Consider the following 144,179-nt stretch of genomic DNA (forward strand, 5'->3'; position numbering starts at 1 on the left):
TGCAGCCAAAGAGCAGAAACCACATTATGTCTAACTCACTGGGGAATTTAGGGCCTCTTCTAATATTTTAAGAATAATTTATCTCTTTTATTTTTATTTTTTTGAGTTTTTCAGGTTTAGTATTAGAATCCTCACTAAGAATATCTTCTCCAGTCCCCAGACTACTGTTAGTTGCAATGACAAGCCTGGTGACCTCTATACTATATAATCTAAATTCACGTATACTATTAATAAATATTTTCTAAATGCTGAATTCTAATTATTTTTAAACAAAACATAAAATGATTTATTATTTCTAAAACACTACCTATGCAAATATACTACAGAATAAATGATATCTGATTAAACAAATTTACAAAATCACTAACAAACTCCACTAGGCTATGAGATAATATTTGGACACTGCCATCAAAATTCCATGCAAGGACCCTTAACCAATACCAGTGGTCAGCGCCCATGTGCCAGAGCAGGAGGAGAGATAAGAGACATCTTTTTGACACTTTCACATCCCTTTGACTCTTGGCTAGATTTTTTTTTCCCTGCCATGTCCCTAGCAGTTATTGGACACTATCCTCCTTAGCCTGGACAAAGTAAAGAATCAATACTGGCCCCCTTTAACCTCCAGACAACTTTATCTTATCTGAATATAGTTGGTGTATAATATTAATTGGATACTCACACCAACTTATTTTTTGTGAGTGTCCTATGGCTAATTTCAAAACCTCTTCTCTAAGTATTGAATGTATTCATTCAATGAACAAATATTTGAGTGCCTGCTAGATGTCAGGCAACACAACAAGACAGACCTAGACAAAGAAGGGGATGGGTGTTCCAGACAAAGGAAGGCCTGTGCATAGCTTTCCTAGTGCCAACCAAGAGCATCTTTGGCTGCTGAGTTGCCCGTCACCACTCAGCACAGTAATCCATCTGGGATCTTGGGTGGTCTTACCTCTGTTAATCTCAATCTATCAGAGACTTTATATCAAGAAAAATAAGATTGTATTGTATAAGTATTTATTTTAGTGGTAGCTTGTGATTCAACCCATCATTGTTAATCTTTGAAAATTAACCCTTCAAGCTAATTTTCAAGAAAACATGTGACAACCACATATTATGATAAGTGTCAATATGATAGTATCTGATTTTTACATGATAGTGTCAGATTTTCACGTGTAAAAAATGCATATTTGTATATATGCACCAGTGGGGTTAATAGTATAAATAACAAGTAAATAAAGTACAACTGACAGGTAAGAACAGTGGTACCAATATGGTCTGTAAGATAAATTATACTTCCTTTCATTTTGAATTTTTCTTTAGATACTCATACCCTCTGAGTAAATCGCTTGAATAGATAAATTGTCATCACTAAGATACATGTAATTTGGGGCCTTTTGATGCTTCAGTAACAAAACAAAAATCAGTTTTTCATCTATCATAATTCCTTTTAGTCTTTGTTGAACTAATTCATCTTAAAGCAAAATGAAAAACATAACTGAGAACTATAGTTGGTTAGATTGGAAAAGAACACATTTGCTTGTAGTTTGGCACTGTAATTATATGTGTCTGAGGATTTTACATTAGAAATAATCCGCAGGAATCTACTTTAAGACATGAATGCATACAAGTATATAGAATGTATTATTAACACATAAATGTAATGTTTTAGGTTTTAAACAAACTAATTTTGTCCCTGCTTTAAAAATATCTTTTCTTATGTATGATGTTACAAAATGACATTAGAAGTACAATATTTAATATTAAAGCTGAAAAATAAAAATCAGGCTGTCGGAAGTTAGTGAGTTACCACAATTGATTGTTCATAGTTACAGATTTAACTCTTTGTTCTACTCTTTCCCCCTTCTCACTACTGCACTTGACTAGTCTTTAAATAAATAAATAAGTGCAGAAACTACCTCAAACTCATTCCTTTAAGGGGAAATAAAAAGGAAAATATATAATATAATTATATAGTATATGTAAAAAAAAACTATGGCCAGCCTGGCCAACATGGAGAAACCCCGTCTCTACTAAATATACAAAAATTAGCCAGGCACGATGGTGCATGCCTGTAATCCCAGCTACTCGGGAGGCTGATGAATCCAGGAGGCAGAGGTTGCATGAGACGAGATAGAGCCACGGCACTTCAACCTGGGCAACAGAACAAGACTCCATCTCAAAAAACAAAAACTAGACGAGGGTGGTATCAAGTAAGAATACCAGCATGCTGGTGGAAAAATAAAGAATGCGACCTTATTTCAGATTGAAACAATAATATATTTCCAGAGTTCAGCTCTTCCTACTACAGTTGTCTAGAAACAATTGAAAAGGACAGGGGAAGAAGGGAACTTTCTGACATCCTGTGCTCTTTGGTAGGCTCAGGGGACTTATTAGGGAATAAAGCAGACATGTTCCCTGCCCTTACAGACTTTACATGAGAGAGACTGACAAGAACTGAGAAAATACAGTCTTACAAACAATGATGAAGCCACCAAGTGCCATGAGAGAGAACAACGAAAAACTCTGCTTCAGATGAAGACCTACTCACCACCAGTTCCCAAAGATAAGTACACGAAGCCTTTTTGTTACTAGTTTTAATGTTTTTGTTGTTAATTACTATGAAGCATGACAAAAATAAATGAGATTATGAAAGTTTAAGAAACCTTACATAGATCTTATAAACATTGTCCCTGGGCTGTATTAGTTCCTGACTCGTTTTTTCTCAAATCATAATGAAGCCCTAGTGTTTACTTCATATTAAAAAAAAAATTGTGAAGAATAATAATCCATTTCAAGGATGGCTTGTGCATATATTTAACCCCAGCGATGGTACCACACAGAATGTATAGCCCTTGGCCTGGCCAGCATGGAAAATATATATGAGCATATGTAACACAGTTACAGTACTCAATCTGGTCTCTTAACCACTAGTTTCAGGCTCCATAAAATCAATTCAACAGAGACAGATATTGATCATGAAGACAGCTAAAGCAAAGAGATCAACTCTGTCCATTTCTTCTCATTTTTCCAGCAGTTCCTCAAGGTCAGGGAACATGTCTACTTCATTCTGTAAATCTTCATTAAGCCTAAGACAGGGCCATTCACAAAAGGAGCCCCTCCAGGTACCCTTGAGAGAAGAGAAGGTATTAAAGGATTCAGTGAGTTATGTTCCCTGAAAGTAAACACAGCCTCTTGAAACAGTGAATACATAAATCTGACTGAGAAAAGATGCATGTGGCTGGGCACAGTGGCTTACACCTGTAATCCCAGCACTTTGGGAAACCCAGGCAGGAAGATAGCTTGAGCTCAGGAGTTTGAGACAGCCTGGGCAACACAGTGAGGCCCCTGTCTCTACAAAAAATAAAAAAAAATTAACCAGGCATGGTGGCACACGCCTGTAGTCCCAGCTACTCAGGAGGATGAGGTGAGATGATCGCTTAAGTCTGGGAGAGTGAGGCTGCAGTGAGCCATGATCACGCCACTGCACTCCAGCCTAGGCAATAGAGTGAGACACAGAAAAAAAAGAAAAGAAGAGAAAAGAGAAGAGGAGAGGAGAGGAGAAAGAAGAGAAGAGAAGAGAGAGAAGAGAAGAGAAGAGAAGAGAAGAGAAGAGAAGAGAAGAGAAGAGAAGAGAAGAGAAGAGAAGAGAAGAGAAGAGAAGAGAAGAGAAGAGAAGAGAAGAGAAGAGAAGAGAAGAGAAGAGAAGAACAGAAAAGAAAAAAGAAAGAAGGGAGAAAGAAAGGAGGGAGGAAGAGAGGGAAGGAGGGAGGGAAAAGAGGGAGGGAGGGAGGGAGGGATGGAGGGAGGCAGGAAGGAAGGAAGGAAGGAAGGAAGGAAGGAAGGAAGGAAGGAAGGAAGGAAGGAAGGAAGGAAGGAAATGNAAGGAAGGAAGGAAGGAAGGAAGGAAGGAAGGAAGGAAGGAAGGAAGGAAATGTGAGAACGTGGTGGAGACGAGATAGGATGGTGGGTTGGGGGATGGCCTGAGAAAGGCCTGGACAACCAGGTCAGGGAGCTGGAACTCTGTAGAAAATGAAGTCATTAAAGGGAACTCCAGATGCACTACTTAATGCTGGAAGGAGGCTACAGGGAGCTTGGAAGGAAAGAGAGACAGAATCTACAGAAACTGTCAGGATGTGATTAAGAAAGAAAGTGGAAAGGGATGATGATGGCAGGAGGTATGATGATAACTGAGTCACAGTGATTAATGATAAGAAAGAATATAGAAGAGTAGAGGAAAGTAAAGATGACTGCAAGGCTCCCACTCACTTGTCTGAAAGAAGAGTAAAGCCACTGACAAATGGGATCTCATGGAAATCAGGAGGGGAGTTGGTTTGGAGGGACGATGATAAATGTGGTTTTAACCATGTTGAGTTTCAGGTGACACTGAAGATCTTAAACGGAAATATTCAATTGGCAGTTGGTTATTTATTTGGAATTATAATCTGCCTCCTTTTTAAAAAGATTGAATTAGTTTGACTAAATTCAAAACAATACAAGGTACAATTTTTTTAATGACAGCAATGCAAAAGCCCACTGAAATAATTAGAGGAATAGCCATTACCACATATCAATGAGTTAATTAGGAAACAACTGGAAGCTCAGAGCTGGAGCTCAGGAGAGAGGTAGCTTTAGAACTATAAATGCAGGTGTCATCTGCACACAAATATATTTTTAAGAATTCTAGGTCAGTCCCTGTGCTCTCTGAGGGACGTCCAAGGGACAGAATACAGTCATGGCTTCTCAGCTTCAGTTTCTGTTTCTGTGTGGGCCAGTAAAGCCCTTTCCTCTTTCCTCTCTTCTGCTTATCGCTAGAGACAGAAACTAAAATCCATGGCTTCAAGGCTACTAAAAGTCTAAAACAAAGCAAAACAGAACAACAACAACAACAAAATATGGTGGGTTGGACAAGCTTGATAGGGTGTGTAGGAGGAACAACAGAGGATCCAGAATGCGATTAAGAAGGTTGTCGGGCGCAAGGACTCACACCCATAATCCCAGCACTTTGGGAAGCCGAGGTGGGAGGATCCCGTGAAGCCAGTAAGTAGTTTGAGACAAGCCTGGTTAACCAAAGGAAACTTTGTCTCTACAAAAAAAAAGAAAAAGAAAAAAGAAAGCAAAAGAGAAATAACTGGAGCCCAGAGGATTTTTCTTGAGGCCACATTTGCACAAAAAGAGCACTGGGTTTTGTTTGTTTGCTTGTTTGTTTTTAAGACTGAAAATTTTTTGGTAACAGGAAGTATAAAGCTTCCTCCCCAAATCACCCCTTGGCTCTAACAATGGTGCTGAACAAAGGAAGCCCTCTGCCCTCAGGGAGCTAACAGACTAGTCTAGAAAATTTTGTAATAGAAGGTTAAAGGTAAGTCAAAGAAGGAAAATAAATTATGTAAGAGAATACTTCAGATGAGATGGGGGACATAATTCAGATTATAAAAATCAAGAAAGGCCACCTAAGTGATGGTTGATCTAAAGCCTGAAGAATGAGTTAGAGGGAAGCCAGAGGAGAGAGATGTGCAGACAGAATGGCATGTGCAAAGGCTCTGGGAAAGAAAAGGTCTTGCCATTCTTGAGGAGCAGGGATAAAAGGGCAGGTGACCGGTTCAGAAAGCAAAGAGGACAGGGCACAATACTGGGTTAAATAGGTAGTAGACATTTTACAGATGAGTCCTTTCTGAGGACTCTTAACCTCAGGAAAGTTAAGTAACACACCCAAGCTTACCCAGCTGGAAACTGAAAGCCAGTCCCAGAATCCAGGTTCGTTTGACTCAAAGTCTATACTCCTATCCCCTCCAGCAGACTTCCCAAACCTTCCAGATTTTAAGACTTACTTGAGGTGCTTGTTAATATACAGTTTCCAGGCCCTATCCTAAAACTCTAGAATCAAAATTCCATGAAGAGCAGCATCAGGTAGAGTCCCTCAGGAAAGAGTACATTCAAAGTCGGTAATTTGAGAAGAGTTTAATGAAGGGCCTGGGTTAGTCCCTAATACAGGAGGGAAGCCCAATCTCTGAAGTCTTCGGTTTCCCCTACTTAAGAATGTACAAAACATGCACTCACTGAACCAAAGATGATGCCTATGACTTCAGTGCCATCATTCTGTCAATTAATTTGGCTTTCACATAAGGGGCTGTTTTGCTAGAATACAGAATTACTACATTATGAAATGCTAATTGCTTTTGTTATCCTGCAAGACTTGTCTGGAATATGAGATGCGAATTAAGATATAACATAATTGTGGCTGCTCTTACCCTATTCAAATGTATTTTTCATCTCCAACAGGCTCAGGTAAATGGCCCTTATTTTTTTAATTTCCAGCATCCTACTCTACATCCCACCTCTTGCAGCCTAGGGACTCTATCCTAATATTAAAATAATAGTGAGACTTCTTGTTTTAAACAAACATATTAGAACTTCTGCATGCAAATAAGTCTTATCTTTCTAAATAATCACCTTGGGAGGCTCAATATTTAGTCCACATGGCTGCATTTTTATACCAGTGAGCTCTCATTAAAATACCGTATTAAGAAAAACCCTGAAAGAGAAAAGAAGACTCATCAGAAAAGGATGACATATATCAGCTTGGGAGCTATGTGTAAAGGCAGGGCTATATTCTGCATTAACGGCCATGGAGAGTTTACCGGTAAGCAGAAACCTTGGTTCTTCTTTACCACCAGCTGGTAAACCCTCCTCTTAGCCTCCTTGCCAGCTGCCCACTCTGATTCAGTCCCATTACATGATCACGACAGAATGAAATACATTACTGATGGAAGCGTTGCTTAAAAAATGAGGTGAAGAGGAAGAAGGGAGGGAGGGAGGGAAGGAAGGAAGGAAGAAAGGAAGGAAGGAAGGAGGGAAGGAGGGAAGGAAGGAAGGAAGGAAGGGAGGGAGGGAGGGAGGGAGGAGTGAGGGAATCAAGGGGAAATAAATGCCTTTTGGAGAAGCACCTGAAATTCTGGTGTCAATAAGACATTATTAAGCACTCATGTTGCAGAGTATGAGTTGTTTATACTTGTAAATACTTGAAACTGCTGAAGTGTTCAATCACAGTAGGTTGGTTAAATAAATAAATTATGGACTATCCATATGAGATGCAACAGAGGCCCCTCTTAGGGGCCTGAAGGACCCCCAAGCATAGAAATAAAGGGAAGTCTTGAATTCCTTCAAAGGAAATTCCAAGCGCCAAGGAAGTCCTAAAAAGTAAATAAGTAACTTGATCAGCAAGAAGATAATAGTAGCTTAAAACAATATGCAAGGAAGTTTGAATCACAGGTTGTTTGGTTCCTCTAAAGGAACTGAAGATAACATCTAACATATGTCCCTGAGTTGTTTTTCAGAAACCTGGACCACCACCAAACAGATGCACTGGCACACAGACCTCAGATAAAGTGGAACTGAGAACTGAAGTCTGACCATCATTCTTTGTTCTAAATTTATTTGTAAGTGGCCTAGAGGAAGTCACACCCACAAGCCAGATCTAATATTCTTTTCTGCTGACCCCAGACTTTTAAAGAAACCTTCTCTTCCTTAACCAATTGCAAATCAGAAAACCTTTGAATCTACCTATTACCTGTAAGCCCCCACGTCAAGATATCCTGCCCTTTTAGGCCAAAACCAATGTGTAATCACCATGTATTGATTTATGATTTTGCCTGTAATTTCTGCTTTCCTGAAATTTATCCCTGCCTTTAAAAATCCTCTCTTGTAAGCCATCAGGGAAGTCAGGACTTAAATGTGAGCTTCCAGATTCCCTTTCCTTGGTGTCCTGCAAACAAATGCCCTCCTTTCTCAAATAACTAAAAACAGAACTACCATTTGACCTAGCAATCCCATTACTGGATATATACTGAAAGGAAAATAAGTTGTTCTACCAAAAAGACACATGCACTTGTATGTTCATCACAGCACTAGTCACAATAGTAAAAATATGGAATCAGCCTAGATGCCCATCAAGAGTGGACTGGATAAAGAAAATGTGGCATATATACACCATGGAATACTACACAGCCATAAAAGGAACAAAATCGTGTCCTTTGCAGCAACATGGAGGCAGCTAGAGATCATTATCCTAAGGGAATTAACACAGGAACTGAAAATCAAATACATGTTCTCACTTATAAGTGGGTAGACACTGAGTACACATGGACATAAAGATAGCAACAATAGACACTGGAGACTACTAGAGAGAGGAGGCAGTGAGGGGGTAACACTTGAAAAACTACCTTTTGGATACTATGCTCACTACCCTGGGTGATGGGATCACTCATACACCAAACCTCAGCAACACGCAGTTTACCCATGTAACAAACTTGCACATATCCTCCTTGAATCTAAAGTAAAAGCTGAAAAACAAAAATAATCACACTCCTTTCTCCCACAGCAAATCTCAATGTGGATGTTTGGCCTCACTGTGCTGGGTGAGCGGGCCCCAGTTTGGTTTGATAACACATACAATGGAACAGTTTGCCATGATTTAAAGTTATGATATAGACCTATCTTCACTGGAGTAAAAAATTAAGTGATAAAAGCAAGTTACAGAACTATATATATGTGATCTCATTTTTAAAAGATATGTGTGTGTGTGTATATATATGTGTGTGTGTGTGTGTGACTGTGTGTGTGTGTACACAGAGAAAAGGAGAGAAGAGAAAGGGAAAATTCTCGTTAAACATCAAGATGTAAATGTATATTTTTGAGAGGGAAAAAATATGGATGATTTCTTTCCTTTTGCTTATTTCTATTTTCTAATTATTTAACAAGGAATATGACTTACTTGTACAAAAAGTGAAAAAAGGCTGCCAAAAAGAATACTGAGCAGCTGTGTCTGAACATTATCATCCAAGTTAGTACTCAACATTTACTGTTCTATGTCATCTTTTAAAAGCAGGCAATATTATGCCATAGATACAGTGATAAGATTCATATACAAATCTCTGAAGTCCACATATAACACTCTTAAAATCATCTGACTTTGCATCTCCAAAATATATTATTAACTGAAAAATAAGTAAATAAAAATGCAGGGAATGTACGGAGTATGAAACCAGTTTTTTGCAACAAATGTTTACTTTTTAATGCAGCATAATTTTTAATTCATCTTTTGTACTTCTCACTAACTTATGTGTTCTATCACGTTTTCCCAGGATTGCGCCTCTGTAACTGGCTTAGTGGTTTAGTCTTGATTTAACATTAATTATATTCAAATATCCATATGCATATTTTTTTTAACATTTCTACTGGCCTCTTTTCAAATATTAGAGAAAGATGACCAGGGTAAAAGTGAACATCATCAGCACCTAACAGCCAAACTGGTGAATATTTTTTCTCCATTCTTGTTAACGGGAGGTTAACCAAGTAAGTCATAAAGAAAATAAGCCACAATTGAGAGTTTGTTGCTAACAGGCACGTAGGAGGCACATATTCTTATTCATTATTCTATTTTGGATTCAATATTAACTTCTCTTGGATCACAATGCTGCCTCTTTTGTTTCTCCATTAACACGGTGCACCCAATGGGAACATCTGCCCAACACTAATGAGCTATTCACAGGAGAAACAAGAACAGGGTACCAGGAGCCAGAGTAAAACAATTAGAAGGGAAGGGAGACAGTTGGCTCCTGACCTACATTGAATTGCTTTTAAGAGTCAGAAACAGATTTTTAATTATATAATCCCTTTGTTCCTCATTTCCTTTAAAATGGAAAGGTCAAATACTCCTTGCAAATGCTGAGGGCCAGAGCTGATATTTTTGTGTCTGTAATGACTGGCTGGACTGAAACCAAAAGAGGCACCCTGTTCAACCGGATGGATGCAAAGCATTTTTTCCTCTTCGTTATTACCCAAGGTCCTGTTTGGAATAATTAGTTAATAACTACTGTCTTTCTCCCTTTTTTAGCTCATTTTTCTTTCCAAACACTATTCTAAGAGAAATTTAGTCTGCCTTTGCTAAGAAAGAGAGCTGTTCAAAGGCATACAAATTTGGGATAAACAGAAGCCTAGTTAAGTTTTGTTTTGTTTTGTTTTTGTTTTTGGCAAGACTTCACTTTGCTTCGAGGTTGCTTTAACCTACTTTTTCTCATATTTTATTAAGTTTGCATTAAATAATGGAAGAGATTTTTCTTCTCACACACTTCCCCTCTTCCCTTTGTTCCTCAGTGCCCACCCCCATAGGAGCCTATACTTAAATCCTTCAGAATCCAGCTAAGTCCACCTCTTCAAAAGCGACTTCCCCCGTTGTATCAGTTCCCTCTAACTTGCTCTTCTCTGATTTCCTGCATATTTCTCTTTATGTTATTCACCCTAGCACTTGAGCCCACATTATCTCATCTTTCATTGGCAAGAAATCTAATAAATGAACTGATTCAGCTCACATGACAGGAAATAAAAGGAATTAAAGCACCTGTGCCCAGATGTTAAATCAGTGTCATTGAACTCTCTCTTTCCTTCTCCATATCTTGGCTCTGCTTTCCTTCTGTGCAGTCCCTTTCTCAGACAAACTCTCCCCAAAAGGCACTTACACAATCCTAGCAGCTGGAGACCCCAGGAAAAGAAGTCCTCTTTCCCAAAGTTCTAGGAGAAATCCCAGGAGTGATGGTAGAGACCCAGCCCTGAGTTACATGCTCACCTCTGAAACAGGGGTGGAGATCAGCTCCACCCAAAATTCACATTTTGTGAAGAAAAAAGGAGTGGATCCCAGAAAGAATGGCGGGATTCTGACACCAAATAGAACAACACTGGATGGACACACACACACCAAAAAAAAAAAAAATTTTTTTTAAGTCCCCTATGACGTAGCACCATTACTGCCCCAGGTTTATGTGTGTACATCTTTCTTTACCTGCCTAGAGAGTAAGTTCCTGAAGATCAGAAACTTTCACTGCTCTCCAGCATCTGGCCCAATGTGAAGTACATCATTAGTGAATGACGTGTTTCAATATCATTCACTAGTGATTATGTATATATAACATTCACTAATGATGGGTATATTATTCAGGGTTCTCTAGAAGGACAGAACTAATAGTATATATGTATATATGAGAGGGAGTTTACTAAGGAGAATTGACTCACACGATCATAAGGTAAAGTCCCAAGATAGGCCATCTGCAAATTCAGGAGCAAGGAAGCCAGTGGTGGATCAGTCCAAGTCCCAAAACCTCAAAAGTAGGAAGGCCAACAGTGCAGCCTTCAGTCTGTGGTCAAAGGCCCAAGAGCACCTGGAAAACCACTAGTATAAGTCCAAGAGTCCAAAAGCTGAAGAACTTGGAGTCTGATGTTTGATGGCAGGAAGCAAAAGTCCTTCCATCTTCTCCTGCTTTATTCTAGCCGTGTTGGCAGCTGATTAGCATGGTGCCTAGCCAGATTGAGGGTGGATCTGTCTCTGCCAGTCCATTGACTCAAATGTTAATCTCCTTGGGCAACACTATCACAGACACACCCAGGAACAATATTTTGTATCCTTTAATACGATCAAGTTGACATGAAATATTAAGCATCACAACGTGTTTTATACTGGCCCATATATATATATACACACACACACAGCATACACTAATCAGTGTGTGTGTATCTGCATACCTATATATACAATTTTTTTCACTGAATAAGAAAATTCCTCTTGCCAAAAAAAAAGAAGAGAAGCTCAGTGTGAACTTTAGTCTCTGTAGGGCTAAGAACACTTTTACAAGCACAGCGGAGGAAATTCCCATCTTTGAGGCCAATAGACAGTGTTTTCAAAGGTGACAAAGGTGACAGGCCCCAGCTGCTCCTGATTCCCTGAAATCTCAAATTGGTGGTCACTTCTTGTGCTGTGGGGAAAATTCCAAATGTTCTGCTTCCGTTTTGAAGAGCCTAGAGCAGGAATCCACAACCCTTTTTCTGTCATGGAGCAGATAATACATATTATAGGCTTTGTGAGCCATGTGGTCTGTTGCAGCTATTCTACTCTGCTGTTGTAGTTCAGAAAGAGCAGTAGACAATTCTTAAATAAATGAGCATGGCTGAGTGAGTTCCAATAAAATTTTATTTATGGACACTGAAATTTGAATTTCACATCATTTTCATGTGTCATAAAATATTGCCTTTTTTTATTTTCTTTCAATCATTTCAAACTGAGAAACACATTCTTAGCTTGTAGGCGATACAAAAATAAACAGGGATCCAGAATTGGTTCATAGACCATAGTTTGCCTAGAGTATTTCACTTTTTTCTAGAAGTACCTTCTTATGAGTTTACTGGCATAAGATGGAAACAAAAACCAAATCTGGCAAGTTTACATTTTTCATTTTAGGTTAATGTTTTGATAGCTGATAACCAGTTGAAATATCAGTGTGTACGGTACTTCAGTGTACTGAAGTCTTTCGAATCAGTTCTTAATCTGAGGGCCTGCAAAAACAAACAAACAAACTTTTTATGTATTTATTTATTTTTGGTTTTTTTTGGTTTTTGTTTTTTTGTTGTTTTTTGTTTGTTTGTTTTTTTGAGATGGAGTCTAGCTCTGTCACCCAGGCTGGAGTGCAGTGGTGTGATCTTGGCTCACTGCAAGCTCTGCCTCCTGGGTTCACGCCATTCTCCTGCCTCGGCCTCCCGAGTACCTGGGACTACAGGCGCCCGCCACCTTGCCCGGCTAATTTTTTTGTATTTTTAGTAGAGACAGGGTTTCACCGTGTTAGCCAGGATGGTCTCGATCTCCTGACCTCGTGATCTGCCTGCTTCAGTCTCCCAAAGTGCTGGGATTACAGGTATGAGCCACCGCGCCCGGCCTAAAAACGAACAAACATTTAACCGTGTTCACAGGAGTTTTCTAGAATTGAAGCCGTACAAGCCTAATAGCAGGAAAAAAACCTGCAGATTTAAAAGTCTTGTCTCTAACATACTGGTTATTGGATTACCAAGGGATATATGGACAATTTAGCTAACATTTACATTTCCATTTATTCAGCCCCAAATTGATCAAGACACCTAATTCATGGGGAGGAGGGGTTCTAAATTCATATATAAATTCAATCAACATATATTGAATACTTACTATGCTCCAGACATTGGATAGCAGCCACCATGAATATTTTATTTTACTCCACAAAGGAACTGAAATAGCTAAATAACATTTACAGAGTGTTTTAAAATTATCAAATTGTTTTGAGAATTATTGTGTCATTTATTTGTCATTATGTCATTTAATTCTCTTCCTAACTTGGTGAATCAGCCAGAAGCATTTACATTTTCATGTAAACCCATTTTACTACAAAGAAACGGAGACCCAGAGAACTTAAGCAACCTGAAGAATCAGAACTTGAACCTGGGTTCTTTGGCACTAAATGCTATTTCTTTCAATGATATCTGCTCACAGAGAGAAACTATTTCAGGCCCTTTGTGAACATGAAATATCTATAGCATATCTGAAATTTTTAAAACTACACATGAAGACAGACATAGAGCAGTGAGGCTATCAGTCTCTTTGCAAGAACAGAAGTTCAAATTGAAAATCCTATCTCATGAGGCAAATAGAATTTCCAGAACAGAAAATGGTCCTAATTACTATGCCTCTGGAAAACCCCAACAATGGAAATGCAGGCAGCGTTCCTACAGAAGATACAAATACATTTCCCCATAAAGGTAGATCAGAAATGTTAAAAGAAAAATCTTAGACAAAGTCAATTGAGGCCTGGTGTGGTGGCTCATGCCTGTAATCTTAGCACTTTGGGAGGCCAAGATGGGCAGATCACTTGAAGTCAGGGGTCTGAGACTGGCCTGGCCAACAAGGCGAAACCCTGTACCTACTAAAAATAAAAATAAATAGCTGGGCTCGTGGTGCACACCTGTAATCCCAGCTACTTGGGAGGCTGAAGCAGGAGAATCTCTTGAACCCAGGAGGTGGAGATTGCAGGGAGCCGAGATCGTGCCAGTGCACTCTAGCCTGGGTGACAGAGCAAGATCCTGTCTCAAAAAAACAAAAAAAAAAAATCAATTGAAGAAAGTTTAAAATTGAACAAAGTTTAACTGAGCAAAGAGCAATTTGAGAATCTGGCAGCCCCCAAACCAGAGCAGGTTCAGAGGGGCTCCACTGCAGCCACTTGGTGAAAGATTTATGGACAAGAAAAGCAAAGTGACATAGAAAATGGAAGTGAGGTACAGAAACTGCTGGATTGGTTACAGTTCTGCATTTGCCTTATTTGAACATGGTTTGAACAGTTAATCACCCTTGATTGGCTGAAACTCAGTGATTGGCACAAGAGCCGGTTACAGTCTGTTTATACATCCAGTTAGGTTGCATTTTACTGTGTATGGAGAAATCTTTAGGCTGAACTTAAAGTATGTAAGGAGGCAGCTTTAGTCCAAATGTAATTTAATAGAAATAACAGATGGTCTCATTATTGCTTGCACTTTGCCAAGCCTTATCCTCTTTGCTCTTGCCACACGCATGCCCACATATCTTTCCCTCCTGAGCTAATGTCTGCCCACTAAATGAGAAGCTATCTGAGCAATGGTGGTGGCCTAAGACTATAAAACAAAGCACAAAGCACATAAAACAAAGCACTTGATGTTCACAAGGCACATCAATCATCCCAGGTGTGGAACATGAACTATTACAGAGCCCAGTGACCCAGAAGGCACACAGCAAATCAGCATCTTCCTAGGAAAACTCCTACTCTCAAAAATCACCCTCATTCACCAAGCATCCATGGCCTTGCCGGAGCATTCTATCCCCACACAGAACCCTTTTCTTAGCACAAAGTTGGCACTTGAGTAAGGCCTGATACTTTAATTCAGTGCTATTTAACAGTACCCATATATTCACCACATCACTAACTAGAACGTAATCTTCTGACCATCACTTTCACTTTCTTATATCCCCGCCCCTTTGTTAATATCTACCACAGCAGTAGGCATTGTGAGAGTCTATTGTATCAGTGGCTCAATTCACACAAGTATTCACAAACTGTGTGCTTCCCCCCCCATTTAGTTGGGGTTCTCTGTGTGACTAGCTTTAATCATAGAATGACAGTGAAAGTGACACTGTGCCAGTTCCCAGCCTGAGACTTGAGATAACCTACAACTTCTGCTTTGAGATCATGGGAATTCTGAGGTACTGTGTAACTTGAACTACTCTGCTGGACAGAGAGAGAGGCCCTGCCCTCCCAATGTCCCAATTTAGTCAGTTCCAACTTACCCACAAGAAGTGGCCATCAGTAAGATCAGCAGAAGAACCATTCAGCTGAGCCCATATTGCAGAACCGTAAGAAAATTAAATGTCCGGGCGCGGTGGCTCACGCCTGTAATCCCAGCACTTTGGGAGGCTGAGGCGGGTGGATCACGAGGTCAGGAGATTGAGACCATCCTGGCTAATACGGTGAAACCCCGTCTCTGCTAAAAATACAAAAAATTAGCCGGGCGTGGTGGCGGGCACCTGTAGTCCCAGCTACTCCGGAGGCTGAGGCAGGAGAATGGCGTGAACCCAGGAGGCTGAGCTTGCAGTAAGCCAAGATCTCGCCACTGCAGTCCAGCCTAGGCGACAGAGCGAGACTCCGTCTCAAAAAAAAAAAAAAGAAAGAAAATTAAGTTATATATTTTTAAGATACTAAATTTTGGGTTTGTTATGCAACAATGAATAACTGAAACAGGTAGTTGGAAAATGTTTTTTGACTCAATAAATGAATGAATAAAGTTGTGATTTATTCATTGCTTTTGCTATGAAACTACCATAGCAAAAAATGTGACATTAAAAACTCATAAAGAGGCCTGGGCAGTTGCTCACACCTGTAATCCTAGCACTTTGGGGGGCCGAGGCAGGTGGATTACCTGAGGTCAGGAGTTCGAGACCAGCCTGGCCAACATGGCGAAACCCCATCTCTACCAAAACTAAAAAAATTAGCTAGGCGTAGTAGTGAGCACCTGTAATCCCAGCTACTTGGGAGGCTGAGACCGGAGAATCACTTGAACCCAGGAGGCAGAGGTTGCAGTGAGCCGAGATCACGCCATTGCACTCCAGCCTGCGTGACAAGAGCGAAACTCCGTCTCAAATAACAAAAAACAGACAAACAAACAAAAAACTCATAGAGTGATTGCAAAAAGGAGAGTGCATGAAAAAAAGAAAAAATAACATTTATTTAGAACTTTCTATGTCCTAGTCACTATACCAAGACATTTTCACGTTCACGTTTCATTTTCTCAACAACAACCCAATGCGGTAGATATTATTTTCCTATGTTTTCTATTGATGAGAAAACTGAAGTTCTGATCAAATTAATTTGGTCAAGGTCAAACAGCTAAAAAGTTTAAGAACTGGATTCAAATACACATATTTGTGTTTACAATAGCCATACTTTTTCCACTCCATTGTACTGCTCACATAGACATTTGTATCCATTGGGGTATAACTATTAGCCAGAGGTTCATCATTGGTTTTCTCTTTTTTTTTTTTTTTAAGACAGAGTTCCAGTATCGCCCAGGCTGGAGTGCAATAGTGCTATCTAGGCTCACTGCAACCTCCGCCTACCAGGTGCAAGCGGCTCTTCTACCTCAGCCTCCCGAGTGGCTGAGACTACAGGCGTGAGCCACCATGCCTGGCTAATTTTTATATTTTTAGTAGATATGGGGTTTCACTATGTTGGCCAGGCTGGTCTCAAACTCCTGCCCTCGGATGATCCACCCCCTTTGGCCTCCGAAATTGCTAGGATCACAGACGTGAGCCACCACCCCCAGTCTCACCATTGGTTTTTCAGAGGAATTTTGAGCTTCTTCTGTGACCCCATACACTCAGGTTTTAGCTCCCTATGCATGACATTACCAAGCTGATCCTTCTGCCCCTTCCCTAAAATCCATCCTAACTCCCAGAATGGTTACAATATTCCAGCAACTTTTCTTGAATGATAGTTGCTTATCTCTTCAGAACAGTCTGGGTGCAAGAAGCCCTTGGAACAAGATCAGACCTGAGACCAGACTCAATGATCCCTCTGGAAGAGATATACCTGTACCAGTAGTGTCCCAGAAGCTTAGAAAAACAAGAGAAAAAGGGCTGTGCCCCAGTCCAATGGCACCTCTTTAAATGCACTCCCATACTCTGGTATACCCATGGTATGCCAGCTCAGTAAGTCTGAGTGTGACAGCAAATAAGTATGCATCTGGAAATGCTCTCCAATGGATTCTGATGCACAGCCAGGTTTGAAAACCACTATTCTAGTCCACTTAAGAATATAACTAATTAAAGAAAAACTATGGGGGCGGAGCAAGATGGCCGAATAGGAGCAGCTCCAAGTCTTCAACTCCCAGCGCCAGCGACACAGAAGACCGGTGATTTCGGCATTTTCAACTGAGGTACTGGGTTCATCTCACTGGGGAATGCCGGACGATCGGTGCTGGTCAGCTGCTGCAGCCCGACCAGCGAGAGCTGAAGCAGGGTGAGGCATCGCCTCACCTGGGAAGCGCAAGGGGGAAGGGAATCCCTTTTCCTAGCCAGGGGAACTGAGACACACAACACCTGGAAAATCGGGTAACTCCCACCCCAATATTGCGCTTTAAGCAAACAGGCACACCAGGAGATCATATCCCACACCTGGCCGGGAGGGTCCCACGCCCACGGAGCCTCCCTCATTGCTAGCACAGCAGTCTGTGATCTACCGGCAAGGCAGCAGCGAGGCTGGGGGAGGGGCGCCCGCCATTGCTGAGGCTTAAGTAGGTAAACAAAGCTGCTGGGAAGCTCCAACTGGGTGGAGCTCACAGCAGCTCAAGGAAACCTGCCTGTCTCTGTAGACTCCACCTCTGGGGACAGGGCACAGCTACACAACAACAACAACAACAACAAAAAAGCAGCAGAAAGCTCTGCAGACGCAAACGACTCTGTCTGACAGCTTTGAAGAGAGCAGTGGATCTCCCAACACGGAGGTTGAGATCTGAGAAGGGACAGACTGCCTGCTCAAGTGGGTCCCTGACCCCTGAGTAACCTAACTGGGAGACATTCCCCACTAGGGGCAGTCTGACACCCCACACCTCACAGGGTGGAGTACACCCCTGAGAGGAAGCTTCCAAAGCAAGAATCAGACAGGTACACTTGCTGTTCAGAAATATTCTATCTTCTGCAGCCTCTGCTGCTGATACCCAGGCAAACAGGGTCTGGAGTGGACCTCAAGCAATCTCCAACAGACCTACAGCTGAGGGTCCTGACTGTTAGAAGGAAAACTATCAAACAGGAAGGACACCTACACCAAAACCCCATCAGTACATCACCATCATCAAAGACCAGAGGCAGATAAAACCACAAAGATGGGGAAAAAGCAGGGCAGAAAAGCTGGAAATTCAAAAAATAAGAGCACATCTCCCCCGGCAAAGGAGCGCAGCTCATCGCCAGCAACGGATCAAAGCTGGACGGAGAATGACTTTGACGAGATGAGAGAAGAAGGCTTCAGTCCATCAAATTTCTCAGAGCTAAAGGAGGAATTACGTACCCAGCGCAAAGAAACTAAAAATCTTGAAAAAAAAGTGGAAGAATTGACGGCTAGAGTAATTAATGCAGAGAAGGTCATAAACGAAATGAAAGAGATGAAAACCATGACACGAGAAATACGTGACAAATGCACAAGCTTCAGTAACTGACTCGATCAACTAGAAGAAAGAGTATCAGCGATTGAGGATCAAATGAATGAAATGAAGCGAGAAGAGAAACCAAAAGAAAAAAGAAGACAAAGAAATGAACAAAGCCTGCAAGAAGTATGGGATTATGTAAAAAGACCAAATCTACGTCTGATTGGGGTGCCTGAAAGTGAGGGGGAAAATGGAACCAAGTTGGAAAACACTCTTCAGGATATCATCCAGGAGAACTTCCCCAACCTAGTAGGGCAGGCCAACATTCAAATCCAGGAAATACAGAGAACGCCACAAAGATACTCCTCGAGAAGAGCAACTCCAAGACACATAATTGCCAGATTCACCAAAGTTGAAATGAAGGAAAAAATCTTAAGGGCAGCCAGAGAGAAAGGTCGGGTTACCCACAAAGGGAAGCCCATCAGACTCACAGCAGATCTCTCAGCAGAAACTCTACAAGCCAGAAGAGAGTGGGGGCCAATATTCAACATTCTTAAAGAAAAGAATTTTAAACCCAGAATTTCATATCCAGCCAAACTAAGTTTCATAAGTGAAGGAGAAATAAAATCCTTTACAGATAAGCAAATGCTTAGAGATTTTGTCACCACTAGGCCTGCCTTACAAGAGACCCTGAAGGAAGCACTCAACATGGAAAGGAACAACCGGTACCAGCCATCTCAAAAACATGCCAAAATGTAAAGACCATCGAGGCTAGGAAGAAACTGCATTAACTAACGAGCAAAATAACCAGTTAATATCATAATGGCAGGACCAAGTTCACACATAACAATCTTAACCTTAAATGTAAATGGACTAAATGCTCCAATTAAGAGACACAGACTGGCAAACTGGATAAAGAGTCAAGACCCATCAGTCTGCTGTATTCAGGAGACCCATCTCACACGCAGAGACATACATAGGCTCAAAATAAAGGGATGGAGGAAGATTTACCAAGCAAATGGAGAACAAAAAAAAGCGGGGGTTGCAATACTAGTCTCTGATAAAACAGACTTTAAACCATCAAAGATCAAAAGAGACAAAGAAGGCCATTACATAATGGTAAAGGGATCAATTCAACAGGAAGAGCTAACTCTCCTAAATATATATGCACCCAATACAGGAGCACCCAGATTCATAAAGCAAGTCCTTAGAGACTTACAAAGAGACTTAGACTCCCATACAATAATAATGGGAGACCTCAACACTCCATTGTCAACATTAGACAGATCAACGAGACAGAAAGTTAACAAGGATATCCAGGAATTGAACTCATCTCTGCAGCAAGCAGATCTAATAGACATCTATAGAACTCTCCACCCCAAATCAACAGAATATACATTCTTCTCAGCACCACATCGTACTTATTCCAAAATTGACCACGTAATTGGAAGTAAAGCACTCCTCAGCAAATGTACAAGAACAGAAATTATAACAAACTGTCTCTCAGACCACAGTGCAATCAAACTAGAACTCAGGACTAAGAAACTCAATCAAAACCGCTCAACTACATGGAAACTGAACAACCTGCTCCTGAATGACTACTGGGTACATAACAAAATGAAGGCAGAAATAAAGATGTTCTTTGAAACCAATGAGAACAAAGATACAACATACCAGAATCTCTGGGACACATTTAAAGCAGTGTGTAGAGGGAAATTTATAGCACTAAATGCCCACAAGAGAAAGCAGGAAAGATCAAAAATTGACACTCTAACATCGCAATTAAAAGAACTAGAGAAGCAAGAGCAAACACATTCGAAAGCTAGCAGAAGGCTAGAAATAACTAAGATCAGAGCAGAACTGAAGGAGATAGAGACACAAAAAACCCTCCAAAAAATCAATGAATCCAGGAGTTGGTTTTTTGAAAAGATCAACAAAATTGACAGACCACTAGCAAGACTAATAAAGAAGAAAAGAGAGAAGAATCAAATCGATGCAATTAAAAATGATAAAGGGGATATCACCACCGACCCCACAGAAATACAAACTACCATCAGAGAATACTATAAACACCTCTATGCAAATAAACTGGAAAACCTAGAAGAAATGGATAATTTCCTGGACACTTACACTCTTCCAAGACTAAACCAGGAAGAAGTTGAATCCCTGAATAGACCAATAGTAGGCTCTGAAATTGAGGCAATAATTAATAGCCTACCAACCAAAAAAAGTCCAGGACCAGATGGATTCACAGCTGAATTCTACCAGAGGTATAAGGAGGAGTTGGTACCATTCCTTCTGAAACTATTCCAATCAATAGAAAAAGAGGGAATCCTCCCTAACTCATTTTATGAGGCCAACATCATCCTGATACCAAAGCCTGGCAGAGATACAACAAAAAAAGAGAATTTTAGACCAATATCCCTGATGAACATCGATGCAAAAATCCTCAATAAAATACTGGCAAACCGGATTCAGCAACACATCAAAAAGCTTATCCACCATGATCAAGTGGGCTTCATCCCTGGGATGCAAGGCTGGTTCAACATTCGCAAATCAATAAACATAATCCAGCATATAAACAGAACCAAAGACAAGAACCACATGATTATTTCAATAGATGCAGAAAAGGCTTTTGACAAAATTCAACAGCCCTTCATGCTAAAAACGCTCAATAAATTTGGTATTGATGGAACGTACCTCAAAATAATAAGAGCTATTTATGACAAACCCACAGCCAATATCATACTGAATGGGCAAAAACTGGAAAAATTCCCTTTGAAAACTGGCACAAGACAGGGATGCCCTCTCTCACCACTCCTATTCAACATAGTGTTGGAAGTTCTGGCTAGGGCAATCAGGCAAGAGAAAGAAATCAAGGGTATTCAGTTAGGAAAAGAAGAAGTCAAATTGTCCCTCTTTGCAGATGACATGATTGTATATTTAGAAAACCCCATTGTCTCAGCCCAAAATCTCCTTAAGCTGATAAGCAACTTCAGCAAAGTCTCAGGATACAAAATTAATGTGCAAAAATCACAAGCATTCTTATACACCAGTAACAGACAAACAGAGAGCCAAATCAGGAATGAACTTCCATTCACAATTGCTTCAAAGAGAATCAAATACCTAGGAATCCAACTTACAAGGGATGTAAAGGACCTCTTCAAGGAGAACTACAAACCACTGCTCAGTGAAATTAAAGAGGACACAAACAAATGGAAGAACATACCATGCTCATGGATAGGAAGAATCAATATCGTGAAAATGGCCATACTGCCCAAGGTAATTTATAGATTCAATGCCATCCCCATCAAGCTACCAATGAGTTTCTTCACAGAATTGGAAAAAACTGCTTTAAAGTTCATATGGAACCAAAAAAGAGCCCGCATCTCCAAGACAATCCTAAGTCAAAAGAACAAAGCTGGAGGCATCACGCTACCTGACTTCAAACTATACTACAAGGCTACAGTAACCAAAACAGCATGGTACTGGTACCAAAACAGAGATATAGACCAATGGAACAGAACAGAGTCCTCAGAAATAATACCACACATCTACAGCCATCTGATCTTTGACAAACCTGAGAGAAACAAGAAATGGGGAAAGGATTCCCTATTTAATAAATGGTGCTGGGAAAATTGGCTAGCCATAAGTAGAAAGCTGAAACTGGATCCTTTCCTTACTCCTTATACGAAAATTAATTCAAGATGGATTAGAGACTTAAATGTTAGACCTAATACCATAAAAATCCTAGAGGAAAACCTAGGTAGTACCATTCAGGACATAGGCATGGGCAAAGACTTCATGTCTAAAACACCAAAAGCAACGGCAGCAAAAGCCAAAATTGACAAATGGGATCTCATTAAACTAAAGAGCTTCTGCACAGCAAAAGAAACTACCATCAGAGTGAACAGGCAACCTACAGATTGGGAGAAAATTTTTGCAATCTACTCATCTGACAAAGGGCTAATATCCAGAACCTACAAAGAACTCCAACAAATTTACAAGAAAAAAACAAACAACCCCATCAAAAAGTGGGCAAAGGATATGAATAGACATTTCTCAAAAGAAGACATTCATACAGCCAACAGACATATGAAAAAATGCTCATCATCACTGGCCATCAGAGAAATGCAAATCAAAACCACAATGAGATACCATCTCACACCAGTTAGAATGGCGATCATTCAAAAGTCAGGAAACAACAGGTGCTGGAGAGGATGTGGAGAAATAGGAACACTTTTACACTGTTGGTGGGATTGTAAACTAGTTCAACCATTATGGAAAACAGTATGGCGATTCCTCAAGGATCTAGAACTAGATGTACCATATGACCCAGCCATCCCATTACTGGGGATATACCCAAAGGATTATAAATTATGCTGCTATAAAGACACATGCACACGTATGTTTATTGCAGCACTATTCACAATAGCAAAGACTTGGAATCAACCCAAATGTCCATCAGTGACAGATTGGATTAAGAAAATGTGGCATATATACACCATGGAATACTATGCAGCCATAAAAAAGGATGAGTTTGTGTCCTTTGTAGGGACATGGATGCAGCTGGAATCCATCATTCTTAGCAAACTATCACAAGAACAGAAAACCAAACACCGCATGTTCTCACTCATAGGTGGGAACTGAACAATGAGATCACTTGGACTCGGGAAGGGGAACATCACACACCGGGGCCTATCATGGGGAGGGGGGCGGGGGGAGGGATTGCATTGGGAGTTATACCTGATGTAAATGACGAGTTGATGGGTGCAGCACACCAACAAGGCACAAGTATACATATGTAACAAACCTGCACGTTATGCACATGTACCCTACAACTTACAGTATAATAATAATAAATAAATTAAAAAAAAAAAAAAAGAAAAACTATTAGTCTTTACTCCTCAGAGTACATATCACACTGATGGTGTGTGAAAGGTCATGCAGTTTTAAATATGTGGATCATCTATCTTGGCATTTTCAATTCACTAGATGTCATCACCTTCTTCTTTAATGTTGACTTGTATAAAAACAGTTTACTATCACAAAAAATGAGTTTTTAAAATCTCAATAGTAATCCTAATATTGACGTCATTACCCCATATATGACAAGGTAGATTTAGGTTTGGTTCTTTGAACAGATACTATTACACCTTTACTATAACGTTTCCAGCTAATATAGTTCAATAGATTTAAGAATATATACCCTACCTTCATGTTTCTTTACTTTGCTTATTAAATGAAATACATTATGACTTCCAAATCAAAGTGTAATCTGGCTAACATCCTCCCATAAAGTTGCTCCTATGTTTGCACTGGAAGTATCCTTGAGAAATATAAGACAAAACCCACCACTCATGTAGCTACATGATCAATAATCTCCATTCCAGAATCTTAGTAGAATCAACACAAAGCCCAAGGCATTTGGAATTGCACTGAGAAAAAAATTACCGATTGTTTGGCAGATCACATACTCTGGTTTGCTTCATGAAAAAGAAGCCATTTGGAAAAGAAATGCACAAACAAAAAATATATTTCTAGTCCCCCACCTCCAATCCCCTGAGTCCAAAAGAAACACAGCAACTAGAGAATAAGGCAGCTGTCCTCTGTTCTCCCTTGGGTTCTCCTTCTCTATGTTGCAAACACAATACTCTCCTCCCCAACCCACTCCTCCAAATCTCTGCATCCAGGCAGAGATTGCAAATTCGAGAACACAGTGGAGTGATTACTGTGTGTACAGAGGTAGGAGATACTAGGAGGGACTAGTGGCAGCTGGTGGCTTCTCGCTTCTGCCATGGGAACAATGATTGCTGGGGATTGTGGTTTTTTGTTCATTATGATGGTTCACATATCATAGAATCAAGCATTTGAGATAGGTGTCACATTAAACAAATGCCCACTAAGAACTGGGAAATTTGATTGAAAGCTCAGTGCATTAACCTCCCTTCACATCTCTTAAAAAAAAGATACTGCATCAACATATGTTTGTGAAAAACATGGGTAAGGAGGAAATAAGAAAATGTCTATATACACTGTCTGATGACAAACATGGAGTCTGGCTTCGTCTCACCTTATTCAGGAAAAAAAAAAATCAACACAAGTCTATGGGGAAAAATTACAAGTTAAGGAAAGAGAACAATATTTAAAAGAGCAAGAAAAAGAGCCAACCTTTGAAAATAAGCGCTTTTTATAATGCAGAAGAAAATTTCTAAACTCTGATTAATTTCTTAGGCATGGTACAAAAAGGCAGAGTTTTTAATAAAGAGAAGCAGAACAAGGAAATGAGATGGTAAAATGATGAAAGATTTTAAGGAAATTAAAAATATTATAGCATGCAGCACAGTTCTGGTAAATGGTTGGGCAGTATCTAGTAAAGCTGATTATATATATGCTCTATTATCCAACCAACCCTCTAGCAGGTATGTTTACCCTAAGAAACTTTTCAGAGGCATCAAGATACAAATTTCAACAATGCTTATAGCAGCATTGTTTGCAGTAGCCAAAAACCATAGAAAACCCAATTGCTCAACTGTTGAGAGGGTAATATGGTAGTATACACAAATAATGACATGCTGTACAAAAAATGAACAACGTATAGCTAGTCTCAACACAGACAAGTGTCACAAATATAATGACTTGTGAAAGAAGTCAAACCAAAAATTCAAACTCGTTGATTTTATGTATCTAACGTTTAAAAACTAAACAACACTATTAAGGCATGCACACTTGGGTTGTCAAGCTGCTAAAAATGAAAAGGTCAGGGGGAGGGAGGAGAACACAGAGGTTGGTTGATCATGGCGAGCTCACCTGAGCGTTCCCGGAGCTTGGGCTCTGGTCCCTGCTAATCCTCAGAGCCGATGAAAACTGGTCACAGGATAAAGAAGCAGCCAAGTCTGCAGCGGGCAGAGAGGGGAGACAGGAACTGGAGAGGACGCAAGTGGCGGGCAGCAGGGGTGGTGTGCTGGGTGACGTCCACCCGGCAGAGAGGGTTCCTTGTCCCCTGGAGCCGAACACAGGAAAATCAGCTGGAAGCCATTGAAATGAATAAGGAGCTGTTGAAGTTGCCAGCTCCCTTGAGTAACTGTGTAAACCTCAGGTCTTCTATTCTCACGGCCAATAGTGCTTCCAGTGGTCAAAACTCAGGCCTCAAGATAAAGCATGTAAATAGCCTAAGAAGAGCAGTGTTGGTGCCTAGAGGAAAGGAGCCAGTCAGGGCCTTCAGCTGCCCAAGGGGACTTGGATTGCATAGAATTTAGCGATCTCACTTTGTAGCGTGTCCTTCAGCAAGTCACTTACTCTCTCTGTGCTCCAACTTTCTCCTCTGAAAAACTAGAGAATCTTAACTGGATCATCTCCAAGATCCTTTCGAATTGAGAAATTCCATCACCTATGATGATTTGTCTGCACAATGCAATTTGAGAAGGAAACTAGCATTTCTGAAACTAGCATTATGATATGTGGCAGATCTTTCACATGTATTGCTATTTCCGTTTTAAGTATAAGAACAATATCAAGTTCAGAGATGTGAAAGAAGTAGTCCAAGATCAATTATCCAGAACCTGGAGGACTCTGGATTCAAACCCACATTTATCAGACTGTAAAACCATTGCTCTTTTCATGACGCCATGTTTTTAGGGACTGTCCATCTAATGGTTCCTTACAAGACAGAGCTGCATATAGAGGGGAAAATGTAACCTACTCTATATGCAGCTATAAAAACAAATAATCTGGATTCTAACCACTTAGCTTCTCCAAGGTCATAATGTGTTAGGAAGGAGTGAATGAGAAAGAATTGTATTGCCTCTCTGGTCTCCCATGTGACTAAGAGATTGCCTGAGATGTGTGTGCAGACTCTCAAGGAAAAAGTTGTATAATCGTCAGGCATTGGACCTTGTTGTCATCTGGGTAAACCAAATCCTGGATATGCAATACAGCTGCTATCTCAGCAACTGGTTCCGGCTTGGGATGTGCTTGTGTCCAGTGGAGCCCACAGCAGCCTTATGAAAGCCCTCCTGAGCCTGTTTCTAGAATCTCCTCCGAGTCCATAAGAAACCGCCCAGAGCTTAGCCCTCCAGTCCCACTGACAGGCTGGGCCAGTCTCCACCAAGTCCAGGCTCCACCAAGGCCTGGATTCTGGCTCTTTCACTCAGTTCATTCATCTGCCCCTGAGTCTTCCAGAGAAAGAAGTCTGGGGAGAGTCTGGAGCAGACAGCAAAGCAGGGAATCAAGGAAGCTCTTGGACAGCTTGCCGGCAGCCCAAGTCCTGGCATCCCACGGGAGATGAGAAGGGCCCCTGCCTTTCCAAGCCAAAGGCTCACAAGAGTGAAGGATGGCCTAAAATCCTCACTCTGGAAGCAACTGACCAAGGTCCTCCCACCCAGCCCCAGCCCCATGCACAACTGATAAGACAAATGCTTCCTGTCTTGAGTTCCCCATTTGGGTAGTTGTCCCGGGGGTCTGATCTTCTCCCCAGTCTCCCAAGCTTTGAGCAGGTCCTTGGGCCCTCATCCCTGAAGTCAGGCACTGGGCTGGATCTATTCTGGCTTTAGGGTTCTGAATGTGTGATGCTTCATCTTCTGCTGAAGGGTTTTTCATGGAGTACTAAAAACTCTTAAAGCAGAACATTTCAGAGTGTGTTCTGTGACTTGCAAATTATTCTGTGAGGAGAATACGATGATGGGGGAGGCATAGAACTAGGTTTCTGTGGTCAGCTAAGTTGTGGAAATACAGTAAGATCCATCTGTCTTTTGGAATTTTGATCTACATGAACATAGGAAAGGTTCTGAGAAGCTCTTCATTCACAGACACACACACACAAATGGACAAATTGGACTTCAACACAATTAAAAACGTTTGTGCTTCAAAGGACAATATCAAGAAAGTAAAAAGACAACCCACAGATTAGGAAAAAAAAAATTTGCAAATCATATATCTGATAAGGGTCTAGTATATGGAAAATATAAAGAACTTCTACAATTTAACAATGACCAAAAAAATGATTTTTAAAATAAGCAAATGACTTGAATAGACGTTTCTTCAAAAAATATATATAAATGGACAACAAGCATATGAAAAGATGCTCAACATCACTAATTATTAAGAAATGCAAATCAAAACCAAAGGGAGATACTACCTCACACCCAACAGGATGGCTGCTATCAAAAGCACAGAAAGTAACAAGCATTGGCAATGATATGGAGAAACTGGAACAGAATCTGTGTGCAATATTGATAGGAATGTAAATCAGTGCAACAGCTATAGAAAGCAGTATGACAGTCCTTCAAAATATTAAAAATAGAATTGCCATATGATTCAGCAATTCCACTTCTCAGTATACACCCAAAAGAATTGCAAGCAGAATCTCAAAGAGATATTTGTACACTCATGTTCATGGCAACATTATTCACCATAGCCAAAGATAGAAGCAACCCATCTATCTGTCGACAGATGAATAGATAAACAAAATGTGATATGCAATGGAATATTATTCAGCCTTACAGAGGAAGGAAATTCTCATACATGCTACAGCATGGATGAACCTTGATGAAATGCTAAATGAAATAAACAAGCCACAGGAAAAAAAAAAAAATGAAAAGATCACACGGTGATTACCATCAAAGTCAGAAGAGTGTTGCTCTTAAGAAGAGCAAAATATTGCAGTTGAGAAGAGCAAAGTATTGCAGTTAAGAAGAGCATGTTTGGCGTGAGGCATGTGGGGAGCCTATGGGATGCTGTAATGTTCTGGTTTCTTTTTTTGGAGTCTTGTCCTATTATCCAAGCTGGAGTGCAGTGACACAATCATAGCTCACTGCAGCCTTGAACTCCTGGGTTCAAGAAATCTTCCTGCCACTGCCTCCCAAGTAGCTGGGACTACAGGTACACACTACCATGCCTGGTTAATTTTTTTTTAATCTTTTGTAGAGATGGAGTTCTCGCTATATTTCCCAAGCTGTCTTGAATGAAGTCCTGAGCAATCCTCCTGACTCAGCTTCCCAAAGCACTGAGATCATGTGCGTGAGCCACCACTCCCAGCCTGCAGTGTTCTGTTCCTTAACCTGAGGTGATAAACACTTTATTCTCATGATTTCTCAAGGTGTGTATTTAGGATTTATACCCTTTTCTTCATGGGCACGTATTTTTATTATTTTTAAAGTTTTATAAACATATTAGCAGAATTAAAATCTAGGTTGAGGAAAAAAACAGGTTTAATAAAGGAAAAAATGAGGATAAACTTGTATATTCATATAGAATATAAAGGAAAAAAACTAAAGAGAAAAACAATGAGAAATAAGATGATGGCCATGAAGGAAAGAGAATTAAGAGATGGAAATTTAGGCAACTGATGTTCCCAGAAAAAAAAAAGTCCAAAATGAAACAGAAAGGTGTAATAGGTACTAAACTTTATAACTTTATAGAATTTATAACTTTATAGAATTAATTCACTTAACCCTTACAATAACCCTATGAGGAATACCATTTTTAGGTTCTTTATACTAGTGGGAAAACCAAGGTCAAAATTTCCCAAGGCCTTATGACTGGTAAGTGAGAAGCAGGTCGGTGGTAGACAGAGGCCTTGAACCCCTCCCTGTCTGTGAGATCCTAAAGTCAGCTCTCTGAGACACTGTATCACACTGTCCCTTACCACTTCCTGTTCCAGATTAAAAAATAGTGTACTGCAATATTCCATGCCAAAGAATGGCAGTAAATATTTTAAAAGACTTTAGGGGAAACTCATATTTTGATCCAAGAATTGTATATGCAGTTGTCTTAGTCCATTCCAGTTGCTATTATACAATACCGTAGACTGGATAGATTATAAACAGCATTTATTGCTCACAGTTCTGGAGACTAGAAAGTCCAAGATCAAAGCACCAGCAGATTCGGTGTCTGGTGGGGCCCTGCTTCGTCATAGGCAACCTTCTTCTCACTCCAATCACACATAGCAAAAGGGGCAAAGGGGTCTCTCTTGGGCCACTAATCTCATTCACGAGGGCTCCACCCCCATGACCTATTTACCACCCAAAGGCCCCACCTCCTAATACAATCACTTTGTGGGTGACAATTTCAACATATGAAGTTTAGGGGGACATAAACATTCAGACCATAGTAGCAACCAAGTTGTCTCACCCTTGTGAAAGCAGTAAGACAAACTCAGATATCTTAAAAAATATACCCATTCATGTGTAAATCTTTTTTAAGAAGATGTGTGAAGACAAATTTCAATTGACTGAAAAAAAAGCCCTAAAAGGAGGTGAAAATGAAGAAGGAATGACATTACTCCGAGACCTCCAAAATGACTGAAACAAAGATACATTACATTGTAGGAACAGGTTTTTTTAAAGAAGAAAAACTAGGATGGGCGTGGTGGCTCACGCTTGTAATCCCAGCACTTTGGGAAGCTGAAGCAGGTGGATCACTTGAGGCCAGGAGTTCATGACCAGCCTGGACAACACGGTGAAACCCCATCTCCACCAAAAAAAATAATACGAAAATTAGTTGGGAGTGGTTGTGTGCACCTGTAGTCTCAGCTACTCGTGAGGCTGAGGCAGGAGAATCACTTGAACCGGGGAGGCGGAGGTTGCAGTGAGCTGAGATTGCACCATTGCACTCCAGCCTGGGTGACAAGAGGGAAACTCAGTTTCAAAGAAAAAAAAGAACAACTAAACTAAAGCAATGTCAAAGCATTCTTAACAGATACAATTTTTTATATTTTTATAAGAATCTGGATTTTTTTAAATCTAGATTTTTACAATTAAAAAAAGTTTACAATAATCCAGAATACATTAACAAAAATGGGTAAATGAGGAACAATGAGCAGCGAGAAGGTGGAAGATAGTGGAAAACATGACTTTACCCTGGAGAAATGTAAGTTTGGAGAAATGTAAGTTAAAAAGTGCTTTTGGAAACTAAGTACTACAGCAAAATTTAAACGTGTGTTTATCTCCAAAGAAGGACAAATAAGATCCATACTTCAAAACAATAGAAATGCAAAGAACTATCAAAACAAAACTTGAAACAAGATGACAAGTAAGACCAAATGCATTAAAGTCAAAAGGCTGCAGATTGAGTTCAAACTGCTGTTTTTAAGAGACTGATATAACACAAAATGCCATAAATGGGATAAAAGTAAAAGAAAAGGAAAATATATGAAGGATGAAGGCAAACAAAAGAGAAACAGAAAAGAAAACACTAATTTCAAATTAAAATGAATTTAAAGCCAAAAGCTTTACATAGGGCAAATACTATCATTTTATATTAAGTTTTCTTAATATCACGGTAACAGTCCAGTCCTTATATGCTGACTATAATTATATTGAAACACATACATATTTCTTAAAAATTCAAGGATACATTTTCAGTAACTCAGTCATAATAGGAGATTTTGACAGTCTCCATCTTGACAAATCCAGTAAGAAAAAACTCAACATGAGACAATGTTTTAAAAAATACATAATAAAATTTAATGAATATATATCAAATTATGTATCCCACAAAGCACCACCTTCTAAAAACCTTCTAAGTAAAAGAAAAAAGTCAAAACTACCGTTACAATGAATTTAGAAATAATCAAAATGAGAACACTGCAGTACATATAAAATGACATGATATTACCAATGAGGCACTCAGGGGAAAAAAATTATAAGCACTTTAAATATTAAGCAATTTTAAGTGTCAAAATAATGAACTAATAACTTATAAGAAAATAGTGAGGCCAGGTACAGTGGTGCACGCCTATAGTCCTAGCCACTCAGGAAGATGACGTGAGCCCAGGAGTTTGAAGGATTTTTAAGCTATAAGGCTCCATGACTGTGCCTGTGAATAACCATGGCACTCCAGCCTGGGAAACACTGCAAGATCCTGTTTCTAAAAACAAATAAAAGCAATAAAACCAGTCAAGGGTAAGCACAAGAAAGGAATTAACGAATAGCAAAAGAAGAAAGTAATGAATAAGAAAATAGAAAAATATTTAAACTGATGTATAACCCCCAAAGATGGTTCTTTGAAAGAACTGATAAAAGAGACAAACTTCTGTTGAATCTAATTAGGAAGCAGACAGAGAGTACTCATAGAAGAGTACTGGATTCACATCAGAAATCCAGATACGAAAACTTTTTTAAATGAAAGATTAAAACTTTTAAAACTCTGGATCAAACAATGAAGTACTGTTTCACACCAGTTAGCCTAGCAAAAATTATAAAACTCTAACAATAACAAAGGCTGTGCATATGTAGTTGAATAGCTAGGCTAGACCACAGCAAACTGCTTTGGTTCTGAGGATAAGCAAGCCTAGAGACGTCAAGTAGTCCAAAGTTGCTTTTATTTTAGTCTACTATGCAAACAGCAAATAGGCAGTGTGGAGGATGTCCATCTGAGATGCAGGTGGGTGGATGTGGCTCCCTGTTACTTCCCTTGCATTTCATGGTGGCACACTGGAACTTCAGTCCATCAGGTCAGAGGACCATAGGACAGAGGGGTCCCTGATTCTTTATATCCCCAAACACATTAATACCCAGAAACAACTTTTTCCACTCAAAAAGCCAAAGTGCCCATGCCTAGTGTTCAAACTCCATGACTTGACATCCTTGATGTGGCAGCTCTGGGGCACTGCCCATTGTCTGCACTGCAGGATCCGAGAGTCTTCCATTTGTGTCCTCTCGCGATTTTTAATGCAATGGATTGGCCATAATATTTCACAAGGTAACCCACTACCCCATCCAGTTTTTATTTTTTTAATTCATTTATTCAACAAATATTTGGCAGCCTTTTATGTGCCAAGCAATGTAATAAGTTCTGGGAATACAAAAACTTTGGACAAAAATAACTGCCCTCAATATGGACAGCACATTCCAGTAGGAAAGACCAATATTGTAAAAAAAAAAAAAAAAAAATGTGTAATATTGACTGTGTACAGATAGCCATGATAGTAAGCCATGGGAATTCAGAGAAGCCTTCACTGGGAAGGTACCTTTAAGATTGAGCTTTCTAGCCAGAGAGAGGTGACTCCAAGTGGAGCAACCTTCTCCTCTCCAGATCCTATCACTTCCACTGGCCTCCTCAGAACATCATCCCTCTTGTCTAAATCCTATCATTTCCACAGGCCTCCTCGGAACATCATCTCTCTTGTCTAAATGACAGGTATTTCCCAGACACCTCCTTGTTGCTTGCATTCAGCCTGACACTCTTCAGCCTTCTCCATTCTGTACATTTCCCTGCTTTATTATGGCATGTGATCCTCACTGCCTTCAAGAGAAAATCTAAACTTCTTCACCTTATTGATATGGTTTGAATGTTGTCCCATCTAAATCCCATGTTGAATTGTAATCCCCAATGTTGGAGGTGGGGCCTAGAGGGAGGTGATTCGGTCACAAGAGTGGATCCTTCATGGCTTGGTGCTATTTTTGTGACAGTGAGTGAGTTCTCACGAGGTCTGGTTATGTAAAAGTGTTTGGCACTTCCTCCTCCCCTCTTGCTCTGGTTTTCACCATGTGAGGCACTCGCTCCCTCTTTGCCTTCCACCATGAGTACAAGCTCTCTGAGGCCCTCACCAGAAGCCAAGCAGATGTCAGTGCCATATTTCCTGCGCAGCCAGAAGAACTGCAAGCCAATCAAACCTCTTTTCTTTATAAATTACCCAGCCCCAGGTATTTCCTTAGAGCAACATAAGAACAGCCTAACACATATGACTTATATGGGTCTTCAAGATCTGGCCTGTGTTTATCTCACCAGTATCATTTACTGAATTTTCCCAGTGTATTTAATTGGGAGATACAGAAATTACTCAACTAAGATCACTTCCTAGACTCTTGCAAGTGAATTGCTTGCTAGATTTTCTTGAAGCTACCAACATTCTCTTTGCAACCCATGCCTGATATAGGACCAGAGCCTGGGAAAGCGCTATACACTTTCAGTGATGGTGATGATGCAGTTGGGAATGAGGTGCTGGAAGTAGACTATAGGTCCATTAAAAATAAATGAATCAGGGTCGAGCGCGGTGGCTCATGCCTGTAATCCCAGCACTTTGGGAGGCCAAGGCGGGTGGATCACTTGAGGCCAGGAGTCCGAGACCAGCCTGGCCAGCATGATGAAACCCCATCTCTACCAAAAATACAAAAAAAAAAAAAAATTAGCCTGGCGTGGTGGTGCATGCCTGTAATCCCAACTGAGGTACGAGAGGCCGAGGCACGAGAATCACTTGAACATGGGAGACAGAGTTTGCAGTGAGCCAAGATAGCACCACTGCACTCCAGCCTGGGTGACAGAGCAAGACTCTGTCTCAAAAAAAAAAAAAAAAGAAAAAAAAAAAAAGAAATCAGGAGCTTCAGAAGAGAGAGAGAGGAAAGTAGGAAATGGTTAATAGAAAAAGAGGGAGATTTGGGACATGTCTGAGGCCTTGTGCCTCAACCTAATATCAAAATGCCTGGTGGAGGAGATAAATAGTAGAGATTCCAGTTAAGTGAAAATCTCCAGTCAAAAGGAGCTTGTATTTTTCTTCCTGCCTAGAGTTCTATTACACCAACAGACAGCTATATAAGTAGATAGCAGCAGGGAGAAGGCCTAAGAGAACACCTGCTCACCCTCACTCACATGTACCAGAGTATGGCTGGGGAAGTGGGAAGAGCTTCAAGAGGTTTCAAAACCCTTAGCAAAGGGTCCAGAAGGTGTCTGAAATTACAAGACAAAACATTGAGCTTAACCCAATTGAGCGGCAGTGTACAGCACACAGCCAGTGGCCAGAGGGCAGACCAGATGAGTTTTGGAAGACCAGCAGGGCTACTGTGAGCAGATGTGGAACCTAGCCAGCAGGAGGCCAGATAGTGAGGAAAAGGCTGATGGCCAAAGACCAAATGCAATAGCCTTCCGGCCAAAAGCCAGTGATGACCAAATGCCTCTTCCTTAATCTTAGACCACATGAAAGCTCCACAAGCGTTTGATCACTCTCAGGGAAAGGGGCAGAAAAGGGGCACAGATACTAGAGCAAACCACTTGGGTTTACATTTCATGTCTGCCAGTAGGTGCTATGTGACCTTGAGCAAGTTTTTTAAAAAATCTGTGCCTTAGTTTCCTCATTGACAAAATGGTAATAACAACGGCGCCTATCTCATGGGTTATCCTTTGCACGCAGAACCACGCCTTGCACAGGATAAGCACTCAATTCATGTTGCCAGGTAGTAATAAAAACATTATTAGACATTATTAGTAACGACATATTAGTAATAAAGACATTATTAATGCACGTGGTGATGTATTTGTATACAATCTGTACAGTGAAATCTGTGTGTGTTACTACTTACCAGTTGTGCAACCTGTCATAAGGTCTTTGAGCCTTAGTTTCCTGGTATGTAAAATGTAGATAATAATGTGGATGTAGGGTACCAGGGTCAGGCATGGTGGCTCACACCTGTAGTCCCAGTGCTTTGGGAGGCCAAAGCGGGAGGATCACTTGAGCCCAGGAGTTCAAGACCAACCTGGGCAACAAAGTGAGACCTCGTCTCTGCAAAAATAATAATTATAATGTGGAGTACCTGATAGAAAATGAAGGGCTGGAGAGTAATGCCTCTCGTTAGAATGATGACAACCAGCACTTACAGGGCATATATTAAGTGCCAAGCAGCGTTCTAAATATACTATAGGTACTCAATTGTTTAATCTTCATACAACGCTATGAAGTAGGTGCTATGATTTTCCCCATCTTGCAGCTAAAGAAGCAGTCCCAGAGAAGTTAAGAAATGTGCCCAGTGTGACTCGACTGGGAAATGGCAAAGCTGCGCTTTGAATCTGTGCAGTGTTCCAGAATCTGTGCTCCTATACATTTCACCCTGCCATTCCTCTGTTGTTTGTGTTTGTACTTAAAGTCAACATCAGTGGAGTCTTTTCCCCTAAAAGATATGGACTCTATCTGTTTTTCCTTCTTCGCTAGATGAAAATATATTTGATTATACTAAAAAAAGAAAATGTCTGAATCTAAACTCTGCTGGATTACCTCTACTGGAAATAGCAAATACTCAGACATAGATACTTAGAAATAGCTGAGACACCACTATTTCTAATGTTTACCAAGCTGTTTATCCCCACGGAAGAAGCTCTCCACTCAGATAAGTAATTCATTCAAGCATGGAAACTGAGTAAAAGAGAATTTTTAACATTTTAGAATCTTCCACTAGATATCACTTTCTGACATAAATTCCTCTGTGTATGGGTCTAGTGCTTTTGCTGGATCAAAAGTATTACCATACTTTAAATCTACACTTAGGTTGTGACCAAAATGAAAATGTGGCCAAAATATTAAATATTCAGCAAGAAATAGGTTAAAAATGTGGTCACAAGTGAAGATGCTAGGATGAGGTGACCTCAAAATCCCACCCAACCTTTCTTGTTGTGCTATAGAAACCATAATTGCTGCGTTTTAAAAAGTTGACTTACTGAGCATATAAAGAATTTCATTTATTTATAATTTTTTATGGAAATTCAGACTTCGAAAGTCTTTCATGCATGGTGTGCAGCTAAAGTCATTTTTCAATTTTGTACCCTTTCGGCAAACTATGTTTTACTTTTGGGGTCCAATTATTTCAGACATGAGCAAGGATTACCTTTTAAAATCAAGGACTAAAGCATGGGTGTTGATAGAAAAAAAATCACATAAAGAATTATTAATAGAAAAGTTCAGAATTTAAAGTGGAGAAAAATACTAAAAACCTTGAGTTTCTTATTACTGAAGGAGCTACTGCCTCCCTGCGGTGATGAAGTGTCAGTGCCTTCAAACTACATTTGTCTCTTGATTGAAGTTTAGTTTATCCTTAGCATTTTCTGACATGAAAAGCTTTCCTCTTTATGCTTAGTTTATCCTTCTCGAATTTCTTTCTTTGGTCATTCTCTTATTTGTTCAAAGAAGCTTTAATAATATTTAAAAAAACAGAGTAAATTAAAATGTTCACTCAGTTCAAAAGCTATTTCAGCAATCCTACAAATAAGTAGAAAGTGAAAATGATAGGGAGAAAAGTAGTATCTCCCAATAGAACAGAAGAGCGCAGAATAATTTGTGCCTCCCAATGCAAATTTTCACAACCCTTCTAAAATTTAATAGTAAAGAACACTTGGCTAGAAATAAAATTGTAATATTAATTTTTTAGATCACAAGATTCAGAAATGAGGGACAATATATGCGAATGTATAAGTCATCTAACACATGGAAAAATCTTTCATTGATTATTTGAAATGAATTTACAATTTTCTTTCCAGGGAGTTTTTTGGGAAGATAATTGATTAAATCCCATATGCTTCTCTCCCTGCAGATATCTGAGTGGTAGGTTAGTTCTAACTTTCTAGAATCATGAGCAAGTGCTATTGTTAGTACAAGGTACTACTCCATAAGTCATATTTACCCCTAGTCTATCAGCAGATATGTAACCTACATACTATTGCATACAACATTATTGAATGATAATATCCCTGAGCTATTTTTTAGCCACAACTGCCAAAGAATACTTACTGATGTTACGCAAGATGTTATAAAGTCGTGCAAAGGAGTGTCCATGTTTGGCTCAGACTCCAGGCAAGTAGGGAATTTCTTCACTAGAACACCCTTCCTGTGGCTACAGCCCACAAAAAAAACCCCACACTGCAGAGTGGACCCAGCAGGCAGAAAGAACATGAACACACAACACTGCAGAAAGCTGTAGTAGCACCTCATTATTTTTATTAACAAGAATAGTAGACAGATGGCCTCATTCAGCATTTTGGAGACAAGCATAGCCTTTCATCAGAATCCATTGATAAGGATTCAGCTTTTAAGGTCTCTCTCTCTCTTTCTTTATGGGTTCTCACTCTGCTGCCCAGGCTGGAGTGCAGTGGCATGATCATAGCTCTCTTCAGCTTTAAACACACGGGCTAAATCGATCTCCCGCCTCAGCCTTCCAAGTAGCTGAGACAACAGGCATGCACCACCATTCCTGGCTCAGCTCCTAAGGTTTATTTGGGGGCAGATTTTAAGTAAATCCTGTGAATAAGAATAAAGGTCTGGGTAAGAACTGTATATCCCAGAGCCAACACTGTGGGGCAAGCATTGAGTGGGTGGGGCCTAGGAGAAACTCTCCATGTGCTGGGGAAAGAATACCTCAGAGGACAGAACCATTCCCAAGACATACTGATTAGCAAGTAGCCCTGAGAGAAGAACCAGAGAATGACAGTGGAATTCTCCATGTGTGTATCATTTATACTTTTCTTGTGGATAAATGTATAACAAGTGGCTTGGACTAAGATGCCAAGATAACAGATAGCAAATTCCAAGTGAGCTAAGATGACCGTGGAGAAAAGTAGATGAGGTGGTGCATGCTTCCGCCTAGCACAGGACCTGGCCATTGTTAAACGGGGTTATGTCTACGGCTTAGAGTGACCTTTAAGTCTATTAGATAAAAGTGACCCAAAATCAGTCTGCTAGAGTCTTTACCAAGTAGTTGGGGAGACTGGAGACTATACACATTGAGCAAGTTTAAAGGGACAGTTGGAGACAAAAATACAATAGTTTTCAGAATTTTAGCCCATGATCCCCGCTCCTTCAATGCACTATTTAAAAGAGTATGGAGTCTCAGGTAATTCCATTACTTATTGATATTAAGGTCTTCTGGCCTCAGAAACCTATACATTAGTAATCTGGCTGGATATTGGTAGAAAGACACCTAAATCGGGTGAACTTTATCCATCCTGAGTGGACAGATAAGGTAACATAGTGCATCTTCTGGAATCTGTCCCAATGTGGCACCCATCTCACTTATTATTTGTTTTCTCAATATTTAATCGCTATTCTTTGCAACACAGATCAAAAAGTAAATCCTCATGGTCACTGTGATCTTTGTTTCATAAGTAAGTTTCAGTCATCTCAAATAATGGAAACTTATTATACCAAATGAACACATTTGGGAGTAAGGGTGAAAGGATTCCAAAAATGGCCATGTTTCAAGATGCAGGGCGGTCTAGAAACCATCACCCAGCAGAGTTAATGAACCTTCATCCTAATGTTCCACCATCAGTACACCTCTTCCACCCCTTGTCTGTTCTTAGTCATTTTTTCTCTCATTACAGAATGGCTGCTGCTATCTGAGTCTTTCAACTTTTCAAGGAGGAGAGTATAATTAGTCTAGTTAATTATCACTATTCTTACTAAGGAAACTTTTTCCTATCAAGTCATTTCATAGGTTCAGCAACCACTCTATGGATTAGGTGCCCTTAGAAAACTTGATCCCACCCCTTTGCTTAAGGAAGAGACGGAGGCCGGCTCCTTAGTCCAGCAGAGAGATGCAAGCAGGAGGATGTGGACATGCTGATTGACATGACTAGTATACTAATGTTAAGGATTAGGGTTTTCCACTCTGTACAGACAACTTTAGACTTTATTGATTAACAGATCTTATCTGCTATGGGAACAGATCCAAATTTAACATATAGGGTAGCTACATTATTATTAAACACATTTTGTGATCATGTCCTTCTTAATAAATTAAAGTAAGCTCTGGAACATGTTTAAACATGTTTCTATTTGACAATCACAGCTTCAATCATCTATTTAATCATAAGAAATCTCCAAATCACTCCACAGAGCTATTATTTTGTGGAAGGTCTTGCAGAAAGGTGAGGATTTTCAACCCAGTTATCTATCCTTCAACAGATACAGGCAGATTCTTAAGTGTTACAGATAGCTAATGATATCGACGTAAAACCAAAAGGTGCAGATGGGGAAGCAGATGTAGCTGTCACCGTATATATAGGCTGAGTATGCACAGCAGGTGCACTGAATGTTCTTGACAAAGAACCTGCAATAATAAAACATTAGCTCCCTGAAACCGTGCTGGACTTTAGACTCCAAATGGAAAATAATCATTAGAGTCATTTACAACAAGCCATGTCAGAAGTGTGTATGGCACTCAATAAGTAAATATAATTCAAAAGGCCCAATGTAAATATACAATAAGATAAGAAGAGTCACCACACAACAAACACAAAAATAGAAGTCTATTGGTCCAAAGTCTGCTCAGAGACTGTCGCATTTACTTCTCTAACTCCAGGCAGAGCGATGTCTATCTACACCATAACAGTTACCTAATCAATTAACAAACATACCTAATTAAGAACATTGCATAACATGCCTTGGCAATGTATTTTGTGGTCCTAAAAAGTGGGAGACATCATCCTTAAAATAATTAAAGACTTTTTTTTTTTGAGATGAGTCTCACTCTGTCGCCCAGGCTAGAGTGCAGTGGTGCGATCTCGGCTAACTGCAACCTCCACCTCCTGGGTTCAAGCAATTCTCCTGCCTCAGCCTCCTGAGGAGCTGGGATTACAGGCATGCACCACCATGCCCAGCTAATTTTTGTATTTTTAGTAGAGACAGGGTTTCACCACGTTGGCCAGACTGGTCTCAAACTCCTGAACTCAAACGATCCACCTGCCTCGGCCTCCCAAAGTGCTAGGATTACACTTTGGGAGTAAACTGAGCCATCATGCCTGGCCGAAAGACAATTATTAATCAAGCCATTTCACAATTTATTACTCAGAATCTTGTTTTCTCAACATCCCTATTAAAATAAAGAACCTAACTCTGGGTTTTCATCAAAACCCTGAATTCAATGATAACATTCTCTTCAGTTACATGATATTGTACTACCATTAATATTTCAGCAACCTGATGGTCTTTTTAATAGAAATACTTCCTTGCTGAAAAAGATATACTTGATAAATCAGTAGGCTTAATGTTCTCATTAAAAATAGAATTTTAGAATTAAAACATTGCAGGAGGCCATACAGGATGGCATAATCTGTGCTCCACAGAGAAGGATTGTGTCTGACTCTGTGCTCCCTAACTACCTTATTAGTATTTAGTAAATAATTAAAGAAGAGCAATTTCATCTATTCTTATAACTTCAACTATTATTCTATGCTTATGGCTCCCAAAACTGAGTCTCCTGAGTCCAAAATGCACATTTCCAACTGACTGCTGGACTTCTTCCTATGAGAGTCCCAAAACATAACGCTGCTCTTGGCTGACATTGCCATTTAAATTGTGGCCTGCCACAGCAGCAGCACTGGTATCACCTGAGAGCTTGTTAGAATGCAAAACCTCAGACCTACTGGATGGAAATCTGCATTTTATCATTATTCCATGAGGATTCATGTTCAAGTTTGAGAAGCACTGCTCTGTGATTCTTTCATCTCTTCTTTACAAATGTTTTCAAACATGCAGAATACTTAACCTATTAGCATCTCACAAGGATTTGATAAAGATTAAGTTTTAAACCTCTGCAGATTAAGTTACTTTTAAATTGGCTTGAAGAAAAGGCTCTAAGCCACTAAATAAAGTGAAATGTGATCCTTCCTTATTGGAGATTCTTTATTCAGTATACTTATCACTTCAAAGTGACATCTTTACTGCTACTCATAAGTAATCTCCAGATTTGCTATTCTTAGAAAAAGTTCTAATTTCTACAAAAATTGTTGATTTTGTCGATTTTCCTAATTTGCGAAAACAAACAGTGCAGTCCCCAGAACAGGTTAAATGTACACACAGGATCATTCTGTGGATGCTTCACCCTGTACCCTATGAAGGCAGTTGAACAAGATCTCGACCAGAAAACAGCAGCTTCCCCAGCACAGCAGGCCACACTTTCCACAGGAAACAGACTCATAACACCAAGCTCTACAATGTACTTTTATCCACTTAAATACATGGTGATTGCAGTTGGAAAATACACAGTTCTGTGGTGAGTGTGTCCACAATGTCCTGCTTGAGAGCATTCTTCTAATCGGCAAACATCTGCTACGTCTGTCTACCCACTTTCTTTTAATGACAGTATCAAAGACTGCCAGATGGCCTTTTAGGTGAAAGTTCATAGCCCCTCTGATTGTGTTATCATGTAAAATGGAGTTAAGTATTTCCTCGTAAAATTCTGGTCAAAGTTTACTTTGGTATGTCATATACAAATCCTTTCTAACTCAGCAACATTCTTTTCTCTAAAGGTATAAGTCACTCACAGCATTCAGCAACTTTCAGCTGTTGTTTGACTTGTCACTGAAAGTATTTTACAGAGATCAGGTGACCAACAGTGATATTGTGGAGGGATTCTTGAATGAATTGGGTAAAGAAATAGGACCTAATGATTTCAATTGGCCCTTTTAACTCCAAAAGTCCAGTTTCCCAAACTGCATTCATGAGTGGTGAATGTATGATTGTTACATCAAGTCTCAGTTGAAATTCATTAGAGGAAAAGTAGATGAATCTTGATCATCAAATAACTAAGCAATTATGCTTCTTAATTGGCCTGGGGAAAACATTTTTAATAATTTTTAAGACTTTCATTTAAAAAAAAAAACATGTATTTTATGCTTATCAGAAGAATTGATATTCAATTTTCTCCTTAGCTTTAGAAATGGATTAATACTTTCAAACTATCACTTTTTTGCTCTTATGAAAGTCTCCATTGATTCGCTTTGTTCATCTCATTAAACATTGTGTTCAACATGGAACTTAATTCAGAGAACCCCCAGTTATACAATGTGGCCTGAACATACACGGATACCCTTACATTTAGAAGGTAAATTAGTAACAATTTTTGAATAATTTCCCCTCTCTTAGAGTTGCAGTTTGTGCCTTGAATACCTATGGCACTACATTTTTTTGAACTGTTGTTTAAAACTAAAGGATTAACCAAAAAAAACACAAATCATTCCATCAGTGGTGCAATTTAAGTTTTTCCTGCTGTGAAGTTTTAGATAAGATTAATCGAAGACCAAAATATTTGCAAACAGTACAAATCAGGCTTGAACAACGTAGAGTAAAAACTGAGCTTTAAAATTGCTCCTTGAAAATTAGTATGCAGAAAATGTAGAAAAAGGTAGGCAATAACAAAATGTAAGAAAATAGACACACAGAAAAAAAAAACCAAGTCTCAAAGAAAAGCAACTGAAGATGCTGGTCAGTATGGATTGCATAGGTAGGGAAGAAAAAAAAATCAAATATATTTAGTAATGTAACTTCACTGTTCCATACCTTAATATTATTCTGTTCACTAAATAATAATACATTAAGCCTAGAACAGCAGTTGTTTCAATAGGTAAACAAAGGAGGAAAAATGCACAGAAGAAAGGAGACTTAATTTCATAAACTATTAAAAAGCAAACAAGAAAAATAGAAGTATCTGTAGAATAACTTGACAAAATCCTCAAGATGAACGCAAGTCAAGCATTTGAAGAGTACAAAAAGTATATATGCATGTATAGTGGATACATGGGAAATGAAAATAAAAATGTAAAGACGGATGTTAGAAAGGAAATAATCCGGCTGGCCGAGGTGTCTCATGCCTGTAATCCTAGCACTTTGGAAGGCTGAGGCAGAAGGATTGCTTGAGGCCAAGAGGTCAAAACCAACCTGGCCAACATAGTGAAACCTCATCTCTATTTTTTTTAATTTTATAAAAGATAAAGGAAATAATCCTAATTTGTCCGCAGTTTGAAAATAACTGAAAAAAATACCATGTTCATTTAAAATAAAAGCAAGTGCAATAAGCGATGGAATTTAATTTGTAACAGACGGTAGAGAATGCATTTGGTTTTGACACTAAATAGATACCAAATACAACACCTAAATTTCATGCTTGGGTACAACTAGAATCCCTCTCCAAAACACCTTTTCAGCTGTGTCTTTTATACCATTTTTCTAGCAGAGAACTGGGGTACAATCTGATATATAGTATACAATGTTACGAGGCCAAAGTGTTTGGATTTTATTGGGAGGGCAAAAGGAAATGACTGAATCAGACCTATATTCAGAAATAGCACTATTGTTGCAGTGTGGAAAGTGAATTGAAAAGAGGAATAGAGACAAGGAGATTGGAGAAAGTAGGCTAGTTAGGAAGCTATTTCACCAAGCCAGGTGAGATATAATGAAGGCAGAATAACAGTAGGATAGAGAACTGGAAATAGATTACAGAAATATTAGAGAGGTTGAATTTTTACAATGTGGTTACCAAAGATGTTGAGAAGAGTAAGAGTTGAAAATGATTCTTTGGTTTCTGGCCTGAGCTGGACAACTAAGTACACTCATTAGATGCAGTCTCTGAGTCTGGGGATATGAGAGGGAAGTCTATCAAGTGGGGAACTAAACAGAGAAATGTCAGCTCAGTTTTGGAATCTGCCAATAAAAGAATAAATTTATCCTGTTACATCTGTGTACATAGATGATGTCTAAGATCATTTTTAGAGATTATGCCAATAGAAGTAGTAAATTCAAAAATGAATTCCAAAACAGTTCTGGGTAATATACCAAAGCTACTCAGTGCTGCTAATAATTTAGCAAATATTCTTTATCCATCCTACTGTATTAGTCTGTTTTCACACTGCTATAAAGAACTACCTGAGACTGTATAATCTATGGAGAAAAGAGGTTTAATTGACTTACAGTTCCACAGGTTTAACAGGAAGCATGACTGGGAAGCCTCAGGAAACTTAGTCATGGCAGAAGGCGAAGGGGAAGCAAGCACGTCTTACCACGACAGAGCAGGAGAGCGAGCGAGCAAAGGCGGAAGTGCCACACACTTTTAAACGATCGGATCTCACGAGAACTAACTATTACGAGAACAGCAAGGGGAAAATCTGCCCCCGTGATCCAGTCACCTCCCACCAGGCCCCTCCTCCAATTTGACATGAGATTTGGGCAGGGACACAAACCCAAACCATATCATCCACGTTCTTTAAAAGAGTGCTGTGGTCTAAGCGTTTGGGTTCCCTCAAAGTTCCTATGTTGAAACCTAATCTCCAATATGACATTTAAGAGGTGGTGAAACGGGAAAAGTTCCCTTAACCCCCTGGCTGGGTGTACGATGAGGGTGTGGCTCGCTTCTTCAGTTCCCCAATGCTCAAACCTCTAGGGGGAGTATGCAGAAAGGCAGGTGTGGGGCTCCCACCCCACAGCAGTGTTTAGGGGTGAATGTTCACAGCTGAAGCCCCACTGTGTGTTACAGTGTGTTACAGTACGCTCTTTCAGTTTAGGCGTCTGCAGGCGGCTTGTGTCAGGTCAATTAGACCACCTGCCTTATCGCAAGGACAGAGGGCTTTCTGTATCCCAGGGTTTCTTGCCTTGGTGTACCGGGAGAATCGGATCCCACGTGGGCTTGAAGAAGGAGTGCAAGGTTTCATTGAGTGAAAGTTCTCAGCAGATGGATGGGGAACCAGAAGGGAGATGGAGTGGGAAGGTGGTTTTCCCCTGGAGTCAGGCAGCTCAGCAGCCCGGGCCCTCCTTCGGAGCCCCAGCCCAACTCCGTGTCCTTCCACTGGTTGGCCTGTCGGTGTCTACTGGAGTCTCCAGTTGTGCTTTTCTGCCGACCTGCGCCTCTCGACATCCTACTGTTTTTGTGTTCTTCCGCCAAAGTGTTCCTTCTGATGTCCAGCCGCTTGTGTGTGCCCGCTAGGGTCTCTAGGTTGTTAAAAGCACAGGATGGGGGCATGGTAGGCCAGGGTGATCTTGGGAAGTGCAACATTTGGGCAGGAAAACAGAAATGCCTGTCTTCACCTAGGTCTGTGGGCACAGGCCTGGAGGTGAAGCCCTAGCCAAGGACCACGTCCTTCGCTTCCTAGCACTTCTCTGCCTCCCTCCCAGATCAGTGCGGCCTTTAGGAAGTGATTAGAGAATGAGGGGTACACCCTCATGAATGGGATTAGTGCTTTTACAAAAGGTGCCTGTGGAAGCTTGTTCATCTCTCTTCCTTCCACCATGTGAGGACACATAGAAGGTGCCATCTACAAAGCAGAGAGCCATCACCAGACACCAACTCTACTTGATTGTGGACTTCCCAGCCTCCAGAACTGTGAGAAATAAATTTCCATTGGTTGTAAAATACCCAGTCTAAGGTATTTTGTTCTGGCAGCCCAAATAAACTAAGACAGGGCTAAACATTCTTTTCAACAGTCTATGTAAGTAGATAATTTAGAAATAGATAAATTATACACAAAAATGATCCCAGGCGATTGCTTTTAAATGGTAAGCTAAAAGGGTATGATAATGTATTTGTTCATCCTTATCCCTAAATTCAGCTGTAATTGATTTAGAAGTAGAGGGCAGTTTAGGGCTAAGTACCAAGACAAGAAACAATGGCACAACACCATTCTTAAAGGACATAACTTAAGAGAACAGGCAAATTAAACAGGTGTCATCATTACAATGTCTTTCCTCAATTCAAAATATGTGAACTTGGCTGGGTGCACTGGCTCACACCTGTAATCCTAGCACTTTGGGAGGCCGAGGCAGGTGGATCGCTTGAGGTCAGGAGTTCAAGACCAGCCTGGCCAATATGGTGAAACCCTATCTCTACTGAAAATACAAAACTTAGCCGGGCGTGGTGACAGGCGCCTATAATCCCAGTTACTCGGGAAGCTGAGGCAGGAGAATAGCTTGAACCCAGAAGGTGGAGGCTGCAGTAAGCCGAGACTGTGCCACTGCACTCCAGCCTGGGCAACAGAGCAAGACTCTGTCTCAAACAACAACAACAAAAAACTACATGAACCTCTATCTCCCTTTTTAAAAACACACTAGCCTTATGACAAAAATGAGTAACTATTGGGAGTGATAAAAAATACTCTAAGATTGATTGTGGTGATGTGATTACATAACTTCATGAAAATATTCAAAATTATTGATTTGTGTACTTTAAGTAGATGAAGTGTATGATGTGTGAATTATATCTTAAAGTTGTTATTTTTTAAAGGAGTAGCTTTTAAATCTAATGATTTTAAATACTCTAATTTTACATTAGGCTTCTCAGGTTTTACTAGATTTCAAAATAGCCAGAAAAACAGTGAAAAGTATATTTTATTGGCATTTAGGCCTAGCACAGTTCAATTCAAATAAAATATAACAATGCAATTAATTTAAGCTAATTGAAAATAACATATAAACAATTTTTTCTTAAGTTTGTTTTACCATCATATGATTGTGTTCATGCAAGTACAGTCATTAAAACTGTCCTCCTAAGCATATATCATAGCACCACCTTTTATTTGCAGTACTTGATATGTAAATTTCATTGTCAAAACATATCTGGCTTTATCAATGTAAACATATTTGCTACAAGTAAACTTTAAAGGTAAAAGTGAATACCAATGAATAAATCAAAATAGAACTAAGCATCACATGATATAATTAAGCAAACATTATATAATACTGTTATCAATAAGAACCACAACTTAATAAATTTCACAAAAAGGAAGGAAAAACAAAAAGTAATGTGTAAACTGCCAAAGTAGTGTTAAAATACTGAAGGATACAACATAAAATTTACCTCAGAAAAACAAGGGAAAAACAACAAAACCATGCTGTGAAAACTAAATTTGGTTTAGTAGTTACAACAGTCATTTTACTGCAAAGGCTTACTAAAATGCACTCCAACAAAACGATTTATTTTCTATCTCCCTTTTTAAAAAAAACTGTTGTGTTTAGTCACATAGGTTGGATATTTTGTGGAAATTTCACATTTATTGTCAGCTGCGGGATTGTTACCCAAAAAAAACTTTCATCTCTAAACTATCTTTCCAAATAACCAAAAACATTATCATCATGAAAATTACCATTATAAAATCAAATAATTCCTAAACAAATCATAAAAATAAATCTGCCTTACCCTAGTAAGTACAGAAAAAGTGTATACATAACTGCTGAAAATTACAGAAAAATATTCAATGAATAAGCAAAAATGTTCACATTTATCATTACTAATGTTTTTTAGCTTTCTGGCTAAAATTAAGGAACAAGTTTTTAAAAGGTGAGCAAGGAAATTCAGTGCCACTTTGGGTCTGTCTGCATTATACAAATAAATTACATCTGTAGTACAAGGCAGACTCTATTTTTATTAAACATAATTAAGTTATAAAGACCTCAAATTTCTAGAACCAGTTATAACACTGTGGTAAGCAAAATAAATTTGTTCTTATTGCTCTCATTATAATTCCAGCTTAATCTACAAATGTGAATATTTTCCCTATGTTGTCTCAAACCATACTAATACAAAAAATATAGAGCAATATCTGTTGGTTTCCACAGATAAATGGAAAAAGGAAAAAAGGAAATTTGAATATTATTTCATCTTCTTAAGTGTCTTTAACATGTTTAGCACTTCAAGCAGCACTGGACACAGCAAGTTTCTTCAAGTGATCCATAAACACTTGTAAACTAACATCATCTGTAAGAATAGGTGCTCCAGACTCCTAGAGGAAAAAAAGTATTTGTTATGATTAAAACATAGGGTGATACCATGGAATTTATACACAAATGTTTAAAATAGACAAGGAAATCCTTTGAAATAGAACAATGCCTATGCTCCTATTAAATAAAAAGAATCTAACTGGCCTCCGTCCCTGGTTCCTGGGAGGGAGACTCTACATCCTTAGAATTCCCGATAATAGGAGTGTCTTTATTCATAGGCTGATGGGATCACATATGAGTTTATGCTATGAGATGAGATGAATCAGGATGGCGGCTAGTCACCACAAAGACTAACAATGTAATTAGAGGCTTGGGGCTTTAAAAGAAAGCCTGACCTCCAGACCCTTTCTCCCTGGCATTTTAACAGAAATCCCAGCTGGAAGGAAGCAAACTCATAATATCATTTTTAAAATAAACTATGCTTCTCAACTTTTCAGGTCATTTTAATTGATTTCTGCAGGTTCCAAGTAATTAACAAGAGTTAGGGAAAATTCCTATTATCCATTTTAATAAAAACTGTGTTGACAGAATGATCTTGGTAACCCAATCCATTAACAATGAAACTTTACTTCAGCAAAAGAAGGTATTTCTAGAAGATTTTTTATCTGAATTTTATATTTTTCTTCTTATACTCAAGTTCTTCTTAATTATAAATATTCAATGTCTAAAACAGGGAAATTAAGTAATTTCAGCAAATTAATGGCAAATGTGAGACGAGAACTTACAGCTCCTGTGATTCTAGTCTGGCATAGCCACAAACATGCCATGACCTCTCCTGAATAAAGGGAAATCAATTTTATCGTGTTTATTCAAAAGAACTTGAAAGATCTGATAATGAAAGGAGGCAATCCCTTACTGAGATTAAGGACATAGAGTCTGGAGCCAGAATGCCTAGGCTCAAATTCTGGCTCTCCCACTTCCTACCCATATGACTGAAGAAGTTACTTAAACTATGTCTTAGTTTCCCCACGTGTAAAACAAGGATAATAACAGGACCTATCTTACACAGGTTGTTGTAATGATTAAATGAGTTAAATTCTAGAAAGCAAACAGAACAATACCTCATACAGAAAGCAAACAGAACAATACCTCGTACACACAGTAGACATACAACACATTTTAGCTATTTTTATTGGTCCTTCTGTTGAAAAATCTGCAACAATGAAATACTTTTCTTTATTCTATATGCATAGCTAACATAGAGAATTACAAGTCTCAAAACTGTAACCTAAACCAATACAACCTCATGGTTCTTACTTTTTTCTTTCTGTTACTATGTCTGATTTTTTCATTTTACAATGTTTTCCATCTCAAGTCATGCAATCTCAGAGCCATTTCTCCGAGTCAAGACAAAATATGTGGATTTCCTAATTTACATACCACAGAGCTCCTACTTGAAATATAAATACCAATGCTCAATTCAATTTTATAAAAATTAGCAGTTAGCTGATCTCAACTTTTCAAATGGATCCTTTTTCTATTCAAAATATATCCAAGGCTAAGCAGAAAGGTACAAGCTTTACATTATTCAGTATACGAAGCACTACAGCAACAGAGGCCTCCAGCACCGTCACAGAAGTGTTGCAGTGGCGCCCTCTTACGGCCGTTCATGGATAATACTTATCATAGGGTCCTTGATTTCTGACCCTCAAAAAATCCTGTGAGTTATTAGAGTCCATTAATTTTTAGTAAAATGCTTGTTTACTAAGTTATTTCCCTTAAATGCAATCAGCAAATTAACTTAATGATTAAAAATTCAGAATCTGGAGTCAGACAGACCTTGGCTAAAATCTAGACCCTGCCACAGTTTAGCTACATGATCTTGCATAAAATACTTAATCTATATGAGTCTCAATTTCCTCTCATGAAATATAGGATTACTAGTATCCACCTTATAAAAGTTAATTAAATGAGAGTACACTGAAAGCATAGTGACTAAAACGTAGTAGATTCAGTTTATTAGATATGATTATTAAAATGTTAACATCATTACTCATAAAAATCTTAAGAAAGACCTGAGCACTCTTATTTATGCCTGTAATGCCCCTACTTCCAGGCAGTAACAATTACACTTCATAGTTTAAAATAGGTTTCCTTTCCCATGTTAAATATAAGAAGTGACTTTTTTTTCCATTGATAACAGTGAAAACTAATAGCTAATATTTACTGAGTATTACTGTCCATTTCAAGCACCTTTTATTAAACTCTATAGACAAGGAAGTGAAAACAAAGAGAAGTCAAGTAACTTGCAGAGTCTGCATTTTCCATTACCAGCCTTCCACTCTTCCAAGATTAGTCTTCTTTACTTGTTATAACCTCCCCACCTTTTAGAACTTTTGGACCTTGGATTCAATTTATCTATCTATATTACAAAAACTCCTTAACTCCTAACCACCTCCATAGATTTCCAATATTCTAATCTCTGCTCTCTCCTGTCCAGATCTATTGTATTTAATACATGCTATGTTTAAGGTGCTATGGAAAATCAAAAATGAAAATGACAGTTATTGCCTCAAGTAATTAATAATCTAACAGGAGCAATGCCATAAGAAATGGAGGGGGGAAAAGGGACGACAGGACAGGGATATTACACAAATTCAATCATGCAATTGTAGGATGGTGCTATGGTTTGAATATCCGTCCCTTCTAAAACTCATTTTGAAAATCCCCAATGTGGCAGTATAAAGGTGGGGCCTTTACGAGGTGACTGGGTCATAAGGCCCTCATGAAACAATTAAAATCTATTCATGGATTTTCTCAGGCGCGGTGGCTCACACCTGTAATCCCAGCACTCTGGGAGGCCGAAGTGGGCAGATCACGAGGTCGGGAGATCGAGACCATCCTGGCCAACATGGTGAAATCCCGTCTCTACTAAAAATACACAAAAAAATTAGCTGGTATGGTGGTGTGCACCTGTCGTCCCAGCTACTCAGGGGGCTGAGGCAGGAGAATCACTTGAACCCAGAAGGCGGAGGTTACAGTGAGCCAAGATCGCGTCACTGCACTCCAGCCTGGCAACAGAGCAAGACTCCGTCTCAAAACACAAAACAAAACAAAAGAAACAAACGAAAAACATTATGGAAGCATGCTCTAGAAATTTTTAGTAAATAAAATGGGCCCTCACCACTGCTGCAAAAGTCTTCTATTAATCTTCAGTTTATTTTTGTATTCTTTACAACTGTTTTTAATCTTTTCTAGTTTTTTGGTCCTTAACTCCAGCCTTTTTCACTCCTAAATAATCTCATATTATTGAAAAGAAACAGGCAATTATTCAATGTGAGTTTTCACTCCACCTAAAAACCTTTCTGTCTTCACCCTTCTTACCTTTTGCTTTTGCAGAAATAAGTGTCCTGCCTCCTTACCAATGCTTAACCTCCATATAGTGCTTATGATCATATTCTCTCCTGAGGATCTTAAATATCTGTTCTTTTGTGTCTTTCCTATACCGGCTCTTTATGCTTGGTCTCCAAATAAGTTCTGTGCCCTTACTGTAATAACAATCATCTGCCTATCCTACTGCTTATCCTCAGGTTAAATCTGCAAAAGAATCATTCATACTTTCAACCTCCGCTTCTTTGCCACCCACTAATTTCTTATAAATTTGTCTTCTTACTCAACTACCATACTAAAGCCACTTACAGAAGGCCACAAATAACCTATCCATCAAATCCAAGCACCTTTTCTCACTCTGTATCCCCCTTCAACTGTCTGCGGCATGTCTCTTTGTTACCTCCTTCTTCTTCCTTCTATAGAGTCATCTTTTATAACACACTACTTTTCATTCTGCCTCTCTGATAATTCACTAGACACTCCTACTACTTGTACTCCCCTGAAGTTTCTTGTCTCATCTCTCCTTTACCTCTTTACTCTCTCTTTAGACAAGCATTTACTGTGATGACTTTAAGTATCACCTTTCTTGTCCTTGCCCTGACCATCAAACCCAAATTGCCAACAGCCTACTCAACATGGCCATAATCAATATAGTCATCTTATTGTGGCTCAATAAGGCCTTCTAGGTAGTACCTCAAACTCAGTGTCTAAACCAAACAATTTCTCTCCACTCTCTCATTTATTGACACATGTTCTCCTGGTCACTCAGGCTCAAAACCCCAAAATACCCTGTTTCCCCTCACCTATTTTTTAAAAATTCAAGACTACATTAAAGTTGAGAGAGAAGTACAATAAACACCCACATAGCATACCTAAATCCTAAATTAACTGTTAACATTTTGCCACATATGCTTTATGTTTCTACATTACTTTTCCTTTTTTCTTCTTTTTGTTGAATAACTTCTGGAAATTGAAGCCATCATGACATTTTATCCCTAAATACTTCAATATGTATCTCCTAAGATCAAGAAGAATCTCCCACATAACCACACCATTATCACTCTCAAGAAATTTAGTAATTCTGTACTAGTTATCTGATATATGATCTATATTCAAATCTCACAAATCATCCCAATTATATTCTTTATAGCTATTCTCTCTCTCTAATCCAGGATCCAATCAGAATTCAGATTTTGTGCATAGTTGCCATGCCCTGGAATAATTACTTTCCTGCAACTTCTAATCAAATCCTATTGAGTCTACTTTTGAAATATCTCCCAAATCTATTCCTTTCACCATCTTGTCTTTATTCCCTCTCACTTGGATTATTTTCATAAATATACTTTCAATCTACAGATTGCTTCCATTTAATCTTAAGATTCAACTATACTATCTAAGACTCAAATCTGCCCCTCTGTCCACCTTCAATGACTCTCCATTACTTACCAAATAAATATTCAACTTCTCACTCCTCAACCTGACATTCAAGATCCTCCACAATTTAGTTGTACAACACATTTCCGTTTTATGTTCTTCTCGTCAGCTCTACATGTAGTCTTTTATCTTTGCCCATACTATTCTCTACCTAGATTTCCCTTCCTCATGCAATTTCCAATTACCAAAATAACCATTCTTTAAATGAAATGTTTCTTTTTTCTGAGCTCTTTTCTGATTACATACCCTCTTCCTGCTACCACCATGTGACCTCCTTCCATCTTCCTCTTCTAACCTTTTAATACTTGATAGCTTTCTAACGACAAATATCCCATTCTGCCTTGTCATTTACTTAGTTATGTATCTTATCTCTAATATTAGACTACAAGCTCTTCAAAGGCATGGTTAATAACTGCACCCTAAAGAGCCAATACAAAGTCCTAAACATACTGGACACTCAATAAATGTTGATATATTATACCAAGAGGTTAATACTTTTTTTTTTTTTAAGAGATGGAGTCTTGCTATGTTGCCCAGGTTGGTCTCAAACTCCTGGCCTCAAGTGATCCTCCTGCCTCAGCCTCTCGAGCAGCTGGGATTGCAGGCATAAGCCACCACACCCAGCAGGACTTTTACCAAATTAAACTATACCAATAATGATTTGCAGGGTTCCTGCCCCTCCTGCTCAACTATGATTCCTGGCCTCTCTTGGCTTATTGTAGCCTTTTGTGGTTCACAACCTAGCATTAAACTTGAGTCACCACTTCCTGTCTTATACACTTTATTGCTTTCTGTCTCAAGGGTATAGTGCTAAACTTGGAGTCTATTTGATAGGATCACCTTTTTTCTATGGTGTCACCAAATATTAATTCTGTTTTCTACTCTCATTTTTACATTACTTTTCCAACAGAAATCATTACTAAATACACAGGAAAAAAAATGTAGCTTTCACTAAAATAATAAACAATAAATACACAAAGAAATAATTTCCAAGACCTGCTATTTAAACTTACCTGCCCCCAGGCATACATATTATTATGAGTCTGTGAAGGGTTGACTTTTGAAAGGAGGAAACGGGCCTTAAAAGCAAAGAAGAAATAACATTATCCACAGAAAATTTCAGTCAATATCAGCTGAATAATTATATCATGCAAAATCAATTTTATTTAGTACGTGTTGGTAAAATTAATTTTATTAAATTAATTTTTAAAATATTAAACTTTGAAATGTATAGGTCACTATGTGTTACAAATAAACAATAAATGCACCTCTTCTCTCCAAATCATACATCCAAAATAACAAATACATTGTTGAATCCAAAACTCAGCATATAAAAATTATGTGTGCAACAATTATGACAAGGTTAGTGTGAAATTATGAAATAGTCAGAAGTTCAAAATCCCAAAAAATGATAAAAATAAAAGCCACAAAAATCTGTGTGTTCTTTTGTTTAAAATAATGACCCTTATACTTTCTTAAACCACAGGTGATTCTATGAGACAAGTTATCCAACATTTCATCCTTCTACCCACTATGGCTTATCATCATGAAAATAATAACCAGAGTAAAAGAGGAAAATGGTAATACACATAGTGAGATGTCAATGAAAGAACCAGTAAGATTTTTAATTCATAATGGAAGGACATAGAAACATCTTTTGAAGTTTAGTATCATACAAAATCTTTTTGTACTCTCTAAGGAATCAGTTTAACCTAACAGTGAAGAGCACTGGCCCTGGAGTACTGGACTCAAATCCCACTCCTGCATTTACTGTGTTTCCTTGGCCATAAGTAACCTAGATCTCAGTTTTATTGTCTGTTAAATGAAAATAACACTAGAATTCTTATGAGGATCAAATGAGATAAGGCATGCAGAAGTACTTTGCAAATTCTCAATAAGAAATAACTCATGTAAATACAGTAAAACTAATAACAATTATCATTTCTGAGTAATAGTTATTGATATTTGCTACCTATTTTATAATACCATACTAGGCATTAGGGAATACAAAGCATAGTCCCTGCCTTCAAAGAGCAAGTAAAACAAATGAATAACAACTTACAATTAATTTATTACAACTCTTTTAAGAATTACAAAAGAGAAGTAAGAAGTATTTTATGAGAGTATGTTAAGAAACCTAACTTAGCCTTCTGAAGGTCTCAAAGCAACTGTGTATGTATGTACATGTATCTAATGTATATGTATCCTCATAATCCTAAAAACCACAAAACCTTTTCATAATACCACAGTGTTTTCCTATTACATAAAATTTTATTTTCTAGAAAACTGGAATAATGGAATGAAGACAATGAAAAAATGTAAGTTACCACAAATGTCATATTCATAGACTTTAAGAGTAAATAAACAGCTTTAAGAAAAGTATATTATCGGCCGGGCGCGGTGACTCAAGCCTGTAATCCCAGCACTTTGGGAGGCCGAGGCGGGTGGATCACAAGGTCAGGAGATCGAGACTATCCTGGCTAACATGGTGAAACCCCGTCTCTACTAAAAATACAAAAAACTAGCCGGGCGCGGTAGCGGGCGCCTGTAGTCCCAGCTACTTGGGAGGCTGAGGCGGGAGAATGGCGTGAACCCAGGAGGCGGAGCTTGCAGTGAGCTGAGATCGCGCCACTGCACTCCAGCCTGGGAGACACAGTGAGACTCCGTCTCAAAAAAAAAAAAAAAAAAAAAAAGAAAAGTATATTATTTTCCAAGCTGCTCACATCTTCTTGTTCAACCAAAGCTAGTATATCACCACAATGCCATCCTGGCCCTGTTCAGGAAGCTAGGCTAGAGACAGGAGATGATGGAAACTGCCAAGTTTAGGCAACTAGTCGATAATCTTACTGCTTTGCTCTCAAAAGCTAAAGCAAAAAGTAAGCACTAATACCTTCCCCTCCTATCTCCTTACCTTTCTGTCCACTTTATGAAGCAATCTATTAAAATCAGAAGGCAAGGAGGTACACCTCACTGCAAACCTAACAACAAACAAACACACAAATTAACACTACTTACCTGGCTGCCTCCATGTTCAGTGTCAATGTATCTTGGCATTGGAAATCTGGAGTGAAGAATTTCCTGTGCATCATCCACTGGGGCTTGCAGAAGGTGGCGGAAATTTTCATATTCAGGCATGTCCTGGTATCCTGACTTCCGCCACTGTGCTATGGTCTAATTTTAAAACAATTAAAGAAATTACTTTAAATTTCTTGCCCATCCAAAAATCTTGAGGTTTTTCCAAAGACAGTAATCTTTAGAAACTAAGAAAATTATAGACCATTATTTCATTTACCTCAATTTTTTTAAAGTTAAAAACATTAATTTCAGTAGAGAAAATATTCTTAATAAATATAAAATTAGAATATTTCTTCTCCTTTAAAAGTAAAATGAAAGAATACTTAGGTAAGTCAGAAAATTTTTAAAACACTATGCTTACCAAATGAATGTTAGTTAAAAGCTATCTACCTAAGCTTATGATGCGTGAAAGCAATTGAATCAATCCATTTATTAAGGTAAGTAGCTCTAAAAACCATGTAACTAAATTATCTAAAATCTTATACCTGGTTTATTTTCTAAGTTAGCTGAATCAGTCAACACATTCTTCTATAGCTTTATACCTCTGTATAAAACAATCATGTGCATTTCTGATTTCTCCTTTAACAAGCTACTTGAAAAAGTAAAAATCACCATAAAAGAAACAAAAAGCAAAAAAAAAAAAGCTCTGTCAGTATTACAGGTTTTTTTATTTTTTAACAGAGGCAACGAAGTTAAAACAGGTATTATTCTTAACAAGTAAAGGGCATTAGAAACTGGTATCAACTAAAAATAATTTACAATAATAATAATAATTAAATCTTTTAAAAGTCCTGGGTAGGTCAGGCATGATGGCTCACGCCTGTAATCCCAGTACTTTGGGAGGCTGAGGCGGGTGGAACACCTGAGGTCAGGAGTTCAAAACCAGCCTGGCCAACATAGTGAAAACCTGTCTCTACTAAAAGTGCAAAAATTATCTGGGCATGGTGGTGTGCGCCTGTAGTCCCAGCTACCCAGGAAGCTGAGGCAGGAGAATCACTGGAACCCAGGAGGCAGAGGCTGCAGTGAGCCAAGATAGCGCCACTGCACTCCAGCCTGGGTGAAAGAGCAAGACTCAGTCTCAAAAAAAAAAAAAAAGTCCTGGGTAGTACTATTTAAAAGAATATTTTGAGCAATGTCTTTATTATTACAGTACAAATCTTTTTAAAAATTTTTTTTGTAGAGAGGGGATCTCACTATGATGCCCAGGTTAGTCCTGAACTCCTGGGCTCAAGTAATCCTCCTGCCTTGGCCTCCCAAAGGGCTGGAATAAGAGGCATGAGCCACCACACCCAGCCACAGTGCAAATCTAAAATCATTTACAATTAAAGCAACTGAAAAAATTAATCTACAGAAGTTACTAAAATATTAGACTATAAGTTTGAGAGCAGATCTGTGAAAAAAGAACATCTATATCTTCCAAAGCATCCAAAGGAAGCACTTAACAATTGGCTGAATGAATAACTGAAGGAATGAATCAAGGTCTGCTAAATACCTGGATTAAAGCTTAATAGCTACTAAAATCTTCTGCTCTCTGTAATCATTTACCATTCCGATTAAGTGAAGTTACAAATTTTAATTCATGTATGCTTTAAGTGAGTTTTCAAGATCATGTAGAACACTTAATAATAACTTATAACGATTGCATAACATAAAAGGAAAGCCTGCCCACTGACGAAGACTGACCTTTCCCCTCTTAATGTTTTCAGGTAAAAGCCAAAAGCGCCCTTTGTCTATGTACAGTCAGTGTTCTTACTTTCACAACACTATGCTTTGTGCAAAATCCAATCGTGTGTGGATGAATGAATAAAAAAATCACATGTGGATAAATTGCAATTGAAGCCTAAAACCTTATAGTAGGCAGAACAATATTTTATATATACTTCATAAAAATGGAAATCAAAGTTTATCATAGATGAAACACTAGCCATACAATAAGAGGGAAGAAAACTTTTCTAAGTAAAAAGACTTCACATGCATAGCTTTAAACGCTATTGAAATCTTACCTCACCATGATAAATCAAAATCTGGAAGAATGTGTCCATGAGAAGAATACGATCTGCAAGAATGCTACTGCTATCAAGAAGAACCGGCTAACATAAAGAAAACAATGAGAAATGAGGAAAAAGGAAAAACAAACTACTTAACAGTATAAAATAGATGTTTCCAGGTTATTTTCCAAGTTTCCTTTTTCTTTTTTTTTTTTTTCTTTTGTAGACAGGGTCTTACTCTGTCACCTAGGCTGGTGTGCAGTGGCATGATCTCAGCTCACTGCAGCCTCAAACTCCCAGGCTCCAGCAATCCTCCCACCTCAGACCCCCGAGTAGCTGGGACTACAGGTGTGTAACACCACATCCAGCTAACTTTTTCATTTTTTTTTGTAGAGACAGGGTCTCACTGTGCTTCCTAGGCTGGTCTCAAATTCCTGAACTCAAGTGATCCTCCTGCCTCAGCCTCCCAAAGGCTGAGATTATAGGCTCACCACTAAATTTGAAATTTAGGCCACTACACATGGCCTAAATTTCAAATTTATATTTTATTACTTAACATCTCTTGCTATTATGAATTCTTACAGTGTACTTTAATTTTTTAAGGAATCTCTTTAATCTGAGGTAAAAAACAATTTAAAAATAGAGTAAAGTCAAGAAGAATTCAAGGATAACTCCTAAGCCTAATGGGGAAAGGCCTGGGATAGAGCAAATTTGGAGCACATGGGAAAATAGTTCTGCATATGAAATGAAAGGGAGTAGTCTGAACTGATGACGTAAATTTAGGTCTCACATGCACAAAGATGGTAATTAAAGCAATGGGATTAGACTACATCACTGAGAGAGAAGGAAGACAGGGAAAGCCAGAAGATTGATCCCTTAAGCATGTCAACACTTAGAAGTCTGAAAGGGAAAAGCTAGGACAAGACTGAGAAGGAACGGTGAGCGAGTAAGAGGAAAACCAGGAAGGTATAGTAGGTGTCACAGAAGCCTAGGGCAAAAGGTTTTCAAGGACTGAGTACTAGTGAGGACTAGGTAAATACTGTTGAGAGCTCTGGTGAGATGTAGGACATTGGTGATCTTTAAAGGGGCCATTTCAATATAATGTTAGGGATAAAAGTCTTACTTATATAGGTTGAGAAGACAATGTGAGGTGAGAAAGTATAAACAACAAGTAACTTTTTTGAGTTCAACTCTCACCAGGAGCAGAGAAATGGGGTGGTAGTTATAGAAAGCATGGGTCATGGTGGGTGGGTTTTGTCCGTTTTTTGTAAACATGAGTGTTGTTATGGTTTCTATGTTATTTAATAAGAATGATCCAGATGGACAGAAAGTAATGATATAGGACAGAAAGAAGATAACTCCAAAAGCAAACCCCTAAGAAAATGAAGCTGATAGGATTCATGGATTAAATGAAAAGGTTGAAATTTAATGGGAGAAGGCACTAGGGATAGTGGGATTCCAATTTTCTTCTAAACACTATTCTACATTTTTCAGATGTCTACAATGTATGTGTATTACTCAGAAGAAAAAAAAAGGTATTTCTAAAACATTCCTGATTCAAAGAATATGAGGCCAAAATAGATACAGCTAAACCAACATATTAAAAGTATATATTTTCCTAGAAAAACAGAAACTATTTGACAAATTACAAAAAAATTATTGTAACGAAATAAAACATTTTGCCCACTATTTTATAAAACCATGAATAATAGTATCATGAGGGATCATTAATCAATAGATATTTTAAATATTCTCTTTATATTGACCTTACTAAAGTATTTTCAAATACAGTAACTACATACTTTCAAGTAGTAAAACAGATCATTTTAACTATAGAATGGAAAAATCGTTCATTTGGTAACAGTTTAAAATAAGTGGAACAGTTTGCTAAGAAGGTTAAATGGATAACTTTATCAATCTTCTAAGCATATGTCTTTATAGTCAACTATTTTTTATGTTCTCAAAAAAACAAAGGAAAATGAGATTAAAACAAGAGACTTTGTTTAGACAGAATGTCATAACTGTCATAGACACTAAATTCTGGAATAAGCTACGGTCTACAGAATCATAATCACTTCTGGACATGGTTAAAGACACAAAGAATAATCATATGCTTTGGAGGATTTGATCAACCAAATGGCTGGACAAAATGATCTAAAAGTCTCTTCCATCTCATTTAAAAAAAAAGAATTTTTAACAATCTTCTAATACAGCCTGCGTGGTATCTAGCATATAGTAAACATTCATAAATATTTTAAGTGAATATATGAATAGGTTGAGATTTCCATTCATTTAAATTCTTATATTTAGTAACTATATCTATTTTTTCAGTTGTTTTCACTTTTTTTAATGCCACACACTGCAATAACAAGACCAATCTATTTTTTTCTGTCCCTCTTACCTCTGGGGGTCCACTAAAAGAATATGCATACAGGATAGGCTGAATCATAATTAGAGACTGGGTCAGATCCTGACGCATAAAATGGTGACGATAATATGAACTCTCATCAGGACTATTGTTAAAAACTTGCAGGAAAGAAGATCTTCTTAAATGAAACATAAACTGTAAGATAAACATGTGAGATAGTTGTTACTGATTTTAATATTACAACAGGTGTTTACTATTAGCAAAAACATTTGATTACAAACTATTAACAACATAACAAAACATGTTATTACAAGAATTTATATCCCTCAGAAAGGAATCCTATTCACGAAATTTATCAGTAGCCTAAAAATAAAATTCTGACCGGGCGCAGTGGCTCATGCCTGTAATCCCAGCACTTTGGGAGGCCAAGGCAGGTGGATCACCTGAGGTCGGGAGTTCGAGACCAGCCTGACCAACATGGAGCAACCCCATCTCTCCTAAAAATAGAAAAAATTAGCTGGGCGTCGTGACGCATGCTTGTAATCCCAGGTACTCAAGAGGCTGAGGCAGGAGAACTGCTTGAACCCAGGAGGTGGAGGTTGCAGTGAGCCGAGATTGTGCCATTGCACTCCAGCCTAGGCAACATGAGCAAAACTCCATCTCAAAAATAAATAAATAAATAAATAAATAAATAAATAAATAAATAAATAAATAAAATTCTACAAGAAAAAAATTAAAGTAAGAAAGAAAAAAAAATTTTAAGTTAAAGTAAGAAAAGGATGGCTGGGCATGGCGGCTCACACCTGTAATCCCAACACTCTGGGATGGCTTGAGGCCCAGGAGTTGGAGACCAGTTTAGGCAGCATAACAAGACCTTGTCTGTATTTAAAAAAAAAAAATAAAAAGACAAAAACCCCTTGCTCAAATCTAAGTTATTCAGAGGCTGGTGCCAGGTAGTAAACCATGACCATTCTTTGTTTTTAATCCTCCCCCCCGACCATATCTTTGGGCTTTTTCATTACTACTCATTACCAACACCAAAAGATTCTAAGAAGATATAAAAATAAACCACAAATTTTCTACTTATAAATGGCTGATATGATTTGACTGTGTCCCCACCCAAATCTCACGTTGAATTGTCAATTCAAGTTTACTTGTCAAGGCAGGGCCAGGTGGAGAGAACTGAATCATGTCGGGGGACAGTTTCCCCCATACTGTTCTCGTGGTAGTAAGTCTCAGGAGATCTGATGGTTTTATAAATGGGAGTTCCCCTGCACATGCTCTCTTGCCTGCTGCATTGTTAAGATGTGTCTTGCTTCCCCTTAGCTTTCCGCCATGACTGTGAGTCCTCCCCAGCCATGTGGAACTGTGAGTCAATTAAACCTCTTGGCCAGGCATGGTGGCTCACGCTTGTAATCCTAGCACTCTGGGAGACTGAGGCAGGTGGATCACCTGAGGTTGGCAGTTCAAGACCAGCCTGGCCAACATGGTGAAACCCCATCTCTACTAAAATTACAAAAAAAGATTAGCCAGATGTGGTGGCACGCGCCTGTAACCCAGCTACTCGGGAGACTGAGGCACAAGAATTGCTTGAACTAGGGAGGCAGAGGCTGCAGTGAGCTGAGATGGCGTCACTGCACTCCAGCCTGGGTGACAGAGTGAGACTCTGTCTCAAAAATAAATAAATAAATAAATAAATAAATAAACAAACCTCTTTCCTTTATAAATTACCCAGTCCCAGGTATGTCTATTAGCAGCATGAGAACTAATACAATGACTTAAAAATTGTACTGGGAAGGGTCTACACTGATATAACACACACACACACACACACACACCCCCATATAATTTCTTAATATTTAACGTTTTCCCTATACCTAAGAAACATTCTCCAGATTTTGTTTCACTGCTTCTTTCTCCTTTCACTTTCTTCCCCTCCACCTACTCCTCACATGAAAGAAATCAAAGAGTCTGAGTTAGACCTGAATAATGGATAGCTACATTGGGTCTTTGATAAAACTGATTAAGATCAGCCAGAAAGTATTCCCACTTGTCTTTAGACACTTCTCTTAAATTCCTCCAACCCTCAGGTCCCAAGTGCCTATATGTTGCTCCTGTCTGGGACTCATTCAACAGTTTTCTCCCAACATGTCACTCACTGAAATTCTCATTCCTATTCTGTTTTCAGGATCTACAATTCATTGAGAGGCTCTTGCATCCCTTACTACTTCAGTCATTCCTGTTTACTCTCAGAAATGACTAATTGGCAAATGTTAGGTAATATTTTGGGGATGAAGACTTCCCTTAAATTTGGTCTATGCCATCTTTTAGAAGACTATCAGACTTTGAAAACCCAAGACAAAAGGTATTCCAGGGTCCCCTGCTTCCTATTTCCAGGAAAGGGAGAAAGATGGAAATGTCCAGATCTCACTGAAGATCTAAAAGCCCAACAAGAAGGCTTGAGGCAGGGACAGAAGAGAAAGAAAGGAAAGTGTGGAGATACTTAGTCAAATACTTAGGCTAATGTCCTCAATCATTTTCCTATTAGTTTCTACTACAAAAATGACAAAACAAAGAATTTTACATGCCTTAAGACAAGCAGACCTTGCCTTTTCCTGATTCTCCAAAATCTCGCCAGAGGTTTTAGGGAAGTCTCCCCTCTATAAGCATGGAGTTTCTGGGTTATAGATTAATCAACAATAAAGGATCCTCAAAATAAAAAAACAAAAAACAGAGCAGCTCTGAAAAAGAAAGCTGATGCTTTAAACAAAGTTCTCATGGGCAAAAATATGAATTTCCACATCTCAATATTAATCATCCTTCCAAGTTAAGCTAAAAGGCCACCTCCTCCTTCAAAAGATATATAAAATCATCCATTTAGAAGGATTCCTTTAAGTTTCCTTTAAATTCTATATATCTCTCATAGCATTTCTCAGTTTCTGTTCTGTGCTGTTTATGTGTATTTCACATCTCGCCCTTTAGACTAAAAGCTCCTTGTAAGAGGGATCCATCTCAGTCACCTGTATCCTCCTAAAGTTCCTTGCACATAGTACTGTGAACACAGAGACTTAAAAATATCTATCAAATCAACAGGAGGATGGAGGGATAGATTCCACTGCTCCAGGTGGAAAACATTCTGTAAGGTAAATCAAATTAGTTTCTTTTCTATTTATCTAGTCTGGCCCCATAAAATTGTTCTCAGGTGTGATACTATACTGCAAGACTAGCTAACTGGTACAATAACCTCAGATGAAGTCCTTCTGGTACCACTATAATTAGGTCCCCTTATGTCAAATGGAAAACTAACCAGCCTGACACCTAATTCTGTCCACTGCAGGGTTCCAGTGTAAGTCTCTATTCACCACAAATAAATGACTATTTGCAAGGCCAATATAAAAATACTATATACTTTTCACCAACTACTCACAACACAATATTAATTTCTTAGCTATCCCAAACTTATCTAATGAAAAGAATAACCCAATAAAATAGGTACTATAAAAAGAGCAATAAAAAAGGAAAAATGAGGCTCAATGCTACTGGCCGCACAAGAAAAGAATATGGGTCTGGCTGGGTGTGGCAATCTTAGCACTCTGGGAGGCCAAGACAGAAGGACTTCTTGAGGCTAAGAGTTCAAGACGAGGCTGAGCAACATAGCAGGAAACCATCCCTACCAAAAAAAATACACACCTGTAGTCCTGGCTACTCAGGAGGCTGACTAAGCCCGGAGTTCCAGGTTACAGTGAGCTATGATGGAGCCACTACACTTCAGCTTGGGTGACACAGTGAGAGCCTGTCTCTAAAAAAGAAAAAAAAAAGAAAAGAATACGAATCTTTTACCTACTTACCTGTGGATAAAGGGAGAAAGTTTCTGAAAATCTGAAGGAACTTGGGTCATCTTTATGATATTCTCCAAATTTCTGACACTAAATAAAATAAAATGTGTTAGTAATTTATTTCCTGGAATAAAAGCTAACACTGTTGCCTATAAATATTCTATTTACAAGAAGTTACCAATCATCAGGAAGCAGATACTTGATAAAGGATAAAATTATAGTATTACTTATAGACTTACCAAGAGACAAAACCAAATAAAAAACATTAAATTTCAGAAACAAATACCACATTGCCCCAATGTAATTAATAACTCACCTTAAAATATTTGGATATTTTTTAACTAAGTATCTCTCACAACAAATAAAGAGCTCTTAGATAACAACAAAAAAGCTCAACATGTGCCCTGAAACACCAAAAAGGCTGGCACAGTGACTGACGCCTGTAATTCCAGCACTTTGGGAAGCCAAGGCAGGAGGACCGTTTGTGCCTAGGAGTTCAAGACCAGCCTGAACAAAATAGCAAGACCTCCATCTCTATTTAAAAAAAAAAAAAAAAAAAAAAATTTGGCGAGGCACAGTGGCTCACACCTGTAATCCCAGCACTTTGGGTGGCCGAGGCAGGAGGATCACAAGGTCAGGAGTTTAAGACCAGCCTGGCCAACATGGTGAAACCCTGTCTCTACTAAAAATACAAAAATAAGCCAGGCATAGTGGTGCACGGCTGTAATCCCAGCTACTTGGGAGGCTGAGGCAAGAGAATTGCTTGAATCCGGCAGGCAGAAGTTGCAGTGAGCCAAGATCGCGCCACTGGACTCCAGCCTGGGTGTCAGAGCAAGATTCTATCTAAAAAAAAAAAAAAAGTTTTGAGCCAGGTGTACTGACTCATGCCTATAATCTGAGCACTTTGGGAGGCCAACGCAGGAGGATCACTTGAGCCCAGGAGTTTGAGACCATCTTGGGCAACACAGTGAGATACTGTCTCTACAAAAAATTTTAAAAATTAGCCAGGCATGGTTGCACGTGACTATAGTCCCAGCTACTCAAGAGGCTGTGGTAGAAGGATTGCTTGAGCCTAGGTGGTTGAGGCTACTCTGTAAGCCGTGATCATGCCAATGCAAGCCAGCCTGGGAAACAGAGCAAGATCCTGTCTCGAAAAAGAAAAAAATAGTTTTTTTGAACACCTGTAAAATGCTCTAGTATCAACTACTTCAGTCATGAGGAGCAGTCCTTATTTACAACCCAACCAAAACACTGATACCAATGGGAAACAGACTGAAGCATAAAGAAGGTATATCCAAGACCCACTATTTGAGTTATTCAGAAGTAATAAAACTGGGCAGATAAAACAACAGTAATATGATTTTCTTGAGGAAAATAACATCCCTTACTAAAAGGCTAATTCCTTCTCTAATTCAGTAATTATTTATGCATAAAGGCAGCCACATAAAAGGACCCTAGAGGTCAATGCCTAACCTCTATAAGAAAATGGTCATGACAAAAGTGATATCTGTAAAAACAGCAAAACTAAAGTGCTTCATCTCATTGGTGCAGCAAGAGGAAACCTGGCTTGCAGGGAAAGTCTCAATAGTCTTAAGACAGAAGATTTCCTGAGCCAAGTCTGATTAGATGAAATGTTTACCCATGATGGCTAGCAATGCAGCTAAAGGGAGAATACAATTAGTGGTTGATGGGTAAACCCAAGGTTTCAAAGATGAATCAGCCATTAATTTTAAGTAGTGAAACAGAAAAGGCCAGGAGTCAAAAAGGAAGCCAGGAGCAGTGGCACAGGCCTGTAGTTCCTGCTCCTCGGGAGGCTGAGGTGGGAGGATCACCTGAGCACACAAGTTCAAGTCCAGCCTGGGTAAGTAATATGGCAAGACCCCATCTCAAAAGAAGTAAAGAAAGGAAAAAAGAAAAGAAAAGAAAAGAAAGAGATGAACAGATCCCTGAAGTTGGATGCACAATGGATCTGAACAAGAGACTGAGAATAGAGGCAGTAAATCATGTGTGGATACCAATATCTTATGTGATAAATGACTTAGGTGATAACGCACTTTAGTTTCAGTAGCTATTCTAGGAGACTCATTTTCTTGTACTGATAACTTCACTGCTGAATTTTTAGCTATTACAACAACAGCAACACAAAGAGAAAAAGTAAATACTGTTTAGGTATTAAAAATTTTATAAGTTTTTCCCTAATAAAAAATCTAGGAAATCATACTAACAAATTTCTTTGCCTCAATTTAGCAAAGTAATATAAGTGTTTTCTTTTCCTTGATGACTTACTAGAGTAACTTCAATTAAAAAGAAACATCATTTTTTGTGCACTGTTTTGGAGACAGTGTGCATTAGAGAGCCAAATTGGTGCTGGCACCATATCTGTTTTGGACATCTTTAACATGACAGATAAACCCTTGCTTCCTTCAGTCATTATCATAAAATGGGGTCACAAGACTCATCTGGTCTCTAGCCCCAACTGCCCTGCTGCTGTTGTAAATGCTGCAAAATGTAGAATGTGTAAATTAGAAGTAAAGTACGTTCTGAGGTTTATGTAATTTTGTACTTTTTGCAGTCGTCTCATTTAATTAATTACTAGGCCCCTCTGTTTTACATTAGTGTTTATGTTTTACAAACATGTCAAACAGTGTGGCAATTTTTGAAACTGAGGTGTGAGACAAAGTCATGGAATCAACCTAAATGCCCACCAATAGATTGGATAAAGAAAATGTGGTACATATACACCACGAAATACTCTGCAGACATAACAAGGAACAAGATTAGCTGGGCGTGGTGGTTCATACCTGTAATCCCAGCACTTGGGAGGCCAAGACAGGCAGATCACTCAAGGCCAGGAGTTCAAGACCAGCCTGGCCAACATGGTGAAACCCTGTCTCTACTAAAAATACAAAAAAAAACACCTGGGTGTGGTGGCGCACACCTGTTATCCCAGCTACTTGGGAAGCTGAGGCAGGAGGATTGCTTGAACCTGGAGGAGGAGGTTGCAGTGAGCCGAGATCGTCCCACTGCACTCCAACCTGGGTGACAGGGCAAGACTACGTCTCAAAAAAAAAAAAAAAAAAAAAAAACCAGATCATGTCCTTTGCAGGGACACAGATGTTGGAAGCCATTATCCTCAGCAAACTAACACAGGAATAGAAAAGCAAACACCACATGCTCTCACTTACAAGTGGGAGCTGACTGATGAGAACACATGGACACATGAGGGGCAACAACACACACTGGGCACCTGTGGGGAGTGAGGGGAGGGAGAGCATTGGGAAGAATAGCTAATAGATGCTGGCCTATAATACCTGGGTGATGGGATATCTATGCAGTAAACCACCATGGCACACGCTTACCTATATAAAAAACCTGCACATCCTGCACATGTATGCCTGAACTTAAAAGTTGGAAAAAAAAAAAAATCTTGAAGTTGAGGTGTGAGATAAAAGATATAAAAGAAAACAATTCTAGACATAAATCTCCAGAGAATCCTGATAATTCTGAAGAATTACAATCATCTGAGTCATTTCAGTGTACTCATGCAACAAGGGAAACACACAAAAAATCCACCTTTACAAGAAAATCAGTGGGTTTTACAGGGCACAGTAATCCAAGTTGTACTATTCAATTTTGTGTCATATGTGACAACCTACAAATTCAGCAATGCCTCTGGCAAAATGGAAAAAGCCCTTTACTACAAATCACAGCCATTTGACAAGCAAAAGGTGATGACTACACCAAGCAGCTTTTAGAATCTCTAAACAATAAAGCATTTGTTGAGACAAAGTCACAATTAGTGAAAAAAACTAAGGAAGCAAGCTATTTCAGAGCACAACTTATCTAGAAAAGGAAAAGTCACACAGTTGTTGAGAAAAGAATATTGCCAATATGTAAAATCATAGTAAGTGAAAATGCTAGGACAAGATGCTGTCTGAGGCCAGATGCAGTGGCTCATGGCTGTAATCCCAGCACTTTGGGAGGCCGAGGCAGGTGGACCACCTGAGGTCAGGAGTTCAAGACCAGCCTAGCCAACGTGGTGAAACCCATCTCTACTAAAAATACAAAAAATTAGCCAGTATGGTGGTGTGCGCCTGTAATCCCAGCAGCTCCAGAGGCTGAGGCAGGAGAATTGCATGAACCTGGGAGGCAGAGGTGGCAGTGAGCCAAGGTTGCACCATTGCACTCCAGCCTAGACAACAACAGCCAAACTCCGTCTCAAAAAAAAAAGATGTAGTCTGAGAAATTGAAAAGGTCCCATTTAAACAAGTACAATAAGTCAAAGCACTGATGACATGTCACATGATGCTGGAGACATCTGTGTATAATAAGCTGAAAAAAACAGATTCTCTACAGATTGACAAGTTAACAGGTTTCACTGATGTCACGTCAGATTTCTAAATAACAGTATAATTCAAGGAAAATTTCTGCTACAAAGCGAAACTTTTCTGCTGTCCTAAATAAGCAAGGGTCAAAATATATTTAGTGTTACATCTATCTGGAAACAAAAGATTCACCTTGAAGGAACTGTGTTGGCATTTGTGCTAATAGTGTCCCATCAATAGTGGACCCTGTGAGAGATTTAATCTCTCTTGTTTTTAAGGTAATATTGTCATAAAGCTGCTTTTTTCAAAGAGGTACTAGTATAAAAAAACTCTTGGAGGTAAAATGGAAAAAGTTATGAATGATGCTACAAAAACAGCTAGCTTTTTAAAACAAGTCTAGTTCACTCAAGAATTTTTAAAATTACATGAAAACCTACACCAACAACACAAAAAACACCAGACACAGAAATTCGATAGCTTAGCAAATAGAGTTCTCAACCGGGTATTTAAGCTAAAGAGTGCATAAAGAAGTACCTTCAAACAATTAATAAGCCAGAGGTTGCTGACTAAAAATGGAGCATTAAGAACTGGGCTTAGCTGGGTGTGGTGACTCATGCTTGTAAAATCCCAACACTCTGGGACACCAAGGTGGTAGGCGTGCTTGAGCATAGCAGTTTGAGATTACCTTGAGCAAAACAGTGAGACCCAGTCTCTACAAAATTTTTTTTTAATTAGCCAGGTATGGTGATGGTGGCTCACACCTGTAATCTCAACACTTTGGGAGAAAGAGATGGGAGAGTCACTTAAACCCAGGAGTTCGAGACCTCTCTTAGGCAACATAAGGAGACTCCATCTCTACAAAAAATTTCTAAATTTGCCAGGTGTGGTGGTGTGTGTCTGCAGTCCCAGCTACTCAGGAGGCTGAGGTGGGAGGACCACTTGAGCGGGAGAGGTCAAGGCTATGGTGAGCCATGATCATCTCAATGAACTGCAGCCTGCGTGACAAAGTGAGACCCTGTCTCAGAAAAAAAAAAAAAGAAAAAGAAACTAAGCTTAATAAAGTACTCTATGTCATAATGCAAGTACAGTAATGGTGTTCCGGCATGTTAAAAACCCAAGTAAATCAACGCTACTAATAACTTTATTAGCCTGCATGTTGGTAATCTAGAACCAGATAATACAGACTTGTCTATATTTTGCATGTTAATAAGTATAATTTTTCTACCCTGGTTCATTTCTTTTTTGACACAGGGTCTCACTCTGTTGCCCAGGCTGGAATGCAGCAGCACGATCACAGCTCACTGCAGCCTCAAACCTCCTGGGCTCAAGTGATCCTCCCACCTCAGTCTCTGGAGTAGGTGGGACTACAGGCACACAGCACCACGCCTAGCTGATTTTTTTGAATTTTTTGTAGAGACGGCGGTTTCACCATGTTGCCCAGGCTGATCTTGAACTCCTGATCCAAAGTGCTGGGATTACTGCCATTAGCCACCATTCCTGACCTAATTTCTTTTAAAAGATGCATATATAACAGTTCCATTAAAATGAAAGTAAAAAACTAAAGCCACAGCAATGAAGAAATATGTTTAAAAGCAATAAAAATTGTTACAATAATACAGAATTAAATTTGGAACTAACTTCATTCCAGCCAATAAGAATAGAAAAATAATAGGTTACTAAATTGTCACTCTTAATTTTTAAGGAAAAAAGGCAATCTAGTTTACTGGAAGAGATTACTGAATTCTACTATTCATTACTGTGCTACTGTCTCAGTAATTTGAATAGGAGTTTCTCATACAGTATTTCAGATACACTGTTAAGTACTTTGAAAGAGATTATGCAACAAACATTTACTATAAATGAAAGCATACAAATTTAGAAAAGTACAGTGTTTACTTCTTACCAGTCGAATGAGCTGTCTGTCCAGCCACCTAAGCACATCTGGACCTTCTTCTGTTTCTGCTCTATATATTGCTAGTCGGGCCATAAGAATGGCAGCTGCCTCCTGGTCAAAAGATGCAGCAATGTTTTGGATTTGAGTTTGAGCATCTGCCCAGCTAAAGACAATAAGAAAGCATAGACATCCTGCTGAATTATTATATCCACAATGTCATAGTTGGCTACCATACAAATTTAAATTTAAAAGATACAGAAACTACTTCAATATTTCTTTTTTTTTTTTTTTTTTTTTTTTGAGACAGAATCTCGCTCTGTCACCCAGGCTGTAGCGCAATGGTGCGATCTTGGCTCACTGCAACATCGCCTATTGGGGTCAAGCAATTCTCCTCCTTCAACTTCCCAAGTAGCTTGGATTACAGCGCCTGCCACCAATTCCAGTTAATTCTTTGTATTTTTAGTGAGGCAGGAAATTAAACAAATAAAGAAAAATAAAATTAAAAAGAGAAGGAAACAAGCTTTAGGTGTTAGGCTAACTCATCCCAAAGGCAGTAACGGGCAAAGCCCAGACCCAGGCAAAGTATCGACAACATTATCCAAGAAGCCAGGGCTCAAAGGAATGTGCTCTGGAGACTCTCCCAGCACTCCCTCAAATACAGGGAGAAGAGAAACAAATTTTCCTCTCTCTTATGATGTGAGTAAACCTATGAGTTTACAGATTCCTGTTTTCTATAACTAGCAACTTCAAGTAGTCTGTTTTATCTGAGCAACACAGCAAAGGTCATGAGACATGCCTGAGTGGGCCTGGATTGCAACCATCTAGGCGCCATAGCAAAGGTTATGAGATAAGCCTGTGCAAGGATCTCGAGCAAAGCTAGATAACAGCCATCCAGGCTACATAGCAAGAGTCACTCATAAGCCTGCATTATGAACCTGTCACAGTTTAATTAACTGCCTTTGTTCTGCCTCTGTACATGAGCTTTCACGCCACTACACTTCACGCCACTATAAGCTTGTTTCAAACTAGTCAACCCCGTTTCAAAAGTGTGTATATAAGCCAAGCCCTGCCTTTGCTTGGGGCCCAGTCTTCGGATGTTAATCCACTGGGTCTAAGTGCACTCAATAAAATCCTCCTGTTCCACCTACTGGTCTCTCCAGTCTCCTGATTCCCACGATATTAGTAGAGAGGGGGTTTCGCCATGTTCATCAGTTTAGTCTTGAGCTCTGTACCTCAAGTGATCCGCCTACCTAGGCCTCCCAAAGTGCTGGAATAACAGGCGTGAGCCACCACGCCCAGCCTACTTTGATATTTCAAAATTCCAATATTACTTAAACAAATTAGCTTTTTTTTTTTGGAGACAGAGTCTTGCTCTGTCACCCAGGCTAGAGTGCAGTAGAGGGATCTCAGCTCACTGCAACCTCTGCCTCCTGGGTTCAAGCAATTCTCATGCCTCAGCCTACAGAGTAGCGACTACACACTCTGGCTAACTTTTTTGTATTTAGTAGAGACAGGGTGTCACCATGTTGCCCTGGCTGGTCTTGCACTCCTGAGCTCAGGTAATCTACCCACCTGAACCTCCCAAAGTGCTGGGATTACAGGTGTGAGCCACTGCATCAGGCTCAAACTAGCATTTTTTTAAATCACTAATAGTAGGTTTAGTATAGCATTTATTGTTTTTCAGAAAAATATAACCAAACCTAAAGAAATCTTCCAAAGTAAGTGTAAAGGCAGCTCTCCAACCACATTCCTTAAAACATTAAGATTTTTTACTACTCCAGTCGGCATGGTGGCACATATCTATAGTCCCAGTTATTCAGGAAGCTAAGGTGGGAGAATCACTTAAGCCCAGAAGTTTGAGTTCAGCCTGAGAAACAGCAAGACCCTATCTCTAGGCTGGTTGCAGTGGTTCACGCCTGTAATCGCAATACTTTGGGAGGCTGAGGCAGGCAGATTGCTTGAGCTCAGGAGTTCAAGATCAGCCTCGGCAACATGGTGAAACTCTGTCTCTACTAAAAATACAAAAATTAGCCAGGCATGGTGGCACATGCCTGTAATCCCAGCTACTCTGAAGACGAGAATTGCCTTACCCTGGGAAGCAGAGGCTGCAGCAAGCCGAGATGGCACCACTGCACTCTAGCTTGGGTGACAGTGCAAAACTGTCTAAAAAAAAAAAAAAAAACTTTAAAGACATAAAATAAGGAAGTTTAAAAAAAAAAAAAGAGATTTTTTTAAGAGACAAGGTCTCACTCTATCACCCAAGCTGGAATGCAGTAGCATGATCATGGTTCCAGTGGCACAATCATGATTCACCTCAAACTACTGGGCTCCAGCAATCCTCGCACCTCCGCCTTCTGAGTAGCAGGACTACAGGCACAGACCACTATACCCAGCTAATTTAAAACCATTTTTTTTAGAGATGAAGGCCTCATTATGTTGCCCATGGTAGTCTCCAACTCCTGGACTCAAGTGATCTTCCTGCCTCAGCCGTCCCAAAGCACTGAGATTATAGGCATGAGTCACCACACTTGGCCAATAAAAGATTTTTACGAGTAAAAATAATTGCATATATGTGTGTCCCCACACATAGATATGTAAGTCCCTATATCCAACTTTAAAATTTCATTTAATTTTTTAAATGAAATTTTAAAAAATAATTTTGTATTTAAATATAGAAATACAAACTATACAAAAATAAAGGTTTTCTCTCAACCTAAGTAATTCTTGTTTATTCCACTGGAAAATGAATTAAGTGTCAGAAGTTTCTCATTGGCCTTTCAATCATTAGTGATAAAAATCAAGTAATTAAAATTACTTTGTATTCTTTTATTTCCATGTTAATACACTGCCTAAAACCAATGAAAAGTTAACAAGTAAAAATTTCAGTCTAAGGGAATAATTTGATATTACACATAAAATAGCAGCAATTTATTACATCCAAATGCTGTATAAATCCAATCTAGTCAAACTGATCCTGGGTAGACTCAGCAATACATTTTATGTTTGTTTGTTTAATATTTCAGATATAGTGACTGGCCAGACATACTTACAGACTTCTTGAAAATAAATGCTGAACCACTTTTACATGTAAGAGTGATCCTAAGGGAATTCAGGCAGTAGCATGTTTAAAATTCTTCTCCCTTCTTTCTGTATTTTTAATTTTCTTTCAATAAGCAAATAATTATTAAATGTTTCCCAGATGGTTGAAACGTGTGAATTATCTCAGTGTAGTAAACAGTAAGAAGCAAAAAAGAATGAGAATGTGTGAAAGAAGACATTGGTAATTTTGAAAGTTATGTTTTAATGCAATTTAAAGACTTCATGATTATACTAATAGTTTGGTTTAGTGTTTTATTAATTATTTTAATTTTAATTTTAAAAATCAAAGAATTAAAAACAACACTGTTTGAATCAGTACTTTCCAAACTTGAATGACCATATTTATTTGCTTTGAACTATGAAGGTGATTTTTTTTATTCTGAAAATATAATGGTGCAATAGAGGAAATACATTCCAAGTGAACACATGCGAATTTATTACTTATTATTTCTTTAGACATAAATTAAAAGGTATGTTCTTAAAGTCAAGTTTAAAGGGCTTCTTGACATTATAAAAATCAGTATTCTACATTTCCCATACCCCTTCACTGTGATTCTTACAACTAGTTTAAACCAAAATTCCTAGATCAAAGTTATTTTCTATATGAAAAATAGAGTAACTTTGTCTTCTCAGGAGCCTTTATTTTCATATGGCTTATTCACTTAACCAAAACACTTGTCTAGGCCCCGATAGTCATAATCCTAGTTTAAAAAAAAAAAAACACAACTACAACAAAAAAAACCAAGATGCTCTGATCATTGGAAATGGTTGGGATAAGTTAACTTGAAAAGATGGATGCTTTTGGTAAGACAATGCTATAAATGGCATCATAACACACATATCTCTCTACAAATAGCCTCATAAATTCTGTGCAAACTGAAAATATATAAGCCCATGATATTTCTCACAGACAGCACCCTGTCTCTTGAAAGAGTAATCTAACCTTTTAAAACTTTTCATTTTAAAAATATTTCAAACATAAAGACAGTAAGAAGAGTGGAATAAACTGCTATATATCCATCACCTAGATTGATCAATTGTTAGCATTTTAACACATCTGCATTATCATTCTCTCTCTCCATTTATATATACATTTTTTGCTGAACTCTTCTAGATTAAGTTGGAGACATTATGACCTTCTGCCCGAAATACTTTAGTGTCTATCTCCTAAGAACAAAAAATTATCTTATATAGCTCCAATTATTAAATTGGTGAAATCTAACACTGATATATTGTTATTATCATATAGAAAGAGACCATATTCATATTTCCGCAATTGTCTAATAATAGCTTCTAAAGCAAAATTTTTCCCTGACATCGCATTTTGTCCAGGATCACACATTGGCATTAGTGGTAATGTTTCTTTAGTATCCTTTAATCTGGATCAGTTGCTCAGACTTTGTCTTCTAAGACATTTTTGAGTAGTATAAACCAGTGACTTTGTAAAATGTAAAAACTCCCTCATTTGGTATATCGTTGTTTCTTTAAGCAAATGTTCTGAATGTCAAATTTAATGTGTGCACACACGTGTGTGTGTGCACGCGCACACATGTTGAGAGGCATAAAAAAACTGAGAAGTTTGCCAGGAATCAGTACTTCCGAGTTCCTTATCTGAAATCTGAACAAATCTAAGGGAAGGTTCAGTTGACATTTTTTCTTCAAATGAATAATGTATCCCCATGACATTGTTCCAGGACGTGAAGTCAAAGCAAGGTAACAGAACAGGACAGTCAATCTATGTACAACCCTGTGCTAAGTAATAGATCATCCAATACAACTAATATTCAGTTCAAATGTTGTGTTCATGTCCATCACTCATCAAAAGTCTTAAGATTTTCAAGAATGAAGCTAGAGTTTAAGTACAGTTGATGAAAATGAGAGCTACAAATGCCTTCCTTATCCATTGTCTAGACCATGACTAAACTGGGTAAGTTTACTGATCAACACTTTCCCTATCCAGACAACCAAGTTCAAGACAAATAGAAATAAAGACCAAAGCCTGTTCATTTCTAGATTCACCTCATCTAAAAATCTCTTCCTAACTAAACTCATTCCACAATTATTTTCCTTTTGTTTTATACTTCACAAATATATAGAGATACCAAAGTAGCAGCGAAATAATTTATTCCTAATTCCTAATAAAAAGAAGCGTACTAAATTCAATTAAATTTGTTGTCTCTGCAAATCCTGGGCAAAGATGTTACACAAAATACTACCCTATAATTGAATCTGTTAGATACAGACTTTACCTTTTGTGGTCTCAACAAGTGCTAGTCAAAGTGTGGTATGTGAACCAGTGCCACGAAGTCAATAGAGGAACTGACAGTAAATATTTAGAAACTGAGCAACTTCACAAAATAATCTTGTATCTTATTAATCTAATAACATAAAACAGGGAGTTTGTTTTAAATCACTTTTTAAAATTTCATTTTTCTAGTAATTCATTTTTATTGTATTTAATAAAAGCATCTGTACCCGAAGGATTAGGGAAAAAACTACAACTGGCCCTTTACCACAGACAGTGTGAGGACTACTCTATACTACACCATCATATAGCAGGAGGCTAAGTATGTTCACGGCTTCTGCATTCATACTCTCCCACAACAGAACCTACTCCACAAGCAGAAGCTGAGTAATGGCTTAACAGATGAATTAAATGACTAATAAAACTTGAAAAAAATAGCTAAGAATTTTTATCACTAGTTGAAAAGTAATGTGATTAATTAATGTGCTGTCATATATATAATGGATTATATATATTATTATTGACTATTATAGGTAAATGATTCTTCTCCTCTCACAGGAATGAGGTAAATAATATTTTGAAGGGTGTGTCTTAGAAGTACTTTTTAAAATTGCTCTTACAGTTCTTAGTAATGAATATTGTAGCAAATAAGCTGGGTTAAAAAGAAATAAATAAAATACTATTAGTCACAAATATTCACTTGCTAGTCATGGATGTCACCCAAAATAGGAATCCACTTTGGAAACACAACCTAGATAGTTGTGATATGAAAATCAAATCTCTTAACAAATACAACTTACTTCCTAGCAATGGTGGTCACTCGGATGCGTCTCTGCCCACTTGAATGCTGATACTGAGTCACAAACTGGATTGCACCACGCCCTCCTTGAGGAATTGGAGCATTATGCTGTATAAATATAATGGAGTAAAACCTAAGCAAATTTTACTATGTTGTTGTCATATAATCACACGCTGCATGTCCTAGCACTAAAAATAATTCATTCTAAAATTGATTAGAAGGATACTTATTTCCAATGCATTCAAAACAATTATAATTTGTCACACAGAAGGGAGAAATTAATTTGGGAGAGGAGGAAAATACTCAAGAATGAGAGAAGTCAGTCCTGCTAGGAAATCAATTTTCAAGTAATATATAAGCAAGAGGGACATGAAAGAACAAAGAAAAGGGAGAGCACAAAGAAATTAAAAGATAAGACGTAAGTGAGGTCATTTAAGCCAAACTGCACAGTTTGGATATCCCTTATCCAAAATGCTTGGGTCCTGAAATGTTTTGGATTTTATATTTTTTCAAACTTGGGAATATTTGCCTTATACCAATTGAACATCCCCAAATCCAAAAATCCAAAATCCAAAATGCTCTCCAATGAGCATTTTCTTTGAGTGTCATGTCAGCATTCATAAAGTTCCAGATTTTGAAACATTACGGATTTCAGATTTGAGATGTTCAACTTGTAACTGGATAAAGAGAAATTGAGCTAAGTCCTCGTCCCCTAGGTATAGAAGATGAAAGCAGAACTTTTAGGAACATAATCATATGATGAACAACCAACCAATGAAAGATTAATAATGAGAAGAAACTAATAGCAATATATAATAATTATCATCAGAAAGAAATACAAGTAGTCAATAGGAAAACTTTATTCATGCCTTCTGACAAGACATTCTTGCTTTGTTTTTGTGTGTCATTTTGTTTTGCTTTTGTCAATAAGAGTCAATATATTTCTTATAAATTTTAATGTTTAAAAAAAAACTATTGCGGCCGGGCGCGGTGGCTCAAGCCTGTAATCCCAGCACTTTGGGAGGCCGAGACGGGCGGATCACGAGGTCAGGAGATCGAGACCATCCTGGCTAACACGGTGAAACCCCGTCTCTATTAAGAAATACAAAAAACTAGCCGGGCGAGGTGGCGGGCGCCTGTAGTCCCAGCTACTCGGGAGGCTGAGGCCGGAGAATGGCGTGATCCCGGGAGGCGGAGCTTGCAGTGAGCTGAGATCTGGCCACTGCAGTCCAGCCTGGGTGACAGAGCGAGACTCCGTCTCAAAAAAAAAAAAAAAAAAAAAAAACTATTGCACCTGCCTTAGGAAAGCTGATTGTTAATATTTTATGGTTCATTTTATGCCTAAAAACTATTAATAAATAAGTCAGTACTTTATATTATTCTTCAATGTGATTAACTACCTCCTGTGGCAGAAAAAAAAAAAATGTTCCCAAATATGATTACTTTCCAAACTTTTTCTATGGATTTTCACATATGAGACCTTCTTGTAGGAAGACTCATGTATCATATACACTTTGTGACAACTAGAAAAAGCTAGACATCTAATTGCAAAAATGCATAAGTAGAAGGGAATTTTAAGTAACTGCATTTATCCTTCAAGTTTATATTCAAAAAGAAAGAAAGAAAGAAAACAGACTAAAAGTTGTGCTATCCAAGGTTTGGCGTTCGTAGGTTTCCCTGCATTTCTATTACAATATGTCTCTCACCAAGGAGTTTAGCCTTGAAAAATAAAAATAAAAATAAAAAACAAATATAAATTCCAATACAGAAAATAAATTTTGGGTTATATCTACTATAGGAAAAAAATATATGAACTATTCATGGTCTAAAGTAAGTACTTATTCAAATGTAAGTTTTGATATTCAGATGTAGAAAGTCATACCTGATTGACAACCTCAAAATATATGGCTAAGGTTGTAGTGGGACTAAGTCCACATATCTTCCACTGACATGTGCCACCTGTTCCTATCTCCTGTAAAATAAAATAAAGCATGTTTGAAAGTTAGAGACATAATTTATTAATTTTATATTAAGGTGAAAAAGGAAAAAGACCATAGGGAAAAAAAAGTCATGTTTCAAACTAATTCAATGATGTTAAGAGCTTAAAATATGTTAAGACTATAAGTATATTATAAAATAAAGCTTTTTTTTTTTTTTTTTTTTTTTTTTTTTTTTTTTTTTTTTTTTTTTGAGACGGAGTCTCGCGCTGTGTCACCCAGGCTGGAGTGCAGTGGCGCGATCTCGGCTCACTGCAAGCTCCGCCTCCCAGGTTCAGGCCATTCTCCTGCCTCAGCCTCCGAGTAGCTGGGACTACAGGCGCCCGCCACCACGCCCGGCTAGTTTTTTGTATTTTTTTTTAGTAGAGACGGGGTTTCACCATGTTAGCCAGGATGGTCTCGATCTCCTGACCTCGTGATCCGCCCGCCTCGGCCTCCCAAAGTGCTGGGATTACAGGCTTGAGCCACCGCGCCCGGCCAAAATAAAGCATTTTTTACATAATAAAAACAAAATAATTTTTACATAATAAAAGTAAAATTCAAATTCTTGCTAAGTAAATTACAAAAGTATTAATATAAGTTCTTCATACTGTTGTCGTTAAAAACATATGCCATTTGGCCAGGCGCAGTGGCTCACACCTGTAATCCCAGCACTTTGGGAGGCTGAGGCAGGCGGATCACAAGGTCAGGAGATGGGGACCATCCTGGCTAACATGGTGAAACCCCATCTCTACCAAAAATACAAAAAATTAGCTGGGCATGGTAGCAGACACCTGTAGTCCCAGCTACTCATAAAGCCGAGGCAGGAGAATGGCATGAACCCAGGAGGTGGAGCCTGTAAGTGAGCCGAGATGGCACCACTGCACTCCAGCCTGGGCAACAGAGCAAGACTCCGTCTCAAAAAATAAATAAATAAAAAATAAAAGCATATGCTATTTAATGAAGTAATTGCAAGTAACGTTATCCTTCTATCCAACTACTGGATCTGTATAAAGAGGAACTGATTTAATATATAATATATGCATTTACGAACACATGTTCTCTGGATGAGAATTGTTAAGCACTCTGATTCCCAAGAAAATGTCATAGATATAGATAGATAGGCCTTTACCATGCAAACTGCTTATATATATTAATTTTTTAGCTTTGCCATTTTTAAAGTTGATTACCCACTTTGTATTATTTGTCCCATCATCCTCTCTACAGCTACATTTTACAGTGCATCATACTTCCATTAAATTGGATAAAAAGAACATAAAGAACTGAAATTCCAAATCTGGCTAATTTGGTTACTTTTTTGAAAATTCTGGTAACAAAACTCAATTTAGAGCTAATTTTGACTTTCAGAAGTCTCCAAATTTCCAAATCATTAGTTGTTTTTTTTTTTTTAGGTACACTGGGGCAAGACATAATTTAGGCATAAAAAATAGAAGACTGGTGACAGTACAAAAATTTTAATTAGGGGTAGATGGGAAAAGGGTATGCAGAAAGAGCAACCACGAATGGAGGTATACCAATGGAAGCTGAACTACATAAAACAACCAATATAAGAATTCTGAAAGGAATGCTATAGGCTGCCACCCCAAGTTTTTGTTGGTGCTATCCTGTGCATTCACTGTATCTTCTTTTTTTCTTTTTTGGCGGGGATAATGGGTGGGGAACAGGGTCTCTCTATGTTGCCTGGGTTGGTCTCTAACTCCTGGGCTTAAGCAATCCTCCTGCCTCAGCCTCTCAAGTAGCTGGGATTACAGGTGCAAGCCACAGTTCCTGGCCCTATATTTTCTTTTTAGAATAAACACAACTTACATTTTCAGACACACAGGGTCCTTTAGAATTGAGCGACACACAGGGTCCAATAGCTCCTGAAATCTTTATTTCCCTTGAGGTCTGCCAAATAAGAATATAGCATATTCGGTTTCCTCAAAGGTAAGTTCAAATGTTCAACTACAGGTGTATAAGAATATAAGATATTCATCTATATTTAACACTCAAAGCCAATGAAAATACACTAACATGAAAAATAATCAATGAGCACTTCTATGCTCACTGCCAAATTAAAAATCTGGCACCGACCTAATTTTAATCTTCTATTTCCATTAGCACATAGGAGGTCTCCATTTGGGAACCTCATCCTAACTTCACACTCCTACCTACCCACCCAAAATTCACATATCCTAATCCAAAACCTTAGACACCCTATTCTATTTTTCCTCCCAGAGAAAATCTGTCACCAAGATTGGTCTCTACCCAGTCTCTCCTGCCACCAAAATTTAAGCTATCACAATACCTTCTAACTAAAAAAAAAAAATTAGAAAGCCTGCTTTTCTTACTTGAGATTCTTTTACCTGACATGCGCAGAATAGCACTGTCAGATGAATCTTACGCAAAATACCTAATATGACACATATGTCTGCACACTACAACCAGCTCCCACAAATTGAAGCTATTTCCCCTCATTCCAATACAAAGCATCTACGCTCACTGGGCAGTTTTCTCAAACATACAATGCTGATTCTCACCTCTATGCCTCTCCTCACACCAGGTTCCTGAATAAAATGCATTATCCTCTAACATCTTTAAAAAAAAAAAAAAAAAAAAAAAACAAACTGTGGCCAGGCACGATAGCTCATGCCTGTAATCCCAACACTTTGAGAGGCTGAGGCAGGTGGATCACCTGAGGTCGGGAGTTCAAGACTAGCCTGACCAACATGGAGAAACCCCGTCTCTACTAAAAATACAAAATTAGCTGGGCATGGTGAAACATGCCTGTAAATCCAGCTACTCAGGAGGCTGAGGAAGGAGAATCGCTTGAACCCAGGAGGCAGAGGTTGTGGTGAGCCGGAATCACAACACTGCACTCTAGCCGGGCAACAAGAGCGAAACTCTGTCTCAAAAAAAAAAAAAAAAAAAACTATAAGTCACACTCCTCTAGAATAAATTGTGTCCTATATATGTTCATTTTTCTTCTCTAAACCTTTATAGCATTTTTATAATTATTACATCATTCTATCACATGCACTGTTTTCTTTTCCTGCCTCTCTATCAAGAGAATGCTAAGTGTCTCTACAGCAAGACGTGTACCTTAGATATCCCTAGACATCTCTGTAATTTCCCACACAATGTTGGGCATATAGCAAGCATTCAATAAAACAAGTTTAATAAATATTTAATGAAAATTCAAAATTAATGTGCTTAGAATTAATTTAAAAATAATCAATTAGGATTAGAAGCACTTAGCCTTTGGGTATTTTAAATCCAAATTTGAAATAAATGATAGAATTATGTAATAACAACTAATCATAAAACAATTACTGATTATCCAAAGGTAAAAAACAGTTTCCTCTTAAGTTAGATAACAATTCCCATCATTAACCTGGCACTAACATAAATAGATTTGGCTCTACAAAAGATAAAACAGGCCGGACATGGTGGCTTATGCCTGTAATCTCAGCACTTTGGAAGGCTAAGACAGGCAGATCACCTGAGGTCAGGAGTTTGAACCAGCCTGGCCAACATGATGACACCACGTCTCTACTAAAAATACAAAAATTAGCCAGACACGGTGGCACACACCTGTAGTCCCAGCTACTCAGGAGGCTGAGGCTGGAGAATCACTTGAACCCAGGAGGCGGAGGCTGCAGTGAGACAAGATCATGCCACTGCACTCTAGCCTGGGCGACAGAGGAAGACTCTGTCTCAAGAAATTAAAAAAAAAAAAAAAAGATAAAACATACTTTAAAGAGTTAAGCCCTATATAAAGAAAAAAATAAAAGTTAAAGAATTATTTTACCAATATTGTTCTACTTTTCTAACAATTGTTCAGAAATGCTCAAGTAAAGTCTCATACATTGAATGATGACACTCTTCTGGTGAAGAAAATCTCTAACTCAGGTTTAAATAAAAAATAACCACAATTTTGAAAGCAAATACTAAATTTGATTAATGACACTTTAGAATTATACTCTATAAGTTGTCTCTTGATAGCATATCACACATGCCAAGTTTTGGTTCTTACCTTTATTTCTAGTGTACCACCAAAGCCCATTTTAAACTGTCCATGCATGTCTTTGGTAAAGACTCTTTGAAAAGTTTGTTTGAATAAGGAAGTATTGAAAGAATCACCCATTACCATGTATCCTCTGCATGGAAAGAATAAAAAAAAACACTTGACACAGTTACTGAGTCCGTGTGTTAAAATCGTAGAAGAAAATTACCTCTCAAGACTACCAATAAATTTTAAAGATATTTTCCAAAATGTGCTGTATTACTCATTTTTAATATTCAAATATATATGAGAATATCCTCACCCCACAAATAATCTCAATTCCAAGGATAACAGAGTGCCCTTAACAGTTGCATTTGTCCTTGGCAATTTTTAAAAAATTATTCTTTAAATAGGCAATATATCCATTATATTACAAAATTCAAAAGGTACAGAAGAGTATATAGTAACAAATGTTCTCCACATTGGTAAAGGTACCTGACAGTTTCCAGCATGCATTCTCTCTTTTTTTTTTTCAGACAGGGTCTCACTCTGTCGCCCAGGCTGGAGTGCAGTGGCACAATCACGGCTCACTGCAGCCACAACCTCCTGGGCTCAAGCCATCCTCCTACCTCAGCCTCCCAAGTAGCTGGACTACAGGTTGCACCAACATGCCCAGCTAATTTTTTTGTTTTTTTGTAGAGATAGGGTTTTGCCATGTTGCCCAGGTTGGTCTTGAACTTCTAGGCTCAAACAATATGCTCACCTCAGGTTGCCAAGGTGCTGGGATTACAGGCATGAGCCACCCATCCGGCTCATTCTCACTCTTAAAAACGAGTATGTGTGTGTATGTATATGCATGTATTGCCTGTGTCACATGAAATATACATGTTATACCGAGCAAATGAGAATGGAAGAAAATTAAGAGAGTATTTTCACTTTATACACTTACTTTAAATTTTTTTCAATAAGCATATACCTACTTTTTTAATTTAAAAAATGTTTAATATTAACTTGAAAGTTAAAAACTATTTTGATACCATTCCTTCTCTAATAGATTGGCAAAAATCAGTTTGACGGCAACATATTATGTTGGTGAAGCTATGGAAAAACGGGCACTCTCATACACTTCTGCTGGGACTGCAAAATGGTACAACCCCAGTACAGAGCAACTTGATAATATCTAACAAAATTATATATGGATTTCCTCCTTAATCCAGCCACCCCACTAACAGTAATCTATTCCAAAGATATTGTAACAAAACAAAAACAGAGAAACAAAATACATTCACAAGGTTATTCACTGAAGCACTATTTGTAACAACAAATGTTTTTGTTTCCTTTTTTCCTTGTGTTTGAAATATCGTATTTCAAACACAAACTCAGAATAACACAAAACTGAAAACAATCCAAATAATCATGTAATTAGAGACTAGCTGAAAAAATATTACATCCACACAATGGAGTAATACACTGCTACAGACTGATTTCTAGGATATAAGTGAAAAACACAAAGAGGGGAAAGATGTATAAAATATTCTGTTTATATAAAAGGGGGGTACACATATGCATACAAATATTTAGACACACTTGTTCACATTTTTAAAATACTTTATTACTTAAACATCAATAAAAGATACAATCAAAAATTGAAATAGGCAAAAGAATAAAACTGATGTGTTGTAACTAATTGACCATAATTTTATTTTTGATATCATTAAAAGTTTTTATGTTATCTCTGATGCTTATTAGAAATTGCATCCTTTTACGTTTTTTAATGTTACTGGTACCTACATTTATAATTAAACTTTGTACACTGACCTTGATCCAGAAGTCTTGCCAACTTCACATATTAATATCAATAGTTTATAGATTCTTTCAGATTTTCTACAAACATGTTATCTATGATGATCTAACTCATCATTATACCTGATAATACATCCCATTTCTCTGCTCCCTTTTACAGTAAACCTCTATAAAGGAATTGTCCACACCCTTACATCTATCTTCCAAATAAATCCAAAATCCAACTACTTCCCACCATCTGTACTACCATCACTTGGTATTCTTACATCCCTATACTCTACTAAAGACAAATGAAGTCAGCGATCTTTTTAAACCATTAAGTCAGATCATCAAACTCCTCTGATGAAAACTCTCCAATGCCTTCCCATCTCACTAAAGGTAAAGTCCAAAGCCCTTTAAACAGGCCTTTGAAACCTACCCTCCTCACTCACTCCATTCCAGCTACTTTGTTCTCCCCTTGCTATTTCTCAACATCACAGGTACATTCTCTTTTTTATTATTATTTTTTGAACCCAGGTGCCACTCTGTCACCCAGGATGGAGTGCAGTGATGCAATCATGGCTCACCACAGCCTGGACTTCCCAAGCTCCAGCAATCCTCCCACCTCAGCCTCCCAAGTAGCTGGGACTACAGGCACACACCACCATGCCCAGCTAATTTTTGTATTTTTGGTAAAGACAGGGTTTCACCATGTTGCCCAGACTGGTCTCAAACTCCTGAACTCAAGCAATCCACCCACCTCAGCCTCCCAAACTGCTAGGATTACACAGGTGTGAGTCACAGCGCCTGGCCCCAGGTACATTCTCAACTTTGCACTTGCTATTCCTCACTTGGAATACTCTTACTTCATATACGCACATGACTCACTCTCACTTCCTTACATCTTTGCTAAAATATCACCTTCAATAAGGCCCTGCCTATTCATCCTATTTAGAACTGCAAACCCCAATTCTTCTTTCCTGACCTTTTTTCCTTCCCAATGCTATCACCATCTGACATCCTATCTACCATACTTATCCCATCTCCTCTCATTAGAACTGTACGATCTAACATGTGGCTAGTTAAATTTAAATGTAAAGCAATTAAAATTAAACTTTTAGTTCCTCAGTCATACCACATTTCAATGGGACAGCACAAAGAATATATACACTGGGAAATTATACGGAAGAGTCCTGCACTAGAAGATAAGCTCCATGAGGGCAAAGATTTTTATGTTTGGTTCAGTGCTTTACTTGCAGTGCCTTGAGCAGTTTGCTACATAGCAGGTGCTCATTCATTTTTATTAGATGAATGAACTGAATAAATAAACCTGAGAAAGGGTGACATATCTAATCGATTTTTAAGCCTAATTATTTCAAAAATAATAACTGCTCATGGAAGAGGAAAGAATATCTCCCAAGTCATTCTATGAAGACAGTTATCCTGATGCCAACACCAAGCTAAAGAAAACTACAGGCCAGTATCTCCTATGAAGATAGATGCAAAAATCCTCAACAAAATGCTAGCAAATTGAATTTAGCAACAACAAAAAGGATTATACACCATGACCAAGTGAGATTCATCCCAGAAATGCAAGGTAGGTTTAAAATCCAAAAAGCAGTGCAATATACCATATTAATAAGGACAAAAGCCACATGATCATATCAATCGCTATAGAAACAGCATTTAACAAAATCCAAAAACACATTTTCATGAGTTTTTGGAAGGGAACTTATTTAATCTGATGAAATCCACAGCTAATATCTTCTAATGGTAGAAGACTAAACAGGGCTGGGCGCAGTAGCTCATGTCTGTAATCCCAGCACTTTGGGAGGCAGCGGCACGTGGATCACCTGAGGTCAGGAGTTTGAGACCAGCCTGACCAACATGGTGAAACCCTGTCTCTACTAAAAATACAAAACTTAGCTGGGCATGGTGGTGCATGCCTGTAGTCCCAGCTATTCGGGAGGCTGAGGCAGCAGAATCGCTTGAACCCAGGAGGTGGAGGTTGCAGTGAGCAGAGACTGTGCCACTGCACTCCAGCTTGGGCAACAAGAGGGAAACTCCATCTCAAAAAAAGAAAAAAAAAGACTAAACAACTTCCCCCAAAGATCAAGAAAAATACAAGAATATTCACTCTCACCATTTTTAATCATTTTTAATAGACATTCCAGCCAGGGCAGTTAGGCAAGGAAAAGAAAAAGCATGCAGATGGGAAGGAAGAAGTAAAACATACCAATTTGCAGATGACATGATGTTATATAGAGAAAATCCTAAGAAGTCCACAGAAAAACTATTAAAACTAATAAACAAGTTCCACAAGTTTGCAGGGTATAAAATCAACATATAAGAATCAATTGTTGGCTGGGCACAGTGGCTCATGCCTGTAATTCCAGCTCTTTGGGAGACCAAGGCAGGCAGGTAACTTAAAATAAATATGAAAATTAGCCAGGCATGGTGGTACATGCCTGTAATCCAGATACTTGGGAGGCTGAGGCACAAGAATCGCCTGAACCTGGGAGGCAGAGGTTGCAGTGAGCTGAGATTGCACCACTGCACTCCAGCCTGGGTAACACAGCGAGACTCTGTCTCAAAATTTAAAAAATTTAAAATTTTAAAAACTCAAGGCACGGTGGCTCAGGTCTGTAATCCCAGCACTTTGGGAGACTGAGGCGGGCAGATCACAAGGACAGGAGTTCAAGACCAGCCTGGCCAACATGGTGAAACCCAGTATCTACTAAAAATACAAAAAAAAATTAGCCGGGTGTGGTGGCAGGCGCCTGTAGTCCCAGCTACTTGGGAGGCTGAGGCAGGAGAATCACTTGAACTCAGGAGGCGGGTCCAAGCCTGGTGACAGAGCCTGGGTGACAGCGAGACTCCGTCTCAAAAAAAAAAAAAAGAAAAAGCATGAACTAGGTTTCATCAAAATTTAAAACTTTTGTGCTGCAAACAATACCATCAAGAAAGTGAGGGGCAGTGGCTCACACCTGTATTCCCAGCACTTTAGGAGGCCGAGGTGGGTGGATCTCTTGAGGTCAGGAATTCAACACCAGCCTGGCCAACATGGTGAAACCCTGTCTTTACTAAAAATATAAAATAGCCAGGCATGGTGGTGCACACCTGTAATTCCAGCTACTGGGGAAGCTAAGATAGGAGAATCACTTGAACCCAGGAAGCAGAAGTTGCAGTGAGCCTAGACTGCACCACTGCACTCTAGCCTCGGCGACACAGTGAGACTCTGTCTCAAAAAGAAAAAAGTGAGGGAAAAAACCCGTAACAGAAAATATCTTTAAGTCATATATCTGATAAAGGAATTTATATCCACATAACAAACTATTTTAACAATAAAAAGAAAATCAATAGCCCAAATTAAAAATGCGTAAAGAATCTGAATAGACATTTCTCCAAAGATACACACATGGCCAGTAAGCATATAAAAAGATGCTCAACATCATTAGTCTTCAGGGAAATGCAAATCAAAACCACAATGAGATATTACTTCACACTCACTTGGACAGATATCATCAAAAAGACAGACAATAGGCTGGGCACAGTGGCTCACACCTGTAATCCCAGCATTTTGAGAAGCAGAGGCAGGAGGATCGAGCCCAGAAGTTCAAGACCAGCCTGGGCAACAAAGTGAGACCTCGTCTCCGTAAAACAAAAGTATTAACAATTAGTTAGGTGTGGTAGCATGTGCTTGTAGTCTCAGTTACTCAGGACGCTGAGGTGCGAGGATTGCTTGAGCCCTGGAAATTGTGGCTGCAGTGAGTTATGATTGCACACTGCACTCCAGCCTGGGTAACAAAGACCCCATCTCAAAAAAATTAAAATACAGACAATAACAAGTGCTTACAAACATGTGGAGAAACTAGAATCCTCATACTTTGGTAATGGGAATTTAAATTGGTACAGTCACTTGGGTAAACTGTTTGACAGTTCCTCAAAATGTTAAGGACGGACTACTACATGACACAACAATTCTGCTCCTAGATATATACGTAAGAGAAAGGAAAACACAATCTCCACACCAAAACTTGAACACAATGTTCAAAGGACCATTATTCACAGTAGCCAAAAAGTGGAAATGAAACATTCATTAGCCGATGGATTCCTAAACAAAATGGGGTGTATCCATCAAATGGAATACTATTAAATGCACTTTGACCCCTTGTTCCCTTTTTACTCAGCAATAAAAATAAAATAAAATATTAGTACATTCTATAATATGGATGAACCTTGAAAACATTATGCTGAGTAGAAGAAACCAATCACAAAAGACCATTTGATTCATTTCTTTTTGAAACAGTCTCACTCTGTGGCCCAGGCTGGAGTGCAGTGGCACAATCTTCTTGGCTCACTGAAACCTCCACCTCTAGGTTCAAGTGATCCTCCTGCCTCAGCCTTCTGAGTAGCTGGGATTACAGGCAAGTGCCACCACACCCAGCTAATTTTTGTGTTTTTTAGTAGAGATGGGGTTTTGCCATGTTGGCCAGGCTGGTCTTGAATTCCTGACCTCAGATAATCCTCCCACCTCAGCTTCTTAAAGTGCTAGGATTACAGTTGGGAGCCATGGCGCCCGGCTCTGATTCCTTTTTTTGTTTGTTTTTTGAGACGGAGTCTCACTCTATCGCCCAGGCTGGAATACAGTGGCATGATCTCGGCTCACTGCAACCTCTGCCACCCGGGTTCAAGCAATTCTCCTGCCTCAGCCTCATGAGTAGCTGGGATTACAGGCGCCTGCCACTACGCCTGGCTAATTTTTGTATTTTTAGTAGAGACAGGGTTTCACCATCTTGGCCAGGCTGGTGTTGAACTCCTGACCTCATGATCTACTCGCCTCAGCCTCCCAAAGTGCTGGGAATACAAGCGTGAGCCACCACATCCAGCCTCTGACTCCATTTTAAAAACTATCCAGAACAGGCAATTATCAGCTGTCTAAGGATGAGAGGGTGGTGAGAAGAGAAAGGAGGGAGTAATGGGAAGTAACTGCTAATGGGTACACAGTTTCTAGGGTAATGCAAATGTTCTAAACAAATTATGGTGATGGCTATGCATCCTGTAAATATACTAAAAGCATCAAATAGACATTTTAAATGGTAAGTTTATGTATGTGAATTTTATCTCAAAAAAGGTGTTAAAGTAATAAATCAAAATAATAACTTCAAAATATCAAAGTGAGCTTTAGAAACAGACCTTTATAACGCCACATTTTTTTAAAAATTTAAAAGTGTGCTTTACTGAAAGGAATATCAAAAACTACTAACAGATGTGTTGCCCTGAAGTACTGGGGAGATGCCATTTTTCCCTAAACGGTCATTATTGGTTTATATCAGTAAATGTCATCATTTGCTTATAATTACAAAAACTGTAAAAATTTAAATACATACCCAGTAAGGTTGGGACAGCATTTCATCTCCAGGAGACCAGTCTGATCTAATGCACATGCATAGATATCAATAACATGGCCAGTTGTAGCAGCTCGATTAGCCAATGCTTCAAAATGCTACAAAAGATTTTTTTAATTAAAATAATATACAAAATCATCCTATACATCTTTTTTCAATTAACAAATCAAAATTACCTAAGAAGGACTAAAAGAACAACTCATCATAATTTAAATTATGGTTTGCTATTTAACTTTCTGTAATGTTAATAAAATTATGTAACAACTTCTGTGAGTCTGACATTTTCACATTTTTTTTCCTTAAAAGCCACTCTTTCTAGATAAACCCCTAGATGAAGCCAAATTTAAAGAAAGGCATCTTGCATATTTTGTTCTTCACACACAAACATAGTAGAAAAACAACAGGTCGGGCGCGGTGGCTCACACCTGTAATCCCAGCACTTTGGGAAGCCGAGGAGGGCGGATCATGAGGTCAGGAGATCGAGACCATCCTGGCTAACACGGTGAAATCTCGTCTCTACTAAAAACACAAAAAATTACCCAGGCATGGTGACAGGCACCTGTAGTCCCAGCTACTCGGGAGGCTGAGGCAGGAGAATGGCATGAACCCAGGAGACGGAGCTTGCAGTGAGCAAAGACTGCACCACTGCACTCCAGCCTGGGTGACAGTGCAAGACTTTGTCTCAAAAAAAAAAAAAGAAAGAAAGAAAAACAATGGAGAACTCTCTTTCCTGGCTAAATCCATACCCAAGTAACAAAAACATCCAAAAATAGAGAAAATACAAAAAGCAGTAAGATAAATGAATCTAAAACCTTTTTTTGAAAGGTTTAGAAGCTGTAACCAAGAAAAATTCCAAGCTCATAAAGGAAATTAGTTGGCAAGAAAAAAAAGCATCCACTAACAGTTAGTGGCAAAAATTATGTCATAAATTACTTTTAAAAATATAATACTGATGATATCAAAAAATACATGATACAGCACAAACTAAACTAAAACTGAACTCTAGAGAATTAAAAAATTAAGAGATATTAGCAAATAGAACCAATATAAGAGTGTCAAAAATCAACATTAGTGAAATGTACTTACACAAACCCAAAAAACAGGAAGTTAGATGAACATAAAACAACTTACAAGAAAATGATGGACTATTTAATCTATGAACAATATTCATATCTGAAGGAAAAATTAAGGACTGTCTCTTGGAAATGAAAAACTGAAAAATATAAAAACAACTTTTCCTAAACAGAAAGACATTCTTTAACATGAATATTTAAAAAGGCATAGAATGTTTCTCTAAGTAATAATTTTTAAGGAGATACCTACTGACACCTACTATGAAGTGTTTAAATATTTCGAACCAGAAAAAGTATAACAAGTTATCAAGAAAAAATGAGTATTTCTCCAATTCTGAATACCAGTTGTAGTATCAAACTGTATAATATCAATTTCTATCAAAAACTATTTGTATTCTTCTGCCAGCAAATGAATATCTGTTTTCTAATAAGGCAAAAATATTTAAAAGTCGAAATTACCTTAGTTCCCTTTTTAACATATTTGGCATTGTCTTTGTCAATGTCATGCCACGATCTTATAGGTGTCTTCAACTCATCTCCAACCACCATTCCAGGCCCCTGAGTAGCAGGACCGCCGATGAACATCATGATGCGAGCACCAGTGTTGGGAAAAGTACACTATTAAAAAAAAAAGTCCAGAGTTTAAAACAAAACATACAGATATACATTTGACAATTTTTTATATATTCCTTCTAAATAAGAAAAAAGCATATATTTTCTAAGAAATAAAATAATCAAATGTTTACAATGAAATTTAAAAACAAAGGTATCTGAACAACTTTCTTGTAAAATCCTATGGTAAATAGTAGTACATTCCTAATTCTAAACTAATCTATGAGCCTAATCCCTATAAACATGGATATTTCTCCTGCTTAACTCATCTTAGACTGGGAAGAGTAGAGAAAGAAGTGGAAGAGTGAACATATTTTGTTTTGTTTTGGGTTTTTAATTTTCTTTTTTTACTATTTTTTTTTTTTTTTAGAGACGATCTCACTATGTTGCCAACACTGGACTTGAACTCCTGGGCTCAAGTGATCCTCCCACTTGAGCTGGAATGAGAAGTGCATGCCACTGCACCTGGCTCTTCTACTTTTTTGCTGGTGTTTTACTTTTGTTTTCGATGTTTAGAACATAAGCATAATCAAAAAAAAAAAAAAGGCTGGGTGTGGTGGCTCACACTTGTAATCCCAGGACTTTGAGAGTCCGAGGCGGGTGGGTCACCTGAGGTCAGGAATTCAAGAACAGCCTGGTCAACATGGTGAAATCCCATCTCTACTAAAAATACAAAAAATTAGCCGGGCATGGTGGCAGATGCCTGTAGTCCCACCTACTCGAGAGGCTGAGGCAGGAGAATCACTTGAACCCGGGTGGCAGAGGTCACAGTAAGCCAAGATCATGCCGCTGCACTCCCGCCTGGGAAACAAGGTGAGACTCCGTCTCAAAAAAGAAAAAAAGAGGCTGGACATAGTGGCTCACGCCTGTAACCCCAGCACTTTAGGACGCTGAGGCGGGTGGATCACCTGAGGCCAAGAGTTTGAAACCAGTCTGGTCAACATGGTGAAATCCTGTCTCTACTAAAAATACAAAAATTAGCCAGGTGTGGTGGCACATGTCTGTAGTCCCGGCTACTCAGGAGGCTGAGGCAGGAGAATTGCTTGAACCCAGGAGGCGGAGGTTGCAGTGAGCCAAGATTGCACCACTGCACTCTAGCCTGGGCGATGGAGCAAGACTCCATCTCCAAAAAAAAAAAAGAAAGAGGCCCAAAGCAGTGGCTCACACCTGTAATCCCAGCACTTTGGGAGGCCAAAGTGGGTGGATCACAAGTTCAGGAGTTCAAAACCAGCCTGGCCAATATGTCTCTACTAGAAATACAAAAAATTAACCGGGCATTGTGGCGGGTGCCTGTAATCCCAGCTACTTGGGAGACAGAGGCAGAGAATTGCTTGAACCCGGGAGATGGAGGTTGCAGTCAGCCAAGACTGTGCCGCTGCACTCTAGCCTGGGCGACAGAGTGAGACTGTCAAAAAAACAAAGAGAAAGAGAGAGAGAGAAAGTACGTATGACTTATACTTCTAGTCCAAGTGAATGGATTGAATACCCCAATCTACTTCCACTTCCTCACAAGGTGTCAGTGAAATAAGAGAAAAGTTGTTGTTTAGGCAGATCACTTGAGGCCAGGAGTTCAAGACCAGCCTGGCCAACATGGCAAAACCCTATCTCTACTAAAAAAAAATACAAAACTTAGCCGGGTATGGTAGCGTACACTTGTAATCCCAGCTTCTCGGGAGGCTGAGGCAAGAGAATTGCTTGAACCCAGGAGGTGGAGGTTGCAGTGAGGCAAGATCATACCACTGTACTCCAGCCAGGAAGACAGAGTGAGACTCTGTCTAGAATAAAATAAAGTAAAATAAAAAATAAATAAATAGGCAAGACACCGTGGCTCATGCCTCTAATCTCAACACTTTTGGGGGCCAAGGTGGGAGAATCACTTTAGCCCAGGAGCTCAAGATCAGCCTGAGCAACAAAAGGAGACCTGGTCTCTAAAATAATAATAATAATAATAATAACAAAATTAGTTGGGTATGATGGGACATGCCTATAGTCCCAGCTTCTCAGGAGGCTGAGGTGGGAGGATTGGTTAAGCCAAGGAGTTCGACACTGCAGTGAACCATGATCATGCCACTGCACTCCAGAGCCCAGGCAACAGAACTAGACTCTGTCTCAAAAAAAAAAAAAACAAAAAGTACATAAAATTTAAAAATAGGAAATCATGGAAGCAGTAGACCAGAAATTTTGAGGAATTCAAACAACAGATTGTACTGGATTATCAAAAGAATCAACAAAACGTATCACAGATATGAAAAGTAAGCCAAATCTTCCCCAAGGAGGATGCCCAAAAAGCTCCATATTTGGAGTCAAAAAATACAAAAAGCAGCCATAAACCAAAGAAGAAACAGTGTTTATCTGTACCTCCAGATACAGCAGCTGATGACAGATTCTGCCATCAGCAATTCCTAAGAACCACTCTCTGTAGAAAGTAGGCCATCTGCCTGGAGAAGGGTCTTTGCATGAAAATAAGAGGCCGAGAGATACAGAACCAAGCACATATTACAATGGATGTCACAACAAACATGACAACTCTCAAAAGTTTCTGGAATTAAAAGCATTAAGAAAAATTTTAAAACCTCAATGGATGGGCCAAAAAGCACGTCTGAAGACTGAGTTAGATATATGCAAAACCAAAGCTAAGGAAATCTCATATAAATAGGAGCAAAGAAAGATATGAGGAAAAAAATAAATATATAAAGAAATATAGAGGTCCAGCATCAATGTAATGAATATAGAATAGAAAAATAGAAACAAATTAAGCTGAAGAATGACAACAGTCTCTAGAATGAAAGGGTCTACCAAAACCAAACATAAAGAAAGAAAAAAATCAAACCTAAATACAGCCTAACAAAATTTCGGAACTCCAAAATTAAAGAGAACATTCTAAAAATGTCTAGTGAAAAAATAAGCTTTCCTAAAAAAAGAACAAGAATGAGACTACATCCAATTATCATCAATAAACTGTATGTCTATGTCAGAACACTAGAGAGGAATGACTTAGATTTCCAAGTGAAGATTATTTTGAAAGTAAAATTCTATAGCCACCCAAAATACCAATGAAATGAGAGGACCATTTTTTTTTAATGTTTGAATATGGAAGAACTCAGAATATTTATAAGAAACAAAAGACCAACTGGGTATGATTCAAAAGAAGTGACAGGATCCAGAAAAAAATGTAAAAGATATCCTGCAACTTTTATATATGAAAGTATCCTTCCCTGTGCATAATCACTCTACTTTATTCCACAATTAATATTTGTATTGTCATATTAGAAATGCTATTTTATCTCTAATTTCTATAAGTAGTTATTGGACAAAATAGAGTATATTTTTTAACCTACACTACAGCTTCAGAAGACAATGTAAATGATATAAACTTCATGATAATTTTTTTTTTTTGGAGACAGAGTCTTGCTCTGTTGCCCAGGCTGGAGTGCAGTGGCGCCATCTCAGCTTACTGCAAGCTCCGCCTCCTGGGTTCACACCATTCTCCTGCCTCAGCCTTCCCAGTAGCTGGGACTACAGGCGCCCGCCACCACACCCGGCTAATTTTTTTGTATTTTTAGTAGAGACAGGGTTTCACCATGTTAGCCAGGATGGTCTCGATCTCCCGACCTCGTGATCCGCCCGTCTCGGCTTCCCAAAGTGCTAGGATTACAGGCGTGAGCCATCGCGCCCAGCCTTTCATGATAATTTTTAAAGTCACATGATTAGCCCGGCACAGTGGCTCACACCTGTAATCCCAGCACTTTGGGAGGCTGAGGTGGGCAGATCATCTGAGGTCAGGAGTTCGAGACCAGCCTGGATAACATGGTGAAACCCTGTCTCTACTAAAAATACCAAAAAATTAGCTGGGTGTGGTGGTGGGTGCCTATAATCCCAGTTACTAGGGAGGCTGAGGCAGGAGAATCGTTTAAACCCAGGAGGCAGAGGTTGCAGTGAGCTGAGATTGAGCCACTGCACTCCAGCCTGGGCAACGAGAGTGAAACGCCACCTAAATAAATAAATAAATAAATAAATAAATAAAATCATATGGTTAACAAATCTGGAGAACAAGGAAAGTTGTCTTCTACTTATTTGTATACACCATTGCACACTGTTTGAATGTTTTCACAAGGTATGATTATTCCTTCTATAACTTTCTTAACTAATAACAAAAATACCCTCTTCATTCTGGGTATCTGAGATAACAGCAGTCATGTAAAGCTGAAAAAATGAAGAAAAGAGCAAATAAAACTATATACAGATACTTTCATAAAACTATGACACAAAGAACATCCAAACTTCAAATTTCCTATAACTGGAGGGAAAAGCCCACTAAATCCCTGTGAACTATATCTCTCATGCTCTCATTACAAGTCTCCAAAAAGATCAAGGGCAGTTTGGGAAGAAGTACACGGAAGAGAGAAGAGGGAAGCAAATAGCACGCCTAGAAGAACAACTACAGATTCAAATGAAAACTTAGTAAGAGGCACTAAAGAAAAGAAAAAAACCAAGAGAATGAAAATGAAATAAAGAAATAAAAAGACGACTGAAATAAAAAGCAAGCAAAGAAGAGTCAATTTAAATAAAATGGGAGTTTTTTTCTTTTGAGACAGAGTATTGCTGTTGGCCAGGCTGGAGTGCAATGGTATGATCTCAGCTCACTGCAACCTCTGTCCACGGGTTCAAGCAATTCTCCTGCCTCAGCCTCCCAAGTAGCTGGGATTACAGGTGTGTGCCACCACGCCCGGCTAATTTTTGTATTTTTAGTAGAGACGGGGTTTCATCATGTTGGTCAGGCTGGTCTCGAACTCCTGACTTCAGGTAATCCGCCTGCCTCGGCCTCCCAGAAGTGCTGGCATTACAGGCGTGAGCCACCGTGCCTGGCTGGGAGTTCTCAAATAAAATAAAACAATGGAATAGAACTACTATTTAAAGCTATAAGACAACTTTATAGGAAAAAATACATGTAACAAGGGCCTACCACATACTAGAGAAAATTAACCTGCAACAAAAAACCTACAACATAAAGAAAAACTCCTCAAGACCTTCAAGCAAAATGATCAAAAAATTTACAAGGGCAAGAAAATAAAACTGGTATCAGCCTTCCCAAAAAACATCAGCCAAGGTGGGAGAATCACTTGAGATCAGGAGTTCAAGACCAGCCTGGGCAACACGGCAAATTTAAAAATTAGCTGGGCATAGTGGCATGGGCCTGTAGTCGCAGCTACTTGGGAGTAGTCTGAGGCTGGAGGATTGCTTGAGACTAGGAGTTTGAGGCTGCAGTGCTGCAGTAAGCTATGATCACGAACTGTACACCAGCCTGAGCAACAGAGGCTCTGTTTAAAAAAAAAAAAAAAATCAAAACACATCAAGGTAAGAAAATAATGAAAAAGCATTTTCCAAAAACTCCAGGAAAAAACAATCAGAAGCAAGGCTTTTTATATCCAACCAAGCTATTCTTCAACTATCAGCACCATAAGAAAAAAGTTTAAACATTCAACAGCCCAGGAAGTTCTGTACTCTTAAGTCTTCTTAAGAAATTTACTAGGAAAGCCGGGCGCAGTGGCTCATGCCTGTAATCCCAGCACTTTGGGAGGCTGAGGTGGGCGGAACATGAGGCCAGAAGTTCGAGACCATCCTGGCTAACATGGTGAAACTCCGTCCCTACTAAAAATACAAAAAATTAGCCGGGCATGGTGGCGGGCGCCAGTAGTCCCAGCTACTCAGGAGGCTAAGGCAAGAGAATGGCGTGAACCCGGGAGGCAGAGTTTGCAGAGAGCCGAGATAGAGCCACTGCACTCCAGCCTGGGTGACAGAGCGAGACTCTGTCTCAAAAAAAAAAAAAAAAAGAAAAAGAAATTTACTAGAAGATACAAATAAAACTTACAGCAAAGAATAACATAATCACACTAAGGGCAGTGGAGGGGAATAACCCATTTAACTTATGAACATTATATTTTGTACTATATATTCTCAGAACACTAAACAAATATTGAGCCTAACTCCTAAGCTTCTTTCTAACAGAAGTATGAGCCAGAAACTCTGAAACTATTCTAGATAATCTAGGACTGAGCAAATAAGTAAATATATTTGATAACGGGAGCAGGTTTCTCATAGAGAATGAGTTACAAATATGGAAAAGCGGGAAGGAGAGAATAAACCCTGTGGTATTGAATTGAACATACTTGAAAGAATTACTGGTTTTTAATATAAATTTTTTTATTTTAATAGAGATCATAGATGTATACTGGAGTATGTAGACATATATGCACACACATATACTTATAATTTTATATACATATATAGATACACATATATGCACATACATTTTTTTCTTAGCTCCATCCACTTGGACCTAAAATTAATGACACCCAGGGTAAGGGTGCACATGAAGCATTATCTTCTACTTGGTAGAATCAAGGCTAAAAGGAAACAGGGCTCCTAAATGTTCATTTCAGGTCCAGAGCAGGAAAAGGATAAGATGAGCCCTGAACATCTTACTATACCAGAAAGGAAGTATTTAAGCAAACATGCAGCATTTAATAAGGACCCAGAAGCAGCTTGAAGAGGCTCCCACTAGCCAAATCTGGGGAAACCTACGCATCAAAGTAAATAATGACAGTAAAGGAATATATCTTGTTGTATAAAATAAGAATATAAGAATCCACCCAGGCCGGGCGCGGTGGCTCAAGCCTGTAATCCCAGCACTTTGGGAGGCCGAGGCGGGTGGATCACGAGGTCAGGAGATCGAGACCATCCTGGCGAACATGGTGAAACCCTGTCTCTACTAAAAATACAAAAAAACTAGCCGGGCGTGGTGGCGGGCGCCTGTAGTCCCAGCTACTCGGAGGCTGAGGCGTGAGAATGGCGTGAACCCGGGAGGCGGAGCTTGCAGTGAGCTGAGGTCGCGCCACTGCACTCCAGCCTGGGTGACAGAGTGAGACTCCGTCTCAAAAAAAAAAAAAAAAAAAAAGAATCCACCCAGTGTGTATTCTGTATGTATTTACATATATGTGTGTGTGTGTGTGTATAAGTTTATATATATATATAAATACGTAAATGGGAGAGGAGAAAAAGCTCTTCCTCAAGTAGAAAGCCAATTAATAAATGTAGAAATGATGGAATTAGCCACTATTTGGCATGCATCATAATAATAATTGATTAGAAAAGACTCATCAATGGATGCTAAACTAGTGAGAAAAACTTTGCTGAGTACACTGGTTATTCACATATTTTCAAGGTATCTCCTAATAAGATATTTATAATTACAATAAGAAAACTTGTAACTTTACAGTGGCAAAAACAACCTTAACCAAGTAAGGAAAGTTAATATCAGCAGTAATGAAACAAATCAGCATGGGGGTTTCTAATATTTTGCAATATTTATTAATTACAAAGGGGTAAAAAAGAGTAATTTTAAAGTGGAGAGCCCTGGCAGATACAACCTTAATGAATGACCAAAGTGAATATCATCAGTAATGGAACAAATGAAAACCATGTGCCACCTGTAAGATGCAACAATAAGAACACAGCATTACTTCTGCGATATTCCCCCCAAAGATGCAAGACCCGAACCAAATTACGAGGATACTTCAAGACAAACTCAAATTGAAGAATGTTTTACAAATAACTGGTCTGAATCTTCCAAAGTGTCAAGATCAGGAAGATTAAGGAACTGTTCCAGGCTGAAGGAGAGTAAATAGATATAGCCATAAATGCAGAACTGAACTAAATCCTTTCAGTAAAGGAAATTATTGAGACAACTGGTAAAACTTGAATGGGGTCTGAGAATTAGCTGGTCATAATGTATCAGTGTTAATATTTTAATAGTTTTATATTGTGGTTATATAGGAGATTATCCTGGTTCATAGGAAATATAAAGTTTCAAGAGGTTGGGACTATCATATCAGCAACTTAATCTTGTGAAAGGAAAATAAATCTTGGGACCCCAAAATTATTAAACAAAAAGGAAAAGTCAAGCTGGAAACTGCTTAGGGCAAACCTATCTCCCATTCTATTCAAAGTCATCCCTCTGCTCACTAAGATAAATGCATATCTGATTGCCTCCTTGGGGAAAGGCTAATCAGAAACTGAAAAGAATGGACCTACGTGTGTCTCTCACCTACCTGTGACCTGGAAGCCCCTCCCTGCTTGAGAAGCTTCCAGGTCCCACCTATCTGGATGGAACCAACATACATCTTACACATATTGATTGATGTCCCATGTCTCCCTAAAATTTATAAAACCAATTGTGCTCTGACCACCTTGGACGCATGTCATCAGGACCTCTAGAGGCACAAGTCCTCAGCCCTGGCAAAATAAACTTTCTTTTTTTTTTTTTTTTTTTTTGAGATGGAGTCTCACTCTGTCACCCAGATTGGAGTGCAGTGGCGTGATTCTGGCTCACTGCAACCTCTGCCTCCCGGGTTCAAGTGATTCTCCTACTTCAGCTTCCCAAGTAGCTGGGAATACAGGAACCTGCCACCACACCCAGCTAATTCTTTTGTATTTTTAGTAGAGACAGGGTTTCACCATGTTGGTCAGGCTGATCTCAAACTCCTGACCTCAAGAGATCCACCCACCTCGGCCTCCCACAATGGTAGGATTACAGGCGTGAGCCAATGCACTAAGCCCAAAATTAACTTCCTAAATTAATTGAGATTGTCTCAGATATTTGGGGTTCACAATCTCAAAGTTTGGAGAAAAAAAAAATTTATATACTTCTTGTACCTTTTCTATAAATTTGATAGCATTTCAAATTTTTTTACAAATATTTTAAAGAAACAATTTTGTTTTGTTTTGTTTTTGAGATGGAGTCTCTGCATGATCTCGGCTCACTGCAACCTCCACCTTTCGGGTTCAAGCGATTCTCCTGCCTCAGTCTCCCGAGTAGCTGGGATTACAGGCACGTGCTACCACGCCCGGCTAATTTTTTTTTTTGTATTTTTAGTAGAGACAGGGTTTCACCGTGTTAGCTAGGATGGTCTTGATCTCCTGACCTCGTGATCCGCCCTCCTCAGCCTCCCAAAGTGTCGGGATTACAGGCGTGAGCCACCGCACCTGGCCACTATTTTGTAATTCTAAAACTAAGATACGTATAGTATAAAATTTTCAAATTCTACTAAAACTCCACTTATTGCACCACTGTTAATATCTGGGTGAACTTCTCTCCAGAATCATGTCTGTACAGGATATATGCAAAACAATACTTAAGACAATACACTGTAGGAAAACACTTCACATAGATAAAATCATACACTCACTGTCCTATAACTGATTTTTTTTTTGACTTAATATTCTCTTGTACATACCATTTCCTATAATACTGGGAAATATATTTTTTCCTCTCCTTTCCTGACACACAGCTCCTAAAAGCCTTGGAATCTGTAGAATAAGACTACCTTTTATTTTTTGTTTTTGTTTTTTGAGACAGAGTCTCACTCTGTCACCCAGGTTAAAGTGCAGTGACACGATCTCAGCTCCCCGCAACCTCCACCTCCTGGGTTCAGGCAATTCTCCCTGCTTCAGCCTCCCAAGTGGCCGGGATTACAGATGCCCACCACCATGCCTGGCTAATTTTTGTATTTTTGGTAGAGATGGGGTTTTGCCATATTGGTCATGCTGGTCTCGAACTCCTGACCTCAGGTGATCTGCCCACCTCAGCCTCCCAAAGTGCTAGGATTACAGGCATGAGGTGCCCAGCCAAGAGGGCCTTCTGTATGCTAATAAAATGACTCCCACATAGTTTCAAGATGGGGGTTGGTCACGGAAAAGACTAAAGCATGATTAGAAGGTTGAGACTTTCAGTTCCACACCCCCAACCTCCAGGAGAGAGGGGATAATGGCTAGTGATGTAATCAATCATGCCTATGTAGTGAAGCCTTCATGTAAACCCAAAAGAACACAGTTTGGAGAGCTTCCAGACAAATGAATATGTGGAGGTTCTTGGAGGGTGGTACCCCAGAGAAGGCACAGAAATTTGGAACCCCTTCTCCCACACCTCAGTCTATGCATCTAGTCCATCTGACTGTTCATCTATACTCTATGTAATATCTTTATCATAAACCAAGAAACATAAAGTGTTTCCTAGAGTTCTGTGAGCCATTCTAGCAAATGAATCAAACCCAAGGAGAGTGTTCAATTTACAGCCAGTCTGTCAGAAGTATAGGTGACAACCTACTACTTGTGACTGGCACTGAAGTGGGGGGCAGTCTTATGGGACTGAGCCCTCAATCTGTGAGATGTGATGTTATCTCCAGTTAGACAGTGTCAGAATTGAACTGAATTACAGGACACCCAGCTGGTATTGAAGGCAGAACTGTTTTGTTGGTATGTGAGGGAAAACCACAGAAGTATTCTTTGTTGATGCTGAGTGAGAAAACAGGGAGGAAAAAAAGCACTTTGGTTCTTCCTATATCCTTACAGTTACACACACACACACACACACACACACACTTTACATTCCAAAACAAAACCATCTTCCCTACCTCCAGCAGTCCTACAGCTATGGAAAGTGCCACTCCGGAGGAACGCAAAGGTCTCTTTCCCTGTGGTACAGGCCAAGGGTCTCGCTGGAGTTCTCCCAGAAGATCTGTGAGATTCATGTCTATTTTCTGTACTGGTTGTAAGAATCTGAGAAACAAAATTAAATAAAAAGTCATTTATAAATGTTTATGGGTGAGAGTTCAAGAAACAAATTTCACTTTCCTAAAAATAGAAAACAATACTCTGAACACACAGCAGACCAATGGTTCTCAAACTTTCGTGTACATGAGAACCAGCTGGAGGGCTTATTTTAACACGTAGTGCTAGATCCCAGTTCTAGAGTTTGTTTCAGTAGGTGTGGACTGGAGCCCAAGAATTTGCATTTCAAACACATTCCTAGGTGACACTTGATGATATCAGCTCCAGAAACCACATTTTGAGTACGACTACAATAAACGAAACACTCAAACCAAGTACTACTTCAGGATTTCATCTTTCACTTACTAGTCTAGTCAGTTTTAGGTTACTGAAATAATTATGAGAAAATACATCAACTCAATTTTAGTAATACTACCTCTGATTAAAAAGCTTAGGGGAAAAAGCTAGCAGGGCGTGGTGGCTCACGACTGTAATCCCAGCACTTTGGGAGGCCGAGGAGGGAGGATTACAAGGGCAGGAGATCAAGATGGTGAAAGTCCGTATCCACTAAAAAAACAAAAATTAGCCAGGCATGGTGGTGCATGCCTGTAATCCAGCTACTCGAGAGGCTGAGGCAGGAGAACTGCTTGAACCTGGGAGGCGGAAGTTGCAGTGAACCAAGACTGTGCCACTACACTCCAGAAACCTTACAGGAAAAAGCTACCTCTAAAGCTAAGAAGAAAAAATAAAAACCTTGGCTGCCCTAAACCCACACAAAAACAAGTTTTTTCCAAAGTTCAAAATAAAAAATAAGGAAAATAACAAAACTAAAGTAACTCCTTACATTGTTACAACAAAAAACAAACCATTTTAATGGCATGATTTTGCCTCAGTTCTTTAAAAAGTATGTTAATACAATTTACTTATATTCCTAAAAATATTTAACAATATAGTATCACTGAATGTCTATGTTCAAGGGTATGGAATGTTTAAAATACCTACAGAAATGGTCAAATTCTCTTCATCATATTTAATTATTACCTGTTGGAAGGAGGTGGCTGCTGTACCTGAGGACCACGTGTTGCTTGAGTAACTGGTACTTTAGAGAGCCCCAGCATTTCCTGTAAAGAGATTACTTGTACAATATTCATTTAATTACTTTTACAAAGATTAATCAACTATTTATCATGTATAAAATGCAGTGCTAGACATTAAAAACACAAAAATAAAAAATACAAGGTCTCCTTCCTCAGAAAACAGAGTCCAATGGGAGAGATTATCAAGAAAACAATAACACAAAATAATCATCATGAGAGAGCAAAGCACAAGGTGTTATACAACCAAAGAGGAAGCATATTAGCTCAGAAACACTTTATTTCTAATTAACAGTCAAAATAAATTGTTGTGTAACTTAAATGTCCATACTTCTTAATTTATATTCATTCATCCCTTTCAGCAAACTATATCATAAGCACCTGCTATGTGGCAGGAATATAATGGTAAAAACTAACTAGTCCCTTCCCTCATGGAAATTAAAATCCAGAAACAGAAATCAATCAAATCAACAGACAAATAAATATAAAATTGCAACAGTAATAAGTGTTATGACATGGGGAGTTTTAAGGTTCACATACTTTGTGTATACATACATCTTCATTTTCTAACATAATGTATAACCAAACTGCCACCTTTGTTTTGAATTTCAGTATGTGCACAATTTCTCTCCAGACAAATGAAAATGTTATACTAAATTTTTCTTGAATCTAGAAATGCTTAGTCATGAAGTACTGGAGTTATAAAACTGTGTAACAGAAAATCGAAGTCTAAAGATGTACAAAGATAAAATTAGTGAACTAATCCTGCAATATTTCCTATACTGTTAGCGGAAACAACAACTCTTTACTAAGAACTTAACATATTCCATATTCTATGCTAAAACCTTTATATATACCATTTCCTCAAAAAACAATAATGAAATAGATTTCTTCTTAATTTCTACTTTACAAAAGAAAATTGACAATCAAAAAGACTAAGTAATTTTTCTGAAGTTACACAACCAGTAAGTAACAAAGCAAGATTTTAAATCCAGGTTTTTCTACAAAGCCCTATTAAGGGTTTATACCCTACTGACAATTCTCATATTTAGTACTAATAACCTGGCAAAATAGGTACTGTTTATTCCTTTCTATGAAGGATGAGATAATTAGAAAAGACATAAACCCAAGATCATACAACTAGAAGAGTTTAAAATTTGAATTCAGGACTATTTGGGGAGCAAAGACCAGGCTCTTTTCAACGAGATAGATAGGGAAAGAAAATAAAAATGTTTCAGTGGAGGAAAAAAAAAATTAGTCTGCAGGCATTCGCTTGCCTATTGAAAAAAGAAGATGTGGCCAGGCGTGGTGAATCACGCCTGTAATCCCAGTATTTTGGGAGGCCGAGGCGGGTGGATCACCTGAGGTCAGGAGTTCGAGACCAGTCTGGCCAACATGGTGAAACCCCATCTCTACTAAAACTACAAAAATTAGGGCCAGGCGTGATGGTTCACGCCTAATCCCAGCGCTTTGGGAGGTCATGGTGGGTGAATCACGAGGTCAAGGAGTTCAAGACTAGCCTTGGTTAACATGGTGAAGCACCATCTCTAATAAAAATACAAAAATTAGTCAGGCATGGTGGTGTGCTCCTGTAATCCCAGCTATCTGGGAGGCTGAGGCAGGAGAATCTCTCGAACCCAGGAGGCTGAGGTTGCCATGAGCTGAGATCATGCCACTGCACTCCAGCCGGTGTGACAGAGCGAGACTCCATCTCAGACAAACAAACTAAAAAAAGCTAGGCTGGCCTCGGTGGCTCACGCCTGTAATCCCAGCATTTTGGGACACCGAGGCAGGGGGATCACCTGAGCTCAGGAATTCAAGACCAACCTGGCCAACATGGCGAAACCTTGTCTGTACTAAAAAATACAACAATTGGTCAGGCGCAGTGGCTCACACCTATAATCCCAGCACTTTGGGAGGCTGAGGCAGGCAGATCATGAGGTCAGCAGATCAAGACCATCCTGGCCAACACAGTAAAACCTCGTCTCTACCAAAAATACAGAAAAAAAAATTAGCCAGGTGTGGTGGCACATGCCTGTAGTCCCAGCTACTCAGGAGGCTGAGTCAGGAGAATTGCTTGAACTCAGGAGGCAGAGACTGCAAGATCATGCCACTGCACTCCAGCCTAGATGACAGAGCAAGACTCTGCATCAAAAAAAAAGAAAAAAGGAAGATGTTTTACGTGCTTCACATGTATTACATAATTTAAGTAAAAGGGACTCTACAATCAGAACAGTAAACCATTCTAAATAAATTCATAATTTAATAATAACATTAATAGTAGCAAACACTTAAATGTATAATTCACTTAATTCTCATGACTACACTATAACGTAAATACTATTACTATCTCTATTTTACAAATGAAAAAAACTAAAGCACAGAGATTTAAACTGGTTCACTTTCTCTCCTGTCTCACGGAAACATGATTCTCCTCTCCGCTTCCTGTGCTCCTGAAGGAATCCCTACTATGTCTTCCTAAACCTCACTTTCCTCATCTCACTCTTACTTTCACTCACCCTCTTTAGTCTCTTTAGTCTCTTTCCTTTCTCCTTCCTCCTAAAGTACATCTCTTTAACTCGATTCTCTCTCAAATTCCCATGCTATCTCCTCCTTCATTACTTTCAACAACAAACCTCTTAAAAGAACAAACTTCAGGCTGAGCGCGGTGGCTCACACCTGTAGTCCCAGCACGCTGGGAGGCCGAGGAAGGCAGATATACTGAGGTCAGGAGTTCAAGACCAGCGCGGCCAACATAGTGAAACCACGTCTCTACAAAAATACCAGAATTAGCCAGGCATGATAGTGGATGCCAGTAGTCCCAGCTACTCAAGAGGCTGAGGCAGGAGAATCGCTTGAACCTGGGAGGCGGAGAGTGCAGTAAGCCAAGATTGTGGCATGCACCCCAGCCTGGGCGACAGAGCGAGACTCTATCTCAAAAAAAAAAGAACAAACTTCAACTTTCTCTACCTTCTCAAATCTTATTCACTACTCATTGACTAACACATTTATTACTCATTATCCTCCCCATTTAAGCCTGCAAATTCCCTTAGTATGTTCTCTAAGTTAACTATGTAGCACCACTACCTCAGTCTGCCAAGTTTCAAATTAGACTCACCTTCAAAAATCTCTTCCTTCCTTCTTCATTTTGGTCTACCTGGAAGCCTCTGAAGTCTGATTTTACATCTGTCAACTTTATGCCAGGCTTATCTATCATTTTCTAGGGTTGTTCTCAACTGTTCTCAACTAGGAGTTGCACCAGAATTACTTAGAAAGTTTTTTCAAAGTACCTACATGAACAATCTTATATTATATATATAAGGTATATATACCAACCATCTCCCAATACAAATAGACATTCACTTATTACTCTCTTACGGACTATCAAAATCTCTGGGCAGAAAAAAAGATGTTCAGCCGAGCAGATGATCCTAGCATGCTACACATAACTCCTTTGCCTTGGAAGAGAAAGCTTCAATTTGTCCCAGTGATAAAAACCACTAAAATACATATGCAACCATAGTTCATAAACTAAAAATTGTCCAGTCTCAAAATAACTCCCCTCGCCAAACATACTAAAAATATTTAGTTCCTAAGTAAAACATTAAGAAGCAAAAGCTCTCTCCTCAGCAGCCACCAAGGTGATCAGTTCTTATGAGGAACTGGGGTGAGGCCCTCACTTCATCAGGTGACTAGCATTGTGTCGGGCAGCACCAGCCCTGCACTCGCCCACACCATGGCCTCCATCTCAAGTTCTTCTGCATCTAATTGGACCTCATTCTGCATGACAATGAGGTGACCATCACAGTGGATTAGATCAATGCTCTTGTTAAAGCAGCTGATATAAATGTTGAACCTTTCTGGCCTGGCTTGTTTGCAAAGGACTGGCCAATGTCAACATCAGGAGCTTCATCTGCAATGTAGGGGCTGGTGGACCTGCTCCAACAGTTGGTGCTGCACCAGCAGGAGGTCCTGCCCCCACCACCACTGCTGCCCCAGCTGAGGAAAAGAAAGTGGAAAGAAAGAAAGAAGAACCTGAGGAGTATGATGATGACATGGACTTTGGTCTTTTTTTTTTTTGGAGACAGAGTCTCGCTCTGTTCCCCAGGCTGGAGTGCAGTGGCGTGATCTCGGCTCACTGCAAGCTCCGCCTCCCGGGTTCACGCCATTCTCCTGCCTCAGCCTCCTGAGCAGCTGGGACTACAGGCACCCGCCACCGCGCCCGGCTAATTTTTTTGTATTTTTAGTAGCCACGGGGTTTCACCGTGTTAGCCAGGATGGTCTCCATCTCCTGACCTTGTGATCCGCCCGCCTCGGCCTCCCAAAGTGCTGGGATTACAGGCGTGAGCCACTGCACCCAGCCGACTTTGGTCTTTTTGACTAACTCTTTTATAACATGTTCAATAAAAAAGCTGAACTCTTAAGAAAAAAAAAAAGAAACAAGCTAATATTCTGCGGTTGCTCTTCTTAGCCTTCAGCATGACTCTTCATAAGCCCTTCAAATCTCTAGTAAAAGACCTTTGGTTTGACTTTAAATTTTAAAGATACAGTTAAAAGTGAAGGGTCTTTAATCTGTATAACAATTTAAGGTACGTGAAAAGAATACTGAGGCCAGCACTGAATTTAAAGCCTTTGTTATAATACCATTATATTAGTTTTTCATAATAAAAATTTGTCCTAGAAACATACAGAAAGCATTTATAAACATCAATAGAGTAATGTTCAGATAGGTGAAAACTACCATTCTTGTTGTTTACCTGCAGTTGTTTGGCTGACAAATCTTTTGTTCCTCTGAAGACATAGCTTTTTGAAATGCCTTCACATCCAAGTTCATGAACCTGAACCATTCTCCCAAAAGTAATAAGTCCAACCAAAGCTGTAGGTGGTAAAAGACTTAATGACATCTGCATGGATTCTTTCAGGGCTTGTAAATCTTCATCTTCCATGCAAGTATCAACCACATAGAGGAATATCAAAGGCATCTGAGGACCACGCTTTTAAAAAATTCACCAAAAAGAAAAAATATATAGTTTAAAGCACAATATACAAGACAGTCAACAGGGAATTAATTGAATAATGGAAACAAAAGTATCCTAGTAAAGCCATTTCAGAAATGAAATAGGTTATTTCTACTGTCATGGAGAGAGATCTAAGACATATTATCAGGTGAAAAAGTAAGAAGAACATTAGGTATAGTTACACAGAGGGGACTTTCACTTTCCATTTTATTTAACTCATGCATAAGGTTTCATTTGACTCTTATAAAATAATTAGTAAACCTGACTTGAATTTTCAGAGAACTAGAAACTAGCCAGGCTGGACAAATTATTAAATGGTCCAAGTGAATCATAACTGTTTTCTCTAAAACATTCATAAAATATATTACTTCCACACTTAAACATGCAAACAACTATGTTAGGTATTCAGAAAGAGAATAAAAATGATTTCCCTAAGAAGGATCAATGCAAGATTATTTTCATTAATTAGACCTGGGGGATACATTAGCCAACTCCAGCATCATATTGACTAAGTATTTGTTAACTGAATTTCCAACTACAAAGCAAGATTGATACTTCATTGTTTACTGATCTACTCAGTATAGTAAATCACACCACCCTACCCAGTATCTTAGCCACCCATCAAATAACTACAACATAGGAATTACCCTGCTCAAACTGACCTCAACGGTTTACCTTTGAAATGTTCCATCGAATCAATGTGAGAATTAAGCATGATTGCTTCCAAATTATCACAATTTAACAATTATTGCAGTATAAATTTTAAAACTTTCTTAAATATTTGTTCTTATGTTCTTACCAGAACTACATATTCAATGCTAGAAAACTGAGGTAAAAGTTCAGCAGGCTGATTCAGTTCAGATATACCAGCATAACTAGGTGGAAACTACAAATAGAAAAAAAAAAAAAAAAAAAAGTTTAACAAATTATAGGCTACAAAGATTAATAAAATTTTAAACTGAAAGCATTTCCTGATCATTTAATTATTTTTAAAAAGGCATTTTCATTAAATGAGAAATAATTATTTATATCTTTTTTTAAATATGCATTTTTCTACATGACTAGTATTTTGGCATTAACATCTGCAATGGATGTTTTATGTTTTTTTTTGAGACGGAGTCTTGCTCTGTCACCCACACTGGAGTGCAGTGGCGCGATCTCGGCTCACTGCAAGCTCCGCCTCCCAGGTTCACGCCATTCTCCTGCCTCAGCCTCCCTAGTAGCTGGGACTATACGCGCCTGCCACCAAGCCTGGCAAACTTTTTTTGTATTTTTAGTACAGACAGGGTTTCACTGTTAGCCAGGAGGGTCTCGATCTCCTGACCTCGTGATCCACCTGCCTTGGCCTCCCAAAGTGCTGGGATTACAGGCGTGAGCCAATGCACCTGGCATGCAATGGATGTTTTCTTACCTGATTCCTTTGGTAACAAAAGTTGCAAGCCCAAAGTTTTGCTCGATAATCCACTTGACTGTTTTAAAAAAAGAAAAGATACATCAGTTCATATTTCAGTTCAATTTTACAAAAATCCAAATTTCAATAAAATTAATTTCTTCCTAAAACATGAACATATTCAAATTGAAAGTAAAAGTAACTCTTAAAAGCCATGTAGTTTTAGACACTACCAATATCTAATTCATACTTTTAACATATACAAGTTTACCTAAATGGTGAATATAACTTTTAACATACAGTAAATATTCACTGGGTGCAGTAGCTCGCACCTGTAATCTCAGCACTTTGGGAGGCTGAGGAGGCAGATGGCTTGAGTCCAAGAGTTCAAGACCAGCTTGGGCAATATGGTGAAACCCCATCTTTACAAAAAATACAATCATCCAGGCATGGTGGCGCATGACTGTAGTCCTAGCTACTCAGGGGGCTTAGGTGGGAGGATCATCTGAGCCCAGGTGGTCAAAGATACAGTGAACCAGAATCACAACACTGCACTCCAGTCTAAGTAACATAGTGAAACCATCTCAAAAATATATATACACACACATATACAGCAATATCAATAAAATTAAAATAATCCTATTTTTTTTCTTCAAGTGACTTCAGTAACATCTACACTCAGACCTAAAAAACATATATTCAGGTCAAAAATATATTTACTGAATGCCTAATAAGTACCAACCATTATTTTAGGTGCTGGTGATACAAGAAAAAGAGAACTGCTCTCATGGAGTTTACATTCTAGAAAAGACAGACAGACAAAAGACAAGCAGATGCACAAACAAGAAAATACGTTTGTTTTTTTTTTTTTGAGACAGGGTCTTGTTCTATTGCCCAGGCTGCAGTGCAATGGTAGAATCATAGCTCCCTGCAGCATTGAACTCCTGGCTCAAGTGTTTCTCCCATCTTCAGCCTCCCAAGTAGCTAGGACTACAGGCACATACCACCACACCCAGCATATATACATTTAAAAAAAAAAATACACACACACACACATATATATATTTTCTTTTTTTTTCCCCTGTAGAAATGGGGTCTTGCTTTGCTGCCCAGGCAATCCTCCCACCATGGCCTCCCAAAGCACTGGGATTACAGGTGTGAGCTACTCCGCCCAGCCGAAAATACTTTTACATAGTAATAACAGATTAAACAAAACAAAGCAGAATGTAAGAATGTGTTTAAGAGGGTTGCTTTAAAAAACAGCCTTCTTAAATAGACAACTAAAGTATGACCAGAATGAAAAGGAACCAATCACAAGAAAATCTGGAGACAGAAGAATCCGGGCAGAATGCACAGCTACTATACCAGTGTCAAGGCAGGAATAAGTTTGGTATGTTCAAGAATCAGAAAGAGGGTAACAGGGTTAAGGTATTATGTAGATAACAATAAGGAAAATGGATAATACCAGATGAAGGCAGAAATATATACAGAGGCTAGATCATACAAGGCTTTACAGATCTTGATAAGTGGTTTGGATTTCTCATTCCAAAAATAAGAAGCTACTTCTGGAAGATTTTAATAATCAGATTTTCATTCATAAAACTCTAGCTTCTGGATGGAGAACAGACTGCTAAAAGACAAGAATAGAAACAGGGAGAGCAGGTAGGAGGATATTGAAATTGCCCAGGAAAAAAGATGGTGGTATCTTGAAGCAGGGTATACTACCAGAGATGGAATAAGAGGCTGTAAGAGACAGAATCTGTAACGTTCTAAGGTAGATCACCCAGATTTGCTAGTGGATTGGCTGGGGGAGAGGGAATGGAAAGAGAAGTAAGAGATGATTCCTGAGACTTTGGCTTAAGCAACAGAAGTCACAACATTTTTGGAACATCATGTCACTCAATCATGACACTTTTTTTTTTTTTTGAGGCGGAGTCTCACTCTGTCGCCCACGCGGGAGTGCAGAGGCATGATCTCGGCTCACTGCAACCTCCACCTCTCAGGTTCAAGCAATTCTCTGTCTCAGCCTCCTGAACAGCTGGGACTACAGGCACATGCCACCACACCCAGCTAAGTTTTGTATTTAGTAGAGACGGGGTTCCACCATATTGGTCAGGCTGGTCTCAAACTCCTGACTTCAGGTGATCCACCACCTTGGCTTCCCAAAATGCTGGGATTACAGGCATGAGATACCATGCCCAGCCAATTATGACTTATCTAATAACACAAGATGGGTTGATACATATCCAGCACTACTATTCAGAAGACACTGATGGGATCTAACAGTTTTTATAGTGACACTCTTACATTTGGTCTCTTTATATTATGAACTCACTACAACTAGAATGATCCCAAAATTTTACAGCTCTCTGGATTTTTCTGACTGTCCTAATTTGAAAAAATTACTATGAACAAAAACAAAGGGATTTTTATAAATATATGCAAAAAAAAAAAAAAAAAAAAAACCCTGCATTTTAAAATCTCATTGCCACATTAGTTTATCTATATATTTTACTTACCATAAAGGATTCAAAACTGCACGGCAAGTGGTCCTACTACACAGAACAGGCTCATATTGAATAGGTGGTAAGTCAGGTCTCTCTTTCAGTGGTGTAAACAGGGCTGCCACAGGAACAACCATTCTTGTAGCTTCCAGTCGACTTGATGGCCAAACATTCCAACTAAATCGGACTCCATCTCGTTCTTCATTTTGTTGAATGAATTCCAAATAGGTTGTCATTGTGGAGTTTGATTCTTATTTCTGTATCAAAATTTTAAAATATTTTAAAATCCAGGATCCTCTTAAGAAGTTTCAAAGTAAGTATGTTTTCCCCCTATTCAGCAATATTAACATATTAGAAATCAGGACTGGCTGGGCACGGTGGCTCACACTTGTAATCCCAGCACTTTGGGAGGCCGAGACGGGTGGATCACCTGAGGTCGGGAGTTGGAGACCAGCATGACCAACAAGAAGAAACCCCATCTCTACTAAAAATACAAAATTAGCCAGGCATGGTGGCGTATGCCTGTAATCCCAGCTACTCGGGAGGCTGAGGCAGGAGAATCTCTTGAATCCTGGAGGCAGAGTTTGTGGTGAGCCGAGATCGTGCCATTGCACTCCAGCCTGGGCAACAAAAGCAAAACTCCATCTCAAAAAAAAAAAAAAAAAAAAAAAAAAAAAATCAGGACAAAATGAAAATATTTATCTCAGAAAAAAATTAGCAAGCAACTTGTAACAAAATAATTAATGGCTCTACCCAATGACCAATGTCCATGAGGCCCAATAAGAGGTATTTAACACTTTCCTATTCACTCTGAAAGGTGATGGCAAAAAATAGTGTCTTATTTCTTTAAGGGTATATAGGAAAGAAATGCAAAAATGGGGGGAAACCTAGATCCTATGTTTTCCATATCAATTTTGAAAGTTACATGAATTCATATAAACAGATTTCAAAATTATAAAGTTCTAAAACTCACACGGTTTCTATCTAAAAAATAACAAGTTTCCACTAAACTTTATAGAAGAGAATGTTTAATAGTATATAACAAAGGCCGGGTGTGGTGGCTCACACCTGTAATCACAGCACTTTGGGAGGCCGAGGCGGGGGGATCACGAGGTCAGGAGATCGAGACCATCCTGGCTAACACGGTGAAACCCCGTCTCTACTAAAAATACAAAAATATTAGCCGGGCATGGTGACGGGTGCCTGTAGTCCCAGCTACTCAGGAGGCTGAGGGAGGAGAATGGCGTGAACCCGGAAGGCAGAGCTTGCAGTGAGCCGAGATCGCGCCACTGCACTCCAGCCTGGGCGACAGAGTGAGACTCTGTCTCAATAAAAAAAAAAAACAAAAAACAGAAAAAAAAAAAAACAAAAAAACAAGCAGGAGATACCTCTACAGAATAGATAACATTAAAAAAAAAAAAAGTATATAACAAAAAGATTTTCCTAAAACTGGGCACTTCTGCTTTGGACAGGTAATTTTCTTATTGTGCAAGTACAGACTATTTGTGACACAATAAATAAAATGCTTGATAAGTGCTGTTCCCCCAATTCCCCCAATTATATATCATTTAGACTCCTCTGCAGAAACTTACTTCAGAATATTTTGAACATTCCAAATTATGACAGCATTTTAAACTCCAATTTGAGATACAAAATTTCAGTATAATAATTTAAGTTTACTAACCAGGGGAAGAGGATGCACTCTGGGAAGGGTCCAGTATCAAAAGACAGCTCCATTTTTACTGTCTAAATGCCTAGATAGGATGCCAGCTTTCCTACATAGGCAACAGCTCTATATCACGCTCTCAAACTGCAACAGTGGTTAGTCATGGAAGGAAGCTGAAGAATTTAAAGGTGTGGGATGACAAAAGACATTCAAGTGTTATGTAGCAGACATGAAGGAGGTCAAGTTGAAAGAAGTGAACTGTGAACCTACAGTGCCTGGAAAACCCAACATGGATGTTTAAAGTTGCTAAGAACAATAGTGGGACGAGAAACTGATTCTAAAATTTAAGTGAGGAAAGAAGAGATATTATTTAGGGGGAAAAAGCTAGATATAACAATTTTAATTTTAGAAAATCTTTCAAATAAATTTTGATAAAACAAATGACAGAAATTGAAGCTTAACAAATCTAAGCATTCCAAGCAGTTAAGAACTTTCTCTTCTTTAAACAAGAAAACAAAAATTAAAGAAAACACTGTATTTCCTCCAATCGTGCCAGAATCTTGGAGACAGCTAGAAAATCTTACGCTAATCAAAAAAGATTGTGGATTTTTCAAAGGCACATAAAGGGTAAAGAGAAATCCCAAGACTAAACTTGTTTAGAAAAGACTATTTTGGGCCGGGCGCGGTGGCTCAAGCCTGTAATCCCAGCGCTGAGGTGGTTGGATCACGTGAGATCAAGAGTTCAAGACCAGCCTGGTCAACATGGCAAAACCCCGTCTCTACTAAAAATACAAAAAAAAAATTAGCTGGGCACGGTGGCATGCACCTGTAATCCCAGCTACTCAGGAGGCTGAGGAGGAGAATCGCTTGAACTGGGGAGGAAGAGGTTGCAGTGAGCCAAGATCACACCACTGCACTCCAGCTTGGGCGACACAGCAAGACTCCATCTCAAAAAAAAAAAAAAAACTATTTTGAAGGTAAATATAGAAGACAGCTTTGAGAAGGGTGGTATGAGCTTTCAAGGAAAAGTGTTGAAAGATAATGATAAAACAAAGGTGTGGGGTATTCTGAGGAGAGTTAGAAGATGTCAAACCCCACTGTAACACAGGTGGCAATAAAGAAAACACAACCAGGATGTGGGGGTGAGGGGGGAATTAGAAATCCAGTTTTTAGCAACAGCTTCCACAGTACTGATGTGAATATAAGTTCTAAGACTATGCAAACCTCTTCCACATTTATTATACACAACATAAGGCAAATAAAATTGTGTTTACTACTTAATTGCTCCTATAATTTAAGATGCATGTATACACCTACTATGTACTCACAAAAATTAAAAATAAAAAATAAAAAATGTTAAGGCCAGGCACAGTGGCTCACATCTGTAATCCTAGCACTTTGGGAGGCTGAGGCCGGCGGATCGCTTGAGGTAGCAGTTCAAGACCAGCCTGGCCAACATGGTGAAACCCCATCTCTACTAAAAATACAAAAATTAGCTGAGCTGGCGGTGGGTACCTATAATACCAGCTACTCAGGAGGCTAAGGCAGGAGAATCACTTGAACCCAGAAGGTGGAAGTTGCAATGAGCAGAGATCGTGCTCTAGCCTGGGCGACAAAGTGAGACTCCTTCTCAAATAAAAAAAAAAAAATTAATAAAATAAAATGAAATCAGAACAGGGATGACTACATTTGACAAAATAAGTCATAAGAAATCTAGTGTAGTTAAGAAAAAATAAAAATTCTAATGTGTCATAACAAAAAAATAAAATGCATCTAAAACACATCTGCAAAAGGCATTAAAATAGCTAAAACACAAAACAAAAAATGTTTTGAATGACTATTTTCTCAATTCTCCCAAAGCTAGTACATAACTAGTACTTACGTATTATACAGATATTTTCTCAAAAATGTATGAAGTAAACCTATCACTTTATATAAAACAACTGATAGTATATTTTGCCAATGATAAAAATTTGAGCTTTCAAGCAAATATTAAATTTTTGGGGTTTTTTTTTTTTTTAAACGGAGTCTCACTCTGTTGCCAGGCTGGAGTGCGGTGGGGCAATCTCAGCTCCCTGCAACCTCTGCCTCTGCCTCCCAGGTTGAAGCAATTCCCCTGCCTCAGCCTCCCCAGTAGCTGGGACTACAGGCGCGTGCCACCACAACCAGCTAATTTTTTGTATTTTCAGTAGAGACGGGGTTTCACCATGTTGGCTGGGATAGTCTCTATCATCTGACCTCGTGATCTGCCTGCCTCGGCCTCCCAAAGTGCTGGGATTACAAGCGTGAGCCCTACCGCTCCCCGTCATTAAATTGTTTTAAAACTTGTGCCTGCTACCATAAGCTTGACAAGTTCCTAATATGTAAAGATTTTTCTGATGAGCTCAGTGTTGGTATTAATCTAATTTGTTTGATAGTATATAACGAAATGTATTAACATTTAGAAGATATACATTACTCAGTGAAGCAACATCTTCCAAACGGTCAGTTTGTGATGCTAAAATATCATGCAAGAGTAGATGATCCATTCAAAGTGCAGAGTAGGCCAATGAGTTTGAAGGTAACAAAGTTCAAAAAGTTCACTCCTAAGCTTTCAGATTCCACACTGCAATTAACCTTTTTTTTTTTTTTTTTTTTTTTCTTGAAACGGAGTCTCGCTCTGTCACCCAGACTGGAGTGTAGTGGCGCAATCTCGGCTCACTGCAAGCTCCGCCTCCTGGGTTCACGCCATTCTCCTGCCTCAGCCTCCCAAGTAGCTGGTACTACAGGCACCCGCCATCACGCCCAGCTAATTTTTTTTGTTTTGGTTTGTTTGTTTGTTTTGTTTTTGAGACGAAGTCTCACTCTGTTGCCCAGGCTGGAGTGCAGTGGCCGGATCTCACACCACTGCAAGCTCCGCCTCCCGGGTTTACGCCGTTCTCCTGCCTCAGCCTCCCGAGTAGCTGGGACTACAGGCGCCCGCCACCTCGCCCGGCTAGTTTTTTGTATTTTGTAGTAGAGACGGGGTTTCACCATGTTAGCCAGGATGGTCTCGATCTCCTGACCTTGTGATCCGCCCATGTCGGCCTCCCAAAGTGCTGGGATTACAGGCGTGAGCCACCGCGCCCAGCCTTAACCTTTTAATGTCTTAATTAATCCTTCATACAATTCAACCAAAACAATGTATCACAATGAACTGCAGAAACAGATGTGAAAATCCACCTGTCCTCTGTTTAGCCTTTTTTTTTTTTCTCTTTGGATACTCAATAATGTTTAAGTTAGGGGTTCTGAAAACAACTGCCTTAGGACCATGAGGAAACCACACTACAAAAGGTTCCAGGAGTCTTAGCAGGAAGACATTCACACACAGACAATAGCCAGGTTTAACTTTCAACTGGTTAACAGGCTGGATTGTATCTCTACATCCTTACTTCTTAAGACATACTAAGTATCACCTTAGTGAAATTTGGGCACAGCTCCCCTTCTCTTCTTCACATTTTTTCCTCTCAATCTCCCTGCTCTAAGATCAATTTGCTTGCTAAATCACATCTATCTCAGCACTTTGGGAGGCCGAGATGAACGGATCACGAGGTCAGGAGATCGAGACCATCCTGGCTAACACAGTGAAACCCTGTCTCTACTAAAAATACAAAAAAAGCCAGGCGTGGTGGCAGGCGCCTGCAGTCCCAGCTACTCGGGAGGCTGAGGCAGGAGAATGGCATGAACCCAGGAAGGTGGAGGTTGCAGTGAGCCGAGATCACGCCACTTCTGAAATGATGTTCATTCACTACCAGAGGAGGAAAAGAAGGAAAACTTAACATGCACTTATATTTTAATCTAAAACCTTTTTAAATCAAGTTAATTTGGCTAGTTATCCATGGCTTTGGAGGGTAGAGGTTGAGGGAGTTCACGTGAAAACGAGAATTCCACATACCCCCTCCAGTGATTGATGTAGATTTACTATTACTTTCCTCAGGTAGTACCTTTACCACCAAATCGGGAAACACTACTTGCCTTAGAAAGAAAGCCCAATGGGATAGGATTGGTCCTGCTGGAAAACTCAACTCTTTATAATCAAAACCTAAGGCATTATCTTTACCTAGCTCTTTTCCCCTTTAACCCCTTTAACTTCCAAGGCTGAATTACGGGTGACGTAGTTAATTGGGTTCAAAGTCTAGGACACTCCAGATCTGGCAAGGAACGAAACAGAAAGTCCAAGGGCCCAGAGGCGATGATGGGCTTGGGTGGAGGTGGGTGGCCCAGGAGGTGGAGGTGTGTGGCCCAGGAGGTGGGGGTGGGTGGCCCAGGAGGTGGGGGTGGGTGCTGGGCGAGATGCTCCAACCACCGTTTTCCACACGACTCCCATCTTTCCACCGAATCCTGGGGAGCTAGAGGAGGAGCTCGGGCCCCCGGCCCCGGCAGAGCCAAGTGGGTGAGAGGGTGGCAAGCTCACCGCTCAACGCTCCCCGCGCCGGACTGGGCCTCAGCCTCCGGCACACCTCGCGGGCCCGAGGGCACCGAGAGGGCAGAGCCGGGACCACCCCAGGACCCCAGCCGCCAGCCCGCCGCCGCCAGCCCGCCCCCGCTTTCCGCTGCGCACCTGAGGTCCCCCAGGAGCGGAGACGAGGCGGCCCTTACCTCACTGTCCCCCTGCCGGACCCGTCGCAGCCTCCGCTTTGCAAAATCAGTCCTCTCCGCCCAGGAGGAGCAGTCCGTGGCACCGCAATCAGGGCTGGCGCCACCCCGCCCCGGGCCTCACCGAAGACCTCCGCCCGGCCAACATGGCTGGCGCCGCCTCTGCCACGTCAAGAGGAGGGGACGGGGCGTGAGGGCAGGAAGGGGGCAGGAAGGGGCGGGCGCAGAGTTACCCGGGCGGGCCACCGTCCCCTGAGCTTAATAACCGGAGGATTTGAGAAAGGCGCGCGGCGGGCGAAGGTACCGAGAGGGGAGAAGGGAGGAGAGGTAGCGGGGACCGAGCCAGAGGGGCGGAAGAACCCGGACAACCCAGGCAGCCGGGCGGCCGAGGGGCGTGGGACCGGGCACAGCGGGACCGGGAAAGGGAGCGGCGCCGGGGGAGCTCCTTCACCCCGCTCCGCAGAGCCACAGCGTATTCCACTACCTGCAGGTCGCAGAAGGAATGGAGCACTGGTGCCACTCGGACACCTTAACTTACCGAGAGAAATGGAGACGGCCTCCAGGACATCTTAAGGACACTGGTTGATTCGGAGAATCACAAAAAAAATCTCTGAAAAAAGAGAGTTCATTCTTTCACTTAGTGCAACAAATATTTACTGAACACTTACTATGTGCCAGACACGATTGAGATGCTAGTGATATGATGTAGGCAAGGTAGGCCCAGATCCCTGGCCCGAAAGATTTCACGTACTATTTATGTATTCTAGTCAGCCTGTCTTTTCCTCCTACATTGCCTCTGCCACCTCTACTCTGTTTCCCCCCACCCCCAACACATACACACAGTACAATATTTGACTGATTCATCTTGATATATTCAATGTTTTTCTTTCCAAGAAAAAAGTTGAACAAAATGAGAAAGCAACAGACTGGTGAGACGTAAGAGCTTGGTGGTCTCAGACAACCCCATCCTTCAGTGAGAGGAATGGAATTAAGTGCCCATGGAATTAATTGCATATATGACAACACCTAAAATCCTGCAAAGTTTAGCCATATCCACATTTTATGGAATGGAAAAAAAGATCAAGTCCCTGTCCTTCAAAGCTCGTATTCATGATAAATAAGACAGCAGCACCAGGCTAGGCGCAGTGGCTCACGCCTATAATCCCAACACTGGGAGGCAGAGGCAGGCAGATCACAAGGTCAGGAGTTCGAGACCATCCTGGCCAACATAGTGAAACCCCATCTCTACTAAAAATACAAAAATGAGACGGGTGTGGTGGCACGCTCCTGTAGTCCCAGCTACAGGCCAGCTACAGGCAGTGGCAGGAGAAATGCTGAGGCAGGAGAAATGCTTGAACCTGGGAGGCGGAGCTTGCAGTGAGCCAAGACCACGCCATTACACTCCAGCCTGGGTGACAGAGTGAGACTCCATCTCAAAAAAAAAAAAAAAAAAAGATAGCAGCATCAAACATATATTTCCCTTTCTATAATGTGTGTATTAAAGTTGTTTTGGAAGGTGGAAGAGGATGAGTTTGCTTGTCAAATTGTAATACAATCCTAAAGAGGGCAATGGGAATCGAAAGCTAAAAATTAGTGTAGGCTTCCAAATAAAGTAGGTTCAGGGTGCTACCTTAATGAAGATTCTTGACAGCACACCAGGTGAACAGCAGGGGTAATGTTATTAAGGTGGAATAAGTACACCCACAAAAAGCAACAAGATCTAAGAATGAGTAGGGTAAAAAGACATAGATCTTAGTCCATTTAGGCTGCTAAAACAACATGCCCTCAACTGGGTAGCTCATAAACAACAGAAATTTATTTCTCACTGTTGTGGAGGCTGAAAAGTCCAGGATCAAGATGCCAACCGATGTGGTGTCCGGTGAGGACCTGCTTTCTGATTCATAGATGTCTAACTGTGTTCTCACATGGCAAAAGGGGCTGGCCAGCTCTCTGGGGTCTCTTTCACAAGGGTACTAATCCCATTCATGAGAGGCCAGCCCTCATGACCTATTAACCTCCCAAAGGCCCTTACCTTACCCTCCCTATACCTTAGCAGTTAGAATTTCAACCTATGAGTTTGGGGGGAGACAAATATTCAGACCTTAGCAACATTGATGAGAAGATCCACAGAAATCCTAGAATTCAGTGAGGAATAAATCAAAGTATAGTACCTTTGGTAGTTTCATTCATTTCATGGTTTCCAGAAAGGCATCTTTAACATCCAGCTCAATTAAGTCTTTTTAAAAACTCATCATTCCGGGCCAGGCGCAGTGGCTCACACCAGTAATCCCAGCACTTCGGGAAGCCAAGGTGGGCAGATCACGAGGTCAGGAGATCAAGACCAACGTGGCTAACACGGTGAAACCCTGTCTCTACTAAAAATACAAAAAATTAGCTGGGCATGGTGGCGGGCGCCTGTAGTCCCAGCTACTCGTCCCAGCTACTTGGGAGGCTGAGGCAGGAGAATGGTGTGAACCCAGGAGGCGGAGCTTGCAGTGAGCCAAGATCGCCCCACTGCACTCCAGCCTGGACGACAGAGCGAGATTCCGTCTCAAAAAAAAAAAACAAAACAAACAAAAACTAATTCCTTTGTTTTCAGTTGATCAAAGGTTTTGGTTCCCTATTACAATGAAATAGATGTTAGGATGCATAACAAACTCAGTTGCATCTGTCTTTATGTGCTTTAAGATGAATGACTAAGTCCAGGCACAGTGGTTCACGCCTGTAATCCCAGCACTTTGGGAGGCTGAAGCAGGTGAATCACAAGGTCAGGAGTTCTAGACCAGCCTGGCCAAGATGATGACACCCCGTCTCTACTAAAAATACAAAAATTAGCCGGTCGCAGTGGCAGGTGCCTGTAATCCCAGCTACTCAGGAGGCTGAGGCAGGAGAATCACTTGAATCCGGGAGCAAAGGTTGCAGTGAGCCGAGATCACGCCACTGCACTCCAGCCTGGGTGACAGAGCGAGATGCCGTCTCAAAAAAAGAAAGAAAAAAAAAAGATGAATGACTTTAATTCTTGGATATACTATCAGGATCAGGATCTACTGGACCCAACTTTAGCCTTTCAGGGTTCTTTTTTTGTTTTTGAGCTCTATTCTTAAGGATTGATATTTCATGATTTTTATTCCTTCATAGAAGTCTTCCAAACAACAAAGAGAAAATTTATTTTCTGAAAAAAATAGATATGGTGACTCACACCTGTAATCCTAGCAGTTTGGGAAGCTGAAGGGGGAGGATCCGTTGAGCCCAGGAGTTCAAGACCAGCCTGGGAAATGTGGTGAAAACCAATCTCTACCAAAAAAAAAAAAAAATAGAAAAATTAGCAGAGCATGGTAGTGTGCACCTTTAATCCCAGCTACTCAGGAGGCTGAGGTGGGAGAGTCACCTCAACCCGGGGAGGTCAAGGCTGCAGTGACCCGTGATGGCGCCATTGCACGACTGTGGCACTACCTGGGCAATAGAGGAGATTCAGTCTCAAAAATAAAATACATAAAATTAAAAAATAGAATAAAACTCATTCTATTTGCAGTTCTCGTATAGGTCCATTGGACTTTTATAAATCTAGGACACATCATGGGATTTACTAATTTTTTTTTTTTTGTATGTTGAAACATTCTGCTACTTCATCATCCATAGAATTATTTCATCCTTACTGATCAATTATTCCAAGCTATGCTTTAAAAAAGATGAAAGTCGTCGGGCGCAGTGGCTCACACCTGTAATCCCAATACTTTGGGAGGCCAAGGCAGGTGGATCACGAGGTCAAGAGATCGAGACCATCCTGGCCAACATGGTGAAACCCCGTCTCTATTAAAAATATAAAAATTAGCTGGGCGTGGTGGTGGGCACCTGTAGTCCCACCTACTCGGGAGGCTGAGGCAGGAGAATTGCTTGAACCCAGGAGGTGGAGGTTGCAGTGAGCCGAGATGACGCCATTGCACTCCAGCCTGGGCGACACAGCAAGATGCTGTCCCAAAAAAAAAAAAAAAAGATGAAAGTCAGGCCGGTGCGGTGGCTCACGCCTATTATTCCAGGGATTTCACCATGTTGGCCAGGCTGGTCTTGAACTTCTGGCCTCAAGTGATCCACCCACCTCAGCCTCCCAAAGTGCTGGGATTACAAGTGTGAGCCACCGCACCTGGCCTCTTCTTTTCTTTTTTAATAGGGATGGGGTCTTGCTATGTTGCCCAGGTTGGAATTGAACTCCTGGACTCAAGGGATCCTCCCACCTCGGCCTTTCAAAGTGTTGGGATTATAGGTATGAACCACCACACCTATAATTTTTTCTAGTATGCTGGTTACAAGGCTTCAACCTGAGGAAGAGTAGAAAGGGAATGGAATTTTTTTTTAAGTCCTGTGAAAGGAAGGTCAGAACATCTAAGACATTGTAAAAAATATAAAATCTCATATAAGCTCCCTTCAAAAGAAAGTCTTTTAAAAGCATATACTCCAAAGTTCACTACTTCCTCAAACTGGCATTTCTTAAAATGCCAGAGACTAAAAAGAGAGGGAAAGATCCTGTGGTCGAATAAAGACGTGTAGCCAAGAACATTTCTTAAAGATATTTGACCTTGCAACTTTTTTCCCAGGGACTATCTTGAGTCAAGTACTCTAAACACCCTATGAAAGACTTTGCCTTCTACCATTAAATATTAGTTAATACATAACAGCCAGTAATCTTCCCACTTCAGAACCCACAGATATTTCTAAACTGAGGTTCCAGCACTACAGTCAGTGAAGTATAATGTCAATTTCTTGGAATTGTAGATGTTAACCACCAGATGGAGCTTTCACTTCTACTTTTCCTTTTTAGGTTTACTCTGTTTTCCAGTATTGAAGCACTTGGAGTTTTTTTCTAACATGGATTCTCTTCCATTTGTTCAGATACTGACAGGTTAAAGCACTGGCCAACTATTTTTGGAGTAGTCACTTGAAAAAGCAATATTCAGATTCTTCTAATTTTTAATTTTCAGCATCAATAGCGTGTTAAAGTTATATTCATGGAATAACATCTGTCTGATCCTCTATTCTGCACACATAATGACTACAATTGTATTAAATATAATAAGGCTAATTAATAAGTCACATGGAAATTACACAATTGTAAACTCAAATAAGCCTTTGTGATCATTTAGTCTAATCCCCATGCATGACAAATGAATGTGAGGACAAGAGAAGTGGCACACTTAACACCACCCTAGGCCAGGGTGCTGATGCTCATTTAAAACCTACAACACTGGCTTTGCAGACACCGCCGCCAGGAGCCCTGTACTATCAACCATGGTGAACCCCACCGTGTTCTTTGACATCGTTGGGGTTCACCATGACGGCGAGCCCTTGGGCCGCATCTCCTTCAAGCAGTTTGCAGAAAAGCTTCCAAAGACAGCAGAAAACTCATGATCTGAGCACTGGAGAGAAGGGATTGGATTATAAGTGTTCCTTCTTTCACAGAATTATTCCAGGGTTTATGTGTCAGGATGGTGACTTCACACACCATAATGGCACTGGTGGCAAGTCTGTCTACAGGGAGAAATTTAATAACGAGAACTTCACCCTAAAACATACAGGTCCTGGCATCTTGTCCATGGCAAATGCTGGACCCATCACAAACAGTTCCCAGTTTTTCATCTGCACTGCCAAGACTGAGTAGCTGGATGGCAAGCATGTGGTCTTTGGCAATGTGAAAGAAGGCATGAATATTGTGGAGGCCATGGAGCGCTTTGGGTCCAGTGGCAAGACCAGCAAAATCACCATTGCTGACTGTGGATAACTCTAGTAAGTTTGACGTGTTTTATCTTAACCACCAGACCATTCTGTCTGTAGCTCAGCAGAGCACTCCTCTACCCCATTTGCTCGCAGTATCCTATAATCTTTGTGCTCTCACTGCAGTTTCCTTTGAGCTCCATGTTTTCCTTGTTTCCATCCATGCCTAGCTGGATTGCAGAGTTAAGTTTATGATTATGAAATAAAAACTAAGTAACAAAAAACCTAAAACACTGAGTTTTCATTTCATGCCTGTCTTTTCCTCTTTAAATGCTGACAGGACTAGATTTTCTAACTCTTGTTCAAATAGCAATTGTTTATTTTATCTTATTTTATATATTTTTTTGAGACAGAGTCTCACTGTGTCACCTAGCCTGGAGTACAGTGGCAGGATCACAGCTTATTGCAGCCTCAACCTCCTGGGCTCAGGTGATCTTTCCACCTAAGCCTCCTGGGCAGCTGGGACTTAAATATTCGTGCCAGGATGCCCAGCTAATTTTTGTATTTTTTGTATACATGGGATTCACCCATGTTGCACAGGCTGGTCTCAAACTCCTGGACTCAAGTGATCCTCCAACCTCAGTCTCCCAAAGTGCCGAGATTACAGGCATGACCCACCATGCTTGGCCCAAATAGCAGTCTTCTCTATTCCACAGAGTGCCCCAACAGTGGTATACTCCAATATCTCTTCACTCTGCCACTCTGACCAATCCCAGAATTTAAGAGTTCATTTAATAAAACTAAACAAATGAGGGGCCGGGCGCGGTGGCTCACACCTGTAATCCCGGTACTTTGGGAGGCTGAGGTGGGCTGATCATGAGGTCAGGCGATCAAGACCATCCTCGCTAACACGGTGAAACCCCGTCTCTACTGAAAATAGAAAAATTAGCCAGGCATGATGGCAGGTGCCTGTAATCCCAGCTACTCGGGAGGCTGAGGCAGGAGAATGGCCTGAACCCGAAGGTGGAGCTTGCAGTGAGCCAAGATCACGCCACTGCACTCCAGCCTGGGTGACAGAGCGAGACTCGTCTCAAAAAAAAAGAAAAAAACAAATGAAATTTGTTGATTTGCCCTTAAACGATTTACAGTGACCCAAAGAAAACATAAGTATCTACTGGCAGGTTTATTTTTCTTTTTATCTTTTATTTATTTGATTTATAAAGAACATAAGAGTGATTAAAAAGCCATATCACAAAGGAGGGAAATCCCACTCTAAAAGGGAACAGATTTGCATTTTTACTTTAAAGGAGGAGTAAAGGTTTTGTTTCATGTTCCATAATTAAACTAGACCTTGTCTTGATTTTCCGACATCAAGTCAGCATTCTCTCTTAGTGGATCTGGACCTCAGAGCCAGAGGATAGCATTCTCGGACTATGGAGATGAGGAGACTACTCATGCCTAGATGGCAGTGTACTAAGACTAGGAATCAAACTGGATCTCTCTGCATTTAATCTTCATTGCCTCTCTCTAATTTATGGTCAGTGGGTCATAAAGACTCACAGGAACCTTCCCTGGGACTTTTTTTGTTGTTTTTTTTTTTTGTTTTTGCTAATCTTTACTCAGCTGTATCTTGTACAGCATAGAGATTTAGAGCAATGGCTTGGTGCCGAGGATGGAATCTCAAATCCATTACTTCCTTGTTGTATGATCTGGGCATGTTGCACAGTTTCTTCACCTGCAAATGAAGATAACAATAGTAACTACCACTTAAATTGCATGTGTTGTGAAGATTAAACAAGATAATCCGGCCGGGCGCGGTGGCTCAAGCCTGTAATCCCAGCACTTTGGGAGGCCGAGACGGGCGGATCACAAGGTCAGGAGATCGAGACCATCCTGGCTAACACGGTGAAACCCCGTCTCTACTAAAAAAAAAAAAAAATACAAAAAAATAGCCGGGCGAGGTGGCGGGCGCCTGTAGTCCCAGCTACTCGGGAGGCTGAGGCAGGAGAATGGCGTGAACCCCGGAGGCGGAGCTTGCAGTGAGCTGAGATCCGGCCACTGCACTCCAGCCTGGGTGACAGAGCCAGACTCCGTCTCAAAAAAAAAAAAAAAAAAAAAAAAAAAAAAAAAAAAAAACAAAAAAAAAACAAGATAATCCATGTGAAAGATTTAGCCCTGAGAAAGAGAAAAACATCGCCAGAGAGCTGGAATGTGGCAAAACCCTGTGTCTCCTAAAAATACAAAAATCAGCCAGGCGTGGTGGCCTCAGAAGGCTGAGGCACAAGACTCGCTCAAACACAGGAGAGGCGGAGGTTGCAGTGAGCAGAGATCACAACTGCACTGCAGCCTGGGCAACAGGCGACAGAACAAGATTGTGTCTCAAAAAAAAAAAAAAAAAAAAAAAAAGTCCCACCTGGAACGCCTCTTAAAATGTCAGTTTCTTAGCCCCACACCCCATCAGCAGAAACAGAAGCTCTGGAAGAAAGAGCTATAAAATACAGGACTCTATATTTTAAATAATTTCTTCCAGTTTTTTTTTCTTTTTCTTTCTTTTTTTTTTTTTTTTTTGGAGACAGTCTCACTCTGTCGCCCAGGCTGGAGTACAGTGGCGCTATCTCGGCTCACTGCAACCTCTACCTTCTGGGATCAAGCAATTCTCCCATCTCAGCCTCCGAAGTAGCTAGGATTACAGGCACATGCCACCATGCCCAGGTAATTTTTTGTATTTTTAGTAGAGACGTGGAGCGGGGAGCTCTCACCATGTTGGCCATGCTGATCTCGAACTCCTGACTTCAAGTGATCCGCCTGCCTTGGCCTACCCAAAGTGCTGGGATTACAGGCATGAGCCACCACGCCCAGCCAGATGATTCTTATACACACTAACATTTGAGAATAACTGAGCTCTTTAAAGGGACAGAAAACACAGAGACATGGGAGACTGAAGCAGGTAGATCATCTGAGATCAGGAGTTGAAGAACAGCCTGACCAACATGGCAAAACCCATCTCTACTAAAAATACAAAAATTAGCCGGGCATGGTGGCGGGTGCCTGTAATCCCAGCTCCTCAGGAGGCTGAGGCAGGAGAATCGCTTGAACCTGGGAGGCAGAGGTTTCAGTGAGCAGTACCACTGCACTCCTGGGCGACAGAGCAAGACTCCATCTCAAAAAAAAAAAAAAAAGAAAAGAAAATACAGAGACAGAGATGAACTGCAGTCAGCTGTGTAAGGTTGACTTAACAGATGCCTCCATATCATCAATAAACAGCCACGTCATCAATAAACACACAACAGAATGTTCTATTCTCACAATCCTCATGTAACTTCTACAGCTAACCAATTGTGTGAGAAATACTGAAACAAGAATTTTTCCATCATAAACTAAAAACAGGCGATAAATCTCTAAAAACAGGGCACCAGAAGTAGTTCAGTACCTTAGGAATATTTCTTCCTGGGAATAGATGAAATGTTATTGTAGTTTCAGAAGTTCACCTTTCCAAATAGTAAGCGTTTTTTCAGAATAACTTCATCAGCCAAATATAGCTTATCTCATGTGTTCCATATTTCACTAAAGCATTAACAAATACTTCGTGCAATTTCTGAAAACTCCGCTCAAAATCTCATTACTAATTCTTTTAAATCGAATTAGATTTGAATTAGCACGAAACTATATTATTACCTCTTCTTTTGGAAAATAATTTATTTTATTTCCCGGGACAACATTTGTTCCCTTCTCGTATTGTCTCCTTTCTTCCTTAATCCTTGCGTAGTTCTGACACATACTTATGCACAAACTCCAGTGTTAACCATTGTTCCACTGGTAGTTAATTCGCAAGGTAACCTTTTCTCCAGAAAAAATTGAGAGAAAATGCTAATAATTTACAGTAAAAAATAAAAATAAAAATATATGTATTTGTGGCCTAGTCCAGTGGCTCACACCTGTAATCCCAGCACTTTGGTAGGCCAAGGTGAGTAGATCACTTGAGTCCAGGAGGTCAAGGCTGGGTAATATTTTATTTTATTTTATTTATTTATTTATTTATTTTGAGATGGAGTTTCACTCTTGTTGCCCAGGTTGGAGTGCAATGGCACAATGTCGGCTCACTGCCACCTCCGCCTCCTGGATTCAAGCGATTCTTCTGCCTCAGCCTCCCAAGTAGATGGGATTACAGGCGCCCACCACCATGCCCAGCTAATATTTTGTACTTTTACTAAAGATGGGGTTTCACCATGTTGGCCAGGCTGGTCTGGAACTCCTGACCTCAGGTGATCTGCCCAGCTCAGCCTCCCAAAGTGGTGGGATTACAACGTGAGCCACCTCGCCTGGCCAAGATTCCTTACAGATGCAAATTTCCCCCCACAAAGAACAGCTTTGCAGGGCCTTTTCAAAATAGGGCAAAGAAACATGTTTTGGGGTAAAATATTTTTTTCTTCTTCTTTGTCTCATAATGTTATGCTGAAGTGAGGTTGAAAAGTAAATCATGGCCGGGCGCCGTGGCTCACGCCTGTAATCCCAGCACTTTGGGAGGCCGAGACGGGCGGATCACGAGGTCAGGAGATCGAGACTATCCTGGCTAACACGGTGAAACCCCGTCTCTTCTAAAAATACAAAAATTAGCCGGGCGTGGCGGCGGGCGCCTGTAATCCCAGCTACTCGGGAGGCTGAGGCAGGAGAATGGCGTGAACCCGGGAGGCGGAGCTTGCAGTGAGCTGAGATCTGGCCACTGCACTCCAGCCTGGGCGACAGAGCGAGACTCCGTCTCAAAAAAAAAAAAAAAAGAAAAGTAAGTCATGATATATAGGGTTAAATAAAACCCATCTGATGAGAATTTATGCTTTGTAGGGCATGACTCCCCAGACCCCTTAAATAGGAATTTGGGCAAAATAAAAAAATCAGTTTGGTCCTCAAGTCACTACTTTTTCATATTTGTCCTTGATTATCACCAAAATGTTGGAGGACAGGAGTATTTCTCCCTATTCTCTTTTAAGTCTGTTTTTCCCAAAACCAGTGAAAATTTGTTAACCAAATAACTGTAGTCTGCAGCCAGGTGATATCTTTCCCAGTGTCCCAACTGTTTAGTTGCAGTTCCTAAGCATTAAGTACTTAAATAAGCTAAGGACTATCCTCACTTTATCTTCAATTTAGATTTACATCCTGGTTTAAAATCAGTTCCTTGCAAGCTAAAGGCAGTGCTATAAATAAAAAAAAAAATTTTAAACCTTCTAAAATAAACATAAATGTTAGAAAATAAAAGTCAATTGTATTCACTCAATTGTATTTGTTTAGAAATAATCAGATATTATACTTGTTTCTTGCACATTCCTGCCTTGTTTCCTCACCTATGAAATGGAGATAATAATACTATCTACCTAACAAGACTGACCTAACATTTTTAATTTCTGGGTGTTAGCATTAGTTTCATTTTTTTCACTATTTGTATTTAAACGAAGAGATTTTTCTTTAAAACGAAAATTAAAAAGTGCTGGCTATTCTAGGAGTAATATTCATTCCAAATAAATATACAGTGATCTTTGAAGTGGTCGAGTACTAGAAATTCCTGTAGAAAATTAATTTTTCATTCATTTGGCATCGGATAAATCTAGGTTGGAATTGGTTTTTCCCCTTTGGAAGGTCAGTCCCTGCCCTAAGAAAGCGGAATATTACTACCCACTTCCCAAGATTGTTCTAAGAATCAAATGAGAAAATGTGTGTGTTTATTAAGGGTTTAAGAATTTAGAGCTCCATGAATGATAATTACCGTAATATTGTTCATTAATTCAAAAAACATTTCTAAGGATCCCTCAGTACTAGAGATGCATAAAAGTTGCTAACCCTCGGCCGTTACCCAGCGTTAGAAAACAAAACAGAGGGTAAAAGACCCAGAAACGCGTTCGAACCAATTCAGCTAGGAATTAAATTCTCAGATCCTTTATTACACCACCGGAGCCTTAACCTTGAGGCAAGCAGCAGTTTGTTCATGCGCAGTTAACGCTCCCTAAACTGCCGCTTGCTCAGCTCCGCGCCTAAGGTGTCTACTTGTGCGCCTGCGCTGTGACCTAGAATGGGCGCAAGCGCTGAACGGAACTGGCTGGTTTGAAAACCATGGCGTGGGTACCAGCGGAGTCCGCAGTGGAAGAGTTGATGCCTCGGCTATTGCCGGTAGAGCCCTGCGACTTGACGGAAGGTTTCGATCCCTCGGTACCCCCGAGGACGCCTCAGGAATACCTGAGGCGGGTCCAGTGAGTGATTTGGCCCTGGGCGGGTGGGCTGGTCTTCTGCGCTGCCCCTGGGTACAGCCCCCGGTGCTCTATTCCCGTTCCAGTCTCTTGCGAGTTCGGGTCTATTCAGGATTCTGGATTACATCCTAACGTGGGCGAGTTCCTGTTGAACGTGATTGCACGTATCAAGATGTGTGCTCTTAGATTTGTTTTCGATCCAGATAATTTCAGAAATATATTGTTTAGTTCCTCAATTGGAAGTCTGAATTTTTTTTCTAATTTCACAATAAACTGTGGAAATGGATCGCTCGTTTTACTACACCTGAGCAAAGCACAATAGAAATTTAATTTCTCGCGTTTATTACTTATTTGTAGGATCGAAGCAGCTCAATGTCCAGATGTTGTGGTAGCTCAAATTGACCCAAAGAAGTTGAAAAGGAAGCAAAGTGTGAATATTTCTGTGAGTTTTATTAACCGTCTGGAGCTTACCCCCAATCCCCCAATTAAAAGACTAACGCTCCCTATAGTATCCGACAGTATCAATTATGATGTAAGATTTGACTACTCACTGCAAAGTTAGACATTCGCTTGTACTTTTTCCTCCAGAAACACAATTGGCATTTACTGCCTCTAAAGAAGCTTTCTGTAACTCTAACCTTTGTGGAGGCTTGCCCATCTTACTTCAGGGACATTATCCAGTCCTTTCAAAGGAGTCTTTAAATGGGTTACTTATGCTATCTTTTTTCTTTTTGCTTGTTTGTTTGTTTATAGAGAGTGAGTCTCTGTTGCCAGCAGGTCTGGAACTCCTGGCCTCAAGCGATCCTCCTGCCTCTGCCACCCAAAGCATTGGGATCACAGGCATGAGCTACCTCGCCTGACCCCTTTATTTTTAAGGAACCTTTTTCCAGTTATTGGATTGGTGTTTAATCTTAGTTTAATATAATTTAATCTGAATTTGACTAAATTTCACTTTTTTTAAGAATAGAAACCCAGATGTCTTACACTTTTTTTTTTTTTTTTTTTTTTTTGAGTCAGAGTTTCACTCTTGTTGCCCAGGCTGCAATACAGTGGTACGATCTCAGCTCACTGCAACCTCTGCCTTCCAGTTTCAAGCGATTACCCTGCCTCAGCCTCCTGAGTAACTGGGATTACAGGCGCTCGCCACCACACCCGGCTAATTTTTGCGTTTTTAGTAGAGACGGGGGTTTCACCATGTTGGTCAGTCTGGTCTCGAACTCGTGACCTCGTGATTCGCCCACCTCTGCCTCCCAAACTGCTGGAATTACAGGTGTGAGCCACCATACCCGGCCTTACTTTTATAGCTATGTGCACACTCTGGACATTTTCATTTATTTATTTATCCAGCACATCTTTAATTAAGCAGAGTACAGTGCCGGGCCCTGGGAATACAACACAGGATAAGACAAAAACGGTTCTTACCCTTGTAGAGTTTACATACTCTCCTGAGGAAGACAGAGAGTAAACAAGCGAACAAATAATTACATATTGTGATTATTGCTATGAAGAAAATAAGCATATATAATAATCAATACATGACAGAACTACTGTAGATAGAGGAATCATAAAAGGACTCTCTTTTTCCCTTTTTTTTTTTTTTTTTGAGTCTCGATTTTTCGCCTAGGCTGGAGTACAGTGGCACGATCTCAGTTCATCACAACCTCCGCCTCCCAGGTTCAAGAGCTTCTCCTGCCTCAGCCTCCTAAGTAGCTGGGATTACAGGTGTGTGCCACCACACCCGGCTAATTTTTGTATTTTTAGTAGAGACGTGGTTTTACCATGTTGGCCAGGCTGGTCTCGAACTCCTAACCTGAAGTGATCTGCCTGCCTCCACCTCCTAAAGTGCTGGGATTACAGGTGTGAGCCACCACACCTGGCCAGCAAAGGTCTCTCTAAGGAGGTGCTATTTAACCTAAGCTCAAAGGAGAGTGGCATTTTATTTATTTATTTTTTCTTTGAGACAGAGTCTCTGAGTCTCACTCTGTCGCCCAGGCTGGAGTGCAGTGGTGCAATCTCAGCTCACTGCAACCTCCGCCTCCTGGGTTCACACCATTCTCCTGCCTCAGCCTCCCAAGTAGCTGGAACTACAGGTGCCTGGGAGAGTGGCATTTTAACTAGTTGATAGTAATTTCCTTTTCATGTTCAAAGTAGTTTCTCTAACTGATATTTGTAATCAGGAAATTTTAATTCAGACACTATAATTTTTCTTATAATTCCTCTTCAGGATTTTTTAGTTGATGGACATTTAATGGAACAGAATGTCTTAATATACCTAATTTGATGGATTGATTGATTGATTGAGACAAGGTCTCGCTTTGTTGCACAGGCCAGAGTACAGTGCCATGATCATAGCTCACTGCAGCCTCGAGCTCGTGGGCTGAAGCCATCCTCCCACCTCAGTCTCCCCAGTAGCTGAGACGACAGGCATGTGCCACAGTGCCCAGCTAATTGTATTTTTTGTAGAGACGGAGTCTTGATATGTTGCTCAGGCTGTACGTGCTATTTTAGAAAATAGAAGTATGGTTGGGCACAGTGGCTCACGCCTGTAATCCCAGCACTTTGGGAGGTCAAGGCAGGCAGATCACATGAGTTCGGGAGTTCAGGACCAGCCTGACCAACATGGAGAAACCCTGTCTCTACTAAAAATACAAAATTAGCCGGGTGTGGTGGCACACGCCTGTAATCCCAGCTACTCGAGAGGCTGAGGCAGGAGAATTGCTTGAACCCAGGAGACAGAGATTGCGGTGAGCCAAGATGGCGCCATTGCGCTCCAGCCTGGGCAACAAGAGCAAAACTCCATCTCAAAAAAGAAAACAGAAGTAGGCAATTTAAAGTTAGACGTCTTTAAGTACATTTTGCCCATACCAAAGTTCTTATTTTTTACTTTATTGATATATAATAATCATACATAATTTCATGCTTTATCATGTGGGCAAAATAATAATTGTACATATTTATGGAGTACATGTGATATTTTGAAACATGCATACAATGTATAATAATCAGAGTAATTAGGATATCTATCACCTCATTTATCATTTCTTTGTTTTGGGAACATTCAAATCTTCTAGCTGTTTTGAAATATACAATAAATTACTGTTAACTGTAGTCACTCTACTGTGCTGTTGAACATGAGAACTCATTCATTCTATCTAACTGTATTTCATACCAGAATTCTTTATTTGGGGTATATCTCTCTTTTTGTTTCTGTTTTGCTATTCTAGAAAGGCAGGTAGGACTAGATATATCCTCCAGGCTCCTGTCATTTAGATTTTATAGACACTCCAACTGTAAACCTTTCCAGATTTCTCTGATTAAGGTGACTTAAGACTCTTTCCCTAATGTTTTTAACTGGAATATAAATAGTAAAGTGAAATGCCTACTTTTTTACATCTGCAAAAAGTATTTTATTTTATTTTATTTTATTTTATTTTTTTTTTTTGAGGCGGAGTCTCGCTCTGTCGCCCAGGCTGGAGTGCAGTGGCCAGATCTCAGCTCACTGCAAGCTCCGCCTCCTGGGTTTACGCCATTCTCCTGCCTCAGCCTCCCGAGTAGCTGGGACTACAGGCGCCCGCCACCTCGCCCGGCTAGTTTTTTGTATTTTTAGTAGAGACGGGGTTTCACCGTGTTAGCCAGGATGGTCTTGATCTCCTGACCTCGTGATCCGCCCGTCTCGGCCTCCCAAAGTGCTGGGATTACAGGCTTGAGCCACCGCGCCCGGCTTTATTTTCTTGTATAATCTTTTTTTTTTTTTTTGAGACGGAGTCTCACTCAGTCGCCCAGGCTGGAGTGCAGTGGCACCATCTTGGCTCACTGCAAGCGCCGCCTCCTGGGTTCACGCCATTCTCCTGAGTAGCTGGGACTACAGGCGCCCACCACTATGCCCGGCTAATTTTTTTGTATTTTCAGTAGAGACAGGGTTTCACCGTGTTAACCAGGATGGTCTTGATCTCCTGACCTTGTGATCCGCCTGTCTCGGCCTTCCAAAGTGCTGGGATTACAGGCGTGAGCCACCATGCCCAGCCTTTGTATAATCTTTATTATATACTTCATCTTGGTTTTATTTTGCTTTGCAGAGGCATGAGATTCTAGTTTTGACACTACTGTTGATCCTAATATTTGTGAACTTGATCTCTAGCTTTCAGGATGCCAACCCGCCCCTGAAGGTTATTCCCCAACACTTCAATGGCAACAGCAACAAGTGGCACAGTTTTCAACTGTTCGACAGGTAAGTGTCATATTTAATCTGATTAAGCCCCTGTTGGATTTATTTCTGTTCTTAGACTGTAGCTGGAAAAATAAAATTTATGATCCTAAAGTATACAGAATATTCATGAGTTAATTACTAAATTATTATTACAATCATTAGACATACAGTTTGAAATATTTTCTAAGTTTTGTTTATTTTTATTTATTTATTTATTTCAGTAGTTTTGGGGAACAGGTGGTTTTTGGTTTCATGGATAAGTTCTTTAGTGGTGATTTCTGAGATTTTGGTGCACTCGTCACCCAAGCAGTGTACTCTGTACCTAATATGTGGTTTTTTATATCTCACCCCTCCCACCTTTCCCATTTTCCAAGTTTTAGATGGTTACAATTTTGTGCAGAAACTGATTTCAGTTATCCATTTTTTGAGGAGTACCGTCTAACGTCTTTTCTTCCTTTAGAATGTGAACAAACATAGAAGTCACTGGAAATCACAACAGTTGGATAGTAATGTGACTATGGTATGTAAGTTTCTCAGTTTTAAGTTGTACGATGCATACCTGATTGAAAGAATCTATATTTACTTCCAGTCTTTAAAGATTCACTTGCCTAGTCAGTTATTTTCATTCTCTTCAATATACCATTAATAGTAACAATTCCATTACGTTAGTAGCCTGGAAAGTATGATTTTCATGACATTTTTTTTTTTTTTTTTGAGACAGGGTCTTGCTCTATCTCTCAGGCTGGAGTGCAGTTGCACAATCATGACTCACTGCAGCCTAGACCTCCTGGGCTCAAGTGATCCTCCCACCTCAGCCTTCCAAATAGGTTGAACTTAAGGCGCGTACCACCGTGCCCAGCTGATTTTTTAAATTTTTTATAGAGACAAGGTCTCCCTGTGTTACCCAGGCTGGTCTCTTGCTCCTGAGCTCAAGTGATCCTCCTGCCCTAGCCTCCCCGAGGGCTGGATTACAGGCATAGCTACTGTACCCAGCCTTTCATGTCAATTTTAATTCATAATATCTTGGGGGAATTTGGATAGGTGACTGTTAAGCTTCCATAAGTTTTTAAGGATTCTTCTAGACATTTACTTTCTAGGAAATAAATACATTTTCAATATTTATAAAACAATTGAATAAAGACTTAATGTATTTTCCTGATGAGGTGATGGTGGCATGCAGTAAACTCACATGTTTGCAGAATTTGTGAATGAATGGATTCTGCTTCTGCTTAATGTGATGAGTCTGCATCACAATTCCAGTGACACATAAGTGAAACCTGTCATGTATATTGTCATGCATATGTCTTTCATTTTATCAGTTTAGATATAATTTTAAGCTCTTTAGTAGATATATCAGGACTACCAAATGAAAAAAGGAGGTGGAAGGATGATACATTGTCTCAGGACAGTAGTTTTTAACCTTTTAGGGGATTTCATATTCCTTCATAGAATCTAATGAAAGCTATTTATGTTCAGAGGGAAAAAAAATGCACCTGTGCACAAAATTTTAGTTTCAGGTAGTTCATAGATTTTAGATTTTAGAAGCTTCCTTTAGGCGGTGCTTCCTGATATCTTTTACATGGTGACACATTAGAATAAATGACTGCTTGCATATTCTTCCTGAAACTAGCCGAAAGCTGAGAGATTCAGTATATGGCATCTCTGTATGCTTCTGCATACCATTTGGAAGCTCTGCTCCAGCAAAAGTGTGAAGGGAAGTAACTTAGCACTTGCCAAAGGTCACTTAACTCGTAAAAGGTATAGCTAGTTCTTCTATCAAAGAAGCATGGGCACATAAACACACAAAAGGTATGCTTAGGGTTCAAACCCAAGTTGGTCTGTCTCTAAAGCCTGTGTGCCTTTGACTAGGCAATGGTGCCTTCCTAGTACCAAGGATGTATGTATGTAGTTGGGACAGGGCTAGGTAGGTAAATATATTTTTTTCTCACTTAGTGGAAGGGCTTTTGGGTACATGCCCACTATCTAAAAAAGAAGCCACATCAGTAACATGACTTGATAAAATTTTGTCAAAAATGGAAATGACCTAACATAATTGCTTCAGTAAACTATGGTCCCTCAGAACAGTGGAATATTAAAGTACACTCTGAGCCAGGCACAGTGGTTCATGCCTGTAATCCCAGCACTTTGAGAGGCTGAGGCAGGCAGATCACCTGAGCTCAGGAGTTCAAGACCAGCCTGGGCAACATGGCAAAACCCTGTCTCTATTTAAATTATTTAAAAAATAAAGTACACTCTGATGGCAACTGTGTGAAAACATAAACATTTGTTTATTAATTGATATAATTAAGCATGTACTATATTTAATAATCAGGATATTGAGTACTAACTGAAACAGAAACAGTTTCTGACCTGATGGAGTGATAGGAAAAGGTAGATACCTTATTCCAAGACAAGACAATAGGGTTTAACTTTGTAGTGGTCTCATGTTCATCATGAGGTTTTATTTTATTTTATTTTATTTTTTATTTTATTTATTTTTTTGAGATGGAGTTTTGCTCTCATTGCCCAGTCTGGAGTGCTATGGCACAATCTTGGCTCACTGCAACTTCTGCCTCTCGAGTTCAAGCAGTTCTCCTGCCTCAGCCTCCCAAGTAGCTGGGATTACAGGCACCCGCCACTACACCCAGCTAATTTTTCTATTTTTAGGAGAGATGGGGTTTCACCAGATTGCCAGGCTAGTCTCGAACTCCTGACCTCAGATGATTCATCCTAAGGATTTAATGAAAGCTACTTATCCCTGGGGGGGGGGATAATACACCTATGCAGAGTAATGTGCAAGGTGATATGTACAAATAAAAGTTGTTTTGTTAAGAAGGTTATATTGAGCTGAATGCTTCTCCCAACTAGTCCTGAATTTTCTGTCTGGCAGCATGAGTAGATCTGTTTCTTCTTTGATTGGACAGCCCTTCAGATATGTGAAATATGTAATCACATCTCTTTACATGGGATAAACATCCTTCATTCTATTAAGCATTCTTGGTGCATTTTTCCTCCATACTTATTTCTGTCTTTATCATCCTCTTTTGGACACACCCTTGTCTGTCAGTGTCCATTAAAGTCTTGTCCAAACTAAACACATCTTGGCTGGGCACTGTTGCTCACACTTGTAATCCCAGCACTTTGGGAAGCCAAAGCAGAATTGCTTGAGGCCGGGAGTTTGAGACCAGTCTGGGCAACATAGTGAGACAACTATCTCTACAAAAAAAAATTAAAAATTATCAGGCATGGTGGCGCGTGCCTGTAGTCCCAGCTACTCAAGAGGCTGAGGTGGCAGAATTGTTTGAGCCCAGGAGATTCAGGCTGCAATGAACTGTAATCACACTTCTGCACTCCAACTTGGGCGACATAGCAAGACCCTGTCTCAAAAAATGTAATAATAAGAAAAAGCAACATATCCCACATATTTTGTAGCCACTTAGGCACTATGTTTGTCAGGGCTGCCATAACAGAGTAGGTGGTTTAAACCACAGAAATGTATTTATTTTCTCACAGTCTTGAAGGCTGAAAGTCCAAGAACAAGGTGGCAGCAAGGTTGGTCTCTCTTTTTTTTTTTTTTGAGGCAGAGTTTCGCTCTTGTTGCCCAGGCTAGAGTGCAATGACACAATCTCGGCTCACTGCAGCCTCCGCCTCTCGGGTTCAAACGATTCTCCTGCCTCAGCCTCTGGGTAGCTGGGATTACAGGTGTGTGCCACCACATCCGGCTAATTTTTTTGTGTGTATTTTTAGTAGAGGTGGGGTTTCGCCCTGTTGGCCAGGCTGGTCTTGAACTCCTGACTTCATGTGATCCACCTGCCTCAGCCTCCCAAAGTGCTGGGATTACAGGCATGAACCACCACACCCGGCCTCATTTTGGTCTCTTCTGAGGCTTTTCTCCTTGGCTTGCATAGGGCCACTTTCTCCATGTCTTCTCACGTGGTCTTTCCTCTATGTGTGGGAGTCCCTGGTGTCTCTTTGTGAGTCCAAATTTCCTCTTAAAAGGACACTAGTAAGATTGGATTAGGGCTCACCCTAATGGCCTCAATTTAAATTAATCACTTCTTTAAAGGCCCTATCTCCAAATACAGTCACATTCTGAGGTACTGGAGTTTAGGGTTTTAACATACAAATTTTGGGGACAGAGATTCTCTCCATAACTGGCACCCTATCTTTGGGTTGAGGTAATGGGAATATGGAAGGCCTTAACTTTTTTTTTTTTTTTACTGTTCAGTGTAAAAATTAACACACAGGAATAAATCAGTTTTCTTTTTTTTCTTTTAGCCAAAATCTGAAGATGAAGAAGGCTGGAAGAAATTTTGTCTGGGTGAAAAGTTATGTGCTGACGGGGCTGTTGGACCAGCCACAAATGAAAGTCCTGGAATAGATTATGTACAAGTAAGGGCTGTGTGGATAAACAGAACAAAAAGCGTTTTAATTTTGGTGCATCACTTAATATAAGGGGTCAGCAAACTCTACCCTGGGCCAAGTCCAGTTCATGGCCTTTTTTATATCCATGAGCTAAGGATTGTTTTTAGGTTTTTAAAGAGTTGTAAAAAAGAAACAAATAATATGTGGCTGAGACTTTATGTGGCCTGCAAAGCCTAAAATATTTGTTGTCTAACTCTTGATAAAAAATGTTTGGCAACCCAGACTTAGTTTATTAGCTCTTCAACCTAACAAAGCAGCTTAGTTTCTGAAACAGTTTACTGTGACTTTTTTTAGGTTGGCTTCATATCCCTTATGTTTGACTTGGTAATCATTTTATGAGTTGGATAAGATTCAGGGTGTTTTAAAATGACGAGGCATCAGGCAAACAGTGTTATGAGTAGCCAGGGAAAAAATGGAAATTGACACAATTAGGTGCTTTAAAATGCATAATCACATAATATCATTTCATGGGCCTGTAAAAAAGTAAATAATATATTCTGAAGATGAAATTTTAAGGATATCTTTAAAATTCATGTGGCTGTAGTCATAAGTTATGTAGCCAACTCCTTGTCCTTCAGGATTTACCTGCCCCCAAGTTTGCAAGTGTTCCTTTAAAATCCAGTGTATGCCTCTGCATTAGCGCTTACTCCCTATAGCATGTCGTTCTCTTCGGTTCAACAGGTATTTATTATTTGCTATATGGTGCCACATTGTGTTTTTCCCATTTAAAACTAATTTTTCCCAAAAATGTAAAGAGCCCCAAGAATCAATAAAAAGACCAAGAATCACCCCTCCCCTGCCCAAGAAAAAACAGCCAAAGGATATAGATACCTCACAGAAAGGAAATAAAATTATTCTTATATGACAAGATGCCAAAAATCACTTGTAATAGAAGTATAACATAACTATGCCAAGGTGCTATTTTTCAGGTAACATATTGGCAATGAAAGTTTGATACACCATATTGACAAGAGCTGGGAAAACAAGCACTCTTAGACGTGGTACAGTAGTGTAAATAGACTCAAATCTTAGGGAAGTTAATTTGATACACTTTCTATGTAACCAATTGATCTTTTGGATGATGTCCTTAATATATGCTACATTTCAAAAATAGTTTATATATATATATATATATATATATATATATATATATTTTTTTTTTTTTTTTTTGTGAGACAGGGTCTTCTGTCATCCAGGCTGGAGTGCAGTAGTGCAGTCATGACTCATTACAGCTTCAACCTTCTGGGCTCAAGCAATCGTCCCACATCAGCCTTCCACGTAGCAGGGGCAGCACGCACCCACCACCACACCCAGCTAATTTTTAAATTTTTTGTAGTAATAAATTTTTTAATTTTTTAAGATAAAAATTTTTAATTTTTTTAAAAAAACTTTTTGTAGAGAGAAGTTTTCGCCATGTTGCCAGGTTGGCCTGGAACTCCTGGGCTTAGGTAATCCTCCTGCTGGGATTACAGGCATGAGCCACCATGGCTGGCCAAAAATGGTTTTTAATTTAATAAGGAAATAAAACTTAACTTATTTAGCTTATTTTCAGAGAATACATACAAATAAAATACACCGTGTTAAAAAAACCCCTTAAGAAAGTAAGCGTTTAATGTATATCCTCTTAAGTTTCTCACAAATCAGTGGTATTTTAATAATTAGGAATCACAGCCTCAGACTCCAAAGTAGACTTTTAAAAATTGAATCAAATTAGGTTTGAAAAATGTCATTCTAATTCAAATGTCCTTAATTCTTGAAAATGTTAGCTTTAGCTGAAGATTTTGAAATGGTGTGTACAACATATTAATGCCATCAATATGTTACAGTTTTATTGAATATACTTAATAAGTTAGTTTTTTCAAGTACTATCATTTAACAAAATTTTAGTCTTTAACATTTTAGTTACTAAATCATACTTTATTTAAAAATTTACATATTCAGGCCAGGTAAGGTGGCTCATGCCTGTAATCACAGCACTTTGGGAGGCCCTGGCAGGTAGATCACTTGAGCTCAGGAGTTCCAGACAAACCTGGGCAACATGGCAAAACGTCGTCTCTACCAAAAATACAAAAAAATTAGGTGGGCATGGTGACATGCACCTGTGGCCCTAGCTACTAGTGAGGCTGAGGTGGGAGCATCACTTGAGCCCAGGAAGCGGAGGTTGCAGTGAGCCAAGATCGCGCCACCACACTCCAGTCTGGGTGACAGAGTGAGACCTCATCTTAAAAAAAAAAAATTACATATTCAAATTTTAAGACATTATTTTCTTCCACATTACCAACATAGTAGTTTCCGGAATGTCTTACTGTAATGGACAACAAAAGAATTTTCTTTTATTTGTTCTTTGTTTCTAAACAACAGTGTGGCAAGAAATTCACCAGTTTGGAAAAAAAAAAAAAAAAAAAGAAGCTTTTCTTTATAATACCATTTAGTAAATTTCAGTCTCATTTTTTCTTTCAGATTGGTTTTCCTCCCTTGCTTAGTATTGTTAGCAGAATGAATCAGGTAAAATTAACAATAAAGATATATGCATTATTTCGTTTGCATTGTGTGTGAAAGTATTTGAATTATTAATACATTTACTGAATTCTTATAGCATGCAAGACTTTGTCCTAAGCTCTGTAATGGTTCTTATTTAATCCTTACTACAACTCTCTATGGGGAGTTGTTGATATCTACTTTTTATAGATAAGGAAACTGCATTTGAGGTTAAGTAACTTGCAGGTGGTTTTTCAGCAAGTAAATGGCAGTACTGGGATTCAGTGCCAGGTAGATCTAACTCCAGAGCTCATGCTCTGTCTTAATCATGGTGCTAGAGTATTAATTTCTGTAGATTTCAGTTATAAGTCTTAGATTCTGGGATTTGAATTAAATACAAGGTCCCTGACTTACAATGGTTCAGTTTAGGATTTTTTTTTTCCCCACCATGCCTGGCTAATTTTTGTATTTTTAGTAGAGACAGGGTTTTACCATGTTGGCCACGTTGGTCTCGAACTCCTGGCCTCAAGTGATCCGCCCACCTTGGCCTCCCAAAGCGCTGGGATTACAGGCATGAGCCACCATGCCCAGCCAATTTGGGAATTTTCAACTTTACAATGTGTTTATCAGCACATAATCCCATTGCAAGTTCAGGGGCATCTGTACTAAGGTTAGATTGCTATTTCTAGTTCTAGATGTCCTGCACGTTCTATTAAGATTGAAATGTGGGCTGGGCCCAGTGGCTCACTCCTGTAATCCCAGCACTTTGTGGGGCTGAGGTGGGTAGATCACGAGGTCAGGAGTTCGAGACCAGACTGGCCAACATAGTGAAACCCTGTCTCTACTAAAAATACAAAAATTAGCTGGGAGTGGAGGCGCACACCTATAATCCCAGCTACTCGGGAGGCTGAGGCAGGAGAATCACTTGGACCGGGGAGGTGGAGGTTGCAGTGAGCCAAGATCGCGCCATTGCACTCCAGCCTGGGCAACAGGACGAGACTCTCAAAAAAAAAAAAAAAAGATTGAAATACATAATTTCTTGGACCAAAAGGGGAGAATTATGGAGTTTGGTTCTTTAGTTTTTTAGGAGCAAGGACTCTATTACTCATTTTAAAAGCAAATAAAAATTTAATTTTATCTTCACATAGCATTGGGTACCTTTGGAAGCCTTTTTTTTTTTTTTTTGGCAGGGTCTCATTCTGTTGCCCATGCTGGAGTACAGTGGTGTGATCTTGGCTCACTGCAGTCTTGTACTCTGGGGGTCAGGCAATCCTCCCACCTCAGCCTCCTGGTAGCTGGGACCACAGGCATGTGCTACCATGCCTGGCTAATTTTGTTTGTTTATTTTTGGTAGAGACAGGTTTCACTGTGTTGCCCAGGCTGGTCTGGAACTCCTGAGCTCAAGCTATCCTCATACCTCAGCCTCCCAAAGTGCTGGGAATACAGGTGTGAACCACGGGGCCCAGCCTGTTGGCCATATTTTTTTTGTGGGCTATATTCTATTGGAAATAATACACAGGTTGACAGTTTTACTTACTCATTTGCATTAAGATATTGTAGCAGTCATACTAAATTCCATCAGTGTCATTTTTGTTGTAACCATCAACTGTATTTGAATAAACCAGAGAATATTTTCAAGAGTTTGATAAATCCATCTGTATAGTTTAAAAACATCTTTCTCCAGCTAATTTTTTCTTCAGATGTGTACTTTGATTTAATTTGGATTTGGAAATAAACTAATGGTTTGGTTTTTTTGTTTTTTTTGAGACGGAGTCTCTCTCTGTCGCCAGGCTGGAGTGCAGTGGCACGATCTCGGCTCACTGCAACCTCCACTGCCCGGGTTCAAGCAATTCCCCTGCCTCAGCTTCCCTAGTAGCTAGGACTACAGGTGCACACCATCATGCCCAGCTATTTTTTGAATTTTAGTAGAGACAGGGTTTTACCATGTTGGCCAGGATGGTCTTGATTTCCTAACCTCGTGATCCACCTGCCTTGGCCTCCAAAAGTGCTGGTATTACAGGCGTGAGCCACCACGCCTGGCCAACTGATGGTATTTTTATAGATACATCTTTTTTTTTTTTTTTTTTTTTTTTTTTGAGACAGAGTGTCGCTCTTTTGCCCAGGCTGGAGTGAAGTGGCGGGATCTCAGCTCACTGCAACCTCCACCTCCTGGGTTCAAGCAGTTCTCCTGTTTCAGCCTCCTGAGTAGCTGGGATTACAGATGCCTGCCACCATGGCTGGCTAATTTTTGTATTTTTAGTAGAGATGGGGTTTTGCCATGTTGGCCAGGCTGGTCTCAAACTCCTCACCTCAGGTGTGCCATCGTACCAGGCCTTTTTTTTTTTTTTTTTTTTTTGAGACAGAGTCTCACTCTGTTACCCAGGCTGGAGTGCAGTGGCACAGCCTCGGCTCACTGCAACCTCCGCCTCCCGGGTTCAAGGGATTCCCTGGCCTCAGCCTCGCGAGTAGCTCGGACTACATTCACTCACCACCACGCCCGGCTAATTGTTGTATTTTTAGTAGAGATAGGGTTTCATCATGTTGTCCAGGCTGGTCTCAAACTGACCTCAAGTGATCCACCTGCCTCGGCCTCCCAAAGTGCTGAGATTACTGGCATGAGCCACTGAGCCTGGCCACAAATACATTTTTTTTTTTTTAACCTTGTGAAGTCTTTCAAGTAGTTACAAACTAAATTATTAATAGTTACAAACTAAATCCTGGGATTTAAACCAAGGTGTTAGTTGATATTTGAAAGTGTGAAACTATTTGTTTTAAAAGCCTCACTGGAGCTAGGCGCCGTGGCTCACACCTGTGATCCCAGCACTTTGGGAGGCTGAAGCAGGCGGATCACCTGAGGTCGGGAGTTCCAGACCAGTCTGACCAACATGGAGAAACCCCGTCTCTACTAAAAATACAAAAATTAGCCAGACATGGTGGCGCACGCATGTAATCCTAGCTACTCAGGAGGCTCAGGCAGGAGAATTGCTTGAACCCAGGAGGCGGAGATTGCAGTGAGCCAAGATCGCGCCACTACACTCCAGCCTGGGCAACAGAGGGAGACTCCATCTCAAAAAAAAAAGCCTCATGGGATAAGCCATCTAATCAAACTAATTAGAGTCAAAAGAATTAGCTTTCTTTGAAAATTTAAAGAATGAGACCATTTTTAACATCAGAGTTGCTTTCTAAAGAAACTTAATGAAACTCATGTTCAATTTGTGTTTTATTATTAATACAACTCTTCTC

General features: G+C 39.6%; 2 protein-coding genes across 6 annotated transcripts in view; one reads left to right on the top strand and one right to left on the bottom strand.

Annotated features, from left to right (window-relative positions):
* Positions 1-46,339: 46,339 nt before the first annotated feature.
* Positions 46,340-118,743, bottom strand: SEC23A (Sec23 homolog A, coat complex II component). 4 transcript variants are annotated; one of them, XM_025391495.1, is made up of 22 exons: positions 118,426-118,743; positions 117,853-118,049; positions 111,623-111,864; positions 109,125-109,182; positions 108,513-108,599; positions 107,453-107,689; positions 102,643-102,722; positions 101,466-101,610; positions 90,844-91,002; positions 89,294-89,409; positions 82,152-82,275; positions 79,943-80,023; positions 78,022-78,111; positions 76,141-76,247; positions 70,006-70,159; positions 63,790-63,867; positions 62,530-62,601; positions 59,975-60,136; positions 57,589-57,675; positions 55,526-55,681; positions 53,524-53,589; positions 47,270-47,748 (listed from the first exon to the last, which is right to left on the bottom strand). In XM_025391495.1, exons 3-22 carry the CDS (start codon positions 111,841-111,843, stop codon positions 47,659-47,661), a joined length of 2,370 nt encoding a protein of 789 aa, XP_025247280.1. In that variant the 5' UTR covers positions 111,844-111,864; positions 117,853-118,049; positions 118,426-118,743; the 3' UTR covers positions 47,270-47,658. The 4 variants fall into 4 exon arrangements, with proteins under 4 accessions (XP_025247281.1, XP_025247282.1, XP_025247280.1 ...); XM_025391496.1 differs by lacking the exons at positions 62,530-62,601; positions 118,426-118,743 and having other exon boundaries at positions 46,340-47,748; positions 117,853-118,361; XM_025391498.1 differs by lacking the exons at positions 111,623-111,864; positions 118,426-118,743 and having other exon boundaries at positions 117,853-117,890.
* A 10,880-nt stretch (positions 118,744-129,623) lies between these two features.
* GEMIN2 (gem nuclear organelle associated protein 2) overlaps positions 129,624-144,179 on the top strand; it is a 23,952-nt gene continuing 9,396 nt past the window's right edge. The window contains exons 1-6 of one of the 2 annotated variants that reach the window (XM_025392126.1): positions 129,624-129,829; positions 130,184-130,268; positions 133,965-134,054; positions 134,494-134,553; positions 138,312-138,425; positions 140,919-140,963. In XM_025392126.1, the coding sequence (XP_025247911.1) occupies positions 129,693-129,829; positions 130,184-130,268; positions 133,965-134,054; positions 134,494-134,553; positions 138,312-138,425; positions 140,919-140,963 (531 nt within the window). In that variant the 5' untranslated portion in view covers positions 129,624-129,692. The remainder of the gene's footprint in view (positions 129,830-130,183; positions 130,269-133,964; positions 134,055-134,493; positions 134,554-138,311; positions 138,426-140,918; positions 140,964-144,179) is intronic. The other variant, XM_025392127.1, reaches the window with a different exon arrangement.

The sequence above is a fragment of the Theropithecus gelada genome, chromosome 7b (genome assembly GCF_003255815.1).
Source record: "Theropithecus gelada isolate Dixy chromosome 7b, Tgel_1.0, whole genome shotgun sequence".
Lineage (NCBI taxonomy): Eukaryota > Metazoa > Chordata > Mammalia > Primates > Cercopithecidae > Theropithecus > Theropithecus gelada.

Excerpts from the sequence above, each read along its gene's own strand:
- SEC23A (XM_025391495.1), bottom strand. The coding sequence starts at position 111,843 with ATGACAACCTATTTGGAATTCATTCAACAAAATGAAGAACGAGATGGA. Across the intron at positions 89,410-90,843 it reads ATGTTAAAAAGGGAACTAAG|CATTTTGAAGCATTGGCTAA; the intron begins GTAATTTCGACT and ends AATCTTTTGTAG. Across the intron at positions 55,682-57,588 it reads TTTTGATTTATCATGGTGAG|ACCATAGCACAGTGGCGGAA; the intron begins GTAAGATTTCAA and ends TTTTAAAATTAG.